The sequence below is a fragment of the Lepeophtheirus salmonis genome, chromosome 3 (assembly GCF_016086655.4).
Source record: "Lepeophtheirus salmonis chromosome 3, UVic_Lsal_1.4, whole genome shotgun sequence".
NCBI lineage: Eukaryota > Metazoa > Arthropoda > Copepoda > Siphonostomatoida > Caligidae > Lepeophtheirus > Lepeophtheirus salmonis.
In genome coordinates, this window is record NC_052133.2 from 30,401,030 (window position 1) to 30,544,832 (window position 143,803).

Genomic DNA, 143,803 nt, shown 5'->3' on the forward strand with positions numbered 1-143,803 from the left:
TCAGAACTCCTTCATTCCAGGATATCAAAAAAATACAAATGCACTGCATAGCTAAATATACTTAGGTCAATGAATGCACTTTCAGGAAGGCTGTGAATGAAGAAATTGTTCTTGAGAGCTTCATTAGAGTCCACCAACACCTTATAAAAGCATGTGACCGTTCCTATTCCCTGATCTCGACGTGTTTGACTATTTCAGATGGAACATTGTCAAGAGAGAGCCAAATTCTAGTCCTCATCCAAATTCGTATTATCTGAAAGAAGACATTACTCGTGCTTATGGCAAGCTTCTTATTGTCCCCCCCCCAATATATGTGATTTTGACTGTACTTAGATGTATTCTTTTCAAGAATTATGATTACAACTAAGGTGAATGGAAATACAAGGTTAGAACATCATGTAACGGGGTTGATAGAATTTACAGTCGGATGTATTGTACCGGCTGTTAGGCAAGACAGGCAGATTTTGACAAAACACCCAAATACTCATAGTCTATGACGTCACTATTGATAGAATTTTCAATTTAATGTATCGAACCTACTGCTGGCAAGAAAAACATATTTTGACAAAACACGCAACCTCTCAGTTTCTACGACGTCAATATTAAAAGCGTGTGGAAGTCAAACATCAGCCATACACGCGTTATGGTATAACCTTGTATTTGTATTAACCTTGATTCCAACATTGTTCCGATTGCCAAATAGAAAAACATCGCACGCGTTTCAAAATCATACTTTATACAACTCCATATATGATAGTATGTTAATTTTCTTCATAACAAACAAATAAGCCACCTTAAGAAGGTCATTTTTTTAGTTGGTATATATATATATTTTTATTTATTACATATGTCTTTAAAATACTATATATAAATAGACATACATGAAAATACTTTATTTCCATTGAATGTACATAAAGGTATATTAGTGTAGAAACTCAGTCTGAGATAGATTTTTTGTGTGAATAAGGATTTTTTGGTTATAATCTCAACCAAAATAAAAATCAAATTAAAAACTTTTTAGTAGACAAAATTTTACTACTAGACTGGTCCAGACTTGTGTTGTTCTGTATAGTGGTACCCAGTTGCTAACGTGTTTAAAACGATAGTATACTAAATTAATGCAAGGACTAGTTGTGACTCGTACAACGGCCACTACGTCATAAAACCATTCACCTCCCTTCCCCCTGATAGTGTAACCCCTCAAATTTCCGAGCCTCACTCTCAAGTAAATTTTCCTCAATACAACAAACAAGAATAAATGAAAATAAATTGTTATTTATAAAGAAGTCATGAATTTACTGAAATATCTCTTAGTCGAATAAAAATCCCGCAGACACCTTTGTAAATGAATGTTAATTTCTTCCAAAGAATTTAATATTTTTAGTCAAAAAAGTACGTTTACAGTTACTTATTTTGATATTGGAACCACTATAGAAATATTGGTATCGTGACAACACTATTCCAGACCAAAACAGTTAAAATTATAAGACCAAAACACATCTCTAGTATATATATATATATTAAGTATGCCACGGCATGGGGCTGTACCGCGGTTCTGTTCGGTACGTTTTTACCCTAGATGTGGAACGTATATATAGAATACCATAATAAATAGTTTTAGTGTTATACAACCTTGGTATTTTTTTTTTAATCAATATAAATATTTAGATAAAATTTTAGTTCATAAGGATCCTTTTATATAAGAAAAAATTTCTGTTTTTTTTTTTTTATTAAACAGATCCATCAATCAAAATCACAAAAAGTCCACTCAACAAAACTCTATCCTCTAAGATAATAGATCGCCGCCGTCTAGAAAAACTTTCATGGAAGAAATATTCGGCCATACCTAAGAATCTAAGTCGAAACAAATACAATATTATCCAAAAGAAATAGAAAAGAGATAATGACTTACAATATGATAAAATGCATACCAGCCTTTGTTTTGGGTTGTTGTTTTTTTACAAAAGTTATGTAAATTTGGAAATAATTTATTTTTACAGAAAACAAAATTTTGAAAAATAAAATATGGAAAAAACTTTAAAAAACAACATTAACTCTATTAAAAAAAAACATTTTACAAATATACCGTATCGAACCGTATATAGTGAAGGATGTACCTCAATTTTTAGTCAACTATGGGCTTAGAGTACCGTCCTAGCCCTAATATATATATATATATATGTATTAATATTCTTCCTTCAGCGAAGTATATTTTCTTAAAAATAAATTCATGAAGCCGTGAATAATTTTTCTGTATGGAAATAATAGCAAATACGGCCTTGCAATTTAGTTAATGTATAATTGAAGTATGTATACATGGTATATAAAAATGAAAATTACAGTACTTTATAACTACATACAACGGAATATAATGAAAACTAATTAATGCTATTCATGGGAATGTAATAATGTATTTAAGTAGAGCTCTAATTTCATTCAGATACTTATATATGTATATGATTAATGCAATTTCAATACACTTAATTTATAAAATATCAGATAGAAATGAAATTTCTTCCGATGTACTTGTATGCAGATGGAAAAAATCACTTTTGATCATAAATTAAATTAATTACAATGTATTCAAGGATTATTATTTTTTTTTTTTGCTAATAAATAGCATCCCTTTAAATCTGGGAAATACTTTATTATTTAAATAGCTCCCTATTTTGAAGATTCAAAAGTAATCAGAAGGCAAGAAACGCTAATAAAATGAGGGGTGGAGTATTAAAACTTTAACAGGTGAGGTTATGTGTAAATTTGACCGCCCCCACGATACAATTTTACAAAAGTTAATCTAAAAAGAGGATTTTCGGATTTTGTAAAAAATTGACTGTTGTTTTTTTTAGAAAATAAATTTAGAATTGGAGCTCTCTTCAACTTTTGACCAACAAATATTCATCTTAGAAGAAATATAGAAACCCCACCAATAACCATGATAATCTTGTTGGCAGTTAGGGAGTAATTCATATTTCTTTTTCAAATTTTCCGACTGACATCCTATTTTTCCGGCTATAATATGAAATGATTTTACGCTTACTATATAAACTTTTTTAGTAATAGTTCAACTTTTTGTGGATCAACGGGCAAATTAGAACTATGCCTTATTGCCTTATGGGCCTTTCCAATTGCTTGTATCGTTTGTCGTTGAGCCCTTAGGTTGATTTTTGGTGGAGTATTTGGGCAAAGAGGCAAAGTAGAACTGTGAAATCATACTCCACAATGAATGATACGGAAAATAAGGAAGGGTCTATATAGCAATGAGGTAAAGTTCTAATTTGCTCCACCCTTGCTCCACAAAAAAATCGACCTAATATTCAATGACGTTTTTATTAGAAAATATAATGTTTTATTTTATTAGTAGAATTACCTTTTTTCTAACTTTCAAATTAAAATTGTACCCATATTTCATTTAATTACTTTTTTTTTTGTATGTTATATTTATTTCTATTTTAAAATGGTCCTTAAAAATAGATTTTCAGAAGACCATCTTCATTTTTTCCCAATCAAATATTAAATAGTATTTTGTTTTTAGGAGATAAATTTCAATTATTCTCCAATCAATACATAAATAATCCAAATTTTCCGACAGACAAACTATTTACTCCGACTCTAATAAATCCAGTGGCCATGGCTCTGGATAGTTGAAGATGTAACCTCTCAACTTTTTCCCAAATCTGATCCCTAAGAACTGGTATACCCTTTCCAAATATTACTTTATTTATTAATTTTTTTGTACCGAAGTACAACAACTTTATTCTAATTATCTAAATTTATGTAAATACAATATAAACCTTTGATACAAACAGTTCGTACATTTAAATTTATAAAAGACTATAAAAACTTTTGCAATAGAATAATTAATTTTGTTTTGGTATGGACCAATATAAATAAAAATAAAATGACTAGGTCTTAAAATTATTCTGTATTTTTTATATACTATTTGCAGTATTATATCTCTGTATTTTTCCGTGGCACAGCATTCAGACAAAAAATGATTTGCAGTTTCTTTTGCAGATTTACAAAAGAAGCAAAGTACTTCTATCAATATTTCCCATAGTAAGCGATGTTTGTTATCATCCTGTATCGGACCCAATATATTGAAAATTCAAATAAAATGTTAGACATAGCCTCAAAAATCTTGTAAATTGGAGCTGTCTCACTGATTGAATCCCTCTTTCTATTTATTTGACGGACGTATTGACTTTTGAAGTTGTCATCAATTAGTTTTAGTCAAATTGACTTGAGGCTCATTCCTCTTAGAAAGTTAAACAAGGAATCTCCCTAGGGCCCATTTGTCTCTTCACACCATAATTAATTTTAAAGTTATTTTCCGTTCCATTTCCTTAGCAAGGGACATTTTGGTTCGTTATCAAACGTTTCTTCAATGAATTCAACCTTTTTTCTTGATGTACATACCTGATAAAAATTAAAACGTAGATTATTTAATATGGGTTCCTACCATGTCATTAAATGAAGGATTTTTGCACAAATGCCATTGCTTATTTTTGCAACTTCGTTCCAAAAAGCCCCTTGTGATTTTAAAATCATCAGTGTTACTCTTTGTCATTCATGAGCACCCTCACTTTATACTCAGATGTTTACTCCTCAAAAATAATGAGAACAGCTTTGGGAAATTGAAAAAAACACTGTTCTATTTGCCATATACAAAAAAATCAAATTCGCAAAAAAACCTTAATACATACAACTCTAATTATATCAGTCCGTTTATATTTGAATAACTATTGACAGTATATTTAAACATTAAACTTAGTATTTCCAAATGGATATAAAGATGAGAAACTAAGAAAACCATTAATACTTGACAAATAAAAATTAAAGTGTAAAAAGGTATTATTTCCGTATCCTTAACTAAATGTCTTTATTAATATAACACAAACTCAAAGGGTCGATTGATCTCTCCAGGTTTAATTAAAAAAATCTATTCCCATAATTAGAAACTTCCTAACCTTGCTTTAAACAAACTCATACATTGTACAATATATAAGAACTAGGGGTTTTCATCTCCCAGTTAGTAAAAATAGCACTTTCTATATTTTAAGAATACATAATATATTTGAAAATAGTATTACCCAAAAGTTTAATTTTTCTTTTACTTCATTTTAGTTATTATCACTAATAGTTTTTTAGAGCCTGCAGGCCCTGCTTTTTTGAATTCCGTAACCTGATTTGACCTGCAACAAAATAATTTAATAGTAAGTGATAAAAAAGCATATTTTTGATAGATCTAGATATGGTATAGTTGTGAAATATACAGCCCAACCCGCGATCTAAAAGTCAACTCGTGCATCTATAGAATCCAAGTAACTATTTTTATAAAAATATGGAATAACTGAGATACCACATCTTATACTGCTCAAAAACACAATATAATTTTAAAGTACGGAACTTTTGTACAGATAGGAAATAGTTTACAAATCATTTACCTCATACATAAATAATAATATGTGAGTTTTTGGGTTGATAATAAATCATTCATTCCTTTTTTCAAGTATCGAATATGTACCACTTGTACTGTATATGGGTCATGGTCTATGGCAAGCTTACTTCTTTTCTTTTTTTCACCTGACTTGTAAAAAAAATTGGTATGTCAAGTAACCTAGTAATAGAAAATGCAAAAATATTATTTCAGATCTCGAACCAAATCCAATTTTTAGTTATGAGCAACTTTTTATGATATATTTGATCAAAAATAGTATTGAATCCCCTTTTGCTTTAAATTGTAGTTCGCAATAGATGAATATCATTAGTGAGGATTTGAGGAATGTTTTTGAGGAGATAAACTTCAATCAGCTGAAACAAGGGAGGAAGGAGAAAAGGATATAAAAAAGGGCATTTGCTAGAATTACTCCCATGTGGATCTCCAATTCTACTTTAAGTCCAATAAGGACTCACAATTATATTTAGGCAAAATCCTGAGGGTTACATTATGTTTTTATGAGCACACCCGATTGTTCAATCCGGTTTTGAATATAATTGAATCTATTTAGGAAAGGATGTTACCTACTAAAAAATTTTAATAATAATAACCACTGCTAAGGAACAGAAAATGCATTCTTCCGATTACCAATTCTAAAATAACGGTCCAGCTAAAAAATTCACAGGTTTTACTTCACTAGTTATAATACATTATTTGAGATTTTGAGTTATGCAACAAAATACTTAATATTTATTTTTATTGTTTTCGTTATAGAAAAGTATGGTTGACAAAACCAATTTTTTGGTTTTTAAATATCTTAAACATCATATCCTCGGACTCTGATAAAACATCAATCAAATTACTATCTAATTTTTCTTCCAAATAGTAGAGTTGTAGGCTTATGGCCTTGAGAGATATGAGAGGTTTATTTCGTTCTTGTATTTAAAATTGAAACAAAATTTAATATTAAATGGGTTTCAGAGGTTTAAATCTTAGCAAATTATCAAATTTTGTGTTTTTAAAAAAATTACTTGTAATATTCTTACTCATAAATTGTTATTATTATAATTTATTTATCTAACAGAACCAATGGTTCACCTAAAAAATATATATTTATATATGTATCTTACTGTATATATAGAGTATAAAAAGGGGGAAATGACTAGAAACGGACAAAATTGCTGTTATATTTTTCAAACATTTTTACACTTCGTGGGGCATCATTTATTTATTATATAACACAGCAAAAATCTTATAAACTTCTAACCGATGGATTCTTGATCTAACAATATCTATTTAACGTTTAATTTAATTAATTATATATACTAAGGTGTAACTTAAATTAGAAAATAATTAAGTGCAGGATTTTCCGGAAATTGCTTGTAGGCGTAAGACTCACTCCTATAAATCCCAGAAAAAACGGAATCCATCAAGAGAACCCCTAATAACAACTTTAAGGTCTCATTTAATAAATCCATGGAGTCAAAAATACAAGAATTCAAAAACTATAAGAGCACGTTGACTAATTGAGCGGAATACGCTCATTCTTCCTCCATTATACGTGCATACATAGGTATGTACGTAGAAGCCCCATTTGTCATTGAGCATGTACCAATCCAATTATGTACATATATACTCGTAGATACATTTTATTGAATGATACAAACTTATAAATTACATATAAGTATGCTCATTAGGGAGGTTTTTTCTTTAACTTGTTTCGAAATTTGGATGAACCGGCAAATACAGAAAAGTTGACATGGGACATACCACCTATACCAAATTTTATTGATCTATTGATTTTGAGATTACAATAATTATTTTTTACACAATAAAGCATTATTCTATCATTTACATATAATTATTTTGATCGCCATAGTTCTAACCTATAAAAATATTAATAAAGATATTATAAAGTCATTTTAAAATACTGTTTAAAAGAAATTTTTTGCCGATTGATGTTTTCTTTCTTTCGTCGTAAAAAAGATTGTCAAAATTTATTAAGTTCATTATCTCCTTTGGCTCCATGAGATGATGGTATTAGAAAAAAACACTATTAATATTTGTATAATATTAGAAATATCTATCTAAATGATTTTATGCAAAATTTAAAAAAATGCTGAATTTTAATATTTATTGAGAAATAAATAATTTTGGTCTTCTTGTATACCGAAATTCATCATACAAGAATGAAATTTTGCATACTAATAATAACTTCCTACTACATGATAACAACTTTTTCAAACTCAAAGCCTTAATCAATATTCGAAAAAACTTACGGCACAAACCACTCTAATGCGTATGGAACGATGTAAATACGAGTACATACTAAGGTCAACTCTACTTTTACTTCATATGTACTTACCTATACGCATATGAATACATCATCTTGAATGAAGAAGGAATTTTAATGGTTCATCAATAATAAAATTAATAGTAAAAAAGAGAAAATAATAAAATTAAATGCATGTTTTTTTTCTTTGAAAAAACAAATTATAAATTGAGACAAAACTTGCAATACAAAGATATTACAAAATCAAAATTTGTCATATATAGAATTGATTAATCTTTTATAATATCATATATTTTTTTGTCGAAATATATAAATACTTTAGTATGAAGTAACAATCAGTTTTTTAGTAGCAGAGGAGACTGGGAATAGTTGCAATGCTTATTATTCTTGTCTTAATTTCATCAAAGTGATTTGCCCAATGCACATCAAATTCGCACATAACATACCTATATACGTTTGCTATTGTTTAAATCTATTTATAGGTTGTACAAGTAAATATTTTTTCCAAAAAATATATTTGGATGCAACTCGTCAAACGTTGGAACTTTCCCCGTAGTTAAGAATGGTTGCAACAGTATAGAAATATCTAATATGTTTTATAAACTAAGAAAATTATAAAAATAACATTTTTTGATGATTAAATAATAGATTTCAAGATATTATAATATTTATACTATATGTATATAACTGATCAGTATAATAGACTGTTGCAACCGTCTTTATCTCCCCATCTATTTTGTTAAAAGTTATGCCTATACTTTTATGATAGGTACACATTACACATATTTATCCAACTACCGACATCTACTACAGAAGTTGTTTCCTTACCTAATTACGAGTCTACTAAAACAACCCATGAATTATATATATTAAAGAGGAGTAGATGATGATGGATCACGATTGGCACTTTTCTCAATGCCTTAACAAGCTGATGTAATTTTCAGTATCTACTAGTAGCAAACTACTACTAGTTGAAAGTAAGCTTTAACTTCCATGTAGTACTTTGACATGTTTTGTTTCATTGATTATAATGTATTTTTTGTAAGTAGAAAGAAACAGGATACGATACCCAATAAGTTCAAATCTCCCAAAGCTAATAAACGCACGTTTTTTAGAACTTTCAGGTCAACTATACATATTTAACTTCTTCCTATACCTAGATAACGAAAAAAAATTCAGAGTCAATTTCCAGTATGCCAACATCCGTGATAATTTTAAACTTGAAGACTTTATTTAAATTTAAGACAATTTTGGAGATAGGATAGGTCCATAGATAATTATAAACTGTTTGACGGCACTGATCTCGCATAAGTTCACGTCAACTGTTGCACCTCATTTTACCTGTATAAGCTTTTAATTCAAGAAAAAAAAAAAGTGAAAAAAATATAACATAAATCTTCCAACAACAACAGACGTAAACTTACATGACAACAGTTACATGACAAACCCAGTTTATACATTAACCCCCTTATCAAAAATAAACTAAATACAGATTTAAAAGTCAGAGAGAGGAGCTTTTCGACAATTTTGACAGAATGTTGTTTTTTATTTAATATGTACCAAATTTATTAATAAAATTTTCGAAAAGTAATGAAAGACAGAATCTGACTGAAAACTTTTTATTAAAGAGACATAAAACTTGTATTAAAGATTTCAGAGAACTTTTTTGATTCAATAACCATTTCTTTTCGAATTTACAAATAAAATACATTCTGTAAGAAATGTTGATTGTTAAAAAATTTTAGACAAGACTCTTATTTGGTCACTTATTTATCTTTATTTTTTCAAGAAAGACACAATTTGAAATAGAAAACAATTTCGAAATTGTAACAACAGTAAAAGAAATAATGACCATTTTTTTTTTTTTTTTTTGACAAATTTGACAATAATTTTTTAACCATGGAACAGGTTGATTCCATCTTTTTTTCTTTTGTCAAACTGTTTTTCCTTCTACAGTCTCTTTCAGATAAATTCTACACAGAGAAGAATACTTATAAATTTCTTATTATAATTTTTTTTTAAACTTATAAAATTCACTATAGAGATGTAGACAAAACACTTTTATTCAATGTTTTTCCCCATTTTGATCAAAGATTCCCCCCCCCCCTCTCCCTAAAAAAGGAACATACTCTAGGTGCCTCCGTAGGATCAAGATTCATCTCAGCTGAATTGATGAATCGCTTAAGGTAGGTTATATTGTTATGGTGAGTCCTGCCGGTACAGCTTCCAACCTTAAATAAAGATATTAATCGAATAGATTTAAATTTGTGAAATTTTGATATGCTTTATATTTTTCTTTAACCTTTTCATTGTTCTCTAGGCTTTGCACGCTGGAGCAGTGACTTGCTGGAATGTATAAGGCCTGCAAGCAGCAACAGTCTTCATTCATAGTACAACAACTGTTTCTAGGACTTTCTTGTAAACATATTAGTTGGTTCTGTCGGAGGCCAACATTGAAGAAATAAGGATTCATAACATGGCCTTCACTGCCGATGTCATTCAATGTCATAAAAGCCTTAGGATTTTTGCCTTTGAAGACAGAAGGAACTTTGTGAGCATCTTGGTAGATCCATCTTTCATTTTGACTGTTAAATGATCGATCTATAGTGAAGAGTTTTCATCAGAAAAGAAACAAAGGTAACCAGTAATGGATTTTAGAAATGAAGTAAGTCTTTTTTCATGGATCACTCTTTTGCGTGACCGCGTGAAAGAGAGTAATAATGGCATCTCTTATTTTCTGTGCCATATTTATGAATTCTTTACAAAAAAAAACACACACACATTAAGATAAAAAATGTAAACAAAGTGTCACTAAACCTTTTTCTAAACATCTTTTCGCTTTTGATTTCAGTCATGATTAAAATTTTAAATGAGGACAATTTATCTGAAATGCACGTATATACATTATAGACCCTACATTCTTGGGTAGAATTATTTAAGGACATGAATTATGATATAGGTCAATAAATCATAAAATAAGTCTCTTACCCTCCTTTGTCCATTTAAATAGCCTTTTAATACCACACAAATAAAAACGACCAACTTTTTCTTCTAGCCTTGTTTTTATTCCATATCCATTAGTACTAAATATCATAGTTACAATGTAACATGAGCTAACATTCAAGGAAATGTTTTTAAGAACATGATTGTTACATTTCGTTTTCCTTTTCAGAAAATGAGATCATTTAGAGAATTCATTCCTTTGTGAGGAACTTCGTTTATGCCTAAGTATCATTTATTTTCAATTATGAGAAGTGGTTCTTCCTTCATGAGCTTTGGCGGAAAAATGTCCTTTTCGTGCCTCATTTTATCTTCTCAAGGGCAAAATTAAGGGAAACGATTTCGTTAATGTGACTCTGATATTATATTTCTTCCTTCACCGCCAATGATTCATTTCTTCTTCTTTTTTTGTGGAGATCGTGAATAAGCTATGGCACACGAGGTCCTCTTGTGCGGCTCACTGACTAACCATCTGAGTTAAACTAATACTAGTTTTGAAGAAAATATCTGAATTTGTAAGAACAAATATTTTTCGCCCACAATATTTTGAGTTGTTGGTTAGAATTTTTTTAAATTTTAAAGTAACAAACTGACTATTTTGATGATGATTATATACAACCATTAATGATTTTCTCCATATAATAGCATCTCTAAAATTAGATTGTAATGAGTATCAACTTGATGTTTGGACTTGTTAGGTTCTATATAATTGAAAATAACTTTAGAAAGACCAAACTGGTTCAAAACCGTAGGTTTGACCTAAAAGACCAAATATATTTAGGTACAATCCCAAAAAATGTTAACAACAGTAATTTAAAAAAGATATGTATGGAGTTGTGAGTGAGTGTAAAGTTCCCAAAGGGAGTTGCGAATCATAAATGACAACTTCTAGTTCATTCTTAGCCAAAAAAAATATCTTTGAAAAAGGAACCTAAGAATAGAACCAAAAATACTAATACCAATAGTATTACCTCGGTTATAGCACCAAGAACCAAAACATCTACATTCTCCAGTTTCGATACCAAAAATAAAAAATATGCAAATTTAAAGAATTTTTTCTTAAAAAACGAACTAAAACTGCTTGGATCTAGAATTAGGATCCAAATTTAATATAAATATATATAAAAACGTACTTTTGAAACCAATTTCAGAAAAAGTATGTCTGTTACTCACAAAATGGCGCAGTAGATTTTTGTATCATCTAATATCATTACTTTTTTTATAAATCAACTAAAATATTGGGCAACATATTTACTTTTTTCAAATATGGTACATTGTAATACATTTTATGATAATCTGTACATTAAAGATTTTGTATTTCAAACCACTGAGAAAATTAACTACACGTAAGGATAAAATCTAATGTTATTATACATAAGTAACAATGTATCCCAATTCTTTTTTGACTTTTTGTACGGGTCATTTTGATGTCCAGATATTACGAATTATTCAAGTTTTTAAAAAGTTTACACAACTTTTCCTTTTGTATTTATATTTATGATAAAAAATAAAAAAAAGATTACTTTTACTTAAACTTTTTAGTATCATTGTAACATGATTTTATCATCATCATTAAAAAATAATGCCTCTCCTGCAACTATTTCCCTTTATTTGTGAGTGTCCAATTATATGACCTTCAATTCAAACCCACTCCACAATCGTTATAAAAGATAGTTATTACAATCATAACACGTCTCAGTTTATTGAAAATTAATTGTTCGTTTAGATTTGGAACATTAAAAACAACAGAACGATACGGGTGGTAGGTAGTTAATTTCATTTATAAACAACAATAACATATATTATAGTTAACCCTCATGGCGCAAAATAACCTTATTTTGATTTAATGTGTTTCTACCATTTCAATGACACAGAGTAGGTAGGATAATTTTTTCCCTGAACCATATGTTCCCAATGGCATCTACAACTTGAAAAACAAAACTATTTTTCATAAAAAATATGTATCCAAAAATATATGTAGTAGGGGAGATGGGGATAGTTGCAACAGGGGACGGAGTCAACAGTCTATTTTTCTCAAAAATCACAAAAGCTATAGCCAGTAAATTTACATTCCAATTGTATAATATAATATATTGGCAACAACTGTTTTTGAGGGTCCACATAGTTTTTTTGAGGAGTATTATTTTTGTAATAATGAAGTCGTTTGAACTATTGGTTATTAGCGTGAGTATCATGGCATTGTTTGGAGTTATTAGGGGTCGACAAGAGACAAACAAACACACTTTGCTTTATTTATATAAACAAATATCCCCTTTTCTTTTTTTAATATACTTTAGTATACAACGTATAACTGATCATCATTATTATTTTTTAAATATGACGTGTTGAGCTTTAGATAGCACAAGATATTTGATACATAGCTATTTTTTTGGATCAAGTAGTCATGCAGTTGTTAAGATATTAAACCCATGCGCAAAAATGATGCATCAACAAACATCCAAACAAACATATAATTTTGCTAGTAGCTAATATAATTTTATCATAATTCAAAATTACTCAGTGATTAGAAATTTGATATATTATAGCAACCAGTACAACATAAGAATTGCAGCAAGTTCTACCATTTTTCTTGCCTTCTTTATTCTTCTTTATTATTTTATATAATTAAAGTTTACATCAAGTCTGCTTTGTAGCAATAGTAGGGCCCCTGAACAGTTGTTTATTGCTATAAGGACTTACAATTATAACTCTGCAAGAAATATTTTATTAACACACACAAATGTTTTATCAGGTTTTGAATATAATTGAATGTAGTAGAAAGGATGTTCTCTACACAGGAGTTAAATATTAATGACAAAAGATGAGGAATATAAAATTCATTCTTCAGATTAACTCCAAGATCAAAAAACCACACGATTTACATCACTACTTTTATAACTTTTAAATAAATTTAATCAACAGTAGGTATATATATATATATATATATATAGGGTTGTAGTTTGGTGATTCTAATTCAAGCAAGCTCGGAGTATTGAGCCAAAACAAAAAGTATATCAAACTGTCCCCTGTCTCCCCTAAGAGTACATTGTAAAATCATTAAAAGCATTGTAATTTGCTTCTTGTTGTTTTGATGAGTTAACCTTGTGTATTTGATTAATTGGTATGCATTCAAACAAATATAAATAGCTTATATTATGGCCGTAGTTGCTTTTGAAGGATATAAGTTAAAAATATGTGTACATCTTCAGGAAAGAATGGATGAACATTAATAATTAGATATATGTACAACAAAGACATCCTCAGATTAGGGCTGATTAGGATTCATATTCACACTTATGCTCATATTCCTATCCACAAAGTCTTTCCAAAGACTATTTTCCTATTATGCTCTATAAAATATTTGAAGATTCATGTTTATGAAATTAAAATAACGTGAGCTAAACATTAAAAAAAGGATATTTTTGTTTTTGAAAAGGTAAAATTATACAAAGGTAGGAACAATCATAGATTGGCTTGCAGGGCTCTATGAATACTTAAACACCATAATTTACACAAACTCATGTCAATTTAGGGTTACGTAATTATTGTGAATATATTTTTGAGGGATTTGTAAACTAAAAGAGGAAGGTTGATTTTTTTTGGTTTTGGACTCCATTATATTAGCAACTGATTTGATCTAAACGTGCTAAAATTTAACACATCATACCCACATATGTTGGTTATTGAATAAATTTATTTAAAGATCCTCTAAGTAATTAGTTTTTCTACAAATTGTATTAGATTTACGGATTATGAATAGAGTTTGGGTTAATGTAAGAACTCAAGAAGAAGTTGGGAATGAGACATATTGTACTACTGACTGAGAATATGAATTACTAATATGAAGACGAGAACCCCTACATTTAAAATAACATTAACGGAGGAAATTATTACTATTATATTTAAACTCATATATATTTATTTTATTACGCATACTTAAATCAATTTAACACAAAGATAACCGAGGTTTTTTTAGAGGGAAATGTTAACACACACACAACTGATTAAATAATGAACAAAAATTTAGAAAGAGCTTCAAATGTTTTTTCTTTTATTATCGGTAAACTTAGTTTTTTCTTTAGACATATCCTTTCTTTAGTTATGAATGATCGATTAGGTAATAAAAAGAAGGCTTTGAAGGAATTATCCCAGTTGTTGCCACATACTTGTCAAATATAGTAACCGTCCACAAATCCAGGGGCTCTTAAATCAGACGTTGAAGACCATTGGCTCAATTACTGAGAGCCTGTTTGATGAAGACACATTAAAACTAAAGAATTTTTTTCTAGATTTGCCTTTTATTGATTGAATTTAATCAAGGATTCGATCAGTTAGTATTTTTCCCAAATGGCCTTTTAAATTTACCTTTCAGAATCAGAGTGACCATCAGTATTTAAATTCCAAATTCCAAAAAGAGGTTGCTTGTCCCTTAAAACCTATAATTGGACTACTACCACAAAAAGTACGTGCCAAAAAAAATCTGAGTTGACCCAAACGTCCTTATTCATCTATTACCAATCCGGCAGAGTTGTCAAAACCAATAATTGATCACGAATATGAGTTCTTTGACTCTTAAAACCAATTGTTGGACGTATTGCACAACATCATATTCAATTTTTTTTTTTTTACACTTCTTAGACACTTTGAGCTATAAATATAACAATACGAGTAAGGAAGAATAAACAATATGTGGGCAACTGCAACTCTTATTGTGACTGACCCCTTTGTACTGAACGATACAATATCTCAAATGTATTCCCAAAATTAATATTTATTGGTGAAATTTTGGAACCATCCCCAGTTTCCACTGCTTTGGGAAAATAAGCAATCCTTGAACACAATATTTGTCATACTTAATTAACAAATGTTATATTTGGATAAGACACTATTCTTTATTTGGTATTTTGTATACCAATGCCTGTCAAGGTTCGTATTCCCAATTGTTTGTATTTGGTATGTAATATATTTTGTTTAAATCAAACATGAATTATGAACAATACAAGATCAAAGAGGTTTTTTTGTTGATGAAAACCTTAAAATATTATTGTCAACATACCTAAAATATTTGAATATATATTTTTTGGAAATTTATGTTGAGTATTTCGCCCATAAATTTATTCAAATTTATTGCAATGAAAAATTATGTATGTAATCTTATTCTATACTTGGAGGGTTTTTTTCAACTATGATTTATAGTTAGTAAAATATCATAATTTTATAATTTTAGCGTGAAAGTTTTAGATGCCCTTTTTATTAAAAAAGAGTATTGGAAAAAAGTCACATACAATTTTATCGACTTAGGTTTATTATTTATTAGCGGTACTACCCGCCATTGCCTGGAGTAATTAAGCATTGGCTAAAAAGTCAAATTTTGTTTAATAATAACTCTCAACGTTTTGGACTTGCTGACGGCGTAGATGGTAGTCCTAGAGACGCCCAACTGCTGGAATGGAAATTAATTGATCACGTTCAATTGGCATTTTATCACCTTGTATTTAAGCTAGAGCTCAGATTTGTTTTGTTTTGAAACTAATTGTTTATGTTTTAATATATCGAAATATGAATTTATTTCCATAACGCAACCTTCATTAATAATAGAATTAATAAGCGTTTAGGTTTCAATGGACCACTTGGTACATTTTACCAGGTGACTCGTTATCATATATTCAATCATTCATACAAAAAAAGAAAAAATTGTTTATTAATATAGATAATTTGAAACTATGAACAAATTCTAGTCATTTGATTGTGTGCCCTACTTTTTTTTTTTACTGGTCCCAGCTAATTAAAATTGAGTTACTTTATTTGTATCTCTAGATATTAATGAAACATAGTTTTTTTCATTTTCTCAGTATAACATTATATATTGTATATATACCTATTTGAATATAAAAATATAGGATATAATACCAATGTACACATTAAAAGCTTATACAACTAATAAAAAAACTCCAACTCTTTTGTAGAATATGTAAAGTTAACTAATATAAACTTTTGTCGAAATAAGTTACAAAAATGTATTTCAAGGTTGATTCTACAATAAGTAATTAGTTACTAACAGGGCAAATATTCTATTGCATTTTTTTTTTTTTCGGATAAAAATCGATTAATCCATATTTTTGTAGTCGACCTTATTAGGGATTATGCTTTGCTAAGGAAGACCCCTCGTATTGAAATCTACACTTGTGAAAAAGGCATAAAAAGATGCCAAATAATAAATATGGGTCAAATAGATTCTGTCAGTATTATACGACCAGTAAATTGTTATTGAATTCAATTTTGATTAAAAAAAGTTTTTAAGGATTATATTTTAAGGCCAATACATCTATAACTAATTAATTTATATAATGCAATCGTATACTGGGTGGGATAAATTAATCAAGTTCCATATTTTTGATAGATAGCTATAAATATGTCTGAAGGATTTGTCCATGTTTTCTATCATAAATTGCATGATTTATATTTATTATATCCACTGTACATATTAATTTATTTATTTTTAATTTTAAATCATTGAAACTTATTTGCAAGTTTTTGATATTAGTTATTGTATTTTAAAAATATGCATGAAAATATGCGAATTTTGGAATATAATTATAAGCTCTATTTTGACCTTGTTATCTCATACAATAAAATACTGTTTACTATATTGTTTTTCTAAAGAATGCAACGGTCAATTAGATATTTAAAAAAGACCTCCATTGAGTTTAATATAATATGAAGGAATATAATAATATCGTAGTCATAGTATACAGCCTATTTTTCGAGGTTATCTACTTAAAAAGTTATATTCAGTCAAGCCTGGTCTAACAGTCACTTGTTTTTAGTGTGGCATTGCTCTAAACGCCCGTATTCAATTTTAAAACTTAGAATTGTTTCAAGATAGGAAACCTCGTTTAGGAGGCTTCGTCCACTAAGGAACCACCTTTTGAGTTTCCCTTGATGAAGCAGTTAATACATTTTCTACTGTATGTATTTAGGATAGACCGGGTACAAATGCAACACTGTATTTTTGTATTTAATTACTCGGAGCTGATTTGACTTAGACACGCAAAAAATTAACTCAAAATATTACCTACATCCATGGGCCATCGTTTGAATCTACATATTTACAGGATAAAACGCTCAGTAAATTACAAACAAATTGCATTTTAACGTCATCCTTCATGTGTTGCAACTTTTCCCGTAGCGAAGAACAGTTGGAACGGCTAAAAAAGATTAAAAAGAAATAAAAATATATTTGGGTAAACCATATTTTTATAGTAAATATACCTTTTAGGTTACTCAATTATTAACTTTTAGTCCCGGTTGCACCAACTCGACTTAAAGTTTAGATGCAGTGCTGTCATAAATTTTTAGTTTAAATGTATGACAAGTGGGTTTAACCTTAATGTAATATAGCACAATAAGATATATGTCTCAGGTATTGATCACTAAATACACCTCATAAATTATTTTGAATTCAATGAACGTATAATAGTACTCTTACTGCCCTCTTGAGGCACCTGCTATTGTTATTAATTATTTTACATATATGGTATATTTTCAATGTAAAATGTAAAAATTGCTAGAAGTGATCCCTTTGAAACAAACGTTACAATATCTAAAATTTATTATAAAATGATAAAAAGTTTTGAATTTTAACATAATTATAACATCTAAAAGCAAAAGAATTAATAATTCAAATGCTATTTCTTACAATAAAAATTGACTAAACTATTAAAAAGACATAGCTTTTATTATTTAAAATCGGTTTCATTTGACAGATTGACAAAAGTTATTGATATGTTTTGTCAATCTTCTGCAATTTATCATACAACTGTATTGTAAATTATGTGTTTATAGTTTGTTTGTTTTTTAGGGATTCAAAAATTAGATAAAAAATTAATTGTAGAATTCCCATCACCACCTTTAGAAAAGCAGTTCATCTGAAAAGGCTTGAGAAATTACATCCTCTTTTCTGTTGTTTGAGACTATTTAAATAGTGGATTCATCGTGGTGGCACAAATATAAATATTTTAGAGTAGTTAAAAGTGATGAAAATTACCATAAATTACATTGATAATTGTTAGAAATAAAAATATTAAGGATAAATGAAATAAATTTCAAAAAGGGCCCTAGTGGCAACATTTGTGTTTCTATGGCAATGTAAGTTTTTTTAGCATTGTTGATTTTGTACTTTTCATTTAAAATAATCGGATTTATTAATTTAAGGACATGATATGGCGTGTATTATCGGTAATTTTGTATGGTTAGCAACTTTTCTAAAACAACTTCAAATTGATTGATTAATTCGACTATATTCTAATTTACACAACTATAATTTGTAAAAAATAACATGTATATTAGTTAAGGAATTATAGGCAAAGACAAATTGGCATAGGCATTGTGTTTTGAATAAAGTTTGTTATTATTACAGCTTATTTTCTGATAATACCTTATCAGGAAGAGAGATAATTATGTAAAAACATATATCGTCCTATTCAAAGATATTTTTAAGGTTTTTTGGGGGTTTTTTTTTTCTTTTTTTATATGTATAATAATTGCAAGTCAGGCTACATAGACCTTTGAATGAATCTAATAAAAGTGATTGGCTTCGTACAATCCCTAAACAAATGTATGGAAAATATACAACTTTAAAAATATATTCAGGAGTGGGTATATTGTATTTGGACGATAATTACATCGTCACTGGGTTTTTAGATGAACGAAAAAATCTAAACCAAAATATCTGAATATGATGAAATAACCAAAAAATTGGGTTCAATATATGAATTTATAAAAAAAATTGTTGATATAACATCCATTGATAATAAATGTGAGGACCAATAAGATTAAATAAGGGTGGAATAACTTTAAGAGTTACTTTACCATTGAAATAAAAATATGGGCTGTGGGGCCATTTTTAAAAGGAAAATTGTTAAGTTTGTACTTTTTATAATAATTGAATCTTATTTTTTAAGAAAAATAAAATATCGGCTATTATCGCTAAGAAAACTTTTTAAAACCACAATATCCGTAATTTGGCGCATTTTTCCAAAGTTATCGTAATAAAAAAATAAGTATACAAACTACTAAAAAAGAATAATAAACCCAAGGTGGACTACTATTCTTGGGTATATAAACAAGCCTTTTAATAAGTAAACAAAGACTATGCCTCATAAAAGTAATTTTTCTAAAAACAGGTTAAAATTGATTGATTGAATCAGCTTCGAAATTATCAATCGAAAGTATCCTAACAATGGCTATATTTTCATAAGCTTCATATTGATATGAGTCTATGAGAAAAAAAATTCATCATATACACACAAAGTGCCAAATTTACAAACTATGTGGTTATTTGTACTAGAAACACACAATGGTAGTACAAAATATTTTATAATGTACATTATAATATAAAACATATTAATGCTATTAATAAATTTACATTAAAATCTAATTTTTCTTCATAATTTTAACCTTTAAAGTTGGCATTCTAACGGCTTTTTTTCATATTTATAAAAGCAATTATAAAACCAAATCATAATGATGTACAACTATTATGAAATTGCTTCAATTATGTTCATATCAATAATAGAATACGTAGAATAGGAGCAAAATAATTTGAATGAATACCTTCTTAATCCTTCATTGCTATAAAAATTACGAGTATGGGTATGGCTTCAGGTTAATTTGATCCAAAGCATGTATTTGTAATCGTTTTGAAGGAGAAATTTTCTTTACCTTTATACTATGTGATAAATGTATTCTGTTCAATAATTCAAAATGGTATTTGAACCTTTCAAATTATGGCTTTTATATTATTTACTCACTTTTCTAACAATAAATACTTTTGTTAATGGTTGATGATGAATATTATTGAAGCAATGGTTACATTTTGAATGTATGTAGGAACCCTTTAAAAGGATGAGTTTTAAAAGTACCTATCCATTAATTTTATTGAGATTTTGACTTAAGGCAGTTCAAGGATAAATAATGTTTTCATGTAATTTCAGATATTTGGATGTCAGTCTTTTTAGGGGCCTAAACAACCCATCTGTATAATAATAGAAACGCTTTTTAATATATAAGAAGTGGTGAACTATAACCGTGTATTTTGATGTCATAATAAAGGCAACAAATAGAAGGACTTAAACCTTCATTGCCCATCAAAAATATATCTCTCTAACGCCAAGTTTTGTTATATATCAGACCATATCATGTATTAAAATGTGTTATTGCCTCTTTAAAAATATAATTTAATCAGCTTAAATAATAATTTAACTATTAAGTTTGTAAGGATAACATATTTTTCTACCATTCTCCTACTTTTCTCGTCCGTAATCGACACAAAAAATAAACTATTATACATTTCTAGCCATTTTTATGGATTTCCAGTACATATTACTTCTATTTCATCCCAATATCAGTGTTTACCATTCGCATCAAGTAGTATTCAATACCAGTCTTAAGTCTTTTTTATTCTTACAGCCATTTAATGAAGATTTAATTTAAATTTGTCTATTTTATGAGGTAAAAATATTAACTATGATCCCGTAAGAAAGCATTGTCTTTCATTATGATTCAGTTTTTGACGTCAGTGAAAATGTTCTACATGTAGTTTCATCAATTAGTCAACTTTTTAAGAATATGAGATCATCTATTATATGTACGTATTTTTGAAAGGTAAAATTAGTGCTACCTGATCACTTTCATTGTATATATAATACATTGTCTAACCTACATATACCAAGTAAATTCATATCTTTGCACAATACATAATAAACTCCTTCTTGAAATCCTCTTATTTTGATTGAAGAGTTTTTGCAAAAATTTGAGCTCTTTTATAACACGGTGCAATTTTTTTTCATTGATTAAAAACTGGATTCATGCTACATAATATGAAAGTTCTAAAGCCTTTTAAAAAAATCTCATGTAGATATAATCTTAGATTAATTGAGGGCAGTCCTTATAAATCATTGGGAAACCATTTATTTAGTCCAGGTATGAAAAAGGCATACTCAGAGTGTACAACCCCCTTTGACAAAGCTGTTTCAATAAAACAAAATGTCTAGGGCCATAAAACTATGTATTTAAAGTACCTTTCCTTTGTAGTAATAGCTCCTTTATTGTTATTTAATACTTGTGGTATGAGGAAGCTCTCTTTGGGCACTTCACAAGAGTTTAAACATTTAATTCCCCATCGTATCCTACTAGGTTGCAAACTTTTTACTCCATATCCTTAACATATAGGTATACACCTCATATGTTATTAATACCTATAACTTCTTACGAATTTGCAACCTTATTAACTGATAACAGAAAGTGTTCCTTTTAAACAGGGTGTGTCATATGTATCAAAACACAAAACATCAGAAATAACTCCTTTAGTATTGATTGTAATGTTGTCGTGATACCAATATTCTAGTAACGAATCAGGTACCAAAATACATAAATATAGTTATTTTAGTAGTTGTTATTCTTTTTCGACGAAAAAATTGAACCAAAAATATATTTTTACTATGGGCTGTCATAGTGAAAATATACTTTTGGTTCAATTTTGCATTTACAGGAGCGTTTGTTGGATTTCTGTTTTATGCGGGGATGGCAATTTTTATTACGAAGTATCACTCCATGTACCAGCTAAAATAAAAATTTAATATAGTGCACTTTTAAATACGTCATTACCCCCAAAATATATTTAGTACAGTTGTATAGATCTTTAATACGGGGTTTTAATATGATTCCGTCCTTCTTATCAGTCTTTAAAAAATGGTGTAATTATCACAAATATGAAATACAAGTACTTAATGGGGCAAGAACGTTATTTAATTATATTAGTTTGTCTAAAAAAAGATCTAGAATAGTGCGTTGTGTTGTATCAATCCTTATTTGTTGGATCCATTCCAGTCTTAGGACCGGTCCTTAAAATTGTAGGTCCTTCGGAGAGTCAAAATTAGAAAAATTTAAGAAAGAAGAAATAAAGTTAAGCGCGAATATATTTTCTAGTTGGCTCTTTCCCGTTCAATTTTCCAATTGAATTTGATCAGACAACCTCAAGTATCTTTCATATGCGAGGGTAGAATAAAAAGTTTCTGACTTGAACATGAAGATGACATCACTTGTAAATAAAAGCCAGTCATATTTATCTAGCATCAGTTGACAGTTACTCACCAAAGTTTCAACCTTTTTTGGACGCGTAGTTGTTATGTAACAATCGTCTGAGCTAGTTGATTGGAGTATTTTAGTGGAAATTTACAAATTAGAGTATTGAGCTGCTGACAGAGTTTAGGCTCAATAAATCCAATTTTTGGTGCTTATTAATTACTTTAGATGAAATTAAGATACACCATTATACGCTCTAAATTATAAAGTGCAAACAGTGGACCACAAAGATTTCGGTCAAATGAACAGACTTTCGTGAACAATTATTTTATAGAAAAAAAACGCTAAGTACTATTGGGACGGGTTACAGCGATGGGAACATTACTGGAAGTAATATGTAGAGTTAAAAGGAAACAATGTCTTGTATTTTGAGGTCGGAAACTTTTCAGACCATCCACGTATGATATTAGCATATCACTATTCTTACATAATTAAGGCTTCATTAAAATATTTATCCTTCTTATAAAACATTGAATGTTAATAAGTTTAAGATAACCTACAGAGTTATATTATTTGCATAGGTTAAATGATAGAATTTGCACGCAGCCTTAAAATTTAGAACCGCACCGGACGGCAACATAGAAGGACCGTACATCTCTATTATTTAGCAGGATCAACATAATTTTTTACTTATATATAAGTATTTATTTGCAATGTCTATCCACGACGTTAATAACGACCAATTAATTTCATTTCGACTGCCAAAACATGAAGAGAGACTACTCAAATGTCTACTAGCGAGCCTTGTAGTAAATCAGTCAAGGGTTATTTTATTTCAAAAAAGAACACAATATTGAAAAACATCGCACCACACATCAACACAGTTGTTCTAAGTCATATGGTGCACCCCGTATGAGCTCAAACAATTATGAACCAACAATTACCAAAATGAATTCTCTACAAAAATTCATTAGAACTATTATTATTATTTAATTTTCAAGAATAAATCCTAAGGATGCAACAACTACTCTTTTGAAGGTTGAACACTCATAAATAAATAAAAAGCTGAAAGGGAGTGAAATTGCAAAAAAAAATCTGAAAAAATAACAAATTTGAAAACAATTAAAGAAAAAACTAATTTTTGTCTAAGGTTACAAAATTGTTTTCCTACCAAAAAGCAAAAGAAAGAACGAAAAACGCCATGTGATGTCAAGGTTCATCCCGAAATGATATTATGTTATATAGCATTACTTCTTTTGATTTAATTTGAAATCTTCAAATATTATAAATGTTTTTTTTTTAATAATATAAAGAAATACACCTCTAGGTACAAATTGACAGCTTAGTTTTCAAGGCTAATCGAATCATTCTTTTGTTTATATAAATAATATATACATACATACTTATAAGTATATAAATCAAAAACCAAAATCATGTCAAAACAATGATCAATGCATTATAAAAAATAAGACATGGGCCAAATCTATAATTGATTAATTGTTATAAAACTTGATGTTGGAACCACTCAGGGATACTATGTACTATCTTAAATACGCCAAGTCATATTTTTTAAAATAAAAAAACCTTTTATTCGGTTTTTTCTTTTTATAGAAAAATACTTCTTTTGTTGATATATTCAATTAAAAATGAGGTAAACCATTTTTGAGAGCTTACAACTTTACCCATATATATTATTATTATTAAAAATCATTAACAAATTAATATATGAGCTAAAAAAATCACTAAACAAGGTTTTTTTTATCAATTAGCCCTACAATATTATAAACCTTTATATCAATTAGAATGAAACTTTTAATTTATCGATTTATTAATGAAGAAAAAAATCATCCCACGAAGAATAATGTATTTTTTTTTTATATTATATATATAATGAGTTAGCGCTTAAATGATTTTAAACAAAAATTAAGAAGAATAAAAATGCACAATATATTTTTTCATTTTATACATGCATTTCATTGATATACTTCGATACATTATACGATTTGTATTCTAAATCTTGTTATTAGTTGAGATATCAAAGAATATTGACTTTAGTTTATAATCCTTATTTGGTTTATGAGACTGAAAAAGTTACAACCTTGATTATCAAATTTGTAACTTTTTCAAACACATGAAGTTAAAAGTATTTCGGCATGTTTAGATAACCATTTGAAAAATTCTTTATTTTTCCTATAAAAAAGTTTAGAGGAATATACAAAAAAATAGTACATTTTTTCAAAAATTATTATTTAAGTTATATTAATTATATTTTTAATTTTCAGATTGTCATATAGATGAATAATGACTCTGAACAATATATGAGTCCTAGAATACTATAGACCTAGATTACTTAGTAACTAGACTTGAGTAAGAAAAAAATATTTTTTTTGAGTGTTGTACTCAAAAATAAATACAATACAGACAATGTAAAAGAATTATTTGTGTTAGTACCACATTATTGGAAGAGAAATATCACTTTTTCAGGATGTTCAATCTGTGAAATAAAAAGTTTTAAAAAAATCTCCCTTCAACTATTGAAAGCTTTTGGCCTTTATAACTACATATTCTTCTATTCATTGTAAATGCTCAAACTATTTTTGTATTCATGTATTTAATCAAAAATGCTTTATATGTATTCTTTATAAAATTACTTATTTATAAAAAAATTTCCTCCTTGTCTATATATATTCACTAGGGTTACTTATTACCCTAAAACTGTCGTCTTTGAGAGGCATTCTGGCGGAAATTATTGAATTACGGAAATGTAGAAAATATAGTGATATTAAATACAGTAAAATTTTAGTATTTCTTATAGTATTGTTTTTAAAAAAAAGATAAGAAATACATTTTCAACTAGTCTTACACATATTTTGTCAATTCTTGTACTTAACATTATCAATCATAGTGTTTTTTGTTTTTTTTCTTAGATAGATCTTGCGGGTCTCACTTTTTGAACTCCGTTACCCGATGCAATCCGCAACAAAAAAACTTAAATTGTAAGTTACAGACGACCTAACTTTTGATAAACCTGCGAGTTATATAATTTTGAAATACAAAACATCACCCGCAGGCTAAAAGTCAACTCGCGCTGCACATATTGCTAAAAACTAATAAACTGAGTGACTTTTCAATATGTACATATTTAACGTTTAATTTGGTGAATTATATAAATATAATGCAATTAAATAAAACTTATATGATGAAACAATGGGATATGAGCAAACTAAAAGAATATACGAGAGTCGTTTGAAAAGTCCGTGCAAAGTTCTAGAGATGGCAATATCGGCTCGTATCGAGGTTATGTTTAGTTAGTAGCATCGCTTGGATGAAGACACACTCACTTTCTGCCTTTCTGTTTGGATTCGTTTGAATCGAGGAAGTGAAGTCATATTATAAAAATGAACTTTTTTTTTGTCTGTTGATTAAACATTACTTTATGAAAGGCTAAACGCCTCAAGAGACTAAAAAGAAGCTTGATAAACATTATGGGGACGCTGCTCCTTCGGTCAGAACAGTTTATTAGTGGTTTCAAAATTTTCAGAGTCACCATATGGGAACAAGTGAAACCGAATTTTTTCTGGACGCCCTGTTGATGTTATTACTCGAGAAATCATTGATAAAATTCATAATATGATGAATGGTGATGGATCCAAGAGGAAAGAAGGTGCGTGAGATTGCTAGTGGATCCTAGAGGAGTGAAGGTGCGTGAGATTGCTAGTTCTGTCGACATCTCGAGTTGGAACCCTACTTCCATTAATTTTGCGACCACAACTACAAAGGTGTGAGTTAGTGCGTTATAGTGATGGGAAGGAATTTTTTATGGGCTAATCGTCGTCGTTTTTCTTGCGGTTCCGTTTTCAAACGGTCCAATATCGATGAATAAGATGCACCTTTAAAAGTTTTATCCTTTTCCAGATAGTCGATGAGGATTTTTCCTTGCGAATCCAAAAGACAGTCACCGTAATCTTTCCGAACGATCCCTCCATTCAAACAATTGCCAAACCGAGAGAAATATACTGATGTTGCTGAAAGATGGTGTGTGTTTCTTCCAAGAGATGTTGTTAACTAAACATAACCTCAATTTGCGCCAGCAGTGCCATCTTTCGGACTTTGCACTTTGTATATGTTATCCGCAAGGTGGCATGGCAGTATGTAGCTTGGAGGTACAACATACATAAATTATAAATGAAATTATTTTTAATTTACTTTTCTTAGGCCCCAAATACAATTTTGAATTTACAAATAGTACATAGACTAATATATTAAATAACATTATCATTCAGGAAGTAGTAGTAATTTACCGCAAGACTCCATCATTAAAACTAAACTAATAAGTAAACTTCATTTATGTCCTATTAAATTTCCTGGGAAATTACAAGAGGTGTAAAACGCCGATAAAACCTGAAAAAATAGGATCCCAAGATAAAGCCAGTAACATTTACATATATTCATATATCAAAAATATTCTTATGTGACCATAAAACACTCAGACATGGATGATGAATAGACCAAATTTATTTCTTCATAGACGAATTTTCTCTTATTTGAAGGACGGTTATAAAATGAGCTCCCTCAGTATGGGGACTTATTCATAAATTATTAAATTTAGAAAATGGTATAAAAACTCAATCAATAAATAGATATTTCAAAATATTGTGAAACATCTGTTAACTATTTCTCATAAAAGTCCTATTTTTTGATAGTTCCTAACAATAAATAAAATAAAATTTATAGCTTAACATTCAAGACCTGTTTGAAGTAATAAAGAAATACATACTTTTTGGAACTTAATCTACTTATTGTATTCAACCATCAGTTTAAAGAAAATAAAAAATAAAACTATATATCTAACAAAGCAGAGAACCAAAAAGTACAGTTGATCCGAGTTGTATCAAAGAATGAAGTGAAAAACAACTTAAAAAAAAACAACCACAAAAGAAGATCATACTTAATCTGAGAAAACTAAATATCACATTGAAAAAACAACATAAAAGTAGAAAAATTGAAAAATAAAAAAATCTCACACAAATAAATAAAAAATCACTTTTTGTTTGCTGAAAATATCCATCAATCAAAGTTTGATATGTATTCTTTTTACGCCACTTCTACTTCATATGTTTAAGCCAATAATATAATTATCTACATGTAAATATTTTTATTGAATCAGACAAAGTAAACATACTCTTTACAAAGGATGTAGAGGAGAGCGAGGGTAGTTACCGCGCATTTTTGGACAAATTACTAAGCTTGTAGTTATGATATTTTGATTTAATTGTTGTTTTTGTAAAGTTTAAAACAGTTGCCTACTTTTGGCATCCCTTTCACAACATTATTTATCTCTAATATAAATTTGAATCTTCACAATTTTTTTAAACAACTTACCCTTATAAATCTACTTGTTGAATTCAAATCCAAAATATATAGCTGAATACTTAGTCGATTAACTCCAATTAACTCTTGAATTAACTTAAAATAGTTATGTTTATGAATAAAGTAAAGTTTATCTGTATGACTGTATGAATTTCTGACCATATGAAACAAGTCACCGGGTGCACTGTATATAGTGGCCCTGGTGTATATCATAAACATATTTTGATTTAAGAAATGGTAATGTAGTTGTATTAATGAAATATTGTAGGTGCCTGCTTACAACATGGAAAGTCTATACAGGGTGTACGGTTTAAAGTGATCCCTGATTTAAATAATATAGATATACTTTATGCAAGACATATTAATGTGGTTATATTAATAAAATGTGTAGGCGTGTGCGTGCATGTCTAACAAGTGCACTGTTTTTACTTGGTTTTTGTTGTAGGTCTCTTATCCATATAATAATTCATGTGCATTTCAGTATATGTTAAAATTTGTATTAAATATAAACGCAGGTATTTTTTATGAGTTTCCTTTGTTTTTTTTAACACTCTAAGGACTAAAGTACTCATCAGTCATTGAGTAGTTACGTGTGAGTATGCTTATGAAAAATGGAGAGTAAAACTGATAATTTTTGGGATTTATCTTCTATGTTACTAATGTAAAATGTGGGGTTTCTTTTTCAACAATTAATTACACCAGTTAATGCCGGTACTACTATTAAGAATTTCATAAAAGAACAGAATGTAAACCAATACTTGAATTTTAGAAGCAAACTACAAAACATGAAGGCAAATATATAGTTTATATATGTCACAGCTTAAGATAGGGAATTGTACTCGCCATCCTCAAATAGCCATAGCCAAAGAAGCACAAGTAGAAAGGCATTTCATGATCGCCGCTCTGGAGCACAGCTTGTCGAAACATGCCCCGTGTGCCAACTAACCTTGCTCTCTCCTACATATGAATTTTTGATTGGTTAATATTTGACCTGTTTAAATATATTATGAGATCATTCAATTATCATAATTTGTGAGGAGCAAATATGGAAAAAGTTACATTTTTCTTCCTTCCAAATTGAGTGCCTACAAATTATAATATTTTAACTAATACTTTTTCTTCTTTAAAAGAAAAAGACATTCTTCGATTAATTGATTTTGAATTCCAATCATCAAGGTTATTAATCAATAAGTTCAGAAATTGATTAATTGTCACATTTCACGGCAAATTAGGGAGAAGGAATTTGATCAAATTACGAAGTAAAGGAATAAAAGAACAAGACTCATATTTATAATAAGCCTAATGGTTTTCTTTCTTTCTTTTTATCAGTTCAATCTAATCAAGTCAGAATCAGAACTGTGGACATTTGAACTTTATAATGTCCCTCAAAATGTTCTTCAAAATAGTCAAAAACTACACCATAGGATGATAAATAAGTTGGGGAGATATGTTTTAGTTTATAAATTGAATATCAACTTTTTATAAAATGATCAAATTGTAATATAAATTAATTAAAAAACCTTTTTATTTAAATAGCCACCCTTTACTCAGATTACATGGGGAAGCCAAAGAGGCTTTAGGACAGAAGCAGCACGTTCAAATTTATTTACCGTTGACGGCATCCAAAGCGGCCAAAAGGACCGTGTTATAATCAAGATTACTGACAGCCTCCCTAAGGAGCACCTCATCATGACCAGGTTTCAGAAGCCAACTAGTGCCATGGTCACGGCCATTATTACGTCAGACGGTAAGAAAATTCCCATCAATTTCAATGAAGAGGGTATGAAGATCAACCGGAACCGCAATTTAAGGATCCTTTACATCACTAGTATGCATGTATTTTGTTCACCATAACATATTTCAAAAGAAACCTATAATTTATATAAGACCAGTATTTTTGCTTCTTAGGTACATATAAATAGCGTGAGTCAAGACATTCATAAAAAAATCATCCCTCCAGACATAATATAAACGTGTTATGTAAGTTCTTTTTTGGAAAAATAAATTAAACATAGGGTTTTTTTTTCTTCAAAACCATGGTCTGTAGTCTTTATTTGAATTCTACTAGGAATTAATTATTTTTTTTCCTGGTGGCTTGTCTCATGAATTCACTTTTTAAATAATGGTTTCAATTATGTGATTATTATCAGAAATATTAAAAGTATATTTATGTACAAACCATAGAGTACTGGTTCCATGGAACCCAAGGGTTTATTAATAGAACAATTATGGTTCCGGAAAGAACATTTCGTAGGCGATGTTAAATAATTAAATGTGTTCAATTATTAAAATATGGGGTTCCTCATGTTAGTTTCAAAACTAAACGAGTTTCTGTATCCAATAAGTTTTGAGAAACTATGCCATAGAAAAAATAAAAAGATAGAAGAGACTAAGGAGCTTCTATTGATATATGAACATAATTGGGCATCAAAAAATTTATATATAAGCCATAAATTCAGCTTCGGAAAGATTTAATAAATATAATTTTAAAACTTTGATTTTGTTATAGTCAGATTTTTCATTTGAAAACCCTTTTATTAATATTTATAATTTAGTTCATGGTCTCATAAAGCCCTGAATCTAACCATTTCTAAGATTCTTCGAGATATAGCTTTGAATTGAAAAGAAAAATATTATTCTAAGTTATAATTGTCGTCATCCATCTAACATCCTCTGAACATTTGTAGAGATGCATAAATTGTCAAAATCCTCACGAGCGTAAAAAAATAAATATTATTTTAACATTATGAGACAAAGATCACTATTTACTCTATAGTGCTCCTTACTAGCTAATAGTTTGAATATTTAAAATAAGGATGAATAAGTAATAAGAAATGATGCTATAAAGCAAGTGGCAAAACGAAGACGACGTGATCAATATATGTACAAAGTAGGGATAATAGCGACAACTGTTCGATTACACAGCGTTACCTCTCTAACGCAAAAATATCCAAGCTTGTGATTAGATCCGATTAGAAAGTCACAGCAATATAGTGACCAAGCCTATTTGTGATCAGCGATCCAATCAATTTAATTGCAATCACATTCAAATATATAACTTTTTTAAACCTATACATGTATATATATATACCTTTTAAAAAATATCTCTCTAGAAAACAACTAAAATATGGTGTGCCAGCGAATAATAAAATATCTACATAAATCATTTCTCTTCTATCTCTTTATTGAACATTAACAAGAGCTGCTTCTCAAAGCTGTCGTCTCTCAGCTTCTGTTTAGTCCTCCTCAGGATCTGTTTGGTCTTGGAGAAAAAACGATCGCTGCTGGTACAACTGGGAAGCACAACACTGTATCTTTGAAATACTTTTCTGACCCTTCAGTGGGCCAAGATCATTTCTAGACATTAATAGTCATCAGCTAAGTATTTTTCCACTTCCTGCTTGGCCCAATCCATCTTTTTGGGGCTTTTGTGAAGAAATTACTCTCTTTCTGCGCATTCTGAGACAGCTGGTAGAATGGTTGATTTTAAAATAAGATGGTCAATTTTTTGTTGATCTTTTGTCGTATGTATTGGTATAAATTGGCCATTTTATTCTTTATTTGAAGAAATTTTGGTTATCAAATAAAAGTGTATAGCAACACTTTTAATGAAATATTACTTGGCAATATTAGAATAAAATATCAAATAAAATACGTTGTAGGATTTAAATATTATAAAAAACTTATATATATGTAATACATTTTAAAAATTGAGAATAAATAATACAGCAATGATAGAAAAGGATAAATTAAGAGATAAATAGCAGTTGATATCATTGAATTTGTTAGCAAACTACCGGATGATTTCATGTTTTTTTTCTTCTATTTATTTAGCGAGGAAGGATTGTATGGTACAATAAAGGTGACAATGATCTTCTGGGAGTACTTAAGAGATGTTTGACTTATTTTGGACATTTTTTTTTTGTTTCTTTTTGAACTAAACGTTGTATAATACAATACTGGTAACGACGTGCTAGGGGCGTTGAGTATACCTATATATTAATATATAGCTCTCACACATCGGCTCAAACCAGAGCCTTTTTGACCGACCAAAACGTCGAATGGATGGGTTATCCTCCGTACAGCCCTGACTTGGCACCCAATGACTTCTTTTTATTCCTGCACATCAAGAAAAAAAATACGAGGTCAACAATTTTCGTCGCCAGAAGATGCTGTTGAAGTGTGTAAAAACCATGTTTTGGAGAAGTCTCAATCAGAGTGGAAAAAGAGCTTCGACAATTGGTTTGAGCACATGCAAAAGTGTATAAATCATGCTGGAGAGTATTTTGAAAAACAATAAAACCCCTTTTGATGATAAATATTTGCATTTTTATTATTAAGCCAGAAATATATGTATATATCAGCCTACGTAAATAAAAGAAGAATTAAGGAGAAATTGAATGCCTCATAAAAATATTCATTAGTAGCAAATATTTTTGCACTTTCAAATATATTTTATTTTCCTTCTTTGAAGTATGTAGTTATGCATTTGTTTTACATAAAAGTACACAATTAAAAAAATATAAAGTAATATTTTATTTTATAAATATGACTATTTTTTGTATGTTCAAAAATTACATTTGCCAATTATAAGTTAAGTTATTATGGTTTTGAAAAGTTTTTTTTTATAGAAAAACAATTTATTGAAGAAATTTATGTATTGTTATTTTAATGGCTTTTCTCCTTTATGCCTAAAGAAAGTGTTTAAATATAATCATTTCAATAAATTTTCTTTTTTACTCAAAGGGAAACCAAACAAAAGCATAAGCCGTTATTTCTTCCCCTCCAATCTATACGCAAGTACTTCTCGGGGTGTTTAGGGGTATTAAGTTGGGGTTTTACAACTTTATTTGCCTAAGCAGGGGTGTATGTATTGATGAAATCTATAGTTGTAAAAAGTATGACTTGCTGGCATATAAAAAAGAAGAAACCGAAAATTTAAAGAATGTTTAGGAGGAGAGAAGCTTAGCTCTCATGACTTTTCATTAGATTAACTGTGAGCAGCTATGTAATGAAGAAAATAAATACACGCCCCATTTCGTACCTAGCAATTATTACCCCTCAACAAATCTTCAGCTTTACTATTAATATTTCATCCACTAGATTTCACTTTATACTTAGAATGTCTCTCGACAAGAATAACTAGATATAACAGCTTTGGAAAATAAAAAACACTGTTCAAGTTGCAAATACAAAAATTATTAGGCTTGTCTCATGGCGTACTATTTACAACTCTAATGAGACCTATTATAGAAGCATCAGAGAACAAATTTAATACTTTTTTTACCAATGTATTTCATGTTTGTGAATTCAAATCTAAAATTAGGGAAAAGAAGATTTCTAAATTAATCAATTAAAATATTTATCAAAGAAGACATATTCTTTTCTGAATAAGATATCTCCCACTCCAGTATTATCACTGGATCCATATTCAACGTTGTGATACATAAAGGATGAGAGCAACGCATAAAAAACATTCTTCGAAACCTTGATATTTAATTTCAAAGTTTATTAATAACTTTTGCACTAAAATATAATAAACACATGATATCAAAAGTATATTTCAGTCTTTGGAGTAGATAAATATCTCAAGGAAGTAACGGGCCAGGGTTTACACAAATCGTAAATCACAAACTAAATGGGTCATTGTGACGTCTTTTTTAAAAAAAAAAAAAAATAACACATTTTATTATGGAGCTCTCATACTCTATCAGTCTATCAGTTATTATAATTTAAAGTTGTCCTCTTATGTATGGTACAGTTAAACCCATGAATGAGACTGTATGAAATAACAGGTTCCATGGAATCAAGCTTACAAATCATAGCCTATATTTGTTTTTTTTAATGTTATATTTATAATTTTATTCATACTTGATATCCTTCAAACATTACTTTTCATTTGAATAACATATAAGTAGGTATTTATTTATGTACTAGGTATATATACATATATTAAAATTATTCTCAAAGCATTGTTATTTAATGTTAAATTGATGGTGTCACGTTTAAGGAAAATGTAAAAAGGAATAAGTTTTTTTTTTTAAATTTCTTATTTTTAACGAAAATCCAACTTTCTGATAAAGACATCTTTAATGTATTTTTTTATTGTAAAATCCATCAAAGGGAGAGTCTCTTCTGTTCATCAACTCAATCAATAAAAAACCAGCTTGTATTAGTCCATTTCTTTCCTTTTATTAATTATTTTTTATAACAAAACGAGACCAGGTGATCCATTGTAGGCAAAAAAAAAAAAAAAAAAATCTTCACAATATGGTATTTAGTGGCAATATAGATGAAGTCTATTAATCATTTCTCCTCATTATGTACGCAATTTTTTGGTGCCAAATTATAAAACAAATGATATACTTTTTTCAACACAATTTTGATAAAAATTGATCATGTGGCCGTCGTTTTGCCACTTGGTTTTACCTTTGGTACAGGGATAAAAGATGTCCTTGAAGGGCAATAATAAATGGAGCGAAGAAATTAACTGGTAAAATGAACCCCGTTCAATTATTTTTATATGTTAATTGCTCACTTTTTTTCAATTCAGGTACTCAAAAATGAACAGAAGGCATGAACAATATCTGCTCAAAAGCCAAGCCTTATAAATTTATATTTAAACTTGCATATTTTATAGTCCCTTTTTTTTAAATACTATACCAAGTAATGCTGTCAATAAGATTTATGAGTGCTTATATTCATGGATACATTTTAAAAGTACAGTAGTAATATGATTGACTGTCATAATTTTAATCACATTTTGTTGTTGTTGTTTTTTTGTTTAAAAAAACTACTTTATTTTATAATATTGAACATCACCAAACATTCCATTGGTTAAGCAGTAGAAATCAACCATAAAATGTGCACATTATTTTTATAGGGGCAACAAATTAGTATTGACAGTTTTTTTTTATTATTTTACTGTTAAAAGTCACCTTATAAAAGCCAAATGTGTTATGCATGAAACTCATTGAATCTTGAAGAAGAGCTAACATTTTTATAGTAAGTTTAAAAGTAAAAATAAGACATACTTACACTTACATATTATTAATTAATGAGTTTAAGTATAACTAATTTTGTAGCATGTAGTCACTCAATTGTGAATTAAAATTAGTGTTAGGGATGTATTCATACCCACAAACGTTAAATATTGATATCTACATATGTAACTACTTACTTTTTTTGACATTCGATGGATTGCTAATACATCGATAACAAGAAAAAAAAGTCTCACATTTGCATCTGCAATTAATTTGCATTTTAGAACTATCCGCTCTTGTATTGTGTTAACTTGACTTTATACACTTCTAAAATAATCATTCTAGAAATAAAAAATAAATAACTTTTTTTTGTAAATACTTATTTACTTATGCAGCGATTAAACGGCAACTAATCGTTAACCATCCTAATTGGCCCCATTGCCGATGAACGGTGTTTTGTAAAATGTTTCAGATTGATTGGTAATCTGCAAATGCTGATATTTAAGTTTTTGGGTGGTTTAACTAAAATTAGTTTAAGACTCAGTACAAAAAAAAAAAAAAAATTAGTTTGTTTTACTAACTATGAAATATCCTTCAGTTGGTTTTTACTCCAGTAAGGATGTCTTTCAAGACAATACTTGTCTTAGCTTTTGATAAAAATGAGTTCATTGTTAGAATTGATTGTCATTGAAGGCTTCTCTTTTGATTGCTTCAGTAGTAGTTTCTTCATAAAGTAAACAATTTTTTCTGTAAGAATACATTCATAAGCACTCAGTGAAGCAGTATTTGAACTATGGCATACATGAAACGAGCTCTTTCCGCTGTTCAATAATTCTTTCGAACATAATTATGGAGAGTTGCAAGGCTGAGGCAGTGCTGCCAGGGATATTTTAGAATATTATAAGTATTACTGCCACTTACCGGGTTATTTTTGCCCTGTATTTATTATTTACTAAAAATCTAATAAACAATCGATATTAAAATCCATTCATAAGCACTCAATGTAGCAGCAATATATGACATAAGCAACAAACGATTACCTTGTTCAATAACTATTTACAAAATATAGTATGTGTATTTGCAAGGCTGTAATAGTGCTAATTTATAGGCATTACTTTCATTTTTTGGGCTTGTTGTAAGAGTGTTTAGTATTTACTACAAAATTAGTAAATGTTTGCGAATCACAAGAACCGATTAATCGGTAGTGGGCAAAATTGCTAGTCGATGCATTCCTTGTAAATACCAATCCTCAGCCTCCCTAATGAAATCATTTTTTTGTTTTAATAAAAACTTAAACAATATTGAAAAAATAAAACAGTCCATTTATACATATCTGATCTTTAATTAATCCACTCAAGTAGACACAACACTATAAAAATGTCTAAGCTGATATATGTACAAGTATAATCAATTTATAATAGGGGATGACACTTTGAACTTTCTCCCTTTGCATGTCCAAAGAAAAAGTCAAAATAATAATAAGAACATGTTATCAAAATATTGGAAAGTTTTTTTCATAACGTATATATAATTTGATTAAGAATAACTATTCAAGTTTAGAGGCCTATCTTGTTTTAATTTTAAGTTGACATAACATAATTTGAGGTGCTGTCTTGTTGACACGCAACCCCTCAATTTAGATATTTTTTTCGATTTAGGTTCAATGACATCCTGAAAGACCCTTTTGTAGAAGTCAAATGTCACTTTTGGCCCCATCCATCCATTATCTCAAAAAAATCATCCCTCCCAAAATATTTCAACCTTTTTTTTCACAACGAGAACATCTACAACATCATATCCCACCTTTATAAGTTGATATATTTATATATCAATGATGATTTTTTTTTTAATTACAGTCGTAATTTTAAAAAAAGCATTAAGGGTCGAATAATAACGAACCTCCATTTCAAAGCGTCATTCTATAAATATATTACTATGCTTGATTTTATTCTTATTTAACATGATATTTTAAATAGAGTTTTTCTGAAGAAAATAAACAAATGTCTATATATCCTGTTGGAGGTGTGTTTGCTCTAAAATACGTTGTTGTTTTTTTTTAAATAAAAATTAATCATACTTTGTTATATATCTCAATTATAATTAATATATTTTCCAATGGTTCTTAGATACAATTTCCCGAATGCATTTAATTATGGATTAATAATTATTATCATGTTGAAGTAATGACATTTATTAAACTATAATTTATCCGAGGAATATTCGATCAACGCCGTTTTTCTAATCCAAACTCTAATGTACTACTCATGATCTTTTGTTAATTGATAATAGAAAAATTATCCCCCCTCCCAAAAAAAAACAATTTAAGGATTTGTTTTTAAAAAAAAAAGTAGTTAAGAAAACAAAAAATCAATTTATAAAAATAGGTCATAGAAAATTTAAAAAAAACTTTGAAGGACTTTTTTCTAAAAAATAGGTAAATCGAGGAAAAAAAAATTTTAGTATTTAAAAAAAAAAAAAGTCATTCGCTTTGGAAAAAAAACCAAGCCATGTTTAACAAATTTCATCGGGTTTTTTTTCTCTTTGATTAAGACACCGTGCTTGTAATTGTATTTAGGCTGAATACATCAAACAACATTTAAAACCCAAGATTTCTGGTTTGGTGTCCATAAAATGATTTCAAAAATATACTTTTTTAAACATCTACTTGATCTATTATTATTTTTGGCATTGGAAGTTCTAAATAAAAGAAAATGGCAAAAAATTTATATGTGCCTATTTAAAAGTTACTAAACTGTTTTTATCATTTATTTGAATCGGAGAAAATATCTCGTAAATAACATAAAATTGAAATTTCTTTAGAAGTCTAATTAATTCCTAATTTTGATCACAATGAAAAAAATTATAGTTTCTCATAAAGTGTCATAGTCATCAATAAAAAATTATTATTTAGAAAGTTATATAAGTTTTGTTGATTGAAAAAATATTTTTGTATATTTATTCAACTATAAAAGGATTATTGATAGTATATGAATCTTTGCTGTTTCTGTAATTCACAAAAGCAAAAAAATAATTTTTTAAGGATTTTTATAGAATTTTGAAACTTTTTTCGAAAAAAATTTCAATTTTGGATATATTTTTTTTAAATTCCAAAAATCTAGCCCTTCTCCCTCCTAAATATTTATATACTCCTGCGAACGCCGCTGAAATACCATTTATATTTTATGAATATCCTGAATTACTTCCCAATTGTAAGTGTATTTTCTACATATATGTACATGAACCATTAATGATAATAATAAAACCTTTAAGAAATTGTGAAAAACAGAACAGCAATCAAAATTAATTTTTTGGGGGGACTACTCATTTAAGAATTCAGACTTTAAAACTGAACTAGATTCATGGACTTAATCCCTTACAAATTGTTATTATCTTTTGTTCATTGAGTTTTTTGTGATTTTGAGGGAGCTATCCCCGAGGGAAGGGGAAAGCTTATAGCGGGTGATTTTGTCCAATCCAGAGTTTGTCCACATTTTTTCCGTTCTAATATCCCCTACAATATTTCCAAATCTATATAAAATCATGCTTAAAACTTAATATAAGATCCAAACTATGAATAAATGCCCTCAGTTGGTTTAGCTCCTCAAGTCTTTAAACTACGAGTTTATAAATATTTTTACGAGGTCATTTTTCCCCTCATCACATTAACAGAGTATAATTTTAATTACTAATTAATGTAATGCATAAGGAAAAAAGCTAAAACTAGTCCTGTTTATGAATAGCTTCAAGTTATTGGGTATTAAAAAATTAATAGGTTTGTGGTACATCAATTAAAGTATCGATATTTGATGTTTTTGAGCTCAAGGTTCATTTTTTATTATATGCGAACATACCTATTTGTAGAGTAGTAAATATGAAGTATTTTTTAGCATGCAGGTTTTTTTTTTATTTTTGTAATTGTCAAATAGAACATTTTTTTTTTTTTTTTCTTTTAAAAACTGTTATCATTAGAGAAAAATAAAATATGTACCTAAAGGTTTATAAGATTATTTTCAAGAAAACAATCTGAAGAGTAACTTTTATTTTCCAAAGTTGATGACACTATTCTTTAATTCTTGAAGAGATCATATCCGAGCTATAAAGTAATAATTAGTACCTGTGCTCATAAATGACGAAAAGTAACTCTGAGCATTTGTTGCAGACTTAGAAGTGTAAGTCCTTGTTGGACTCAGAGTTGAGCTTAGGATCGACATTAAAGTTATTCCTGCGTATTTCCCTGCTAGATATGGAGTAGGATTTGTGTTTGTTTCTTCCTCTTGTGGCTGCTCGCAGCTAATTTATATTAAACTGTTATGACAGCTAAGCTGCTTTCTTGCAAATGTTCTTCACTGTCATGGTTAGTATGTCATTTTTTTGGTTCCTTTTATTTTTATATACCGACATGATTTATTTTATGCAAATAAAGTAATTATTTCATTCTTTATCTAAGTAAAAAGTCTAACCAGGAATGTGTGTGCTCTTGAATAACGGAAGTTAATACTAAGGAATGGTGATGAGTTATAAGTAGGGTTGTAAATCTTAAGCATTTTTAGACTACAATTTTCGCTGTTGGAAGCCTAAACAGTAGTTTATATATATATATATATATTCTTTCTAAAGCTTTTACTATTATTCAATCATTCTTGAGAAGATTATAAGGTATAAACACGAATTCGTGTGCTCATAAATGACGTAAAGTAACACTGAGGATTTTTGGGGGAACTATAAGGTTAAATCTCAAAAGTGGACTCATTGTGAATTGAGATTCGGAAACAAAGAATCTCTAGTCTTGTCCTTGCTTGATACCGAGTGGGATCTGTGTTTATTTCCTTCCTCTCACGGCTGCATAGATATAATCTAATGAAACACAATGTTCGTCTATGTTATTCTTCTCCAACAGATTCTACAAATATATGCTTTCGATTAAAAGCTGCTCTTATTTGCTTGTTCTTGTCTTAGATAGAATCACGTTCTAATTTTATATTTGATGAGTAATTTATAAGTATCTGATCATGGGATAATAATCACTAACAGTAAAATATTGAGTTTCTCATTAGCATTTCATTATGATTAGCTTTCAGTCAAGAATATTTATCAAAACTCTTAATATATAATCTTTCACACTTGATTCATCATACTCAATTTTTTTATGTTTTTGCAGTGTGTTTCATTTCAATTTTTTTATACCTCTTTTATCATTCTCATTAATGGTGAAAATCGCTTAGAGTTACATATTGTGTCTTCTTTACCTATGGAGATAGAATAAATTGATTAGAGATGCCATGCATCAAAATATGAAAACTTCATTTATTTTATTCTTTTACATGTAATTTACTTTCCCACAAGGAAGGTTTTCATTTTATGATCACTAATGAAGTATGAATAAAGTAAAGAATAATCTATTTTAAATTCTAAGGGGTGAGTTAATATAAAAACAATTTTGAAAAAAAATCAAGAAAAGAGGAAATGTCCAATGTACTTTTTTACAGCATTTGCTCAATTAAGATTTATGGGAGAAGTTGAGATATTCAAGGATATTACTTATAGTTCATGTAGAGTTTTCACTTGATTTATTATACTTATTTTGACTCTGATATGACCTTTCAATTAAAATTTAGCAATACATCATTCTTGTCTACTTTAATGACAATTTACAATGCCTGCAAAGGATAACCATTATAATCATTGTTGTTATAAATTGACAATAATTTAATACATTTGTATTCTTGACTAAATTTTGAGAAAAATAATTCTAGCTTGCTTTTGTGTTTACGGGTCACATATCAAGTATAGTAAAAAAAAAAGATTTATGTTTGATTTCAGGTCCAAAAACGTTTAAAACTAATTTTGTGTTTCTCAAAGTATAACTTTTTTGTTCTGTCATGAATAATTGAGAATTCAGGTATCAAAAAGGTACTTAATAATTTTTTTTTACAATTTCGATATGGGTACCAACTATGTTTATACAAATTTTCATAGAAAAAAAAGAGAGTAAAAAAATTATCTGTAAATTTAGTCACTCTTCATGATAAAAAATTAAAAAATATTGACAAAAAAAGTCAATTTTAAAGTCCTTTTTTATATTTTAATTCACCCTTGAACTTTTTCTCCACACTTGCAAATAAGCTACAAGTCACAATAAAGCCCTGATTTTTTATAAAAAAGGCTTTAAATTAAAAAAAAAATGTCCTATGCCCAACATAAATTCCATACAATGAAAGGTATGAACCCAAATTATTGATATTTTGGTACCCTTGATAAGGTCGGACATTATTTTTGGAGGCCTTGTGATAATAATCCATATTAAGCTATTATTAGGTTAAGCTTAATTAGTTATATCACAAAGTGTAATATGGTAAAAAAACAAAATTTTGGCAAAGAAATAATGAATCGTAAATTATTTAGTGTGAATTTTATAAAATTTTAATATTTTTTTTTTCTTTGTGTACATCCTTACTTTTATTTTATTCCTCAACCTTTTCTTCAAAATACCCTAAATTAGTTGGTATTTAATCGATTTTTCCCAACTATGGATTAATCAAAGATGGTAAAAAGTATAAATCGAGTCTCATGTCTTTACAAATTTATGTCTTTGAATATTTTTATCGAGTGTTCATGGCCCCTTCGCAAGAAATATTTTATGGCGCGTCAAAAGTGACATTCAGAGGAAAATTAAGAAATTCTAGACATTGAAAAATGATTATTTAAAAAAAAAAAAGATTTTGTCTCAAAATGTTGATCATAAAAAAAGTCATCCATATACAAGATCCGAAATGGAATTTCGTAAACCATAATCATAGCACAGGGAAATTTACAAATGTCATCTCCTGTGAACATTGTACCACTCTGCTACTGTTTTGCTCGGACCACTTTGAGAACCATTGCAGCAGACAATCCGATGAATGATTTCATTAATCATCATTCGTTATTAATTGAATTATTGATTTAACATCTACTTTAACTTATAGATACAAACCATTAAATATTGATCCATTTTTTATCCAAAAAGTTAAATTAGGGAAGTGTAAATATAATTAGGTACACGCTTGCATTTTAGTGTCTACAATCACCCTTGTTTTATCCAAGTATGAAGTATCATTAGAATACTGCATTAGACTAATAAGAAAATCGTAGGTGGCTTTTAAACAATGAATGTATGCATTTATCGTTCAAGTAATTGGTATTTTTTACCTAGATACAAACAAGCAAGTAGTACCTATGTATATTATGTATTTATATGCGACTCATCAACACAAAAGCAATCTACATAAATTTAACAGTGGCTTAATACTAAAAAAAAAAATTGTTAGATAATTATCTGAGAGGTATTGCAAATAACTTGAGATTTAAAAAAATGTGGAATGTCAATGCAAGATGATTTTTATCATTCAAAATTGGGTTTGAATTAAATTTATACTCGTTGATGAATAAAGTATCCACCATTTGCATCAACAAATTATATTGATTAATTTTATGGAGAAATTGTACTTAAAATATCAAAAAGCCATCGTCACAGTGAAATAATAATATACATATTTTATTCGAAAAACCTTAATGGGCCTAATTAAGTCTCATAAATCAAATGAAGGCTATAAAGTATTCCTAGAAATATCATGTCATTCCAAAAATAGGATATAAATCGAATAATTGACCGAAATAAATCAATTAAATGCTACTAGGAAAATTGACTGTTGTGGAATATTGTCAACAAATAGCCTAATTTTATGTTAACTTTGAATATACAAAGCTATTTATGACTATGAAACTCTTGAACTCCCTGAAGTCAACAAAGTTTTGTCTTATAGACAAGTTATTTTTTTTTTTTTTTTGGAAAATGTACTTACTTCATTTAGTTTTGTTATTAAAAGGCTTAATACACAATATTAAGCTTCGAATTGGATTATTCTTTTTGCATTTTTGAGTAGGGTTGGATTTAAAATATAGGAAAATGATTAAAAATAAAATTATTCTTTAACATTTGACATAAGGATCAATCTTTATTTTCATTCACATATTAATAAAGAAGACAAATTTCACTATTACATTTGGGATTCTTAAAAAAATGCGTAGAAGGAAACAAACTAAGCTGAATATACCTTTGTGTCAATTTTAATTTTGCCATAGGATAAAATATTTTGTGTTCCACTTCGAGCAATTTCCTGCAGTCAATTTTTTTCCTCGGGCCACTTATCCCCTTAGACAATTTTTTGTCGTACCCAATGAAATATATGATGTAAATAAATTAATTGATCACGATTTTAAATTGTTTTTGTGTTAACTCTTCACATATATATAAATGTGTGGATTTAAAATACAATGACGTGGTCAATCAACTATGAAAAAAATAAAACGCTTAAATTTGTTCTTCATGCATCCATTTGCAAACTCAATCAATTATTGCCTACATACATTTATCTAGGAAGGAGGTCAAAACTGTACATACATACATATGTTGAAGTCAAAATGTCAAATAGAGTCAAGTATATAAATGATTAGAGTAGTTTATAATCCAAAGGGGAAAGACTTTTATTTATTTTATACTCCCATGTATTATTCAGAGATTATTTTTTTAATAATAATATTTATTTACAAGACAGGTCGAAATATGTAAATACATAGGTCAATGAAAGGTTTATGACCCATGTCAAGACCTTACTAAAATAATGATAAAAAACATCTGTATTCAAAGATCTGTTATTATAATAATTTAATAATAATAAAAGATTGATATCAAGTCAATGTTATCGTTTATCCGTTAGCCTGCATTGGTCAAAAGTGTCTGTTTCCAATAGTATTTCCACTATATTATTGTATCATAATTGAATCCAATCTGCCTGATTGATAGAATTATTTAATATATTTAACAAGAAATACCCTTTTTAATTTATTTATAATACCCATACTAAAGGGTCATTATTTTAAAGTTTTGAAACTTATCTGGACCACCTCCTACAAAATCGGTTTAAATACAAACATACACTAAAAGAGATTAATTCCGGTACAAGTGTCTTTTTATACCCCGTCAGTTGCTTATTATGCTTCCTTACGACACCATGCCTTCATCTTCTTTTGAGAAGAAACTAAAACGTAGTACACTTTTGTGTATTTTGTTCAATTTAAATCGTAAAGATCGCATTTTTAGTTAAAATGGTCGGAAGTACAACTTGATTCGTAAAAAAACTTAAAAAAATTTGTCAAGCAGGATGGTAAGTAAAACAGTGTGACGATGAAGAAGGCAGGGATACGTTTCCGGGAACGTCGTGAGAGTGAAGTTCGAGCTAATAGTGATTTTATTGATTGAATGTTAAATTTATGTATAAGTGTTGATTTTTGTGAAAATTTTAATAATATTGGTTAAGAAATAAAGTCTGGCAGCGTTTTACTTTTTTTCTCTGCTTGTAAACGTTTAGATGAATCACTCTTTACATACTGTCACATCGCCAATTTTTAGTTTGCTCATGCCCCACGGACTATTAATTCTACTTAAATTTCATATTATTCATGATTTACTATTTCATTCCTAAATTAAACTCGTAGATCGAAAATTCCTTTCCTAAATAGCACACAATTATTTTTTTTTTTTTCCAATTTTACTACGAGACAACTAGTCCTGACCAAAATTAACCCGAATTAATTAAAATGATAGCACTTTCAAGCCGGTCTTGAATTTCTAGACCAAAGCCCAATACGGTTTAGTACCGTATTATAGGGCTGATTTTAGCATAAGTGGAACTTAGAACAAAGGTAAATGTACGAATCCCTTTTCATTCTTTTTAAATTGGATTTTTGTAAATTAATTTTACTTATTTAGAAAATAAATAAAGAGATTTTCCTTTTTTTTCAGTTTACCTTTTATAGAAAAGGTCAATTCTTTTTTTTTTTATTGGCATTTGTTAATAAATTTTGTTCATGTTTTATTTCATTTTCTTAGAAGGAAGTTTTTTATTTACTTTTTTAAAGTGACCTTTCTTTTTTTAGAAATAATAATAATAAAATGTAAAGCCTTTTCCTAAAAAATTATTTTTGGTCAATATATTTAAAATTATATCCAGTTCAGGGTCCTCATCCAGAGCAGAGCCTTGACCCCCTACTCAAACCAACCTTGTTGGTATACCAAACAGTACTAGTAGGATAACCCTGTTTATTATGGAGATCTGAAATAATCAATACATAGGTGTTAAATTGGAATAGAACGTCTTATCTATACGTATTTACATAATATGTATGTTGGTTTCTTATTTCATTTGATTATCCCGAATAAAGCTTAGATGGTGACAATCAACAGAGATTTAATAATAAAGCCTTTGTTACATTATTCATTTTTTTAATCATTATCTATCAATGACATAAAGGATTTGTATGCATAAATCATTTCTTTGATTTTCTTGTTCCAGTTTGAGCACCTTTACGTGCATATTATTAAACTTCCATGGGCGTAACAAAAAACATGCATTAAATAAGTAGGAGTAGAGATAGGAACGGTTTAGAGGGACTGGCAGAACTTGTTTCAGATCACACTATTCATTGGAACCCCTGTGATGGATATAATTTTGTAAAAATAAATATATAATCAGAGTGGGGGTCAAAACTGATCGTAGTATAACTATTAGTGATTGACTAAGTTTTTAAAAAACATGATTTTTATGGTATCAAGACAATACAACTCAAAATCAATTTTTGACATGTTTAAATATTATATTTAGCTTTTAAAAAATGTAATTAATATGTCCTACCCTCTAGACGTGGATAAAAAAATAGTACTGATGTTATTCAATATTACCCCTCCATGTCGACAAAACATTTTGACTCATTAAAGTGGATTCTAAGGTCTTTCATAGCTTTTAAAAAGAAAAAGTCTTACTATAGAGACTGTTGGTACTTTTGATAGTGAATTGTTTTTCATATTTGCTTTTGTTTCGGTTGTTTCTAAATGTTTGCATGTGTCATCTAAATTCTGTAGGTTGATGGATTTTATTTAGTTGCTTTTGCTTAGTAATATGATATAATGATTACGTTTTTAAGGCATTTTATTCTTTTTTAAATAAAGTCCTTCATAACACATCATAACCATTTGTATGTTGAGTACAAATTGTTACTTGTATAAGCAAATTGTAAAAAATGCAATTTCTTGCCCTTAAAATAAATTATTTATTTACAACATAGTGCGTTCTAATTACCAACTATATAGTGATACTATGATATCATTTTGATCTGCTATGATGTATTGATGAGTATAATAATACCGGATATTTGAATTTTATAATGTGACATAGAATACTTAAATTGTTGTAATTTGTATTGATATAGTCAAAAACTACACCAATAGTAAATAAATTATACATCAAATATTAAATTATTGTATTAAATTCTTCCGTAGGTACTGTAAATCCTTGATTTAAAATTATTCATTTCATTTTTTGATGGCTACTTGTACAAGTTACAACTTGTATTCAACATATACAGGGATGACCATATGTTTTAAACCTTTTTATATTTTATATATTTAGTGATAAATAAATAAATAAAATGATCATAGAGAAAAACACTCGAACTAAATATTTTCAAAAATTTATTAAATTTTATTCCATATTTTATTAATTATTCAATATACGTTTAATTCCTCCTTTATTTAAATTTGGAAGATCTCTGTGCCTCAAATCAGATGGAATGGGCAAAACTTCCAAATTTAAATATTGACGAGTTTTTACCTTCCACTTGAGATAACCCTACACAAAAGTAGTCGAGGGGGCTAAGATCTGAACTCGAAGGGGCCTACATAGATTTGTCCCTTTAAGGCATATTTGCTTTAAGCCACTCTTGACATTGTACCCTGCTATGTATTGGATCATGTCATCTTGCTGAAAGGCCACCTTAATCGTTTTAGATGAATTAGCTTTAAACCACAGGCTCCAAAACATATGAAATGTAGTTACCCGTATTTATACACAGGCCCTCCAGAATAAAAACCAAAGGAAGCTTATCTCCTTTACTTAAAATCCCTGCACAAACCAAAAGGGATCGACTATTAACCCGTTTCGGAGTTGTTCTTTCGTCTAAGGATACATCTTTTGATGATGAGGCCAGGATTCGGTCATTTTGACGGGTGAATTTTTGATCCAGGTCCCATTTCTTCTCATCCGAAAAGAAAATATTTCATCTCCGCGCGTAAAGTTCTATTAACGTTTTACTTCTTTGAATCCGTTTCACCCGTGCATGTTCCGTAAGATTATGACCGTAACGAAACTTCAGAGAAACCTTCCTTAGGTCCTTATATATTATTCCATTCATCGAAGTCCTTGACACGTTGATCTTCTCAACCATTTTTGGCATTGATGTGTTGGGATTTCTGTATATTTTTAGTTTAACTTTCTATACGTTATATGGGTTCCGAGCGGACCTTGAACATCCACTTCTTGGTTTATCATCAACGTTTCCAGTCTTTCGAATCTTTTTAACATTATATTTACAAAATTGAAACTGATTGAAGGTCTCAAAATCTGATAAATTTGAAGGGATTATTTTCCAGGACGATGAACTGCTTTTCTTGGATGATTCATCTTGATTAATAAAAATATATTTAATGATCCTATTTTTATTCATTTTTTTTCTTTTTTTTGAGGGGTTGAACTCAGATTTTATAACAACCAACCAGATTACAGGTAATATGCTTTACCACCAAATTTTTTCCCGCCAAATCTAAGAAGTTTGAAACTTTTGGACACCCTTGTATATGTATACATTAATAACAATACTCTATAAAAATTTCTCGTACAAAATATAAAACTCTGATAACACGTAGTCAAGACTGAATACGAATGAATTTCTAATGCGGTCATTAATGTGGTTTCTATGTAGACATTCTTAAACAAAAAAATATGAATAAAAAACAGGATGTGTTTAACTTTTCAGTACAATGTGAATGCATAATTTTTTCACATTTTATATGGACATTTATTTATATATATGTAGACATTAGCAATGCCACAGATCACAGGTTCGAACTAGTACTTTTTAAATAAATGATATCGAGAAGTGTCTTTCTCCCAAAAAAAAAAAAAGAAGGTCCAGAAAAAATATTTTTTTTAAATCATAGTTATAAATATTCGGTTGAAAAAAAAAAATCTACTCCCCATCATCTATGCTTAGTTCATAGGTACTATTTTTACAGAAAATACAGTTTAATTGAAGAACTAGAGACTGAACGGCTAAAATTTATCTGATGAAGCCGTTTAGAGCAAAGTACCACATAGAACCTGTTACATCACTAATTTATATACTAATTTTTTTTCAACAAAAGATTTTTTCTAAAAAAATCATATTTATTTTAAAGAAAGAATTTTAATGATCATTTTGGGCACTTGTACAAAAAAAGGAGGATATAACTAGTAGTGAATCCAGTAGTCATGATACCAGTCAAATCATGAATTCTTCTTTGACATTATAAAATCGATATATGTATATAGCTATGTAATATGCGCAATGTTCATTTATAAAATTTCGTGATTTCACATTCAGATACATACATATTTGGTGGAATTAAAGGTCACTTTTTGGGAATATATATACATATACATAATATTGCATAGTCTATTTTATAGGTTTTTATCGATCTTTGAGACAATGCCAAATTTGAAAATATTTTTGTTCATGATATCATTGTTACTATTATTATTATAATTTTAATATTAACTTGTCTGGCTACTACTATAAGAGCACCGTTAATAATATCTTCCCTCTCTGGAAAGGAAGACAAGGATGTTAGAAAACTCCACAATTCGAAGTATTACAAAAAAAAACATTTTTGTTGTCAACCATCAGGTAAAATCCTGGAACCCTTTAGCCAAAAAACAAAACAATTAGAACCATTCAATTGTCCCCAATGCTATTAATTTAGACTTAAAGGGAAAATCCAACCAACGACACATCTTAGCAAGCGTCACAAATGGAAAAAACATTACTCAACTAATAAAGTTAAAAGGAGGAAAAATAATTTTTCTTAGCGATTAGATGAACTTAACCGTAAAAAGATGTTTATAATGATATATATATGTAGCTGAATTTGAAAGTGATGAATCTCAGATATTCAAAACAAAGTTTTCAACTTTCATCATGAACACAGCTGTTCTTTGGAGTATTGGTAGGGACATACCATATTTCTAGCGGATGTAGTAAATGGGTATAAGTCTTTTTGGCCACATATTTTGTGAACGAATGCTTGAAGAAGGTCACCAAAAAAAAAAAGATATAATAATTATTATAGGTCGATATATCATGTAAATTATACGTATATATTTTTTCCAACTATTTTCTCCACATGTTGTTTTAAATATATGTTTGAAATCGTCCGGATTTATCTGATCCCCCCTTTAATATTGGTTAGTATTTAATATAGAGTTTTATTGATCCTATATCCTAGTTATCAATCCTTGAGAAAGAGTCAAATTTTAAGGCTTCTTTCCATGGCACTATTTCACTTATATTTGACTTAAATATTTTGACTTACAATTTAAATTCTTTAAGGAATACCTCAAGTAGATTTCATAACTGATGATATATTTTGTCATTTTCCAAATTTTGACAAAATTATTATTTTTATAAACATTCAATATTGATACTTCCAATAATAACGAAGTAAATACCTATGGTGATGCTATTTAGCATAAGTTTTTCAATGATATGGCTTTTGCGTCCGATTTGGACACGTCTTTACTTTTTTTTGACTATTTTATACTTTTTATATAAGCATTGAACAATGATGAAAGTTGAATTGATAAAAAAATAAAAATTGGACAAGACATATTGATATACTATTTTGATATTTTGTTATTCGAATTATTTGCTTATGATACCCACGCATCGTAGATACCTAATAATATTCAGAACCATATATTACCCATTAAATATATACGTAGACAATGAGCTATTTGGAATTAAGATTAAATTCCTTCTTTCCGGTCATTTCAGTTTTTAGCCATATATTGAGCCTACTTATAAAAAACTTTTAAAATTGCGTAACATCTGAGAAAATATCAAGATCTCAAATTACAACTACTACTTAAAATTTGACTATTGAGTTTAAATCATTTGAATAACCAACTTCACCAATGTTGTATATATGTTTTTTCACTTTTTTGGTATTATGATCTAATCATTTTAAGCTCTTTTAAAGAGCTGAATTTTAAGGCATCTCCACAATATAAAAAAAATTCAAAGCGAATAAAAATAGCTGACTTCACATTATAAAGCTTCTGTTTTTTTTGTATAGACTTAATTAAGAACCATTATTTTTAACTCTGAAGCGGGGACAAGGGGATTTTTTCATATACCATACCAAACAACAAAATGTTGGGGAGGATTATGTATCCCCCTAGATATCTTCACCTATACTGTTGAGATTTTGTCCAGACAGGATTTTGTCTTGTTACTGTCTGATATTTATTTTGATTCACATTAAAAAAATGTAAATGGTTTTTTTTTGTTTTTTATAGCTAGTTGAATTTAAAAAACAATTATCATTTTTTACAAATATTAAAATAAGGAATAAAGTTTTTATTATGTGTTTCACATTATTTTCCCAATCTCACATCCTACAAGCAGATCATTTATTTGTTCCACTTTCTTTAGATATTTGTATGTATATGGTTTCAAAACTATGTAAATATAAACCCATTTTAAAATAGGTCATAGATTAGTAACCAACAAACAAAATAATTGTGTTTATTAATACAACATCAAACTTAGAACACTATAGGTTTTTTTTTAATATTAATATCCTTCATAGCAATGTTACATCAGTCATTATTTTGTTACTATTTTTGACGCTTCGTCGGTGTAAATACCAAATATTGTAGTCGTCATTAAATTAAACCTCTATTCAAGCATTTGGTTTTTAAGTACATTTGTACGTGATCTTGATAAGGATCATTGATCGATGATGATGATGCTCTGTTTGTACAAACAGTTGTAATGGGGTTAACATGACTTTAATTCTATTTTACTGGTCATAATCCGTTACTAGGGCTTTATATTACAATATGGTCCATGTACGTCTCTACAATCATAGGTAAGCATGTAAATGCCTAATTAAAAGTATGTACGTACACACTTTACATTCATATTATTTGAAGCATTTATGTAAAACAAAATTATTTGTATTTGGCAAAAATGTGGCCAAGTTTTGGAAATTTAACAAATACCTTTAAATTTATGTATGTATAAACAAGGGTGGTCTGAAAGATTTCCGACCTCAGTATGAAAAAGGCAGCATTCGTAAATAAAAGCTAGTCATATCTAGCATCTTTTCACAGTTTTTTATAAAAGTTTCAGTAATTTTGGACTTGGTGTTGTTAACTAATAGACGCTTGAGTGAGTTGATGTGAAAATGGAAAAATCGAGTATCGAGCTGTCATTAAATAATTGCTTATGAAACTGTAACCTTTCAATAGATTCATGCAATAGCAGATTTATAAATGCTTGTTGTGTTAAAACTTTATGCGTCTAAGTCAATCCAACTCGGAGTAATTTAACCAAAATAAAAAAGGTTCCCGTGAACAATTATTTTGCAGAGAAAAATGTCGAGCACTATTGGGACGGGTTGCAGAGATGGGGGCATCACTGGAAGAAGTGTGTAGAGTTATAAGGAAACTATTTTGAAAAATGATTTTCAAAATTCAGAAAAAATGTATTTTATCTTTGTTTGTTTGGTCGGAAACTTTTCGAACCAACTCTCTTAATATAAAAAAATTATTAAATATAAATAGAGAAACGATATCAACAATTTTTTTTTGTAAAAGAAAAAAAGAGATTAAGGCCAAGTTAAACCAACCTGACTTAAATTTAAAATAGCAAATTATGATTTCACTACTGGCACGAAAAAGTTTTTAATTTCATAAACATTGAAAACCTTAATGTGGCCATTACAACCAAATTTGAAAGAGATTTCGCTTTCATTTAATATTTTAGAGCCTGACAATTATCTATGTAATTTGAAATGTATTACATTACTTTTAACTGTGATAATGTTCATGATTTATTTACCAATAAATAATTGTTTATTGACAAAAAATACTAAAAACTTATATAAAACTTATTCTTGGTCACATAAATATTAATGAAAACAAAATTATAGGATGTAGTTTATGAAAATCTTGGCAATTGATCCGATACGGTAATGAAGAATATTATGCAGTTGCGGAAATGACAATGCGTGTGGGTTTTTGCTTTATAATTTTTAGTCGAATCTTTATAAAAAAGTGGGAAAAAAATATTTTGCAAAATTAATTGGTTTTCTAACTTTTAGTACCCCACTCTCCTTTCATTAAATAACTACTATTGATCAGGAAAAATCCAAATTGTTCTGGCCTATTATTGAATTCGAGTGAAATTTTAGAGTTCGGCCAAGTTCGAGTGCTTTAAGTCAAGCGTCAAGCCGATTTTGTATTAGGACAATTTATCATTTTTTGATTTTTTTCAATTTCAAAGCTTGATTTTTGGAATTTGAAAATTAAATATTTTTGAAAAAACTTTCAAAAATCCCTAGCTATTCACGAAAAAAATATCAAATTTCAAATATCATTTTTTTTTGTAAATAAATTCGAAAATCTATAACTCTACATAGAAAATTATATTTTTTGAAATATTAATTTTTTTGGAAAAAAATCAAGCTATTCACAAAAAGATTCAAACATTAAATTTTGTGGAAAAATAATTTAAAAATCCATAGCTAATCACAAAAAAAATTATAGTAAAAAGCAAAAATTCCTTGATTTTGGGGTAGGGGTCTCACCTCTGTCTAGCCCACCCCTGCGGACGCCCTTTCTTTATATGATGTTTCCTTTTTAATAATTACGATCTTCTTTTAATGAGCACTTTTTTTAGTCTTAGTAGGTACTTGAAATTTTACAACTCATAATTCGAGCGTTTCAAGTTTCGATTATTAAAGTTCAAGATAAAAGTTGAATTTTAAAAACAAACAAAACTTCAGACAAGCTCAAGTAATTTTCAGAAAATTATCGTCCTTTGTGAAGTTGAGGTTGTTTTAGTTCGATTAATACTCGAATTAAACACTGGTCTGTTCTTTATTTTGAAAGCTCAAAAATCCATGTAAATCAGAACTGATTGAAATCTAGCATCTATAAATTTGCTATCCATTTATAGTCATGATCAATGTGTCTGTTCACAAAGGTTCAACAATGGTTCATACATCTGTATTTTCTAAAGTGAGACTGGTTGGCTTATTTTGAATGACTAGTTGAGCAAACCGGTTACCAAAACGCACACAATCACTTTGTAAATTAGAGTAGTTCTTAAATTGGTTACTTTCAAAATGTAGGATTCACTTTCAAAAATAGTTTTATAATTTTCTTTATCTTCCATTTGTTATTGAAAAATCATACTTTTAAGGAACCCCTATATTATATTTATTTGAAATAGTTATTTTTATAATTTACTTTATTTTGATGATATTTTGGCGATATTTAGGTAAGAATACAATGTTTCAAAAAGTTGTTAAATTTAAGAACAACCGAAATGGCAATATGCAACTTTTAAACATTCATCAATATAGTTCAAACTTTGTATTTCTACATTTTTACCTGAAGAAAATTATTTGGCCTATTTCTATTAGTTTAATTCAATATACCAAGTTGTACCAAGGTACTGACGTATATGAAATGGTACTATGTATACAAAACCTGTATTGCAACTGGAACTTGCAGCTCTACTACGTCATTAAAAAAAATGAACTGCTGATGACTAAACTCAAAACCAGTACCCATTTCAATCAAAAAACCTGCGGAATTTAATAAATATCGAAAAGTACCAAAATACCAATAACCCTATTCTGGTATTAGAACCAGAAAATGGTATCGTGACAATATCAATGCCCACCTAACATTTTGAAAAAAAAACAAATAACAAATTTAAAGGCCACTTTAGTGAACGTACTTAAAATGATTCCCTATTTTTAAAAGAAAAATTACCGACACTGAACGTTTGACAATTGAAATGACTTTACTTACAAATTAAAGTTAATGAGGTTTTAAAATATATTTGGAATGAACTTATGTAACTCTAACTTTTAAACTTTCCTCTCTATTACATAACATCAATCATGAGTCATTGAGTTATCAAATAAATCAGTTTTCAAGGTAATTATTTAATATATATACAAAATGATTTCTTTATTTCTTTTTACTCCCTTGATGTATTATTTAAGTAATAACTCTATGTAAATGGATTTACAGAGTGGCTTTTTTAAATGTTGTCATGATTTTTAGAGACAAATTTCACCGCTAACATACAGATTGAAGCTTTATTTTACAACATAGATGAAGACAATCATAGATCACAAAAATGTGTTGATTCAATCTTAACAAAATGTGTATAATATTTATTACATTATTAGGATATATATTTGGAGTTTTTGAAGTTAAGTGAAGCGCCGATTAATTACTGTAGATGAAACTTGGATACACTATTATACAGCCAAAACAAAAATACAGTCCAAACAGTGGATTGCAAATATTTTCGAAGAATGAAGAGGCAATCAACTCCGGAAACAATTATTGCAGAGAAAAAACTCCGGGTACTATTTTGACAGATTACAGAGATGGGAAAAGTGTGTAGAGCTACAGCGAGACTATGTTGAAAAATATTTAAAAAAAATTAGACAAAATGTCTTGTATCTTTGATTGGTTGGAAATTTTTCAGACCATCTTCGTACTTATATTGTTTTGAATTTGCAATCTTGTTGCAAAAAGAACATTATATCCTTCTGAAATATGAACTGTTTGCCTCCCTCTTCAACAAATATAAATCCTCTGGCTTTTTCCAAGTAGCCTTTTGGTCCATGTTAAGCCATCTTTGGACAAAGTTCCAGAAAAAAGTGTGCAGCCCACCTACATCATTTGGCAAAGTTGCTCAACGTCAAAAGTAGTCGTTTCACACAACCTTAGTATATTTCTTTTTCTAAATCTTCAAAACGTATTAGTAAAATTTGTCAATCGGCTGGTACAGATTTGACTATTTTTTAAGTTATTATGGAAACGTTTAAAAATCCACCCTGTAGTGTATATATAATAAACTTGTACAATCTACATATATTTTTGACCTATACAAGAAGAAGAAAAAAGTGAAATCACTCCAACTATTTTTTTTTTGTAAAGTGACAGAGCTATTGAAAGTAATAACTATTCAAGATTTTTCTTCTTCGAAGGTTCGTTCCATTATTCAATAATAATGTAAGAATTTCTTTTGTCCTTAATACGGGTTCCTTTGATGACAAACAATTTAAGGTCGTATATTATTATGTAGAATGTTATTATTCCTTGTTTCGTCTATCCTATTATCAAGATCTTTAAAACGTCTTGTTAAATATTTGTCTACCCAAAACAAATATATATTTATTTGTCTTTTTTTATATTGAAGTGCACTTCAAACATTATCAATGTTTTGCTACTTATTATCTTACAGAGTGCATTATTGTTAGAGATGTAGAAATGCGCGCATTTCCAAACATGCGAGGATATAATTTATTTTATCCTCGCATGTTACTTGTACAAGTAAATTATACAATTGTATTTTCGCATGCTTTAAAATACGCGCATTTTTACTTCCCTTGTTGTTATTAATATTAGAGTGTTCCTTATTGGTAGCGATCTATATTTTTTATTTATTTTGGTCACAAATATTTTTTCTCGAACCTATTTATAAAAAAAAATGATTTTTGCTTACAAAGGCGATTTATTTTTGTCAAAAGGTTAGAATTTTGAAGATGTGAGACCCAATCTTTTCATGAAACTTGATTAGGATCTCAGCATACAATTTCATTTTTGGTACAACCCTAGCAAATAACAATTTAATTTAATTTAGATCAATTGTGTTATACTTCTGAGAGACATAAGTGCTTATTATACGGCGGGTGCCTGGATCGAGAAATAAGAATGTACTCTTTTATCTTTTGTTTGTTGACAGATTATTAAAATTATAAATCGTGTAAAAGAGTTAATTCAAACTGAATATTTTTTTTTTATATAAAACATAATCAGACAATTATTTCTACAACTAAAATGCCCCTTATAGATAGTTGTCCTTATAATTATCCAATAGTATTACTAGAATTTTCAGGAGGAAAATACGAATGCATTCATTAAGTTTTCATTTGTTAACTAATTATTCAAATGCAAAATCTAGTAAAAACTTACAAATTATAATGTATAATTGTTTAATATACTGTTAGAACTGAAATACCCATAAATTACCAATCCAGTACAAATTTTCGTTTGGTTATTAAACTATGGATTTTGTGGGGATTTTTTTTTTTTTCAAATTTTTCCTTATACCGTGTCAACCCCCATTAGTTAATTACCTCTATTATACAAATTTTGAGGGATTAAGAGTCATTTTTATACAATTTTCTTTTAAGCAATGTTTTAGAAAATATGTTAGCTGTTGATTGCAAAGAAAAACATTGTTTAGTAGCTACCACAACAACAGGATTGAGATATCCGGGCTCCTCCGCGCCAAATTGCTCCAGAAGGGCATTGCGGACCAATCTGAGGCCTCGAGAAGGACGATTTACAAGGTATCCATGCATACAGTATTTGCATTAGAGCGATTAGTAAATAATAACAAGTGGCTCGGTATGGCTTAATATGTCTGAAAAAGGATATTTGGAGGGAAAAACTTTCGAAATATCATATATTTCATTGATATGCTGAAAATAAAAAATTAGTATTTAAATTTTGGGACTCTCCAATATATGTACATATATGTATCTTAACGGCAAAGTATGAAAATCCGGCATTACATATATGTAATCCCAATGTAATGTATCTAATGCCTGATTGTCTCAGACAAACTATATAATAAACGACATTATAAATATTGCCTAGGTATTATAATTAATGCCGGGGGCACATGTCGGCAGGGTATATAATACAAATAAGTTACAGACTGTAAATAACAATAGAAAGTAAAGCATAGTACATAGAGGCTTGTTCTTTGTGCACGTTAACTTATATCCTGTAATCAACCTGTACAATCCTGTATTTCGATTCCCTACTCATCGAGCAGTCATGAACTAAAGCATTTGAATTGGACAAAGGGGGGATTACTTTCAAATATAATAATAATTGCCCAAACCTTAAGATCTAAACAGAGCATTAGTCTGCTCAATAAATTCTGAGCGCACAACCGCTGAGTTACTAATTTTGTAAGCTTTCTCTAGCTCCCGTTTGTTTTTTTTTAAGTATTGAGCGCACACTCTTCCTCTATTTAAAATAAGCGGCGCTCATTTTTTAACTCGTATAGGAGTGCTTTATGATTGCAATTAATTTCTGAAAACTTATATACTCGTATACAAGTATGATTTTATTTTTACATGGCTCTTGCTCGTTAGTCAAAGTAATGAGAGCACTCTCGCTCAAGAATTTTGAGCGGTGCTCATTGATGATTTAGATCTAAATATATTTGAAGATGCAATAAGAGGATCTAACTGCACAAATTGAAATTTTCATATGGCATACGTAGGTAATTCGGGCTTGAAACTCATTTATAACTTATATGGATAACTTTTGATGACGTCTCAATAATGAAGTATTACTTGATGAGTTTTAAAATGATGAGTATCGTTGTGATTGTAACATATCATTTTCTTTCAATAGAAATTACTCATCAAGTATAAATAAAGGTTACTTTTATTCGGTGAATCAAAAAAATAAGACAAAGAAAATAATATCTAGTTCTAAGATTTATTATTTCAAATGCTTACTTCATGATAAAGTTTTCTTATCTCATCTTGTCAACATTTAATAAGTTACCTAAACAGTTACTGGTCATTTTATATCATACCTAGGTATTACATAGAATACCCAGCAAAAGTATTAAAAAAAATTCATTTATTATATAGTTTGCCTGACACCATCATGCATTATACACATTACTTAAGTATTCTATATAATGCTTCGTTGTACATATTCCTGGTAAAACTTACAAAGGTTTTTCATTTACCCGAAGGTTTCGTTCAGCAGGATCCCAGGAAATAACTAAATTCTATTAATAAGTAATTAATACTATGAAATATTATTATTTATTTTTATACTTTAAGAATAAACAATAAGTTCAAATTTTCTTCATGTTATCATTATCACTAATAGTGAGTGAGTCGGTTCCATCATAAGCAAAAGTTTGGAAATTTGTTGTTCATCATTTAGTAGAAAGAGTCTTCATTTAATGCCTATTTAACATATTTTTTTAAGAAATTGTATATATTTATTATGAAATAGACAAATGGAGGATTTCCCATGAAAATAAATATATTTGGAGAATTTCCTGTAGGTGTAAACCCTAGTAAAACGGGACCCTAAGTGATATACTTAAAGTGGAGAAGCTATGTATTTGATCATTTGCTGGTTTTGTTAGTTTGCTCGGTTACAAAAGAAAGTAGCGCCCTATAATTTCAATAGTATGCTTATTTTAACAGTTGAGGGACATTATATGAACAAATAGAAACGAGTTTTGAGAAAGGAAAATGCTAAGTATAACCCTAAGAACCCCATACCCAATGGAAACACAGAGACACTCCCCCATTTGGCTTCGGGGGTGTTTCTCTCCTAAGTGAAAAGGACGACTTAACTGCATCTAAGGGAGGGTGGACAAAGCCTTGTACAGGGGAACATACATGGGCGACAACCTCCTTCTCTCTGGACACGGCACTGATAATGCCTTGTGTAGTGGATCTTTCAGCAGAACAATGATCCAAAACACAGGGACAAAGTAACAATGGATTGCCTCAAGAAGAAGTATATTAAGGTTATATAGTGGCTAGCCTGTCTCCGGGCCTCAATCCAATAGAAAGTCTATATCAATGGGCAAACTTACAAAATCGACAAGGGATTAAATACTTATTTTCTCTACTGTATATATATTTCCTTGAGAAATTAGGAATATTTAACAAACGAATGGGAAGGTATCGTAAAATAAATATTCACATATTTACATATAAAATCTTAATTCTTAGTGTATGTACGGAGGTACATACATGAAAACCGTGAGGAAATGAGTAGAAATCTAATAAAAATATGCCGACCATTTAAAAAATCTTATATTTATAAAAAATATTTACTTATAAAATTCTAAGGAATATATAATTTACCATCTCAAAAAATTAAATATTTGCAATTTGAAACATGAATATAGTTATTTGTGCGTACATACTTTACGCATATTACATAAAATCTCTTTGATAAAAACTTTTCATTGTTTTTTAGCTTTTTTTTTTGGCATATATTTATACATTTTCATCACAATGCTTCATCCATCCTATTACAAAAAGGGTATAACAAAGATATCTTCTTGCCAGGGATAAATTGATAATTTATTTGGTGGGAAATCTTTCATAATTGCTTTAAATGCACAAAAAAATGGAGCTCACCATTCTAGTTCGGAAATATTTATTCTATTGACTAAATCTCGAGTACTTGATAATTTAATGTACATATATTTCCTTTAAAATACTTTTTTGTAAATTACAAATCACATATATTCTATAAATTAATCGAGTATAGGAACAAAAATCATGGTCCTACTTTTTCCGTGCCATAGTTTCCAGTTATCAATGTGGATAATATGTGGTATTGTTATGAATTCCCTGATATTCTAGCATTATAATTGTTACCTTTTTTTGTGTCTACTAAAATAAATTATTTGTCCCCATGATTATGAGTCTCTTAAGTCAAAGACGCTAAAATTTACACATGAAATCAATAACATTCATCGAAAGGGGGAAAATAAAAAACTAAATTGTCTGTAACAAATGCCAAAATTATGCTTCTGAAGATCATCGGAGTGCAAAAGTAACTTGCAATAGTTTAGAACACACTGGTTCTGTTTCGTGTGTTCTTTAGTTATTTCTTTCATGTTTGAAGGGTTAGTAATCTATTTTCATTCGTTTTTTTGAAAAGTATTGAATATATTTTAAAATTATAAAAGCATATCAATTTTTCCCTTACAGGCACATTTAACAAAAAAACAAAACACAAATTGTAGTATGTTATTTTATGTTCCTTTTTTTAACGACTACCACATTTTACAGAAGCCAAGGACATATTTTATCTTTAACTACTATTTTTTTGGGGGAAAAATGGAAATATGAATAAATACAATCAAGTAGGTATTTGTAATGAAGGACACAATGTGATTTGTTGAAACTCATTTTAAAGAGAACTTTTAAAACTTTATTTTTTGTCATACCTGGTGTTGGTTAGTATACCGGTACTATAGTCGTACTGGAGTAGTGAAGCGTTTTAAGCGGTAGTATATTAAGTTGGTATTGGAAAAAGTACTTATAGCCTCATTACGTAATAAAAATTTTGAGCTGCCAATGATGTAACCCCCTCAAATTTAGGAACCTAACCCACCAACCCAAAAAAAATCGTTCTGTAATCAAAAATAGCAAACGAAAAAAATTCTTTTATAAAAATGCCATCAAATTTCTAAACTAGTTCCCACCTGAAAAAATATTTTAAATACAATTGTCTTTTACTGATTTAAAAAAATATTTTTACCCAAAAAAGTATCGGAAAGTACAGAAATACCGTATCCGCATTATGACAACACTAGAATCAACATTAAAGTATGTTGTTGGTGAACACAAAAGCTGTTAGAATGATTTTTGGAATAACTCTCGTCAATTTCAGTGAACAAATTACTCTCGTGACCCCTTTGGAGGAACCGAAATTTGCATTTAAAATTGATCACCACAATAAAAGAATGATAAATTGATAGATTCTATTTGAAATTCAGGATCAATATAAGTCCCTTAAATAAAATAAATTTATATCTAAATTCTTGAATAACTTCTAAACTCGTCCATTAAATTTGAATACAAAACCATCAATTGACTCTCATATGTCCATTAGATATTGGTTTTAGGTATACATATATGAAGTTAAAAATCAATTGTATTTTCTGTTTTTTGACTTTTTACAATCTACATTAGAATTTATATTTCTGGATATCAAGATTACGTTTTGCAGAGATTTAATGAATTTTCCATTTCCAGCCAATTCTATATTTAATGATTGTACTAGAAGCAATTTCAAATTAGTTACAAACTTCTTTTCTTAAATATATTATTTGTTCAGGTTTAACATGTCGTTTTTTTTTTTTTTTTTAACTTATCCATGAAAAAATACAAATGTAGCATGTTTTCTATATTTGACGTTATTGTTTGATAATTACTTTCTCAGGATTTTTATTTTTATATTAGCAGAAATTGATATTATGATCTCTATTAGTTTATACATTTTATAATTTATAATTTTTTTCTTTTTACCGTTTGAAATTATATATTGCATATTTGCAAAAATCTTGAGTTAGAGTACTCTTCGACATCGTTTTTTTATTTATTGACTGAGTAAAAACTATAATTAAGGAGAAATAATTACAATAAATTGTTTATAAATTTTCCATGTGAATAATGACAAAATTAATTGACCCAAAAATATCAATACAAATAATTTTACGTGGCGGATAGAGTAAATAAAAAACCTTTTTTTATGTAATTCATTCAATGAATAGTTGAAAAAAAATCATTCAAAATTCACTTGTGAAATAGTTTTTTAATGATTTATGATACGATGCAAATGATGTATACATCGACCAAAAATATGAACTTTTAATTATAATTTTTTTATTTTCTAATGTAGGCAAAATAGATTAACTTTGGATATTTTAGAATTTTATGTGTAAAACTAGTTTAAAATTAATGTTTTCTTCCAAAAATATATACCACATTAATTAAATTTCAAAGTATTTATCAAAAAAATCGAGCTCTTGAACATTTTTCCTGGCCTAGTGATACAAATAGATATAATTGCATCTTATCTTAAATTTTTCTTCAACTGTCCAATATTTTTAAAGAAATATTTTGACATTTTTAATTAATTATTATAATTCAACCCAATTCTTATTAATCCAGACTAACCACAATTTATAATATGAAACCACAGCATTGCATAAAGGAGTTAAAAAATGGAAACCAACACATTGATAAAAATTAATCATTTATAATTAGCACTAATGCTTTTGACTAATGATGATAACTCATTCCAAATTGATCCCTAACCATAGCATAAGCCACAAAGCAGAAGTGGACGTACTGATACAGCATTCTTCTTGCCACGAATGGCATGTACTTTGCTTATAGTTTTATTAAATTAGCTGCAAGCATCTATGAGTGAAAGGAAATAATTTTTTTGTGTTAATCTTCATTTTTAAGCACATACAATTATGATTACTTAGATGTTATCCCTTCAAGAAATATGTAATAATGATAACAGCTTTGAAAAATAAAGAAATACTCTTCAATTTAGCAATTAGAAAAGAAAAGAAATTAGACGTGATTTGATCATATTTTATACAACTCTGAATATGACCTTTATAAGTAGTAAGGTAAATATAATGTTAAGGTCATATAGTAGCATGAATAGAAATTAAATTTGAATATTTATTTAAATTTGAAGAAATGGTCAGTACATTGCGAAAGGAAAATAATAATTTTTCAAGGTATGCAGGTACAGGGCCTTATTTATGTGGAATTTTGTAGCTTTCAGCCTAATCCCCCCTCCCTAAAAAAAAGAAAGATCAAGATCATTCCCTTTATAACGAAATATTTTTTTTTATATATAAAATAAAAAGTTCTTATATACCAAAATTGGATTGTAGAATTGGAGTACTCAAATGATTTTTGGCGTTTCTTAAAGAAGCAATTTATAACCTACCTAATAAAATTTGCAAAGAAACTAAAAGTTATCCTCAGAGACATAATTTTCAATTTAATGACATCGTATAATTTAATAGACAATGAATGGCACTATAAGACAGTTGTTTATTACAGAAAGTTGATGAACAGAATATGTAAATTCGTATTTGCATTTTAGGTTATCTTAATTTTAGAAATATCCGCATATGCAAATTTTAAATTTTGATATTCCCAACCCCCTATCTGCATTATGGATATACATGAAAGACAACAAAACATTAAAAGCTTCAGCTTGTCGAATTCTGTCACGTTGCTCAACATTGTTTTAGTGATAATGAAGTTGTTTTTATTTAGGGCAAATAAAAAAACTGATCTTATTCTGGCTAAAAGATGATTTTTTCCCCCGAAAGTGTTATTAAAAACAAAAACCAGAGTCAGAGAGGGTAAATAATGTAATCAGCTGTTCCCATAAATTCTTTGTGCTCTTTGTTAAATATTAAAAGCATCTCTCAGGAAAAATCTCTCATACCATGGGCCAATTCCAAATTTAGGGAACATGAATCCATCAAAAAGATGGTGCTTACTCTCACACGCCCAATATGCTGCAAAGGTGGTGCAAGACTAATCTTCCTACCTTTTCGAGCAATAGCTTTTATTCATTATGCATTCCGGATTTAAATCCGATGGATTTTGAAATTTGGTCCATTTCAGTATACAATATTGCAAGAAACCCAAATTTGAATCCACTGACAGCCTCTATAATAAAGTAATGGGGAAGTATTCCTTTATATGAGTCTGTACTTGCTGTGATGCCTTTCCTGACAGACCCAGGCCTATAACTTTTGCGAAAGACGACCATTTTTAGAACGATAGAATAATATCAAGTAGTAGTATTCAGGAAAAATTATACGTCTCTATTTATATAAATAAAAAGTTATATAGGATTATTAATTTTATAGTATTTAATGTCCACCCTACATATATAGTGTATATATTTTTGTTTTACGAGAAATTATAGCAGTTGAAATAATAAAGTAATATCCCCTTAATTGAATATTGGTATGTATAATATACATTAGGATGATGCTAGTGCCCAACAAATTCTTAAACTTTAACGGATAACTCTTAACCTTTTTCTAGTATTACAATTTCCCTAATGAACACATCTGTGCAATTTATTGAAATATATTCATATTTACATGCAGCACAAAGCTAATGAAGTTTGGGAAAAAGAATCAATAAATTATATAAATCCCATTTTAGGACTTTTGAACCGGTCTAACGTTTATTTACGTAATGAGTATTTTAGATTAAGACACAGTTATTATAAAATATTTATATCATTTGTTCGGAAATCTACTATTTATTACCAAAAAATATATGAAGGTTTCAAAAAATATCAATATATATATATAGGAATCTATGCAATTTTTACATAATAATATATTTATTTCCTTTTTGACTTCATAAATAAAATAAATATTATACAACTCATAAATAAAGATAGGGGATAATTTGTATAATGCCTTCTGAGTAATGTGGATATATAGGAGCAGGAGAATCGGTCTATTTATTGAGACCAAATAATCAGTTTACGATATGAAAAGATTAAATTTTGGTGTACGCTCTGAGATCGTTTTGGACCAGAATATCGAAGAAAAATTCCTCAAGCCTGAATCAAAAACAAATCGATCTTGAACTGAATCGCAGCCCTAATAGGTAACAATCTCTGTACCTATTAGTCAAGGATAAAAAAGAGGAATTCTTTATTTCCCTCTCTTCAAAAAAGAAGAAGAAGATACACATATATTGTGATATATAAGTAAAGTTCACATCTCCCCAGGACTTCAAATGTCCTTAAATAGATAATATATAACCGTTATTCAGAGCATGTCTCTTAGATATGGTTTTTGAGTTCTTCATTTATTAGGGCAATGTTCTTTTTTTGAAAGTATATATCAATAATTGGTAATTTGAGGCAGGTGGACTGAACAGAAATACGTAATCAGCCGTGATAGTAGGATATTTCACTAGTACTATACCAATATAATTATATCAAAATAATCTATAAAATATCTCTAAGATATAAAAAATAAGTTTGCTATTGTATTTTTGTAGGTATCCAACCAAATTATTGATGACTAACAAATGTTTTTTTGATAACAAGGGAATAGTTGAAGGCATTACATATAGATATTAACTTAGATATCTGTATTTGGATTGATTTATCTTTTGTTGCAAAATTCAGACATGAAGTTTATTTTTGTTTTTTTGATTGGTTTTTGAGTAATTTGGGTTTATAGGAGTTTGGATCCTATTTCTTTAGTAATTTTGTATCTCATAGGCAATTAAAAAGTAATATGTTTAAACAAAACTGATTAAACATATAGGTAAAGGTTGAATAACATTGATTGATTTTTTTTTTTTTCAACTTATTCCAAAAAAATCATCTCAAAGGTTTTTTGTTTGATTTAGGATTCGTGAACAGTTCAAAGCTGGGGACTCGTACTCCAACTTCACTCTTGACCTATAAAAAGACTCGATACCTTTTGGGTGTTCAAAAAGTATTTTAACACTTTTCTATCTGTTTCCTAGCTGTTTGATGATGTCTGAAGTATCAGCGTAGATTAAAGTAGCAACTTGTTATCTTTTTAACTCCCTTAACTTTTTAAATTAGCTACATATATGCTTGAGGTCTTGTTTTGAGGTTGTTGTTTTTTTGTTTTTTTTTCATGTAACAATGTCATAGAAGATCTTTAAACGCTCCAAAAATGCATATGAATAGGTGTTGAAAGATATTTTATAGACTTGGTCGCTCAGACTCATGCAAATGACTGGAGAACAGCTATGCGTTACCCTATCATGGATTTCAACTATAATGTTGTTTCAGTCCTTATTTATTTGGTCCAGTGGAGTCCAGTATAGTCTTAGGACCGGTCCTATTCGTCCACTAGAACTGATTTTAAAAAAAGAAGTAATATTCAATTAATTCATCAAGGACCGAACTTTATAAGTTTTAGGACTGAACTGGATCAGACCGAGAGTGAGCTGAACGGGACTGCAGTCTTCATACCTAAATAACGATCGACACAATACTAATAAACTAAATATTGTCTAGTAATGCTCATTTTTACGTGCAAATAATAAATATGCGGAGTCAAAGACGTTTTCTCTTCAGAGGTTTTGTATGAATTTTAAAAGGCTCGGTATCAGATCTTTTATTGTTCAACTATTATTTTTTTCACATTGATGTGAGCCGTTATTACTTATTAATTAAGATTTAATTAGTACATAAGTATATAACATGAAATGTAGTGTTTTAATTCATTGAAAGGTGTGTATGTACAATCTTCAAAAACATACTGTGAAAGAAAGAAGAAGAAAAACTCCAAATCTGAACAAAAGAATCATCCTTTTTTGTATGGATATCAACGATCCACTTCCTGAAGTATGTAGATTGACTTTTTATTAGTAAGCTCATCACTCAAGCATTTGATATACAATATATATTCATAGATAGTTAAAAAAGTATACACAATAGGAGTTTGACAGTTTTTTTAATTCAAAAAAAAAAATCATATTTATCCCCTTGTAGAAAAATCAAAGGTCAAACAATAATAAAAAATACCCCTTTTTTTCAACTGTCAATATCAATTATGAAAAAGGTTAAAGGATGTCCATTATTCCAATGCAAAAAATATTCATTCATAAGTTGAATATATTTTTTAAATTCAATAACCTGTCGTAATTTAAATTTGACGTCAGTGAAAAGCCTCTTTAAGAATTTATAGGGAAGGGGCTATACATTCTTAAAGTGATTTTTCACTGACGTCCTAAATTACATCATAGTCAATTTTTTTACCATATGAAAAAACACAAATTTCCAATAAATCTACATGAAATTTCATTAACTTACTTTAAGAATAGATAAAGAGTTAACAGTTTGAACTATTTGATACCAATCATAAACAGTGATATTTGAATTGAATCAAAGCAATTTCATGTCCCTACAAAAATTTAATTTTCTCTAAATAGCTATGGATTTTTAAACTTCCTTTCGAGAAGGGGGTACTTGGATTAAATAAATATTTTACAAGTGGTGCATCACTTCAAAAAAGTTGAGAAACCCTCTACACAATAGAAATAGGCATGAATAACGATGCTTAACATACTTTTAATACATATTGGTGTAAGATATTCGTATATAGGATAATAAGTAGTACACCACATTTTTGGTATGTAAAACAGAAATAGAAAATTAACAGGGTAATGTTTGGGAGGAGAGCAGTTTAGCTGTCGTGACGTGACGTTAGATTATCTGAAAGCAGCTATGATAGGAAATAAAAAAACATTCCCCACTACCGTATCAAACAATGATATAGGAATGACTGACTTCATTGTCGGTCTTCAATTAAACTCCTAGTCCAACAAGGGCTAACGCTTGTAACTCCCCAACAAACCTTCAACGTTCCTCTATGTTATTCATACGCACACTCACACTAGAAAATGCTTCGGACTTACAACTCTAGGAGTATAACTACAAACCGTTCGCGGATATTAAAATGCCAGGCCTTATCGGAGTTTTACAACCTATGTATAAGTAACTGTGTGGCTCATTTAAAAAATGTGTTGCACATTTTGAACTCGTCTTGTCACGATACCAATATATGTTATCTTTTTAAGAATGAAATAATAATGAGAACAACTTTATGAAATAAAAAACCCCTTCAATTTGCAAAAACAACAAAACTGTCACGCCAAAAAAATGCTTCGGATTTACAACCCTACAAAAGAAAGTCTTAGAGAGACAAATTTTTTTTATAGATACTAAGGTCAAAGTCATATTATATATCTGTTGGTTCCACTTTGATATCCAAGTACAAGGCAAAGGCTCACAATTTTCCTTAACTTTAATGAAAATGGAATTTTCATTCTTTCAAACCTTTTTTAAATTTCTTTTAAAACTAGGCTTCAAAAATGACTTATATGAACAATGCTCACGTCACATGAAAATGCTCTATTAGAAACAGACTTTCAGGAAAGTGTTATTTATTTATTTGCAAAAAAAACATAATATCTTCATTACATAAGGACAGTTTTAATATTCTATTCTTTCTCTCTCTCTCTCGTACGTGCAGCAACCTTACGCTTAATATACTTTATTATATTTACGATGCCTTTTTTAAAAGAATGTGAATCGTTAAAGTCACCGGCGTGTCTTTTTCATCTTCTCCTACTTACAAGTTACAGCCAACTGAGGGAGGAGGGGGGTGGGGAAATAGCTCCTTAAAGTTATATTTCAAATGGTGCAGGCTCTATTTTTTTTTTTTTTTCTTTTCTCAAAAGTACAATTTTTTTGACGTCATGATATTTAGTTGATGATTGAATCTCAAAGAACGAAGAAGTTGTGCCACATAGAACGATTTTAAAATGAATTATGTGAGTGATTTATAAAAGTAGTATCTATTTGATCATTGGAAAAGGGGAGTGAAGAAGTCGTCGCTCAGATATTGGAATTGGAATTGAAACACGGGAAAATATTGTGTTTTTGATTTACAAACATCAAAAAAAAAAAAAATAAGTGATTACAAGTACTTCCTATATCCATATATATTTGTCTTCCTCTACTCAAAAATCAAAATGGTCTCACGGAGAAAGATTCTATCAAGATCAAGAGATGAATTACATTCAGATATTTATTTCGTTCAAGATGAAGAAGATGACATTTGGCACTCAAAAGATAAATTATATCAGGTAAGAAAAATCTGCTGCTTTATTAACATTAATTGATTGAATCGTATGTATATACATATATGCTTGCCAAACATCATTGTAGGTGTTGTGCACATGCCCCAACTTTGTTCAAATAGGCTTAATTTTTTTAGGTACTGCTGTGCAATGTGCATGGGCCTAAAGTGCCTTAATTTCATCTAAACCATAGGCATAAATCCCGTGATTTTTTTGGAAAAATTGACAAAAAACTTTAAAAATTTAATCTTTAGGTTTTTGAGCATGTGTAACATTATTTTTGGATAAACAAACAATTTTATTTAAGATACAATTATTAGACAAATTTTATATCCTTTTTTTCGAAAAATTACCAGTTGTTATAACCAAAAAATGACTGAAACTTCAACAAATGTCCATATTTGTGTGCTTGATAGGCAATTGGCAGATTTAAATTAGAATGTTCTTAAATAGATATATTTAAAAAAATGATAAGTCACATTCAAAAACACAAAAATTAGATTTTGTTAGTTTTTTTGTTACTTTTGACAAAATTTTAATATATGTCAATTAAAACGCACACATGTGTTTATTAGGACCGTACACATTACACAATATCAATAAAAATCCTATCTGTCATAATTTAAGAACTTTTCGATTGAATTTGAGTATTACATTATAGTTTTGTAAGGTTATTGAAGGACTTATTGCCATATAACCATATTATAATAGGTTCTAAATAGTTCTTCTTTTTTTTTTTTTTTTTTTGAGTAACAAAATACTTTTTTTTCTTTGAGTAACAAAATACTTTTTTTTTCATGGTCATTATACCTTATAAACTATTTAATTCATTGGATTTCATCATACTAAAAAATGAATCAACTAATTTCATTTATGCTCAATTATATTAAAATACACATATACTATAGTATAATTCGATTTTTTGCAGGTAATACAAAAAATGTATTTGTCATAGACATAGGTAATAACTATTGAGCAACAAAACATATGTTCAAAATTACTCCTGTCTCTATATTAGAACGTCATTTCATTATGTATTTACTAATACTAAGACTTGGTCTGAAACTAAAAGTCAAACAGCTTCAGTCCGGTCTAAGATTTTCAGACCCAATCCTAACACTAATGTTTACATAATATACATAGAACCCTCTTTTCGTATTGGTCACTTTTTATAAAATCCTTTGATATGCATGTAAATGCATAAACTCAGGAAATATAAATTGATATGAACATTCGAGTATTAATTGTATAACTCTGCTGTCTGTGACATTTATTTGCAATGTGACTATTTCGCAAAGAGTATGACTATTTTATATTTTAGTTACTACATAATATACATATATAGGATTAGTAGTTATTAATTTATTTATATTTCGAAATGTTAAATTAATATATGGGCCGTCAACATAAACGCAAGCTGGGGTTCTTTTACTTCAAAAAAAAAAAAAAAGCCTGGATTACACATTTGTATTTGGAATCTAATTATCTTATATTTATTTTGAAAATTGTTCGTAGATTCAGCAAATACCACTTATAGATCGACAAAATTATTTATCTGATATGGAAAAAAGATAAAATAAATTAAATTTGAAAAACTATATCTAAAGTAAATAAAGTTTCATGTATTAAATGAAGTTTTATGACTTTAGTTAATATTTTAACCCGTCCTATATTTTATATATAATATGAAATCCATAATTGACCGAAAAAAGTCAATTAAATAATGGAGTATTTATAATTAGGAAGTAAAACACTAAATTAGAAATGTGAGGATGATGCCTATTATTAATTTAAAAATCTCTATGAAGTAATGGATAATATTTCGTGTGTCAACATAAAGCAAACTTGTACAAAATCAAAACACCAAATTATAATTTTACTCCATATACATTTAATCGTATATTTCATAGACATATTTGAGTCAATTAATGGCTTTGTGTTCAATGTTTTGGGATGAGTTAAGAAGATACCCAAGTATTTTAACTATAGTTTAGAACCTATATTTGATTTAGGAGACCCCAATATGGTTATTCAAATAAAATATATGCATGAATTATTATTTTCGTGTAACAATCAATTCTTGCTATTATAAGTACACATTGGAGCCTACCCTAAGGGTTATTAACAATAATTTGTTGATAGAAATTGAAGATAAATAACGTTTCAACTTTTTAATTTAAAAACTGAAACGATGAATTTTTGCTACTCAAGTACAATATGCAGCGTCTCCAAAGTGATATTCAAAATCATTAACTCGTAGAAATGAACAATAAAATAAACAAAGGTAATCCAAACTCTATTTTTGAGAACAACATTCTAGCTTGTTTTTGTGTTGACGGGTCACATATTTATGATTAAAAAAATTATTGAACAACTCTCCTTTTCTTGTTCGTTATTGTTTTTGTGTTAACTCACCAGAAACAACTGTTATTATACAGTGTACTACTGCATCGTGTTAAAAGATAAATACAACAACGTCAATACAAGGCAAATTGACTTTGAAAAAAGAGTCCTTGGTATGAGTTGGATATAATTGACGCAAAAGAGGAGGAAAACAATGGGATGGGAGAGTAATTTTTATATATTTTTCCCTTCTTAAGATTGAGATCAAATCTCAGGATATAAATTATTATTTTTTATTATCATTATTTTAAAATGTACAATCAGAGCTTTAAACGACCTTTTTATTCTTTAATAATCAGATATGTACTCAAAAACATTGAAAATTTATCAAGCGAATTACTCGTAGGGGAATTGTCTTAGAAGTTAAAGATAGAGAAGGTTTTAAAAAAATCATGTATTTTATTGTCCATTTTTACCCTGCAATTATTTTGATTAACCCATTAGATACGCCACAAATTGTACTTAATATAGAAAAAATGTCATCGTTTCAATAGTTGAAATTAGAAATGAATAAATTATTTCTGAAAGGACATATTGGGATGAAATTAAGTATTATCAACAAAACGAAGGCTTGAAATTATCAATTTGCGAATATTCCAGATCATCCCAGAAATTTGAATAAAAAGCTTTCAATTGCCTGAAATAAGTACATGAAATATTGAGCTTCATTTATTAAATAAAAAATGAATGAGACATTTCTCCATTTATTGATCTTTGTTGAAGATTGTTTTTATGTTGATGTACTAATTATATATATATAATATCCTTATCCATTTTCTCAAGTTCCTATTATGAATATTTAACAATATAAATGTAATTTTATATATCCACCTATCTCTGTCTGTACCATTGTTAATAATATCTAACTACATATAAAAGATTAATAATAATTCCACATAAAAGAAATGGGGAAAAGTTCTACTCAAAACTGAAATAAGACTCAGTTATAATAATAAGAATAATAATTTGTAAGAAAGATTAAATAAATTGAAAAAAGTCCTTCAAAGTAGCAACAAATTGTTTTTTTTTTCTCTTATTTTCGGTCTGGTGTAAGATGTTTACTCATTTAACATAAAAAAATATGTGTATCCTCCTCTTTTAAGAAATAACAACTTTTTAAGTACAGGGAATCTCTACATAACGAAGTTTCAAAAAACGCGTATTTGACATAACGCTGCTGTTTTAAAGGATTCCAATTCCAAATCGGTCTTTTAAGTCCTCCCCATTACTTTTATTATATCGCGCAACATTTGCTCGTGATAAAAACAGGGGGAAATAAAATAAATTAATTGTTAGTTATTATTCATTATCTGCTAGGAATTGTTCACAGACTTACAATAGCTAATTATATACACATATACACTTGTTAAGAAAAAAGAAGGAATGCTGGCTAGACCATGCATACAATACTAAAATACTCTATGTCTAAATTGACGCAAAATTAATTCAAGACCTTATCATGAATCACTATTCTTGTTATGAATAGCAGCTATTGATGAAAATTCAATCCCTGAAATGATGTACTAATAGAAGACACTTAAAGATAAGTACTCCGGACCGGTTTGAGAGGACTGCAGTCTTTATAGTTTTTTAGACCAATCCAATAACAGTCATAGTGTGGTAACCCCTCTACAAACGCAGTAGTTTACCTAACTGGCCCGAAAAATCTTGTAAAGAGTTGGCAAACGTGTGCTTTGTAAAAAAAAGTATTCCATTTTACGGATTTCAGTACTAAAATAGTCTGCGTAGAACACACGTTTTCATATTATACGGAATGTTCAAGTTTCCAAAAACTTTATTATGTGGGGATCCCCTGTATCTATGAACATTCAAAAACTGTCACGACTAACTATATGTTTTTGTATATTTATACCTACAAAAATACGTTTGATCCGTTTTTGTGTGTGTGCTGTTAAAGCGGGAAACTGTTGATTAACTGTGTACTTATTTTAAGGTTGGGGGAGGAGATGATCAAAAGATGTCTAGCTATAATAGCTACAGTTTCCCTCAGACTGGTCAAACACAAGAGAAAAAGTCAAACAATTCCATATCTTCAAAACTGGGGTTGCATATCGTTTCTATTTTTGGGAAATGGCTAATTATTGAACAATTAATTTTGTGAAACTGAAAATTGTTACAAAGAATTTGCATAGTGTTGAAAATGGGTCCATTTAATTTTGACGAAGAGAATTAATTATTCACAACGCAAAGTATTTAAATGTCCAAGTACATATTTTTTTTATATGCATGGAATTTTAATCCGATATGGAGGACTTTGATATTTTAAACTTAATGAACTATGATAATGGAGGGAAAATCAGAGTATTAACTAAATAGTTTTTTTAATTTTTATCACGTAATTTTAGGACGTTTTGTACACACTGTACCAAATATGGTAGAAGCAACTTTTTTCATAAATAGCGTTCATTTTTGTAAATTAAAACTTGTTAATCCTAAAATAGAATTATTAAAAAGTGTTGTTTCGAGAACAAAAGAACATATTTAAAAGCCCATAAATCTTAGATTTATGGTGTTTAAAATTATTAGTTGTTTTTTTTAAAAGTTCCCTACTTTAAATTGTCATCTAAAAGGCATACCTAAGTAATATTGACCACAAGAATAATCTGTCATTATTACGACAAAGTTAAGGCTTAAGTATTATTTTAATGCGCATTAGATGATAATAATAACTCCAAGATAATCAAAGTAAGTTAGCAATGTCATCACTGACTCATAGCACTGAGCAAAGATTGTTCCATGTAAAGAATTTTACGTCCGATTCGGAGTCTTTGTTAAAATTTACGTCGAAATGAGGGGAGCGATACATCCCTACTCAGAATCATTTGAGCCATCTTCATGATGAGGCGTTGTTAGTATTAATCTTCTTTTTTTTTAAACATTTTTTTTAATGGAAATAATCTATGTTTTTGGGGCCTCCACATAAAACAAAAATCATTCTAAAGCGAAATATCCAATATGATTAATAAATATAAAAGTCCAATATTTCATAGATATATATGTTTATATATTTGAGTCAATTTTGAGTTCAATTTCTCTGTAATAACTTGAGATACCTAAGAATCTAAGTCATCGTCTGGAACCTTTATTTGGCTTCCATGTTGCTTTCAAATATTCTTTAGCCCATATTTTAATTGCTTGGAAATTTTGATGGAGTTTTATATATTAAATATTGTGATGGCCTTCACTCAAATTGATAAAGAATCGATATTTTACTTTTTCTGAATGGGATCTTTTTTTTTTTTAAGTTTAAGCACAAAACTTTCAGCTATCAAATGAAATATTTCAACATTTTCTGGATATTTTCTTTTGGGTGGAGCCTCTGAAAAAAAAACAGCCACTTTTAACTTTAAAGACAGATTATTCAAGTTATAACATTATAAAAACATTTTTTTTTTTAAATGGTTTAGGAACCTTTCAACATTAGGTTTTAATATATATTTATAACCTAAATCCTTTTCTTTAACACAAAGAGCTGAAAAAACTTATAATCTTAAAAATAGCGGAAAAGTTAATGTCATACTATTTTAAAGTTGATTTTATAGGATAGTGTAACTATTAGTTTAAAAACATATAGTTCCAAGATGATTTTTGTATCCTTGCTTACAAACTTTTGTGTTTGATGGCCCACATATCAAATATATCCCAAAATTTATAAAGTAAGAAATTTAGTCTTTAGATTTTACTTTTTGACAGAATCGTTTAGGCCCGAGGATCAGCAATGCTTTTTCTCAGGAAATAAGAAACCATATTAATTACTACCTGATTTTTGACGTGATTATGTACATTGCACTATTCAAAAAACAATTAACAAAAAATATTTAGAATTAACTAAATAGTCAAAATGATCATCCCACGTTTGAAAAGGATATAACATAGGTAAATGAAAGTTTGCATTTTTTTTATGACTCCATTATATATTTACATTATGGCCCTACTCAAATATATATTATTATATATAGGTAAAATATGTAAAATAAGAATTATATATCTAGATTTTTATTTTATATATATTATTCAGGTTAATCAGTCAAAAATATTATTTATCTTTCGCGAAAGTGCATTCCTGTCTTACAAACATAAAATAATAAAAACTTGTTTATTTCATAATATATAATATTAATGAAGAAAGTAGAAACTCTATCTGCCATTAAAAGCCTTCACGGCTCGTTTTGATTTGTTTATATACCTTCTAGAGTTTCTCATTTACCGGGAAACTAATTTTGTAGAACGAGATCCTAGGAAACTAAAGTTTTTCTTGAGGAAGGGTTTATTTGTTTTTTTCAAAACTTTTGGAAAAAATTTTTTGAGAGAAATATTAAATCCATATTTTTTTAATGAACATTTTTTAGAAAAGACAAATTAAAAAAGACGGCAATGATTATTATTGTTGATTTTCATTATCACTAACAGTCTCCAGGTTCTACCGTTTTTTAATTATTTTACCCAATCCAACCTGCAAAATAAATAAAAAATAGTAAGGGATAAACTAGCTACTTTATGATAGAACTGGTATATAGAGCTGTATACAATGAAATACACAGCATGAACCATGGGCTAAAGTCAACTGACACTGTACATCTCATAGTAATCGTACAAACTTAAAAGCAAGTGAATCTTCAATATACAGTGTCGTAATCACTGTTTTGTTATTGGTGGGCCTGGTCGGAGTGACTGTGGATGACTCAACATTACTGGGTAGATCAATACTACTATTGAAAATGTTTGGTAGCCCAGGTTCTCCTGGTCCCCCCGTGATTAGGCCATGGATATGTATTTAACACTTAACTGAGTAGTTCATATTATTATCATTTAATTAAATGAATTTTACACTATGAAATAATTAAATGCAGGAAAATAAATATTTCCGTGGAATTTTTCGTAGGTGTAAAATCCCGGTACAACGGAACCATAGTAGATAAACCTTAGTACATTGCAAATAATATAATATATTTATCTATTAGTTATTACTCAAACATACACAGTATGTTTTGAAAAGTTTAATGAATAATTATTAATTTTGATGGAGTGACTAATGACCTCTTGAACTTTCATTTAAATTTGATTTTTGTTTTGCAAGAAATTGCATTAGTTAGATAAATAATGTCTAGAAGGAGGTTTATTATGTCGCGCTCTGATAATTATTTTTGCATGCAAATATATATGTACATAATATATAAAACACTCATTTATGTTAGTTAGATATGCTACTAATACAATGGTAATTATATGTACAATAATTACTATTTTATTTTGGTTGTCTGAAGAGAATATTATAATTACATATTATGTACAGACCAAAATGACTTGCAAAATGGTAATGAGTCATGTACTCGTAAGTGGTGGGATAATTGACGCAAAATGACCCATTTCTTTTTAGTATTTGTTGGTGTATGTAATTGAGATTATTTAGAAAAGTTATGGAAATGTTGTGAAACAATCAACATTTTCCTGTAGTAAGTTTATATGTATGTAGCAATGACCAATTTTCTCATACTTCAATCTTGCATATATACAACCCGAGACTGTGAAAATGTTGCATCCAAAACTAAGACTTTGATAGATCAGAGACTCAGAAAAAAATTATGATTGTTTTGATTTTGACAACAGGACCAATAACAGTAATTTAATAGGAACTTTTTTTTTTGCTGCAGTAAATTCTAAAAACATGGGAGGGTCATGCTCTCTTCATTGCACAAATCCTTCAATAAAAACCTGATACCAAAATTCTCACCACCTTCATCTCCTTTAAATGGGCTTTATTTACTTCCCCTCTTTTCCAGGATGTTATTACTAGTCGTATGTGACCACTGTACCTAATGCCAACAAGTCAAATACAACTTATAGAGCACTATTTAACGATTTCCATAATCTTACGCTGGCTTATCCCTCCCTTTTTTTAAATACAATTGTCCAAAATGGTTTTTTCAGTTCCACAATTCACCTTTTAATTGTTAGAAAAAATTTCAGTAGTTAAAAATCCTTCCATCCACCTATAGTGCGTATCTAATACTTATTATTGAAGGCAACCAAAAAATTTCCCCAAGAGTCTTAGAAACTACTTTAAGCCTTTCTAAAATGCTATAATCTATTACAATGATTGTATGATATGAAAAAACGATCTGCTTCTAATTAAATTACGACTAAGGTTTCATTCTACAAGTCTCAATGTTTCCTTTCTTTAATCTGTCCACAATACTAATCAATCTTGGATAAATTTATATTTTTTTTATCAGACACTTTGTTTATTGATATCTGTTGAATTATATGAAGAAGAGATCTGTTCATCAAATAAAGAGTGCTCAAATACTGGGCTTTTTGAATATGTTATATTCTATTCACAGATATAGAACGTAATATTTTGAATAATCGAATTTGAAAAAGCAGTTATAAATTTCAAGCACCTTTCTGACTCAAGATACAATCGTAATTGAGACGTTATTGTTAGAAAACCATATCCGATGAAGGTGAGGAACTTACACCTATTTCAAAATAGGCTAATAGTCCAAAATTAATCAGATTAAACTTCACTCGTTCATCTTCTTTTCTTTCTTTTTTGGCAGTGTTTATGTACGTTCGATTTGATATGTATGTTACGATGTTTCGCAAATAAGAATGCTAAGATTAAAAAGAAGAAATTGGCCCATCAAACAACGATAAAAGGGTCGATCCTTCATTTATAACTACCTTTTTTTTTATAGATTTTTTACTATTACACATTGATAGGTATAATGAGTAGGTTGCAATCTGCACAAGGGGAGTCTGAGAAGAAGACCTCCCTTGTATTACTATCATCATCTTATTATAGGTATATGTTCGTAGCTTTTCATATCCTGTATTTTACTTTGTAAACATATTATCATGTTAAAGTAGCGATTTGTAAAAGTTGTGACTTGTATAAGCAAATTGTACAAGTTGGAACCAAAAATAAGGTGAATAATAATTTTCAAGTAGAATTGTGATGAGGATAAGTCAATAATTGAATATTTTATGGATGTTCAATATATTAATCATGTAATTACTTATACTCAAAAATTACTTATTGACGGTATTATATGTCACATTATTACGTTCAAATGCCCACAGTTATAGACATATATTACTCGTAAATACATAATAAATCCGTAATTTTGATCAATCAAAAAGGAATGATAAGATCAACTTATTCTTCATAATTAAAATGACTGATGTTGTAGTTAAATAAAGCGTAATGAGACGTAAAAATTATAGCTTGTACAATTGGCTTATACAAGTTAAAACTTGCACAGAAATGGAAACTTGTATGCAAGATATACATATGAGACAAATAGATTTTTCTACACGTTTGTGTCTTTTCAATTTCATTTAAATCAAGAGAAATATTTAAATACAAAACTAAGTTCTATTAGATAGAATTAAAAACCAAAAAATAAAGGGGCATTGAAAAGATTTGGCTAATTTGATTATGAGGTTGCGAGAATATATTGATTTCAGATCAATTAGAACGGCATTTTACTATGATAATGTGAAAAAGCGAGTTAGACATTGTTAAATCACCAAATAATCAATGATATCTGAAGATTTATGTTACTAATCTTATTTTAATTTGATTTGAACCACGCACACTAAATGCTTTCTTCTTTTTTGAGATGTTTTCAAAGTTTATAATTGAATTTTTAATAAAATGTGTGAATTATCAATTTGTTTTGTTGACTATTTGTTATGGTTCGGCGAGGGAAATTTTTGGTAGAATCATTCAATTCTGGTAACCTCATACTATAACTAGCCAAAAACTTTCAAATTGATCTTTTGAGTTTTGGAAAGACTTAGAGTAAAATATAAATATTTTTTTAATCCTTAGCCACATTCATACCTTAAATGGACTATACTATTTCATTCATTTAAAAATATTCATCACTCTATTGATATTCTAGACCAATTCACCAAGTTTTACGATTGGTTTCCTTTCAGTTTCTTTTCTCTGATGGTTCTTATTTTTGTATTCATATTCTTTCAAAAGTTTTCGTTTTTATCACCGACTTACGTTAATTTCCTATGGTTTTACGTTGTTTTTGTTAATATACAATATATATACATATATGAATGCTACTACTACCCAGGGAAGGAACTCTGTTTAAACGTAAATGGAAAGAAAAAAAACCAATCCATTAATTGTTGTTTTTTTTTAAAGAAAAAAACAGAAGTCGTAAAACTAAACGTACTTATATCCGTACTTCTTAACCTTACAGATATCTACCATTTGGTTTTTATTTTTTATTATTTTGTTCTTTCCTCTTATATCCACAAACATGAAGAAATATCGCAGTATCTACATATATACGTATATTAGGGCGACTTGTTATTCAACTTTTCTTCGAATTTCGATTATGGCTAGGAAAAAAAAGTTAGCATGTGGTTACCAAATAAGCAACCCTTTATTTCATTTTTATATGATTTTATATTTAGGTTGCACTTCTCAGTCAAAGTTAAAAAAAAGGCAACAGTTAGTTATTTAGTCAATAATGATTAAAAAGCCTTATTCGTTGTTTTTTTTTTAAATGAGTTTGATAAACTTTGACTTTACCTATAAAAAATATGTGTAAAGTTATTTTCTAAAAGGATCTTATGAAACAAAAGGAGAAAATAATGTTAGGAAAAATTGATTAATAGTGTGCACACATATCTTTTTTTTTTCTTTTTTTAATTTTATGAAAGAAAAAATCAAAATATATGATCAAAAATTACCTTTTCTTTTCTTTTTGCTCCATAGGATAACATTACGAAAAAACTATATAAGTTAGAAAAATATCTATCAAAATGATTTCCTTCAAAATAATGAATAACAATTTATTCGTCTTTATTGAGTAAATAAGTAATTTTTAAAATATCGAGATGTGTAGCCTAAAGATAACATCGTATTACAAAGAAATTTTGCTAGGTTTTGACAAGTTTTCCACACAAGCCGTAATTAAAATTAGAAAAAATGTTGAAAAACAAACCACCCTAACGTACCTACGTACTAGAGAGATCGTGCTAATTGACTTTTTTCTTCTTCTTTTAAGAAAGATTAAAAAATATATGTTTATAATTGTTTTTATTTTTTGTCAAAAGTTTTACGTTTCAAAATAACATGGATGTAATCGGTATTTGTATTTTAAAGAAACATTAATTCAGAGTTTCATGTTTGATGTTCCTACTATTATTAAAATTATTATTATTATGATTTTATCATAACCAACAGAGTTATATAATGATGATTACCTCTCCATTGGTATTGAAGCTTCAAGGTTTTGTACTTACAGTTAACACCTGAGGGTTACTACTATACAAAAATAAGTGCATGCTTATATGGTTATGTACTAGGTTGGTTTAGGAGACTATGAACTTGATTGAATTCATTACTCCTTATGGTTATATTTAAAAGGGAGTGATGTGGCTGTAATTAGATGAAGAATCGAATGAAGGAAATAAGACGTAATGACATCCGGTATATTGGATAATATGTAGAGTGTTGATGAATATTTAATTTATTATTATGCACTAACAGAGGTATTCGAACTTGTTCGGATTTATAAAAAGTATATTTTAAGCTTTTAATAAAATAAACCAAACTTTTGAGTCTATTTTGAGGATATAAAGGCCCCAAATCAAATATTGAAAGAAAGAAAAGTTCCTTCAAATATACCCACCTTGTCTTTTTGAATATAATATATTTTGCCTTCACATGGCCTCTCCTGGGGGTATTCAAATCTACAAGGGGAAAGGGGTGGTTTAAATTTATAGTTACTCACTTTTTAATTATTATTATTTTATAAAAATTGATGTATCGGTAAAAATAAATAAAAAGGTCAAAAACCATATATAAGTATAAAAATCACAGTGGTCCTAAATCCTGATTGGTAAAAATTTTTAAACAATTTAATGTTCATTTAAAAATACTATACCCACTTTGATCTTAGATAATTTCAATTTTGACAATTTTCTATTTCCCAATTTGAAAAATATCGGGATCACGTTTATTAAGAGAGAAAAAATTAACTCTTATTAAATAATTTTAAAATTTTATCGACAAATGTATGAAAATTTTGTGTCTTGTATTTTGTAATTTGACTAAACCACTTGTGCTACACAAAATATACTCCAATCCTCTTCCCCCGTAGTCACTGCTTGGTTCGTATCAATGTTGTTTGTAGTTGGTCATTGCGTGCAAGTGGAAGTTAATGCCCCTTTACATATGTCATGGACCTTTATAAACTATAATTTCGACCAAAGAGATAGATCCCTATCATAATTTGATACTTTTATGCTTCGACAACAATTTATAAACATATAATTATTTCATTTCCCATGGCAACACCTGGATCAGTTTCATTTCCTTCCTTGAAGAATAAAAAGTCATGAAGAATTGTCACTATAATTCCGTTGCTTATACACTTTGCACTTAACACTATGCAATATCATTTTTGCTCACCTGATAAAATCCACATCTATTATTGTTATTTAAACTATAAAATAGTTAAATTACCATTAAAAATTTTAATCACAGTAGGTTCGGCCTCTAAAGCCTTTTCCTAAATCACACTTTTCTGTAAAATTTCGATGTAGAATCATTTTTCAAAATGAAATAACTATATAGATGAAAGTTAAAAGTAATAACAATTGATCAAAACAATAGTCAATATTTTAGAGGCAGGAAGATTTACAATTTTAAATATTCCAATGTATTTGATTAGTATGTATTGCTTAGATGAATATAATCTACCCGACTTATTCATATTTAATTTCTGAACTTTTCCTGTTCTTAAAATATTCATTACTTCATCCCATTAGTCAAATAAGTGACTTAACTATATTTAAGTTCGATAATATTTTCATCCAACCTTTTACTCCCTATTTTTTAAATATTCTACAAAAAAATCAAAAGTTCAACTGAAAATATCAATCAAAATCGTTTTAATTTGTAATATAAGGCTTATTGTTTTATTTTAGCAATAATATAATTTAAATAAAAAAATATGGGAAAAATATAAGTTTTCAATTAAGACCCTTCATTTTAGTTGTTTTGTATATAATTAGACCCATTTTGTAGGAACTGTATTCAAGATAATTTAATAATATTTTCTTTTGAATGTTGAAATATTTTGTATCAATTATTATTTTCTTTAATTTTCATTTATATAGTTATTTCATTTCGAAATATGGCCATGAGTCGAAATTATAATTTAAATACTTGATTGTAAAAATAGACTTTAAAGTCCAAATCTTCTGTAAATGAAAATTTTAATAATCATTTTTGTGTTCTGTGGCTAAAATAACAAAAATAAATGTGAGTTCCAAGACCTGAATTTTGTGCTTTATATTTTCAATTCTCATTTTCTCCATTATTACCATTATCAATAATAATTAATAGTGTGCAGGTTGGTTTTTTTAGACTCCACAGGTCCCACTTTTTAGAATTTCGTAACCTGATCCGTGTAACCCTTTCGATTAGCATTTATGATAATTTTAGATGAATGGTTATTTTATTTGTGGGTAAATTCATTTCCGGGATATTTTTCCACACTACTACTTGCCTTTAAAAAAAGAAGCACAAACTTACTGCAAAATAACAAAAAAAAATCCCCTAGAAATAAAAAAAATTCGCACACTCCTTTCCATAAATTTTTATATTATGTTTCTTCTTCGAATTAGGCCCATGATACCGGTTAGCAGTCATAAAGCGCACCTATTTCAGAAAAAAATATTATGCTCTTATGTATGTACGTTAGAGTGATCACTAGTTTTGAAATAAATGAAGGTACCCATTTTATAAAATATCAATGTGACATATCTAAAGACTACAAAAATAGTTTTAGCTTCACTCTAAGTCTTTAGAAAACTCACCAGGGTCATTTTAAAGATCTTGGATAATTTTAGTATGAGGTTGGGGGGATATATTGATTCATTATAGATGTGCCCCGAACAAATTATCTTTGCAAAACAAAATAACAAAAAGTCAACAAAACAAATCTATAATCCATACGGCATTATCTACATAAACGTAGAAATTGTTCCAAGCAAGAAGAAAGCATTTCGGATAGTTCATATCAAATTGATTAGATTGAAACAAGACTTGGATTTATGTGAGCATTCGACAATGAGACTAAGTTACTTTCTCACATCAACTTTGGGAAATATTGTTCTACTTGATCTAAAATCAATATATTAACGCATCTCATACTAAAGCTGACTGAAATATTTAAAATTAATTTGTGCGAGTTTTGAAACGACTCAGAAATAGGGCTAAACTATTTTTGGAATCTGTAGACACAAGCCCAACTGACTACTAAAATCTTGTTGTCAAATATGTCAAGATGACATTTAAAACTATCACAATGTGAAATTAACAAAAATTTTGATAATGAAAATGAGTGAGATGTCGATTTGTTTTGTTGAAGGGAATTTGTTGTTGTAAAAATCAAGATATTCTCGCAACCTCATATTCAAATCATTCAAAATCTTTAAAATGGGTCTGGGTAGTTTTGGAAATACTTTGAGTGAAAGCAAAACTATTTTCGTCTTTCTTAGACATGCTATGTACATTTATAATTTATTAAAAGTGGGACCTTTCCACGAATTCACTTCAAAAATAGGGATCGCTCTAATGTAATTATAAACATATATTTGGCCAATGACCCGTGTCCGGTTTTTATTGTTATTATTATTAAATGGATGCATGCACGCATATAAATGCGTACTATGAACATGGGTACAAACATTCATCGAAGGAAGGTCATGTTGATACAATAACAAAAACAAGTCATAAAGATTCTCTTCTTCATGTTATATTTGCATTCTACACGATTATAGGTATATTTTTTCGTATATTATTCCTCTTCTTCAGGTACCTACTATTCATTTGAGCAAGAAGAAGAAGAAAGAGTTTAAGGTTCAAGTTCATTGATGATGATGATTCCTTCTTTTTTCTTTTTTTTTTCATACTTATGAGGTGGGGGAAATGGGCTGAGAGATCCCTAATTACATGCATAGTACATACACTCAATTTATAAATGTGCCCTGAATTATTTTTTTATGTCATTTACCCATAATCCCAGTGGTACTAAAGAGCATAAGACAGAATGGTACGGATACATCTTCAGGTCATTTCGAACAACTCTCAACATTGTCTCCCATGAAACTCCCTGGTTTTTCCGAGCTTTACATTCATTTTCATCTTCTAAACCATGTAATATACTAATTTTCGATTAAATTATTGCATGATCATAATGCCCTACGTGTGTATCTAAATAATAAGAGAAACCCCAACTCAATTATCGAGATGGGTCAATACATAATTGTGTCTTGCAACATTTCATTTTAAGAGGCATATTTTGCCTCCTGCCTTCCTTAACAATTATTATATTACCAAAAAGTTGAACCATCCATTAGCAAAATGAATAAATTATACGGTTTTCCTTATAGGCAAGAATGCACACTATGGGTCACTTCCTATCCAATATGTTATATAGGCATATACATAGGTATATATTTGAATAATGCATTATACATATTACTATATCTATACTTATAAGTTAGGACAGGAAATCCTTATAGTCCTATTAGTAGATACAACTACAAAAGTGTATCGCATCTTTGAATATTTAACATTATCAAATTGATTATTAAATATATACTATTTGCTCAGTATACTTGATATTGGAATCGTGATGACGTTTTTAAATTATATGATGTAGCTCACAAAATGTCTGAACAGTTCAAAAAATGAAAATTGTCTGTTATAAGAAAATGTCACCCTCAATTTAAAATGTCGGAACTACCCCGTTAAGTACATGTCTATAAATAGATTTGTGTTTTATATTTCATTTGAAAAAGTATTGGAATGGGTCTGAAAGTATTTATATCGTAGTAAAACTAGACGATACTTACTAGGGTTTATTTCCCGTGATCCCGTTTGCCCGAGATTTCCCGAGGTTTTAGACCTACGAGAAAATTCCCAGGAAATAAATATTACAAACATTTCACAGTATTTTATAGTATTATCTAGTAATGGGAATAAATAGTGGTATGTCAATCCTTATTTATTCGGTCCAGACCTGTCTTAGGACAGGTCTTATCAGTGTTCCAAACCGATCCTTAAGACTGTTGGTATTTATGACTGTCAGTACTAGACCTGATTAAAAAAAGAAGAAATAAAGTGACGTGATCAAGGATCGAACTTTATAAGTTTTTGGAACTGATTAGTAGAACTGAAATAGATCGGACCGAGACTGAACTTGACGGGACTGCAGTCGTCAGTCCTAAATAAAGAATGACACAATACTCGACTCATTAACTCTCTTTAAAAAAATGATTGATTCTTCATGAGTCGTTTAATCCTTCTTTTTTAATAAGTCAGTAACCTAATTACTTAGTAGCACTATATTAAGCTTATAACCATCACTCAACAAAATAATGAAATGGGCTCTATTTAAGTGTTGAATAATTCAAAATTTCTCAAATATAAAATTTTATACAACTTTTTAGGCCAACTATCAAAATTCTAATTCTTTACATATGTGTACAAAGTATATATATTGTACATATAAATATCGTTCATTGTAAGGATTCATTACTAGGGTTGTTAATCTTATACATTTTGGGCATGTAAAAAAATTAGAAACTGCAAATCAACATGGTAACACTAACTGTTTGAAGAGCGTTCTAAAGGAGAGAACTTAGCTGGCATTACAATGTATCCGTATCAAGCAAGGACATGTGCAATAATTATTAAAAATTGCTTAGAATTTACTACCCTACTATTTCGGTGGGTTTTAAATTCGTTGATCGAATCGTTTATAAACGATGCATCATTTTTACTATGTATGGCATTTCAAAGTTTACCGAGATGCCCAAATACCTCTACAAACTTGTTTATTAGGATTATTTTTTAATCCAAAACTTCCCTAAAACTGAGACTATCGAAATAATATGTACAATATTAATGAATTGCTTTTGTTCTAAAATACATAATGTATGTATGTTACACCTCACTAATGTGAATAATATTATATTTTCTTATACATTATAGGTAAGATATTTGATGATGAGATGAAGTATTTCACCTTGAAGTGGAATGAAAAAGAAGATGAGGGTAGGAGGGCAAAACCATTTTTATGACTTGATCACTTTATGGTGATGTATATATATTATAAGTCAGTTTATATAATACGAGTATTACCACCTATGTCTAGAAGCAGACACAGTAGAAATATATATTTACAACATTACAATGAATTTCAATCAACACCTAAACAATAAAAGAAGAAATAACAAAATTTCTCAACCATTAATATCGTGTTTTACATCTTCCTTTTAATAAATGGTTATATTAACACAGACAATCCATCCTTTGTTGTTTATGATATAATATTTTTAATAAGCCTCAATCAATGTACACATAAAAGTTTTTATAGGTTAATATAGTTGTGTATAAAGTTTAGAACTGTGAACTAGGATTTACTTTGAGAGAGGTAACATTTGACTACATGTTATTTCTTATTTAGATAGTTTTATTTCTATGGCAATATTAATTTCACTTATATGTTCTAATTAAAAATCTGCTTTGGAACTCTTTTCGTATCTGTCCTGGATACGAAGAGAGTTGCAAAGTTACAAGAGTTAAAAAATATTGAATTTGAGTTATAAATTTAAAAAATAAGACTAAATAATATTTGTTGATACATAAATTTAATAGATTTTTCACATTAACGAATTATTCCATTTGAATGTATTGCAGTATATACAAGTACATCAATATTTATATGTAGAGATCATTGATCATTTTTATAGATCCGACAAATTCACGCTCAAAAACTTCTTCAACGATTTTTTTTTCTTTTTGAATTGAAAAAAATAGACAAAATTATACTTTAATGAATCAATAACTAGACTTTTTAGGACTTTCAATTATTAAATTTCACTGTATTATAGTCAATTATAATATAGTAAGATTTGTAGTATAGATTGGGCAAATTCACTCTCAAAAAGCGCTAGAAGGCTCTGCTTTGTCTAAAATAATAATGTTTGATTTGAAGTGTAATTATTCATATGAAATAGTAAACAAAGTTACAGGAAAAAATTTAAGAAATTGTCTGCATTTTTACAAAATAATTATTTAAAAAAATATTATTTCTCCTCAAAAAGAGTTTTTATTCAATATATTGAAGAACAGTTGACAAATATTATTGATTAATTTTTTTAGGAATAAGCTACCTTATATTATACAATTATAATGTCAATTTTATGAATATATCTTTTTTGATATTGGAGAAAAATACAACACTGCAACCGTCCCGAGGAGGATCTGTCCCCATAATATGTACATTATATAGTGAAACCTGACCAGCTCTTTTAAGCGTGTTACCTCCCTAAGCGGTCGCTTTTTAAGTCCCTGGCTGCTTAAAACAGGTTTGACTGTACATTTATGTTTGATAGAAAATAGCAAAGAGACATAATATTTGTACGTTCTGTCTATTTGTTTGATTTATTATTTATGCAAATGAATCATGACTAATGAAATTCACGATATCCCTTAAAGCAAAACGTATAACTCATTAATTTTTTTGGTTTTTTTGTTTGTTAAATAACTTCTGCAAATAAGTCAGAGATTCTCTTTATATTATCCTTTGATAAATGGTATAGAAGTGCTAATCAATAAATCATAAATGAATGCATTTTAGTCCTTTTTTATGGAAGGGAGTTTTCTATATAGGTATTACAAAAGGTATTATATATACCATAAATAGAAGTACCTAATTTAGACGTGAGATGATTTTCAATCAAGTTTGAACTTGATTCTTTTTATGCCGGAATAATAGTAATTTTAATAATAACAATATATTGTAAAGTAATAATAAAAAGGCTTGATTTTTTTTTTTTTTTTTTTTTTTTTGAAAAAAAGACGTTGAGTCATTAATCTGCCTATTGAATAAAAAAAAGAATTTCCTTTTTTTGCATTCAAGCAATTGAAATATTTATTTAGAAGAGAAAAAAATTCATTTTGAATAAATACCAATAAATTATAATATAGATATGGATATTCATTGTGTAAAATGAGACGTACATAAATGGGCTGTAGAGCCACTTTTCACACCTATTACATACATATATATTTTTCATAATATACAAAGTTGATATTAACTTTTTTTATTGTTAAGATATTTTTATCTTTCTTTTTTTAAATATAAGGTTTTACACAATAGCTTTATCAAAAATTTGAAATATACAACATATAATGTAGAGATATGTAAAAAATACTTTCGATCTATTGCGTTGAACTACAAAACATGAATATACTACATCTAGAATAGTCGAAAAAGAGGGGTCCCGGAGAACTTATATATATATAAATGTATATTTCTATTGTTATTAACTACAAAAAAACTATCAATTGCCCTCTGTATTTTAGATTTAAATTACATTTAAATGTGTATTTATGAAGGAAATTTTCAAAAACTCAAACTCGACCAAACTCACAAATTGTCGAACATTAACACTAAACCCAAGTAACTTTGAATGGATTCATGATTGAATATTTGTGTACGAGAAACTAACTTGAAGGAAGAAAAAAATAACTAGTTTGACTTTTCTCTCTCTCTTGACTACATGTAATCATGTGCCGATATGTCTATGCATAAATGTATGTAAATAGAAAAATCATGACAAGGTTATTATGTATAATATATGTACAATACTTGTGCAAAAAAAGGTCAGATATCTAGTAAAATGTCAGTCACTCTGATATGCAGAGAAAGATTTATCAAAGATTACCTCAAAATATGAACGTTTTTTTATGACCACTTACTTACCTTTTAAATGACACATCACACGTCAAAAGGAAAGTTTATGTGCATGTATGTACGGACCCATATATATATATATTATCTATGTAGTACCTAGATATGAAAAGTTATTAGTTAAATGAATATCGCACTGATATCGACATTTAGATTGTATAGAGCGTTTTCATGGGACATCAGCAATTTTATGGTATAAACAAAAAAAAACTATTAGAATTCAAAATGGTACCAACAAGTAAAAGGACCTATCAAAAATAATATATTAGACCCCAATATATATTAAAAGTATGTTATTATAACTAACTATACAATCTAATTTCTATAGTGTAGACTATAAATTTACTATAGCAATAAAAAAAATCATATATTTTGATACAATTATCCTGAATTTTCTCGTCCTTAGTCCATCAAAGCACAAATTTAAAAAATTCCAGGGATTTTGTATGGATTTTCAGGAGATATTACTATGATTAAATTAAAATATCACTATTCATCATTGGCATCAAGTAGTATTTAATGCAGGTGTTAAGTCTTTTTTATTCATGTCCAAGCCATTTGATGAAATTTCATCTATATTTATTAAAAATATATCCGTTTTATGTTGTAAAAATATCAATTATGAGATCCCAAGATGGTGCGCCCTATTATGGTGCAACTAATACTGAAATCGCTCTATTTTGTTGTCAACTATCAATTTTCTAATCTTTTTGCCCATTATACATAATTAGTATTTGTAATGTTCGGGTTGAGTCCGAATTAGCTCTTCTTATAAAGCTTAAGCTATTCAACACCATGACATGTTCTGTACATATTGCACTTTCTAGATATAATTACACCATTGGTCTTTTAATTCCAAAGTACTAACTGATGCTATCATTTTATCTTGATCTATCAAAATTTCTTATGTATAAATATGTTTTTACAAGTAATATCATTAATAACTGTAGGGGTTTGAACTTTATAATGTGCCATCGAAAAAATATTTATCAATAATAAGTAATGTTCACCATAAGAGTCAAAACATACACCGTTAAATTATTTATTTGAAATTATTCATATCTTTTTTTTGCTTGCAACTTGTACATATTGCTTATACAAGTTACAACTTGTATCATCTGATAAATGAAGAATCGACACACAGTTAGAAATAATTGGCTAAAGTTACACAGTGATTTTGTACATATTATTTATATATTTTTAGAGGAGGATAGGTTGAGAGATACAACAATATTAGGACCATATTGTGTCGTGATATATAGGAGCTGAAAAAAAATATCCACATGTTTAGTCATTTCCTTACGGAAATGGACTATGGCGACCAAAGATTCATATACATATTATATGTATTTTTTACACACATACATACGTGGATTCACATATTTTATATCTATTCAATCATCAGAATATCGGAGTTGGCATCCGTGTTGATTTTTCTAAGAATAAAAATGGAATCTCATTTTTATATATATTTAGTATAGGGTAGTTTTTACATTTTGAAAAAATAGTCTTGTCATCATGAGAGCATCACTGAATGATGAGAATATGATTTCAATTTACTAGAAATCATTCTGTGAATGAATTATTATGTGTTTATCACATCTAGGTACTACCTAGAACCGATGTGAATTAATTTACTCTATTTCTTCTTCCTCTGATTTTTTCCCCCTTGTTTTTGTATTGAAAAACACATCTAATTTCCTGTTCATTTCCGCATTCAAATTACATACTTTCAAAATATTTTCATGGCATCATTTGTAAACAATTAATAGATAATGATTTATTCATAGCACGGGGTTATCCCACTAACATATAACTTTATATAGGGATGCACAGATAAGCAATTTGGCCGATTACTGATTAATCGGCTGTGGTTAATCGGTCGATTATTAATTAAGTTTCTAATAAATAATAAATGTACTTTCAAAATAGCTCTTTAAATGACAGTAAAACTAATAACTTCGTAAAATGTCCTTGGCAACACTGCACCAACCTTGCAACTCCACATTCTATATTTTGGTCAGCTTATATAGATTATTAGTAACTGTATAGTGTATGTGGTACATTTTTTTGTCAGTTGTCCCTTTTTCTACTACTGAAAAGCGTCGATTCGTTGAATTCAAAATAGCTCTTATTAAATTGCGAACTATTTTCTACTATTATTGATCAATTCCAAACATCGACAGCTGACGACATAATAGAGTTTAAATTTTGTTGTCACCGTGATAAATGAATATTTTGTAACGAAGAAATAAAAAGTTTTTTTGGGGGGGTTGTAAGGTTTTTGTCCTTAATTCCCCCCTTCATTTTTTTTTCTAAAGATTCATTCTTTGAGATTGAAAGTGGTTAATATGTAATAATCATCCTCATCTGCCTAATAATATATGTATTACCTATGTACGCTAGGTAAATGTAAACCGATGTAAATCACTTCCGCATCTTTTCCAATACGACCAAAACCTATAATTTTTTAAAGGAAAAAAACTTATTTAATAAGCTATTTGTATTCCACCTTTTCTCGCCTCTCCACCCTCAACCCAAAAGATGATGATAAAATACTTAGAGTAACTACAACTAATAGCAATGTAATGAAAACACCCATTTTACTCCCCCCTTTATAAGAGCCTTTTGAAATATTTTTTGCCATTTCCATTTTATCCCTTATATATACCTTGTGTATACGAGGGTTGTTGATATTTATACTTCTGGCCTAATAATAAAAAATAGTAATTATTTAAGTTAGCCAATTTTCGAAGCACTTTGTCCGTTCGTATTAAAATAATTCCTAAACATGTGTTTTGAATGTATCAATGGCAGATGCATCGAAGGCCTTTTATAACATCTACACAGCTTAGCTTAGAAATTTGAGAGCTTAAGGGATTTATAAGACAATTTGTTTATGATATAATGGCGCTGCAAGAACCGGTTCCAATGCATCGTTTTAAAGGTGCCAATACCCCGGTATACTTAAAGAAACTAAATAGGAAACAAAATGTTTGAAACAAAAACTATGCATATTACTTAAAGAAACTAAATAGCAAACAAAATGTTTGAAACAAAAACTATGCATATGAATTATGTTCAGGATTCAAAAAATATAAATTATAAATATCCTTCGTAGATGATTAGGGCTATGTATTTTTGTTTTAAAATAACTTTTTTATAATTTTTTAGAGCATAATTATTATTACTATGAACTAGGATTTTAATTAATATTTTATGTTTCTACTTAAATCTAAAGATAAATATATAAGCCTGCCGAAATGTTGACTTCTATTAGATTACATTAAATAAATCTTAATTAAAAGACGTGATAACAATGAACGATGCAAGAGTTGAAAATAGCGCATATACAAAATTGTAACCGGATCAGAATTTGAGATAAGAAAAAACCTTTTTGATTAATATACATGACGTCTCTTTCCCTTATAGTCTCTTTCTAGACAAATATAAAAAAATAGATATTTCTTATGAAAAATAAAATATTAAGTATTATTGTTCCGCGTATAGTGCGCTCAATCTAACGTACATGTAACCATGACCGCCAATCAAAACGGAATCCTTGCTTCCATCCTAGGTATGTAAGGTACAAAACAATTTATGTACACAATACAGAATTACACTGCAATAATATTATACATACATAGGACATAGATATATCTAATACAAAACTGTCAAAAAACTTTCATTAATTTAATTCGTTTTTTATTCTTCTTCAAAATGGCTCCATGGAGGAACTCTACCTATATTATGTACATAAATATGTTTACATAAGTATAACTTACAAGTCATTCATCATTTATATAGTTACGAAGGTAGATATATCATTCGCTGGACGTAGTCGCATAGACTGTAATTACACGTTACCTATGTTAATTAATCTCTTACTTATCGAATAGGTATTGAGGAGGGGGGAATTTTAATGAGGAAGTAACTGTACAATATATCTTTTAATTTCCCTTCTACTATGTTTCATAATCTGGTCTTTATTTACAAATGTATATCTCTCAACCTTTTATTTTTTGTTCATAAATCAAAAAATGGCATAATATCAATTGGTATAAATACCCAATTTGAAGACGTTATCAAACTGCTTATTCTACTTACTATGTTGTATATCATAGCTTTCAATCCAAAAACACAAAAATTTAGCCCGTATTTTGTTATAAAATATCCAATTCATCGTTTTTCAGTAGTAGAATAATAGACAGCTGACAAATATATAAATTAGGTCTTGAATTAATTTTGTGTCTATTTAACCGTATAGTACTCTAGTATTATATAATCTAGCTATCATTTATTCTTTTCATTGTTTTATTTTTCTTTAGTCCTTGGAATAAAGGTCAGATTCATCAATCTTGGGCTTTTGAATAACTGAAAAAGTTTCTTCCAATAAGAGAAAAGGGGAGGAGATAAAATATTGATTAGAAATGCAGTCCAAGGACCAATCCAACACTACTATTCAGTCTACTGAAAGTTGATTGGTTGAGTTAGAATTAGCCATTGTTCAGCTATACTCAACAATTTCCAACAATGAAATAAGAATGATAATTCCATAGTTCGGAAGAATTAACTAATATTACTATTTTAGGGTATTTTTGGGGAGAAAGGTTTCGAGATACAATAAACATCCTATTATGTCATAAATTCATCTAATTGGATCGTTTGATTCAATTTTAAATTCGTGTATGTATGACAATAGATAAAATTCTTTTTCTACTGTAGAATATAAGTAGAGATTTAAAATATTTCTTGTTTGCAAAAAACACTCCTTAGAAATTTTTTTCATATACAAAAATCGAAAGGGATTCATTGTGCCGACTTTTGCGAAGTAAATTGATTCAAGTCAAGGTAGTGCAGTTCTATAGGTCACATATAGGATTTCGGTATATCAAAAAAAAAAAAAAAAAAAAGGAGAAGGGAAGGATAAATATACTAATCACAGCCAAACCTCTTTATTCTATTTAAAGATGGGAGGAGGTAAGATATTTGTAACACAAGACAATCCACATTGTATCTCACAAACTTTCCTCAAAAAGGAGAAACAAAAATAGACAAAACTATACCTATGATAGCAAGTTCAAAAAAAGCTTCATTCTCTCCACAGCAGTTCCACTATTCTTTATTTAATACCCAGTAAGGGCATGGAAAACTTAATAAGAAATCATTTCAAATGGCAAATCTACGTTTAAAACACAAATAAGGGATAATTATTAGTATTAGGTTCCGATTCGTAAATCTTGTAACAGTCTGAGACAGATCTAATTTGAATTAATTAGATCCAAATTCAGTCTGGGCCAGTCTTGTATTAAAATCCATATTGTTCGTCTAACACGTCATTTTTTTAAAGAAAAATTGAGAAAAATAGACGTTTTTTTATAAAAAGAAATTTTGGTCGACGGTTTGAATTTCAGTATAGATGGAAAAATTGATTCATTATAATATGAACATATAAGTTTTACTTCTCCTAAATAGGGATTTTCAAGCTTTTCACGCTACGGACAACCGGAGAAAATATCGAGATCTCCGTACCATCATTATTTAAAAATTGACAATTTTAATCAGAATTTTATATACTTGACACTTTATTAAAAATAAAAGACTGGGCATATCTTCTTTTTTATAAGCCCCCTCATAGAAATTTTTACAGAGTCAATTTCATTAAACTGATTTTGAGCATTCTCGCCTCCTTGTTTCTTTTTGGAGGAATGGTTGCGACTTACAATAAAGCTAAGAATGTTCTTTGAATGTATTAAGGATATTCAATGCTATTTCATCATTTTTTTAATAATATACAAATAAAAAATTTAATTTTCCACTAATTGACGAAAATATTTTTCATTAAAATATTTTTTTTCTATTTATTCATTCCGTATAAACAATGATTATTTATTATATTAAATAAATATATAAAAGGAATTGAAGGGGAAAAACGGTAGCTTTGTTCATAAGTTATAATAATAATTGTTTTTTTTCCTTGTTGTCCGTAACTCTTCTCCCTCAAAATAAAAAGAATATCATCATAAAAATTAATTGAAATAAAAAGATGAATTAAACAATATATTACTATAACAACGAGACAGCTACTCTACCCTTCATAACCAACCAAACACAATCAAATTTTCTTTCACACAGACAGCCACTACATAAATTTTAATTAACTTTTTCTTTTCTTTTTTCATACATAACAATATTCTGTTCTAAAAAGAGAAACTTTTTATTTGAAAAATAAAATATATCTATATGTATATAATATAAATCTCAAAGGAAAGTGAAATGACCTTGAGAGAGCGTCCAAACAATATATATGTATATATACTTAAATAAGTCACTTATTTACCTAGGGTGGTCATTAGTGTAAGGGGGTCGCTCTGTAAAAACTGTAGTGCTCTCGCTTCAATTCTGATTAATTTTGTCATTCCTAGGAGCAATCCTTTAGTACAAAGTTATTTTAGCCCTGAAAGATTCAAAAGTAGCTACGATCATAAATCATCATGCATGACAAGGGGATTGAATCATAATAAGGTCTTGAATCAACTTTTCTAGCATTATATGAGCCTGATTAGAAATTCTGTTCTAGGACGAACCAAACACTTGTGGTTAGTGTTGTGTCGGTTCTTACTTAGGATACAGAACTGCGGTCCAGTCCCACTTGTCGGTCCTTAAATAAGGTAAAATCGATCCCTCATGACGTCATTGAGGGGTTTTGCCAATTTTGTATTACTCTTTTATATAATAGAATAAGTTATATAACTCAGGTAAAATATAATACGTTCATTTTATATTGCGAAAATGATTTTTTTACAATTTATGCACCTCGTAAGACAATACATTTTCGCATAGGTAATTTTCATACCATATTATAACTTTTCTGCACAACCCGTAATCGAAAAATGGGCCTGAGAGCCCTGTAACTTTACCAACCCCTGTCTTTTACAATCCCTGGAGCAGATAATATATAGTTGTAGAGTTTACAAAAATATCACCTCAAAAGCAAAACAGTCATTTATCCATTTAAAAACAAAGCACAATTGATAAAAATCTCTTATTAACTATAAAATTAAAAGATATATGTAGTTGACATTTTATTATTTATAACACAGTGTATTATAGTTACAAGCATACCTACACATATACTTATATACCATGTGGGTATCTTACAACAACAGGGTCCTTGGGGGGTTAATCGAGGTTACAAAAAGAACGTTAGTGAGTCCCACACACACGTTGCTGAAATTATCATATTTTTCAAATATTTGAAATTATAAATGATGTATATACATATATTTATGTATATATTTCATTCAAGACAACAGAATAATAAATAATAAAGTACACTTCATGTCTTGGAAATTAAGTTCATACTTCCGCAGAAAAAGGATTTATTTATTCATTTTTAGTACATAATAACTATGCGAGGAACAAATGGATTTCATTGTCATATTTGAAGCAAAATTGCGAAAAGGTATTCAAAATTAGCCCTATATATAATTTTTATTAAGTTAATGTATGTTATAATCCTTGTTCTAAGAGCAAAAATGTTTTGTTTTTTTTATATTAGAAATTGAAAGATTGTCTTATTACTCAGTTGCTGTTCATAGTTATAAAAAAGAGTATGATTTTCTTCATAACACCTCTAAGCTAAAGATTTTTAATTTTTTTTAATGAAGCACTTGGTATCGAATAAGCAATTCGTTTACAACAACACTGTAACAACACGTAAGTAAGAAATTAGCATTTTTTTCTGTTGAAGGATCTATGGATTGTATATTTGCAATTGTATTCATAAAGTTTTTAAGTTAAACATTGTCAAACTTCTCTAATCGAAGATTCTAAAGCACATATATCAAATATAATATGTAGGGCGTTATAGGGTTAAGTATAAGAGCTTACTCTTATTTATTATATACTTACAGCTTGTTTTCTAAATTCAATCTAATAGAGTTGAATTTTGTATTTAAATATTTCTATTGTTTTTTGTTTTTTTATGAATCAAAAAAAAAAAATTCTGTTTCTTCCTCTTTCTCTTATACATATTTTCGTTTATGTTTGTTCCTCACAGTTTATATCCTTTAAAACAACATGAAACGGAAATGTTGGGAATGTGTGTGTAGAACTGTTGTTTATTATAGTCGAGGAAAGGTTAAAGAACCTTGACATGCCACAATTTACAAATACAATAATTTATTTTTAATTAAAAAAGAGTATTAGGATATTTATACTTTTATTCAATCAAGATTCTGTTCTTTCTAACCAAAGTGATAAAATGCAATTTGCAATGAATTGTTGTGTATCTTTAAAAATACAAGATAATTAATGATCCAACTATAATTTTTAAAGGAGTAAATTTGATTATTCTTTAGCAATCAAATATTACTAAGCAGGGAAACACGTCTGTTAGTTAAGGTGATGCTTTCCTGACTACAAGAAAGCATTCCCCCGGCAAGATGCCACTTTTAATAAATTACAGATGACTGTCTCCTTTTTCTGCATAACTTGTGCAATTAGTTCTACTCTATGCAGAGTTCACCTTCAATTTATAGGGTGAATTAATGTTTTAGTTAATTCTTAGAGGGTTTCATTGTACACTCCCTCTAGCGGAGAAAAAGTACGTTTGACGCCAACTATTTTAGGCTAAGATAACTAACATAAGAGGAATGATTTTTCAAAAATCCTTATCAAGAACATATTATCATTCTTGTTATGTTTTTTTGTTTTTTTTTCCTCATGTCAAAATAAACAAGAATGTCCATTCCAACCTTCAATATTTCTATACATATTATGCTTCCTATTATTTTGACTCAAAAACCTCTAAAAAAATAAAGGAAGGGTCTCATCGCATATTCATCAAGAAAAACATAATAACACGTTGAAAAATATGTATGTAGGTAAATATTAGGATTTCTAATTTCCCACAAAATATTTTTTTTAAATTTCGGTATCCTAGAAAGTATCGGGATTCAGTCAGTAAATAATAAACACAGTGAATATGAATTATTTTTCTTTATTATCTCAGAAGAAATGAGACACTATAAACTTGTCTTACCCAAAGCTATAAACCAAATAAGAAAATGAAAAGCACGTGATTCATATTTTTACATGGTTCATAGTAACCCTTTTCTTGTCTGCTTGGAGCTTTAAAGATTGCCCCATAACCAACGACGCAGCCTCCATGAAGTCAGCCTCTTAATTGAATCTACACGATGAATTCTGCTAAGGGGGAAAAAGTTGCATACTTAATGAGGGGAAATTATATAGTTACGTCATCTTTGGATAATAAAATGACATTCAGTTATTGTCAATTATCCTTTTATCATCATCACTAATAGCGCGTAGGTTGGCTTATTGAAGAACCTGTCTGTCCTGCTTTTTTAAATTCCGTACTCCGATCCGAAACTTTAATATCAAGTGATAAAAGAAATAATTTTTCGTGGAGTTGTAAATGTAATTATGATATACATAATCCAACCTATACTGGGCTAAAAGTCAAATCAGTATGCAAATCTAATCATAATAGTTAAATGAAGCTATATTATAAAGTAATTAAATGGTGGAACTTTCACGAATGTCCTGTTGGTATAAAGCTCTGATAAATTCCCGGGAAAACGAGATTCCAGGAGAGAAATCCTAGTAAATATATGTACATAAATATATTCACAAGTCTAAGAGACATACGTATATCTTTTACAGAAAACAAAAGAAGTACTGACCACAGTTCTTGCAAAATATGTGACGACCCTGAATACCATAAATAGATTTTCAAAATTATAATTCCTTACAAAAAAAAAATAATATTTTTTTTGTCCATCCTATAGATAATTTGTCCATTTATATAAATGGATATATTATATAGGTACCTATACATGATTGTTTTTAGGGTAAGGATTTCTTACTTTCACAAAATGAGCTTGAGGCTAGTCGATACATACATAATTCAAGACGTCAGGATTTTTTCTTCTCCCCCAAATAATAAATGACGCGACGCCTTCACTTTCATTTTTACCTTCATTAGTGTGATGTGTCCATTTTGAACAGTTTTTGTTGTACCCATAGTAGGTATGTATATTGTACATATCAGAAAGAATACACATTTTATTAATGTATGGATATGTGTGGTGCATCAACACAAAAGCAAGCTAGAAGGATTTTTCTCAAAAATTATCGTCCATTTCATGTCAACAAACTATGTTGATTAATCCTTTGAAGACGCCGAATGTTCCACTCAAAGAAGAAAAATTCCACAATGAAATAATTAGAAATTGATTAATTATGTTTAAAAGGGGCTATATCGGCCCAAATTAAAGCTCATAAATCAAATAAAGGGCATATCTCCAGTTTTCCTATAAATTTGAATACGATGCCTGTAATTGACTGGAATAAGTCTGTCTTTAAAATATTGTGCTGTGAATAAGATTTATTATGTAAAAATATTCCTTTGACATTTCTTTTTTTTCTTGATTTTTATTATAAATGGTTTTTGTGTTGACTCACCACATATTCAAAAGATTACTTATATTTTATATACATATGTGCATATAGATATTTAAATAGTAATAAAATATGCTTGATATGAATCAGTGATTTATATGATTATAATCTAACAAAAGATTGGATATTCAAAATTTGAGAATTTATTTGATTGTGGGGAAAAATCCCAAATATCCTTAATTAGAGGGTCTAAGGAAATGGGAGGGGAAAAAAACCAGCAAAATAAAAAGTAAAATAAGACTACAAGTTCTAACGGTTAAAATTTCTACCTGTTATTAAATGACAAAAACCTCGGCCACCATTTTTTCAAGTTACAGCTTCATATTTCACGTCGTTAACTTTATCGTATCACGCAACCCTTCCTCCGAAAATAAACATATAAAAGTCGGTAGCAATTAGCCAATTCTTTCTAACTAAGGAATTAGCATTCAATAATTTCTTGTAATTGTACACAGCTTAACAAGAACCATTTCTAATATGTATAACCAATCAATAATCAAAAGACTGATTAAGAAACATAAATATCAACAGGCAACAACAAAATACAACATATATATTTCTGTTAGTAGGGAGGTAACACCATTATATAAATACTCATGTACCTTCGTAATTTATCAAATTATAAAATTTTGTAATTACATTTTGACAAAAATTATATTTTAATAAACTAATATTTTCAATATCTATCTCTAATTGCTATTTACATATGCGGTATGTCAAAAGTAAATACAATCTTGAAATTACGAAAAAGAGAAAATCCAAAATTTATTTTTCTGCTTCATATATATACATACAAGCCACTATTTCATAGACATATTTGAGTCAGTTAAAGGTTTTTTATTCAAATTTGTGGAATAAGACGAGATACCCAAGAGTTTTAACTACAGTGTAGAATCTTGATAATTTCTAGTATTGAGGCAAGATCAACATCCCCTGCAAGTTTTTTTCAAATTCTTACTATAAATTTTGTTCCTTTTGTGTTGACTAACCACATATATTAATAAAAAAGGATTTAACAGAAATTTCTGGTGAGGCTGTAGATAGTTTTTTTATAGGCTATACATCTATATGAACTATTTAGGAACACGGTACTTCCATCCTAAATAAATACATACAAAATATATAATCCATGGCATTGGTTTTTTTAGAAGTAACTATGTGCCCATAAAAAAATATGTGTTCCCCTGACAATAAAGAACTAATTGAAGTTAAAGTCTGAATAGATTTCCATTAGGGTGGCCCTTAAAAACCAATGGACTACTTTTACTTATATTATTCATCCATTTTGTTTCTTTCATAATAAAAATTCACTGTGCAAAGTAGCTTTGACAAGAAATATTATCATTATCTGAGCTGATTGAGAGTGTGAAAGAAGAAAAAGAAAAACCTTGATGTATTAAGTACACAATAACAGAGCCACCCTAATATATGTACACTCAAATATTGATAATTACAACATTTGATATAAACCCACATAACTGAACTCAAAACGAAGTCATTGAATGACAAGTAGCAATCTGATAATTATTAATATTACTTATTAGAGTCAATGAGTGGATTTTAAGTCATTGAGGCACGTGATGGAGTCTTATTTAGGTTTGGGTATGGGTAAGGTTATGCTTTTAATGATGTTAGAATTCGTCATTTGTTGAATTATGTACTCGTATTTTGAAAATGAGCTCTCAAGGATAGAGTAAGTGAATAAGTAAATCTCATTCTTTAAAAAAACATAAATAGGTGTTTAAAAGATCAACCTTGTACGTACGTACATGGGTATATTGTGTGCAAAAACAACACGTAATTAGAGAGAGAAATAGTGACGCGATGACGTGAGAGAACAGCAACAAAAAAAATGATTCTTAGGGAAATAACAGATCTCTACATATTAAAATATCATTTTTCACCTTCAAAGCAAAAAAAAAAAAAGAGATGGTAATAACATAACCTTTTTGCCTTCGATCAACATAGGCATTGTTGTTTGTAATTGTGTGAATGGCATTAATGTTGCTGTTTTTTTGAAAATGATGGTGGATTTTTTTTTTTATTTAATTGAGTACATTAGAATATTATTTGGCGAATTATTGTCGATTTCGATCAAGTAATTATTCTGATCAATCTGGCGTCATAGGGTAATATATATGTACATATCTGGTGCGTCAGCAATAAAATAATCTTGAACAAAAATAAAGAAAAGGGGCAAATTTCTGTTAATTGTTTTACTTCATATATGAATACTGCCCAATATTTTATAAACATATTTTTGTCAATTATAGGTTTTATATTGAAATTAATGGAATGAGTTAAGATACACAGGAAGTGTAACTATAGTTTAAAACTATGAATTGACTAAAAAACTTATACGGTCCCCCATATAGCCTTTCAAATAAAAATTTGTTAATTTCTCATTCTTATATTGACATGATCAATTTTAGGCTACTTAAAGTGTAATTTACGGGTCATCCTACATCAGTATAATTTGTTGATAGGAATTGAGGATAATTTCTGAATGAATACAAATGTAAAATCAGACTGGCTTGCTTTTGTGTTGACAAGTCACATATATTCAATTAATGACGTTGAAAAAAGTAAGGATAACACGTTTATCCATTGTTGTATCTCCCCAACTCTCATCCAAATAAAAAAAACAGAAATAAATTGGTATTTAGGAGTTATTCACAGCTTAACATGATTTGAATTCAACCAATCAACGTACAGAACACCATGTTGGAGAAAAGAAGCTAAAAAAACGACTTTCTACCATGTTAAAACATTGTAAATTTGTGTGTTAGTGAGCTAAGACCGTGATAAACCTTTAAAAAAGGATAATTGATGGAACGATTAATCAGAATCGGACAATCCGGTTTTTTTTTTTTCTGAATCGGAATCGGGAAAATAACGGTTATTCTACTATTCTGAGCCCCCCCCCCATCACTCTCAAATTAATGAGTATATATTTTTTACAAGAAAATTTCATATTTGAAATCGAATTAAATTTTTCAATTTTTTTTCCAAAAAAATTAATTTTCTCTGAATATCTATAGATTTTTGAAATTTATCTCCGAAGAATTAAATTTTTTGTGTTTAGCTGTGGATTTTGTGGAAAATCTATTTTTTTTTTTTTAAGAATAAAGTTTTCGATTTTTTTTTTTAATTTAATTTTTGTGAATAGTTGTAGATTATTGAAAATATTTTAAATTTTAATTTTTCAAATTTTTTCCAAAAAATTTCCAAAACCAAGCGCCCCCAAAAATATAATCTTGATATCAAAATTGTATTTTTTAACTATTATTTAAAATATTAAAGAATCAGAATCTGCATTTGGAATTTTTACTCAATGGCATCCGATTCGGGATTTTTTGAATCATCCTACCACTAATAATTATTTAAAAGATCAAATGATGATTTCCATGTAGTTTACGTCATTGATGGAGTAACTCGCAATCGGGATTTTGCAATCCCTTTAGAGTCAAACTAATAAACATTGTAAAAGTATAGATAGAAAAGAATAATGAATCCGTAGAATTTCCATGGGGACTTTTTTCATTTACTTTTTGTCTTTAATTCAATTAAAAGGCAATGACTTTGAATATTTATTTTATTGTTTGAATTATTTAAATGTCAAAAGGGGTAAGAATCAAGTCCGATCCGTACTTACATAGTACCTACCATTTCCGCATGAATTCCTAAATAAAATAACAAATCAATACAAGAATGTGGTACTCAAAACTCGACATATTGTTAATAAATATATACATTGTGTATAAGTTACAACTAGTATAACCAAATTGTACAAGTTTTAATTTCTTGGTGTTAAAATGCATTATTCAGTTACAACATTGGTCATTCTAATCTCCAACTATACATTGATACTATCATTTCATTTTGGTATATTAAGATTACATGGTTAATATGCATTTATGAGTAATATAACTTTGGGCATTTGAAACTGATAATTCATGATTCATGAAATGTTCAATTATTGCATTATATTTCATCTAAAATTATTTATCTAAGTTTTTGGAAGCAACTTGTAGAACTTTGCTTATACAAGTTGCAAATTTTACAGATTTTTGATCATGGTTAGTTTTGGCGTCAGCCTGGGGACAAGCCAAAAGTGTGGTCCTTTTTCTGTCTTTGTTATTTTAAAATATGACATTTTTTAAATATTGTAACTTTTTTCGAAAATAAAATTTATATCATATTTCCCAGAATGTCGTTTTTTACAAAAATGCCAAGGTTTTTCTTGTTTTTTTATATTTTGTGTCCGTATTTCATTTGATAACTTTATTTAAGAAAATAATTATTTTTACAAAATTTTAAAATGACCATTTTAAAATATGGCAAATCATTTTTCTATTTTTATAAAAAAAAATTATCTGTGTTTTTATTTAAATTGTTATAAAATTATATTTAGTGTGAGCTACAGTTATAAGCGGAGCTTAGGGCAAGTGCCCCTTCCATAAATAGCCCTGCTTGTGATGAAGATAATGTAATAATTAAATATTCCTGGGATATTCATGATGACTTTTTTATGAAAATTGTTAAATATATACTCTATGGTGCATTGTAAAGTTCAATAGCCCGCAGTTATTACATTACTCGTAAATAAATAATAAATAAGTAATTCTTAATTGATCAAAACAATGAAAAGAGCTAATTTTGTAAGGAAATAAAACGTTGTGAGACGTAAAAATTGTAACATGTACAATTTGTATAAACAAGTTGTAACTTGTACACAACATTTATAAAAAAAAGTTTTCAGTGTTTTTAAGGTCATAAATAAATTCTCCGACTATTCAGAATATAGTATTATTTAGAAGCACCCTGTGTATTTTCATGAAAATATTGCCCTATGCACAACTATATATTTTTGTAGGTCAAGGCTAATTCAAAGACTGAGTGTCTCATTATCTTTAATTACTACTCAATAACCAATGTCATCTTTAATCCATGTATAAATATCATTATTTGCTTCTTTTATTATTTTTTTGTATTATCTCATATATCGATGGTGCAAACTTAAATATGTATGAATAAAAAAAACAGTCATCATTTGAAGGAAGTTAAGTCTTGAGATTGCTACAGAATGATTCTGCAAGATCTTTTAAGAGGATATATTTTTAGGCCCCTGCTACCATCATCATTGATTCTACACGATATAATTAATGATCCAAATACATTATAGATTTCAATCCCTTGTAATGACTCCTTCATTTATAGACGGGACACTATTATTTACAGTGAATTGATATGAGTTAGAGTTCTTTTGATACTAATAATAGGAGGACTTAATGATACACATAAATGTTTTCCACCTTCCTTAAACTGCCCGAGCAAGATATAAGCTGTCATTATACTTGGATATTGAGCAAAAAGAGGTGCTGTGCATGCCTTCTGGTTATTTTTGACACCTAACATTTAAGCATTTGAACGAGAAGGATTAAACATTTAATAATATAGATTAGTTTGCAAATTATTTCATTTTTGTGAAAAAGTAAAATATTGATGGTTTGGAAGTATTCTTATTTACGATTTACTATTTCTATTAATATTTAAAGGTAGCTCAATGGCTCTAAAGTTTTGAAATTGTACTTTTTATCAGAAAAAAAAACTTCATTTGGTTTTAATATCCTACGTATACTTCACATTACAGCTTTTCTCTAAAATGAACAAACTTAGTCAATATTTAGTTCCTTATTTACCCGTCTAAAAGAACAACAATAGTATTTAAACGAAATGTAGTATTTTACCTTTATTGGCTATGACTCTATGAGAGCCAAACAATTTGACTGATATAGAAAGTATGCAAGCTATCTATGCCGCCAATTTGGTTTGCTCTTTTGGGCAAACGCGGGCACTTAGGAGGCTGAATTCTTTTTTGTTAGATAATTTGATCAAGCTTGCATCAGTTTTAAAAAAAATGGAATAAATCGACGAATTCGTTTTTCCAAATATTAGGAAGAAATACGGAGCCCTCCTTGGAATCCATCCCTGTAGAAAAATTGAGTTTGAAAAAAAAACACATTTGAGCGGCACAGATAGCTTGCACACCCTGTATACACCAAAATTCGCAAGAACCCTTGATTTTTACTTAGATAAACAAAAAACTGATAATATTCTTGATCTTAACCCTGATGAACTTTATTTTTCAAATAGTTGTATATATGAAAATTAAAATACAAATATGCTTCTTTGTCTGATGCCTTTTTCTTAACTCAAGCTAAACTTAACTCAATACTAAAAAAAATGGAACTCGATAATTACTACTCAAATCCAACACTATTAATAACTATAATCCAATAGAATGTATTTTCTTATTATCTCTCTTTCTCTCTCTTATTCTCTGAGGCACAATCAATTATTAAAGCCTTGTAATGGCTATTCGTTTATGATATGTAGGGTATATTACTATACATATGTAGAATGGACAAATCAGGAAACGTTTACTATATTTATAATTTAATAGTCATAGTAGCAATATTTCAAATAATTATGAATTGATTAATAGAACATCAACATACATACACCATTTAAAATTTGACGGGGCCTCTCTCCTTCATTCATCCCCCTGGGAAAAAAACCAACATAATATTTTAATTACAACCATAGGTATATGGTAATTAAGAAGTACATATTAAAAGTATGTTTATATACATTATATGTATACAATGAAACATAATGACATGTAAACGATCATAATTTTTTAGTTATTAGTTTAAAAAGGGATATGTTTATTTGGCAAATTTTGAATGGTTAAATTTAAGTTTGTATTTCCTTGATCACATACGTATATTACCACGACGTTTTGTTATTTCATGTCCACGATAGTTATAGTATGTATCCTAAAAACATAAACAACTCAGTCTACGTCTGTATTAATGATGTCGGCCTTTTTCGAGAGATAAACAATCAAGTTTTAAAACAGTAAAAATTCTTCTTTATTATTAGTAAAGAAAAAGTTAACTATTAGATATCAAAATGGACCAATAAATAATTGTATTTCTTCAATCTCACCGTTTATCTCAAAATATATATCTCTAATGCCTACTTTTATTATATATATGACCCAGGGGTTTTTCAGGGTGTGGGCTGGAGGGGTTTGTAGTTCCCCCTTCCCCCCCCCCCAAAAAAAAAAAAAATAAGGAATTTTTGCTTTATACTAGAAAATTTAATATTTAAAATTTTTTCCCAAAAAATTTAAGATCGAAAAAAGTCCAATGAGAATTCAGCCTCCTAATGAAAAGAGCAAACCAAATTGGCGGCATAGATAGCTTGCATACTTTCTATATCAGTCAAATTGTTTGGCTTACGCACTTCCAAGTGCCCAAAGCTTGAGAGATATAGTAAAGATGTCCTTGTTATTTGAAACTAAATATATTATTTTAAATAAACAGAGCTGATTAAAAGTTTCAAAATCTAGGTAAGTTATAAGGAAAAAGGGATATTTATAGACTAAGGTCCATACTTAAAGGTATATGCACTTTTACTTATTAGCACACCTTTAAAAAATGTGTTAAAACTGCTGCTTATCTCAAGGTTTATGCTCTACGATTATATTATTAAGATGACATTTTGCTATTACCACTTAAAAGACATCTTCTTCTTTTTTGCCATAAAATGCTTCCTTGTATGTAAACGCACATGAACATTATATTATTTTAATGACACACATCAGACATTGGATGTAGGAACGTTTTTTCTTTAAATGTGTTGATAAAAATAAAAACTTTCTTATAAGACGGCTACAATTAAATCTCTCAAAAAATAAAGATTGAAGTCATCTAAAAAGTTTCAAAGAAAACAAATTTCAAACAACCTTTTATCCCGTAATGGCATTCCCACAACAACAACTACTCCTCGTGTCTGTGTTTTCAATTTATCTTTCACTTATTAGTGTTCTAACCCCGAATTAGCTCTTGTTAAAGCATAAACAGTTTCCTACTACCAAATGAAAAATAGTTCCTCAGAAAAGAAAGAATTGGCAAGGTTGTACTTATATCATCTCCGCAGATTAAATCAGTTCTCACGGTTCCAGCTCTTAAAATTTATTAAAAAAACGAATTTTGCTATGTAAAAAAATAAGATTCCAAATATTTCATAAGCAAAGAAAGAAAAGATATCACGCTAAAACCGGTCCTGGGCTCAGATAATAACCTTATCCCTACTCAGGTTGGAAAATGACTCCATGTAATACGTTTTGCATAGAGTTTTGCAATAGCTAAGCATAGTCCTATACCTATACCTCTAGTTTGAACCGACTGCTGATCTGAGACGGGAACTGAAAGACCCATTTTCAACCTAAACCAAATACAACCTTGAAAATTAACTAGCTACCAACTGATTTAAAGTGAGTTTTTGCTCTTTTTTCCCCCTGGAAGGAAAGGTTGCGAGATACTATACAGATTACTATGTGATCTATGATTTGGTCCTCAATTATCTTATTCAAGAGATAATACAACTCATTGCTAGGATTTACCTCACTAACATAAAAATGTACACTGTACACTTTTTTTCCCCTTGATGAGTATTATGAACGTTGATTGGTCGAATTATAATTATCCGTAGTTAGGATTTTTTCAACAACTGTTGAATAATAATTTCCTATTGGATGAATTGTTTAACTGCTACAAATTAATTTCGGGCCTTTTTCTGTTTCGTTTTGTATGAAAGACTGAGAGATGCCATAAAGGTTATAACGTGTGTATGATTGCCTGCTCTAGTCATCTGATTAAAGGGATAATGGTACTCATAACTAAGTAATTATTAGTATAACTTCTCAGGCTTACAGCAAATAAAACATTTACAATATACCTACAAGATACAATACCTTTTCTCACATAAAAGTAACCTTAACAAATTCCGCATTACATATTGTATGAACGGCAATCTATGTACAATAATCAAAATGCATTATTTGGAACATGCACCAAGAACAACACACACGTAGAGAGAATTAAATACTATTAATAAATCCATTTCATCATAATGATACTCTACACATTCACAAAATAAATTAGATCGACTCAAATGCTCCTTACTACTTCCTTTTCTGTATGCATTAAAATTGGCATATATTTGTTATTATTGTTGCACGATATTTCATTAAGGCCCATTCCAGGATATAGAGGGCCCATTGTATACATATATAGGGTGATCACTACTTTTGAAATTAAATATTATTAAGGGCCCGATTTAAAATATGAATGTGGCATGTCTAAGGGTCAAAAAAATAGTTCTGGCTTCACTCTTAGCATTTCCAAAACTCACCAGAGCCATTTTATAGACTTTGGGTAATTTTAGTATGAGGTTGCCATAATACATAATTGATTTTAGATCCATTAGAATATATTTCACTATGTTGATGTGAAAAAGGTTTTTTAGTCATTCTCAAATGCTCACATACGTCTCCAACACGGCGTTACCTCGCTAACACAAAAATACCAAGTATTTTGTTGTCAGCTGTCGATTCCCTCGTTTCACTTTATACGTCATGCCTATTTCATAATTTATTCTTTTTGATTAATAAACGAAGAAATAAGTTATTCAACACTTTTGATCCGTTTCCAGAGGGACAGGAATACAATTTTTTGTCACTCCCTCGTCGTATATATAATGACCATTTTATTACTTTAGTAAAAATTTTGCCTATCATATATAAACACAAATGTCTAACTACTCTTTTAATAAAGTGTTACTAAGCAATATTACTATTGCGGTATGAAATAAAATATAACGTAGGATTTTAATATGATGAAATATGTCTTTCATTTTTAAAAAATTTAGGGAAATGATATTACAAGGATTGTCTCAGAGTATTTAAGAGATAAATTGAAGTTGGTATGATTGACTTATTTATCTAACTACCAGATGATTTTGAGCCTTTTATTTGTTTCTTTTGAATGAAAGGTCGCGTTTTAGACATTTACAAAGTTTAAGACGGAATCTTTGATAATACTCTATGAATGATCGTTTCGTTGATTCTTAAGAGTGCATCTAAAATCAATATATACTTGCAACCTCATAGTGTGATGAGCCAGAATCTTTAAAATGGCTGTGGTGAGTTTTGCAAAGACTTGGAGTATAGTTAAAACCATTTTTGTAGTCCTTAGACGTGCTACATTCATACAACTTTAAATGGGTACCTTAATACTATTTAATTTCAAAAATACTGACTACTTTAGTACATATGTTCATAAACAAAAATATAAAATACATCCGTCCGTGTTCTAGTTTTCATGACTTTGTTCTCAATGAATGAATTATAGTATGAGTTTAATTACTTTTCTTCTTTTTTGAGTTGTTAATTAATAATTATTTAAAGGATGGAAAACAAAAATATTTGAAATTATTATCTTTGTAAAATATGTATAATATTTTAAGAATTAATATTTTTTCCTCATTATATTATTAGTTAATTATTATGATTATGATGTTTAAAGAGCTAATTTAATTATCATTGGATTTTTAAAATTGATGTTAAAATTAGTCTAGACGCCCTAAAAATCTTTTATGTATATTTTAGTAGGAAATTTCAATTTCCTTATTTTTTTTAGGTATTTTGAATAGAGGTTTTTTTACAACTTCTAGAGAAATATATTAAAGTAGTGAGACGCGTCGGTTAGTTGAAGTAGATTCCTTGTCTTACTACTAGTATCCTTTTCCCCACGCAAGATGTCTCTTTATAGGATATCACAAATGATAGCACTTTACCATTTTCTGTCATGTATCTACAATTTGTACAAGCAAATTGTACAAATGAAGAGAAGGCCTTAATTTTTTTACTTGTAGATTTGGCTCATTTCTGTACCTTTAATTACCTTAATATACCTATCATCGGTTAATTATATTTGAGGACATGTTTGAACAAAAGTGGTCGGTTGGTCACCTTAATATATATATATAATATTATATACAATTGGCAATTTCTTTCATAATAAAAAATGTAAAATAAAAGTCAATTTAAAAATAAATAAGAGCCAAAGGATTTTTTTTATTAAAAAAAGTCTAATAGGGTAATAAACAAGAATAAAAATATAATCTTTAATTTTACTAATTTCAAAACATTAACTCCTTCTCCTTAAAACTGACACTAATTGGGGCCGTAGCCATGGCCCTCCTGTTGTACAGTCCCTGTATAATGATGCTAAAAAATGAATATGAACTAAAAAGAAAATTATTTTGTTTAGATAATGAGAAGAGTAGAAATGTCAGGTTAATTAGGCAAAATATTCAATCCTTTTAATCACGTTTACTCTCTACTCACTCTCTTTTATCAGCTCTATCACCACCTAGTTTGCCATTATCACACAGCCTACTCAATTTTTCACAAAAAACGTGAAAAAAAATAGTGGTCTTAAAATGACTAATTTGTAGTGGATTCATCGTCAAAGGAAATCAATTTTACCAACAGAGTTCACTGCATTACGGGATTTTTTTTTGTTTCTTAAAAAAATTGCTTATTGATTATAATGAAGGAGTTAAATATTCATTTTTGAAGGCAAGGAGAAGCAGATAAATTAAAGGAAATCATTAGTTAAAGATTGAAATTTTGTCGAAATAAATACATGGAAAACAAAAACTAATTTGTATTTTTCTCATTAAGAGTCATTATAATATCCATTTATCTATTTCAAAAAATTTCACCTCTATTGCCCTTTTGTACAAAATATAATATATCTTAAGGATAAATCATATTCATATTAATAATTAATTAATGAAACAAATTTCATTCAATTTCAAGTACTACTAACTAATAAAAATAGTTAGCAAAGTTTAAGGTTAAGAATGTATTTTTTTTATAAAAAGGCACTCCTGATACTCATACAGGATTTGAAATGCATATGAAAAAGTAGGGATGGGTTTCGTATATTTTTTTAAAGCCCGGGTAGTAGGGTTTTTTATCTTGAAGGGAGCCCATCTCTTTTCTTCAAATGACATTGTTATTGTTTTTTGCTAGAAAATAAAGCTCAATATTCTATTTTATTTTTTTAGAAAAGAATAATTTTCAGCTTTTCCAAATTATGTATGTACAGAAATCCATAAAATATGTCCTGCCGATATGCACAAGAAACCCAAAATAAAGGTAAGTTGAAGATTTTGGTGGGGAGAGCAGCTTAGCTCTCATGACGTTTTATTACATCAGCTGCAAGTAACTGTGAGAGGAAGGAAATAAACACAAATCCCACTCCGTATCTAGCAATGATATAAACAGGAATGACTCCAATATGGATCCTCAATTCTACTCCAAGTCCAACAAGGACATACACTTATAACTTCCGAGCAAACCCTCATTGTTACTCTTTGTCTTTCATGAGCAGATTTACTAGTTATTACTTTATACTTGGTTGTTATGTCTTCATGAACTAAATAATAACAACTTTGGAAAATAAAAACCCTGTTTAGATTGCCGATAAGAAAAAACCGCTCCCCTATCTAGGACATATTTTAGACATCCCCCTTCTATGTTCATTTATCATTTGTTCGCAGTTTTTTTTTGGAAAAAAATATTTCTTTCAATTTTTAAAATGATCTCTTTTAAATGTTTTCTTCGCGTACCATAGTTACAAATTCTTTCTAGCACGGAGCACCAATCAAGTTCCAAGTCCGGATCAAATGCTCTCCTCTAAAATTGCGTGTTTGGTACATTGATGTTCCGTGTTCGAGCATTACCCGAACACATTCCTTGGGGCCACGTAATAGGGAGTCATGGCCTCTCCACTTTTTGGGAAATTACAATTATCCAATAGGTACTAAGCAAAATAAAAAATATTATAGTTATTACCAACACATTTTTTTAAAAATGACGCACAAAGCCTGATACATAATATGAAGTATTCTCCTTAGTTGAATAAGATAATTTTCCACCAATTATAAAATTATTTAAACGTTTTGACGTTAATATTAATGTGTTCAGTAAGGAATAGAAAGTAACTCAAATTGAAGTATATGAGTATATGTACCTATTTGCTTCAGCAAAAATAACCCCCTAGCAATGTTATAAATATCGAGTAAAAGATAATGTGTAATACTTGGTGGTTATTTATGGTTTCGGAGGAGAAATCTATGGTTTTATACTTATTACTTATGTATATAAATATGAATGATTATATTTTATGATAAGATAAGAAATATAAATACATACTTACAACGTAACGAGAAGTTCTCCAAACAGATGATGGAATCATTAGTTGCCTTTTCAAAGGTTATGCCTAAATAGTTATATCTTTTGTTATGTAATTTTCATTGGCTTATTTTTAAATGTCATTTTTTTAAATTTATTCAAGAGAAGAATCAGATAACTACAGAGTTCAAGTCATTATTTTTCTAGGTTACATGTAATACGTCGTTGCTTTTATTTAAATATCGCAACCTTTTCTCCAAAAGGAAACGGAAAACAAGGCCCAAAATCAGTTTTTTGCAGTTCTTTCAACCGTGGAATTATTATTCAATGATAGTAGGGAAGTGTTCAAATCAGTTTAACAAGAGGTTACTCGAATTCAACTAATCAATGTTCAGAATACTGAAACGGGGGAAAAAGCAGAAACCTCGATAACTGACAACAAAATGCAGTATAAATTTTTGTTTCAGTGAAGTAATGCCGTTGTCTTGCTTCATTTGTCAAATATTACGAATATCAGTCCTTGAATAGCGTCTTAAATTTTGAAGCACCCTCTAGACAGTATCATTTTTACCAATACAATAGTAAAGTATGACAGTTAACTAATTAAATTGGTTTTAGCATTTGTGAAGTGTCTTTCATCTACGAAAATAGTTTTGCATTATTTTTAATTTAAGCCTAGTTCAAGTACATGTTGTTATAATATTTCTCTCATTTTTTGAAAATGCACTAATGATGACGTCATTTAGCAAATATGGTTCCATGATCCCTACTACAATATAAGACTAACCTAGGGAATGTACTTTTAAAAATATTTTGTTTTTAAATCATGTGTTTTGACTAGTTTAACATTATAAGTATATCTAGAGTTTCATAAAATATAACATACCGCTATGCAAAAAAAAAAAATCTGGCAATTGAAGAGAGTAGCTTAGATGTCATGACCTTTTATTAAATCAGCTACGAACCCTACAAAAGAAAGAAAAGGAACACAAACTCCACTCCGTATCTAACAAAAATTAGGTAGGAATTACTTCAATGTCGATTCTCATTTCTAATCTGAGTCCAAATACAAATCTTCAAAGTTAGTCTCTGTCATTCATGAGCACAGATACTAGTAATTTCTTTATACTTATAAGTTATTTATTCAATAATAAGAATAGCAGCTCTAGAAGATGAAATAAAGCATTGTCCAGATTGGCAACTAGAAAAAATCTCACACGTGTTCTAGATCATATTTTTTTCTTCCCTTTGGATAATTTAGATGTATTATATAATTATGATAATTGTTTGAATAGAACAAATTAAAAGACACCTCCATACTTGACCCGTAATTATACAAAGTACATACATTTATACATTGGTCGTGTAAATGTATGGTAGATAATTTTGAAGAGAAATTAATAGCAAGAGAAAGTTGAGGATGGATGTTTCATTCTAGGTGCGGCCAAGGAAATTCAAATAATAATAATTATTATTAAAATATATATTAAAGAAAAGAAATTTACAAACATCTGACGCAAATTATTTAATTAGATTCCTTGAGATTCCTCCGTGCAAAAAGCAGGTAATTGGTCTAGCATGTGCAATTATTATTCAACACATATTTGTATTCATGTGTAAGATTCCCATAATGAACACTAGGGTGGGTCATTTTGAGGAAATGAGATCAACTTTTTCGAATTTTGAAATTGAAGTATCGGAACAAATTGTGTATTGGTCTAAAAATACCTTGTGTAAAAAATGAATTCGAGGGAATTGGTTTAAGATGTCCCCCAATAAATAAATATACACTTTTAAAATGTATATTTTTTCATAATTTTTTTTTCTTAAGATGACTACTTAATTTTAAAGACAAGATCATTCTACTTATTTTTTATAAGGATTAACTATCTATTATGTGTTGATGATTAATAATAATTATGATGTTAGAAAAATTAATAAACAAATGGTTTAGCTCTTGATGTATAAAGCCTGTAATACCTATATTTTTTCCATTAGAACGAAACATGAACCATTTGATTATTATTATTATTATTAGGTTAATAATACCAGTCAAGTTTCACTAAAAATCAAATTTCTGACCATAATTGCTGATAATTATGAAAAAACCAGGAAATATGTATTAATAAACTTCCAACTGAAATGGGGAATCTTCAAATACGTTCAATTTTCTTGAAATATGGTATGGAATACTCTGTCAAAGTATTTCAAATTTCCCCAAAACCCCCATCATTATTGATTTTCGACCCACTCTAATGCCCGCAGAACTGGATATTTTGTATTGCAAAAAAAGAATAAGGGTTCATCAATAAATAAACATATTTAAAATAAATTTGGGGGCTTTATAAACATGAACGTCGAATCCGTTGTACCTACTTTAACAACGCCTCCAGGATTCGTCTTCATATGAATCTATGAAATATTTCATAAACAAAAGAAATATTATTCCTATGTATTCTTATTATTCAAATCATATATCCCTAAAGACCTATTGTAATGTAATATAATAGATGGATGAATAAATAAGTGCATGTGGGAAGCTCACCTTAAGTTTGCCATATGGCAGACTACATGTTCTTATTCATTATTACTATAATTATATACAATATATATTATAAAAAAATTCGACTTATAACAATCAAGTTGGATCGATTTTATTGAATGTTATGCTTTGTCATATTACTTTTCACTATTTTCGTACTGGTTACGGTACCAAAATAGTTATCCGTATTTTCGGTAACTGGAACTTCTGTCTCAAATTATTCTTGCTCAGTACATTTTACCCTAGGATATTCCGCCTTATAGACATTTTGTCTCAAGGTTATTTCGCCTTAATATATAAATATATGAGGATCATACTTCTTTTTTGTTTATTTTTGGTTGAAATCGATGTTCCCTTTGATTTTTTAAAACTAAATATGTCATTTTTATTACTATAAAATGGTTGTTTTCTTTTAGTTATTAATGAAGTTATGTACTTGCATCATATTATGTTTTTTTGTCCCTGCAAGAGTCGTTTTCAATATGAATCATCCATCATGTTTAATGATAATTACTAACGGAGAAGGAACAAGCACTTCTTCTTTTCGAATCGTGCTTGTAATTTATTATTATTATACTTATTTTATTACCTATTTACCTGGTTCGAGCTCATTACATAATGATATTTCTATAGTATGTATGCATTGAAATTTTGGGGGACAATTTCATCATTTTTTTTTAACAAAAAACAACAATTCAATACGTTTGATTTAAGATTACAAGATTTTTTTGGGGGGTGGTCCAAGTTCAGAAATTTGTGGGCTTTTTTATAAATAACAATTTTTATCCTTGCTTGTTTTATAGAGAATAATTTTGTTTGGAGTGCGGGGGAGCACAGAAATTTGAGTATTAACGTTATCGGCGGGTCATTGTTTTATAAGGCAATGATACTGTAAGTAACATTTTAAATTCGACAGTATCCCTGGTCTATATAGTAGCAGTATAAAATCAAATTTTCACAATTAAAATCCGTTTGATTACCACAACAAGGTAGTCAATTATTAATTAAATCATGTAGATAGTTCCACAAAGTATTCATTTTGTACAACAAGAAATAATTTCAAAAAGTTGTATATATATAATTACAACAAAGCTTAAGTTAAATTCATTTGTATTACCGTATTGTATAGTAATCAATATCTCAGCCTCATCACTATCAACTCTATTTCTTCTTTTTGATAGAGCTTCCATGATATTATTCCATATTCAAATATTTTAAACACTGATATGATACATTCGTAGATATATTCAAAAAATCATGCTTATCCTCCATTATTCCATATGTTTCAGGATCATATCCAAGAGGTTATGAATAAATGGGATAGTATAGATGACGAAATATGGGCCAAGATCATCGTGTTAGAAAGGAACCGTCGCGTAGCGAAAGCCTATGCTCGAGCTCCTGTTATCACGATTAATGGCTCAAACGATGGATTCGATGGTTTTCGAATAGGTGTCGGAGGATTTGAAAACCCAATGAGGGATCCGAATACTGAAAATACCATCAGGCAAATTGGAAATGTAAGTTTTTTGGACTACCTAATATAGATATTATTTGCCTATTGTAAAGTACTGACCGTCCCCTTTTCCCCAAGATATATTCTCTTTTTAGATTTTCTTCCGAATTTTTTGATAAATTCCTTTGTTACTTAAATTTATTCTCTTTCCACTTAAACAAAAAGTCAAAATTAAAAAAAAAGGAAAGGCAAAAAAATTCTAATAAAAAAAGAAGAGCAAAAATTATTAATACTTTAGGTATTCGTTAATTGTATTTATGTTAAAATATTAGCACAACCCCGACACTTCCTCCTTAAACTTCTACTTGCATTTTTTAAATTATATTTTTCTAGAAAGGTTCAATTCTTTTTTATTTTATGCCCTTTTGGATAATTTTTTTTAGAAAAAGAATTATATTTACTTTCTTTAATGACCTTTCTTTTAATAAAATGTCGATTTTCTTATTATTTCTGCCCTTTTTGTAAAAATTTATTTTCAGTGTATATATTTGAAACTATATCTAAAGCAGAGCCCCAATCAAGAGCAGGCCTTCGAACACTTGCTTCCATAAAACAGGCTCTGATCCTAACTTATAGTATGCATCTTAGACTAATTTTTTTAAGTTACTAATTGATAAATGATTTTCTTTAAAATGATAATATAATACCCCACCTATTTTTCATTTCTAATATTTATTTTCCATCACATAACAAGTAAAGTAATTTTTTCCTTCTGAGGAAAGTTTTGAGTAAGATCGATTATATTTAAAGTCAAAGAAATACTTGTACGAATTACAAGGTTAATGAATCCATCTAAGGATACTTTAAAAAGAATTAAACTAATCTGTAAAAAATAACTTTTGAAAAATGTATTAACTCATTCATCAAATCATGAGAAAAACGAACAACCCTTGTAATTAAAGTCTCGCTTTAAGAATTGTCTATGTATAATCAAGCCTTGATTCTACATAATTATTATTATTTGACAGGGTATCAAACTAAAAATGGATGATATAGGGAATATTTTAATCAAAAGACTGTCAAAAGGAGGCGTTAGAGTGAAGAACACGACAGAAGAGAACGCAGTTAGTAATGATATCCTTAAATTACCTGGAAGTCTCCTCGAACTAGACAAACCTTTCAAAGTAAGAGTCTATAAAAATAAATTTATCTCCTACAAAAATATAGTATTATGCATGGGGTTGTAAATCCTAAGCACTTTCGGTATGTAAAAAAAAAACAATATTGACATCCACGTCAACAATTAGCTGTCATGACGTTTCATTTACAAGTAGCTATGAAAGGAAATAAATTAATACAAATACCACTCCGTATCAAGCAAACTCACATGCAGAAATTACTCTCGATTAATGTCGATTCTCAATTCTACTCTGAGTTCAACAAGGACTTACACTTATAATTCTCCAAAACATCATCAGTGTTGCTCTCCGTCCTTCATGAGCAGATTCACTTTACACTTAAATATTCCCTCCTCAAGAATAAAAGGATAATGCTAACAGCTTTGGAAAATAAAAAACACTCTTCAGATTACTAATTACTACAAATACAAACTCTCACGCTAAAAATACTTAGAATTTACAACTCCAGTCATGCATAAATAAGTTATAAATCCCTCATTCTTTTGTATCACAGGTTTTTGACATGAAAAAGTTCCAACAGAATATAAATAGAGAAATGAAAAGAGCCTATCCGGATAGACGTCGATTAGAGTCTCAATGTATAAGCGCAGTGTCATTTGGACATGCTGACACAGATATTTTAGACTCACCTATATGGGTACTAGTAATTAATGTTGTTGCAATTGAGATGTTGAAATCTAAAATACCACCACGTAAGTACTTGAACATACAAAATAATTATCGTTATATACTCGTAAAACTTCTTCTTTTTTTAAATCATCATCAAAAATGGAAATGATGTACATGACAAATATATATCATTATCATTTCTTCAAGTTCAAGAAAAATATAATATATTTTTTTTAGTAAACTTCTTTGTAACTATTTCTACAAAGAATCATTTTCCTTTATGCATGACTCAATGTTGAAAACTTTGTAGTATGTTGAAAAACAAAATTAAATATAATTAAATTCGGTGGTTTAGTATGTGCATACTGTCATGCAACATAAAAACTTTTATGATGTATATTTATACATGGAAGTACATAAGGTAATTTGATTTTATACCGATTTTTACTTCCATTGATACCACATATATTCTAATTTGTCATAAAAATCACTTAACCCTATAACGAATATTCATAGCTCACAAAATCACTAGTCTGACGTCCCTGAGTGATGAAATGTATCATTTGGGCTGCTGAAACTTTACACTACCTGGACTATTAGCTACCTAAATTCAAAAGGAAATGTCAGAAGGTGATAAAACTGTTTTCTCAATAACAGTTGAAATTATCTAATTAGCCAATTTTCTTGTTCTTGTTATGTGTAAGTAAAATCCCCCAAAAAATTAATTTCGTTAAAGGCAGGGTAGTCTGCAGGGAATGGGCTGGAGGGGTTGTAGCCCCTCTTCCCCCAAATTAAGAAATGTTTACTTTCTACTTGAATGTTTAATATTTGAAATTTTTTTTGAACAGGTGTGTATTTTTCAATTTTTTTTCCACAAAATTTGATATTTGAAATTTTTTCTACAAAATTTAATTTTTGTAAACATCTATACATTTTGGATTTTTTTTATGAAAAGCTACAGATTTTTCAAGAAATTTTACTTTTTGGAATTTTTAAGCCAATCCAAGCCTCCCATGCCCTCCAAAAATATAATCCTGCGAACGCCCCTGAAATGTGTTATTACGTTTTTTTAAACATGGTTAAGTTCCTTTTATTTTGAGGTATCAAAACCTGAAAATGTCAGGGCGCCCTTGTTCCTTTTTTTTAACATTAATGTGGGTTTTTTTAATGTGTCAAAATCGAACACTTTGAACTTTTAGTTTGAAATTAATAAATTTTTTATTTCAAGTAACTAATTTTTGCTGATATTTATAAGAAAAGAAAAATTATTTTATCCATATGTCCCTCTATGTAAAATTAGATTTATTATTTTTCGAAATAATTTTCGTGGATTTAACACTCTTTCGATGAGACAATACATTTTCAATATTGGGAGTTCATATGTAGGAAAGTTGTATATTTTTCTGTTTAATGAATCATTGGTTATTTACATATTTTCAATTACATGCATAAAGTTTTCCATGCAAAATATTCTCAACTACACAAATCCAGAATCTCAAAAATTATATATCAAATATGATACGTATTCCATTATAGGGGTAATCAAACTTTTTAAATTGCAAAAAAATGTACTAAGTCTGAAAAAAAGTTATCTAAATATTCACCAATCTCTCTATTTACATAATCAGACATAACAACGACATTTAATTTTATTAATTGAAATAGTTGGACCTCCGTCACCACGCATTCGCCCTCACACACTGGAAAATGGAATGCATTCCCGTCCATTTGGCTCAGGATCTAGCGATGAAGATCCTTACAGTGTAGCAGGAAGTGGATCCAGCGGTTCAAGTGGTCCAGGTAATCACATTATCAACAGAGGATACTTGGGTGGCAGATCACGTTCAAGAGAAAAACCTCCAAAATTACCTCCACGAGATACTGTTTATGGTAGCAGTAGTATATGGGCTAAACCCGAGCAGCCCCAAGTTGTCACATCACCCAAAACAAAAGAAAAGAGTCAAGGAGGTAAGTTTTATTATATTTGTAGACAGAGCTGGTGTTAGCGTGAGATGGTCCCTTTTCATTTTTTTAAATTGGATTGTTTTTTAAGTTCCCTTTTTTAAAAATAAATGCAAGAAGTCCGTTCCTTTTGTATCAAATTGACCTTTTAGAAAAGGGCAATCCTATTTTCATTGACTTCTTTTAATAAATTTTATGAATTATAGTTTTTCTAGAAGAGCATTTATTATTTACTTTCTTAAAATAACCTTTCTATATTAAAATTCTACCAAGTGAAGAGCCTCCATCAAAACCCTAAACCCAGCCTTGATTGTAGGCAACTTTATGAGCGAGTGTTTAATTATTTGTTTTCTTTTGTGGTTGATCCTTGTAGATGATCCCTATTATAGTGGTTTGCGGGCTCGAATTCCTAATTTTGTAAAATCCCGCAAAAAGAAAGCCAATCAAACAGTAAGTAATATTAAGGAGCCAACATCTTCTATGGTTTTATCAAGTTCCTCCAGTGGTGATTTGATGTCATCAACAAGGAGGCCGATGGGATATAATCGCGTGACCAACAACAACAACAACAATAACCATCATGCAGTGACATCCTCCGATTCCTCAAATACAAGTCTTCCTCCCATTCCTTCACATCCCTTTTGGTGGCATACTCGACTCTATGCAGATCCAAATAGTGTAGATTCATCAGACTCTGACTATTCGCATATCTATGGGCGACTTCCCATTCCAAATCGAGGTGCTTTCCGTAAATTTCCCACCAAGCCAATGTTCTTAAGGTAAATGGTGATATTCTAGCATTAAAGATCTTCATGAAGACTAACATCATCATTATTTTACATTATTTAGTCAATGGGAATAGTAAAGCAAATCCCCGTTGTACTTTTAATTACATTTCTTTGTTTGTTTGTTTTTTAAACTATCAACCCCGATTTGGAATCCTAGCGACAACAGCAACAACGACAGCAGAAACATTCTTCAACAACGATCTTTATCACGGAATTTACTATGTATCATTGTTTAAAATTAATACTTTTGATAACTAATTAATCATATGTAGATGATGACCTACACATATTAAATGTATGTTCAACTTCTTCTTCTTCTTATGACGTGTCTTTATTTTCTTTATTATATGTAAAGTTCAGATTCTGTAAAATGTGTAATATGTATTTGATTTTGAAATTGTATCATTTTTTATACCTATTGTTTGACTAGTATATATTATTATAGTGTTTGAGCAAAGAGTAAAGTGCTCTATAACTTTTTTATATATAATTTTGGTTATTTGTTCATGGTTTATTTATATAAAGAACACTTATTAAAAAAAAAAAAAAAAAAAAAAAAACTCTTGAGTTATGAGTATATTTATCCCATTTGACGAGGGCTTTACCAATATGGATTTTTTGGGTTTCATAATTATACATAATTTAAAGGAGGAAAACATGTTTAAACTGTAACCACCACAACTGTTTGCGTGATTGGAGCTGGGGCTCCTCCAGATACATGGGATACACTAATAGGGGAAAATAAACAAATACATTAGTCGTCATACAAACACAAAATAAATCATATAATTTTTTTCGAAATTTGTATATTTTGAAAACGAATGAAGTCAAATCAAAAATAAGGTCGATAATGATTTGTAACAAATAAACAAATATAAATGAATTTTTTAAAAAAAATCCTGAGAAAACAACATTAATAGAAAATCTTTTATAAAAAACATATTAGCCTTATCTTTAATATACTAAAAAATATTTATAATGTACCATTCAAATTTGATGTGTTTCTCTGATCGGAAATATAATCCTTCTTAGCAAAGTTTTCCGCTTATTACTTTGCCGAAAATGATCCATCTTTCCTATAACAATTTGTAACAGAAACTATGTCCCAACTTGCATTCTTCTTTGATAGTATATTTATAAAGTTTTCCACTTCCATTTGCCTACTTGTGCTGATAGAAAATAAGGATTAGTTTTTGGTTTTTCATAATAGATTCATATAATTTTTTTACAAATAAAACTACTATATATAACATTTCTGATAGAAGAGAGAGGCCACCCACCTCTAGTACATATTTGTATTAATTAAGCATTAGATGTTTCTTGGTATTTGAAAGATAAGTCTAATCGGCCTTAAATTTTTTGACGGACCTATTTACTCTACTTTCTATGTGAACGTAATATATTCTCTGTTTGCATAACTCAGAAGACATGTCTTACATCCCGGGCAATACTCAAAAAAAATTAAAATCTTCAATTGAATCAATTTTAAAAGAAAAACAGCTCTTAAGAATAATATAATAACGTATATCTCATTTTCTACCTTGAATATATTATGAATGGATAAGTTATATAACACAAAAAGGGAATGTTATGACGACTAACGTATAGCACTCAGAAAAATATTTTCTCTTGTGTAATTCATGTCCCGATAGTACTAAAACTCATGGTCTGAGCGCAATGATTTGTTGAATTGGAATAGGCTATTATTAATCTCTGAAAAATTATCCACAATTATTGAATAATAATTAAGTATTTCATTGTTATGAAGAATTAGCTAACTTCCAACTGATTTCGCACCTTTTTTTCTGTTTCTTTTTTATGCTCAGATTGTGGGATAAAATAAATATAGATATTACCTTCGTTACCTGTTAGATAAATAAAATATCTGTAATAATTGGTAATAAATACCGATTATTCGAAAATTATCTAAAAATCGGCTAATTAAATCTGATCATTAATATATATCATGAAGTTTATTCTGTAGATCTGTATTATTTAAAAAAATTATTAGTATACATTTTTCATGTAATTAAAAATTATTCAACAATATTAAAAACAAAAACCACAAAAATAACGAAATCACATCAAATATATCAAAATAAAACCTTTCAGGTAAAAAGTTAAAAGTGATATTAAATTAAAATTTTAAATTAAATGCAATTTAAAGTACTCGAGTACAAAGTTAAAATAGGAATTATTCCAATTAAATTACTGGCTTTTATAATTTACAGCTTATATGAAATATAATGTGCCTTGGTGATAATGGCGTCAATTACTGGTTGTCAGAAAGTCGATCCTTCCAAGCTTCTTACCATGTCACTCTTCAATGAGTTGTACATATAATACCCATATAGGTCAAATGTAGTTGAACGTATTCTGACATGATGGGATCTATCTTTTCAGGTATTTCTTTGCAGGAAAAGCATAAATATTGTGTTTACTTAACATGAAAATAGGAGGGGGGGAGTGCTGTATTTTGTTCTGTATTACCCTCAGTCGAATGCTCTGGCGAATATTGCCTCACAACCAAGAATTCTAACTCATCAATTAAACAATATTATATATTTATGGTTTCTATATCGAGCTTCCTCGTTTGAATGTAGTAAATCGCCTAGTGAGGTGTTACAGGGATGAAAGATGCGGATAAGGTAGATAGTCAAGTCCGTGGACTAAGAGATTCCTGACGTCTTCTACTCTTATCTTAATTTAGTTGATCTATGGTGTATTAGAATAAACTACTATATTATATAGTATACTTCTTGTATTCCACCTCTAAGGGATGTTACAGATCAAAGATCACCGTACTTCATTATTCATCTCTAGTCTTAAACTATATCATCCTTCACTAAACTCTTAGAACTTTCTGCAATCAACAATATCATTCAGTTTTATGCCTCCATAATGCACTTAGGTATATGATACTTCTATTTTCTAATTCTGACTCCTCTAGGATTTGGTGCTTGATGCAATATGTTCGAAAAATGGATACTTAGGAACTTTTTGAATTCATTTATGAATCATGGAGATTAAGCTTGTTCTCGGAAAAAAATGCAACAGAGACGTGGTCTTTTATTGTAAATTCACCCTAAATCTGCCGATATATACTTATTAATTATTTTTGTTTGATAAAATTTAACTATTTCAAGAATTGCCAACAAAAAGACTTGGATTTTATATATGCTGTGAAATTAGATGGATAAAAAATAACATTTATTAGTTAGAGTAGAATTACAATAAAACAAAAATTGATTATATCATACAAATAGTCTTATTTTTTAATTAAAAATATCTAAATTAAGTTTTGGACATCATGAGCAATAATAAGTGTACAAATTCTTAATTTCTATTTTTGATGGGACATAACAATGGCTCGATTAAATCGAAATGGCCACGTTGCCACCCTGTGGACCTTTGCAATTTATTTTGATGCGCCGCCAATTCTGGTTTAGCATGGATTTCTTTTAGGTACTGTAAATGAATCCTTCAAAGTGCAAATGCGTTTATCCCTCTCCTTTGTACAAACTCTATAGTACAGATTTTGACTTGATGATGTGCTGTGGGAAATGGATAACAAATTAATAATTCAATTATTAATATAGTTTATGTCTTAGCTTCAATTTATTGTGAATGACTATTGACTAACATCTAGTGAATTATATAGAGAATAGTTAAAAATATTAAATATGTGACAAATATTTAAAACTTTACTTTGACTTTAAACGATTTGTATTAAACATATCATTGGACTTATTCTTAATGAAACATTAGTTATGAATGACGATAATCAAATTTGATCTTGATTTAAAGAAACATTCTTAAAGTATAAGACCAATTAAATGAAAAATAGAAAAAAATTTTGCTAACAATAAAATATTAACCTCCCTTCATTTAAGTATATTCCATATTAATCCAGCTTAAGACATCATTACATGGATTCTTACATTCAATTCCATTTTTAAACAGTTGCTGCATCGCCTCTGGCTATCAAATACAACTTCAAGCATTTCATTTTTCTAATTATGATATATTTCATAACTATTTTCTTAAGATTCTCTATTTTGAGCTTGACTAAAAAATTTAATTAATGGAATAACACTCTTTAAATCTATAGACAAAGTCTGCAAAGTATCAGATATTCCCTATTGGACCTATGATCCATTATTTTGGTAAGAGATGGCATTTATATTCATTATCTTCATATAATGAGATAACACCTCATTTAGCCTAGGTAAATACCTTGGACGTACCAAATTGTGTATAAAGTGATTATTCTGCAAAAACGTTTAATAATATTATAGCTACAATGTAACTTTGATCGACTGCATCCAACTCATTTATGAATATATTCAATATATTTCTTTAGTAAGGAATAAACATAATTTTTTAAGTACTGGGTATATTTTTGTCATAAAAAGTCATCAAAATAGTGGAGAAATAAGTAATATATTAAGAATAATCGGATATTATGTAATAAACATGAAACGATCATGTGAAACATAAACTAATAATAAGATCTTAATTTTTCACTTATTCTGAATATAATAAATATTGAACTCAATATAATGATCTTGCTAACACAACTGAATATGATGTCTTAAGTAAGTCTTGAGATTTTGACTATCATTTCTTTCGATATATATTTTTGTAAATATTTAAATGATACACAGGACATAAAAATTTTAAAGCATCCCTATATTCATATTGCTTGAACAGTTTGTAACACAGACCAATAGTAGTTCTACAACTGATAATGATGATCATCTTGCCAAATGTTCAAATAAGATTAAAACAATCCAACGTTGATCATTGTTATTTTCTCCTATAATAGTAATCCTCTGAAGAAAGGCATAGGTACAGTTGATCTTATGGATCAGCAAATTGCTATTTGTCTATTGAATCCCAAGTCATCAACACGTTTTTATTAAATAATTTTCGTTAATATCATTTAAAATGAAAAGGTTAATTCCTATATCGTAAAATTTGTAAAATATTATAAATTACATCTTCTTAATTGCAATATTATTATTACCAAGAATCGGATTCAATATTATGAAGAACAACAAAAAGAGCTTTCATTGTCATCGCCGAGACCAACAAAATTCTGAACATGTTATTTAGATTTATATTCACTATAGTTTCATAAAAAACATAAATATAATTGTGAAGGTTGTGCCCGGCTCATATTCAGGGTTCTATCCGTACCGGTTTCGGTTCTTTCATTTCAACGGTTTCAGTCTCAGTTCAGCTTTATCGGTCTCGGTTCCGATCATTGGTATCGATTCTTTTTCATACATGCTCAGTTTGGTAACAGGTACTTATACAATGGACATCGCTAGAAAATTCGGGCCCAGGAAATAATATAAGATACAAATAGGGCCGTAGCTACCTTATACGCAGAGGGCGTAGTGCACAAAGTTCCTACAGGGGCCCGAAAACTAAGGTTGCTTAAGGCAATGGTTTTCAAATTGGGGACCATGAGGGGGGGGTGGCTAGGAGGGGGCGCAGGAGGATGCAGAAAAGATTACTTTCAGTCCACAAATACATAGTATACATGTTTCTTATAAAGGGGGCCTCAGCTAAAAATGTAAGGTTAGGGAAACCCTGGCTTAAGAAATATAATAGTTATCATATTATTGGTGCCCGAAAATCTTAGTAGTTGACCTGGATTCATAATATACCCCACATATTCCCTCTTTTATTTCCACCGCCTGCTACTTAAAACTACTTTTCCAGATCCATAAGAAGCTCTTAGCTATTTGGAACTCAGATACAATTGTATCACCCTGGCAACGTAAGAAAATCATTGGAAAAATGCTGCGATTGCACAAACAATCATAGAACATTGACTTATTGATTAAAGTTAATTTATTTATTATAATATATATTTAATTTTATTTATAAATTACATATTCTATATAAGAACAAAAGCACAAGAACCGAGACCGATAATGAATATATTGCGGCCTCAGTTCGACTTTGTCGACTCCAGTTCTAGTGGCTCAAGAATTTAATTATTTATGACAATTAAACAATATAATTGCAATATATTTTCATAATGATTACGTGTAGAGTAGTGTATTCTAATAATAGATGAACTTCGACTTAAAACTCTCCTGGCTTATCGCCTAGCAATATGTTTAATTTTCAAAAAGGCATCAATCGAAGGAGGTCGTGGATGAATTCCAATCAAACGTGCGAATTGGACTTCCACCAAAGACTCAAAAGTTTATCATGTAATATAATCAATTATTTTTTACTATGTGAGGTATGTGAAAATTAAATTAATGGGTTGTTTTATAAGGATGTCACTGGGCTCCATAATCTAATTATTCATACTTAAATGATCCGCTTTAGGCTCACTTTGAAGAATTAATGTTTCTGCGGAAGTAGCCAGAAGGACGGTGGCGTTTGGTACATAATGCAATTCCTACTTTATTTCAACATTCTAATATAAAAAACAACGAAAGCTCAGGTTTAACTGAAACAAAAAAAAAGGTGGAAGTATGCATGAAATTGTACAACACATGTCTTAATTATTGCCCACATATAATTAGCATTAGTAACTTAAGTGTATTATTTCCTAAAAATGTTATTTAAATTTATAATGAAAAATTCATTTAAGTATTTAATATTTAAAAGGTAAATTCGGTTCTTTTTTAGCTTTATATTTACTTTAAAAAATTAAATTTTTAATTGAATTATTTAGTAAAGATAATAAAACAAAGTATAAACAACTATTTTATAAAAAATAACTATTTTTATTTTTAAGAGATTTACAACTATACATCAGTCAGATGTGTTTAATTCCTGAACCTGAGGCTGCAGATTTAGACTTTATTTTTTTCTCTTATATTTTCCCTGTTGTAGATGTTTTGTCTGTCCTCCGCTCTTTACCTTGAGTCCTTTAGTACTAGCAATACTATCATTCATTCTTTTCTTAGTTCTTATATTCGTCAATCCTAGGACTAATCCAATACTATTATGCATCAATGACATTATTTTGAAACTATCATATATACGCCTTTGATAATTTTTTGGGATGTTTCTGTTTGATTTTCCATGTTAAAATAATACATATATTAAAAATAAGACATAATTAAATCAAATAATTTATCAAAATAAATATTTTCATTTTGATTTTCATGACTCTATTTCACCATATTTAAGGAGTTATCCGAAAATTCCTTCTAAAGCATTTATTACAACATCATGTTCAATTCAACGTATAAAATAACCTACTAAAACTCCTTATTTTGCAAATTCTTGTCACGTGATTATGTATAAATTTTTATTAAAGATTATATGTAAGACAAGGTATGTTGAAACAATCAATTTAAGAATCTAATTTCAAATTTAAGAATCTTATTTCAAAATTAAAATTTTGATGATTTAGTATAGATAAGCATTATGCCCCTTGATTAATAAATAAAGAAAAATGTATTGAAAAAGAAAATAAATTGTACATATGGACTAAGAACCTGCCACTTTGTTTTCTTCAAAATGTTATTAAGCCCATCGATGAGCTTGAGGAATAGATTTGGTGCAAGTAACACTCCATATATTTAGAGAACTCATTGAAAAGAGGCTATTTTATGAAATAGTTTTAAAGGAAATAAAACCATTTATAAATTTCAAAAAATAATTACAAAAGTAATTTCCTGACTTTAAAAAACTTTTAAAAATTACTAAATGAACAAATCCATCATATTCTGAGCAATTCCTTTTTTATTATTATGTTGTTTTTTAAATGTGTACTTTCCCTATACTCAGTCGAGGTTGAGACTGAATAAAAAAGAAGTCATGAAAATCCGTATGTTTGTTGTTCTGAAAGGTTCAGTTGTTTATAACATTATATACTTGCGTGAATACAATAAAACATACATTTAAATTTCTCAAAAAGTCCAAGGTTCCACAACATGAAATTGGGCTAAATTATCGTACTATACCGCATGGATTATTATGTTTATTAAATAAAATTTAATATTAAATCAAAATGTTTCCCTTGGACAAAGATTTAGGGATTTCAAAGGTGGGTTTTTATCACAATCTTTGTTAACAAGTAGAGTAGTAATTGATCAACAATGGTCAATATTACATTATTGCCTTCATCACAAATGCAAAAATTAAAATTTTGAGCCCAAAAGCTCCCTTATATATCTTTGAACTTATACTAACGAATAAAATAGTTTAATTTCAAATATATATATACAAAACTCGCAAACTTTGGGAGTGGGGTTTGACTACATAAAACTCTACACAAATCGCTTGCGATATTTAAGTAAATAAAAACTTTTATAACATGGAAAATGTATACAGGTTTCACGTATAAACATGATTTTATGTAATCATAATAGCAGACAAACAAAGCAACTCTATATTTACGTGATATAGTAAGCTCTCTATAATCAAGATTCGTCATCTAGGATAAACCTTTCTTTTGGATATACATATGTTCAATTTCATTTAATATCTATAAGATATATATCTAATATCCCAATTGTGTCACGCTTATTTGTAATTCAACTTCTGCCAATTGTTTGATCTCGCATGAAACCCTATAAAACTATTTTTTGCTTAAAATTTAAAGATATTGTCAACTGTACCCTCGGGTTTTTTTTTTTTTTTTTTTTTTTTTTGTTATAACCTATTTACTGCATAAAAATTTAACTTCCAGAAATCTGATCTTTAAAATTTCAAAATCATGTTCTATTCTCCTGTTAAGGATGGATAGCCAGATTTTAAGAATTTTTGATCTCTAAATTTGTTGAATTTATTAATTTCAGATAAATTCATTTTTGTCACTATGAAGAGTGCAAAATGCTATTTTACATCAATTTTCATGTAATTAAAAAAGTTTGGATTTATTTGCTGAGGTTTAATTGATGCAAAACGTTAAAATCGGTCTAATAGTTCAAAAATTAAAGCATATAATATAACATTTTTACAAAAATTAGATTCCTTGATTTTATGGATTTCAGATAATATATTATTGTTGTCACTATATGGGGAGTGCAAAATGTAATTTTTCTGTTTACTTATTCAGTCAATGGAGTCCGCAAGGCGGGGGCTGTAGCCCACCTTCCCCCAAATTGAGATATTTAAAAAAATCAATCATTAAGTGGAAAAAAGATTAGCCCCTCCCCACCCAATGAATGGTAGTATTCCTTTTCTAAAAAAAGGTCATTGGGAAAAAAAAATTAATTTTTTGAGGGGATGAAGGTTTTTTCGATTAAATTATAAAGCTCACTCCCCCTCTCCCCCCCCCAAAAAAAAAATATATAAATATGAATATCTAATCCTGTGGACGCCCCTGTCATTTCGTTGAGTAAAGTTTGTATCTTTTACAATATTTAACGATTATATAATGTCAAAAAAACAGCGGTCTAATATCTAAGAAGAAAAAGGAAAGTAGTTCTATCAGTCTCCGTCAGTAGTTTTTGGTGAACTGAATACTAAAAATAATCATCATGGCTACATCTTCCTTAAGTTCTGTTTTAATTACGGGATGCAATCGTGGACTTGGTTTAGGTCTCGTCAAAGAAATTCTTAAGTCAAAAGGAGCAGAAACCAAGGTATTAGCAACATATCGGACACCTGAAACGTCCCAAGAACTTCTCAAATTATCAGAAAAGTATTCTTCACTTATGCCCATACAATTTGATGTCAAAGACTATTCATCATATGATTCATTTATAAAGGAGGTAACGGGTAGTCTAGGTGAGAATTTAATAGCATACCAATGATATTTTACTCCCCTTACAAACGAACTACTATCCATAGGAGGATCTGGACTTGATATGCTTATCAACAACGCGGGTGTCAATTTACCAAAAGGGAGAACACTAAGAGACTTGACACCCGAAGTCATGTTGGAGACCTACCAGACCAATTGCATTTCCCCAACGCTTATTACTAGGGATTTAGTTCCTTTATTGTCTAAAGGAACATTTTCCACTGAGGGACAGAATTCTGTCGTTATTCAAATGAGTGCCATCGTAGGATCTGTTTCTCTTAATCCTCAGCCAGGATGGTACCCTTATTCCTGTAGTAAAAGCGCCTTGAATATGTCCATGTCTCTTTTACAAAAAGAGCTCAAACGAAAGAAAATCACTCTTATATCCTTTCATCCAGGATGGGTAAAAACGGACTTGGGAGGCCCTAAAGCTCCTCTTTCCATTGAAGACTGCTCATCAAAGATGATGGAAACGTTTCTCCAGTTATCACCTAAAGATCAAGGGAAATTTTTTACTGTAGGAAAAAAAGCCTTAACTTGGTAAACAAAGAGGAATTTATTTCTAAAAATTATATTAGTATTTGTATTTCTTAGTTGTGATCCTCTATAATTTTGATTAAATTTTAGTTATATATATCTATAGTTCATATTATTATATAATATAATATATGTATTTGCCCTATAATCTCTTTTTTTGTTGATTTGCGTATATACTTGAATATTTTTTCGAAAATCACAACGATATTGTCAGTCTTAGGTCTCAATGGGAATCAAATTTGAATTAAGCATATAGGTATGCAATTAAAAAAACAATTTTAATAAGCTGTTTTGCAAAATAATGTTACATAATATGTCAACATTGATTACAATAATTAGATTAGTATCATTTGAGTGAGCTTTATTCGTTCTATTACAACTGTATAGACTATAATAATTCAAATTTATCGTTAAATGATATATTAAGTTAATACTAAACTTAAGTTACAGTTAGTACTTCAAGAAATTCATAGTTTTCTCATTTTGGCAATAACGAGTTGAATCAAATTTGATATTAAGGAAATATTACACACCTTGAATTTTTATGTAAAAGTATCTTCAAGTAAGGATTATTTTTAGTGATTAAACTAGATATTACGTTAATGATCATATAAAAAAATGCAGAATTTATAGTTCTTGTTGTTGCATATTCAAAAATATATTTTTTCTTAGATGGCCGATATATTACAGATGTAATTATTTTTTTAAATAAAAATTATTAATTATAGATGAATATGCTATGGGCCGGGTAAATTTCAAATTACCATTGTTATATTACTTGTAAAAACATAATAATAATTTAGTAACTTTAATAGATCAAAATGAAATTATAGCATCAATTAATAGTTGTTATTTAGAAGACTGATTGTGTAATAAAATAAGACGTTATGGTATTTCCAAGTTGCAACTTGTACAAGAGTATACGACGCAACATCATTAATTAAAGGACGTAGAAACAGTCTTGAACAAAAATCAAGAAAATGAGAAGTTTCCAATTTATTACTTCATATATACATACATACACCTCAATATTTCAATAGACATACTATTTGAGTTAATTATAAGATTTGTGATACTCAAGAATTGTAGTAATAGTTAATGATTAGATTTAGGAGGGTTTTATATTTTAAGATACCTAGATAGGAATAATTATATTGTATACTCGTCGCCGAATTGTTCAGGAGCCGTGATGAACTTGAACCGAGTACAGAATAAGAAGAGAGGGATGACAAGAAGGTTTATATATACTCGGTTAACACTAGAACGACGAATGGTAACCACCTCCCGTAAAAGACGCTGGATATCAAAAATTATACCCATTTATTCTTTAATATTTGTAAGATGTTAAGTTTGGCAAATGATGATGGACCTTGGAGTTCATTCAAAGTGTTTTCTTGTCTAAAACGTGCAGAATTCTCTCTAATTCTTTCAAATATAGTCTGTTAAGTTATCATTTTTTTATTGTGACGATTCATTTTGAATACTTTTTAGTGCAATTTGGGAAATAATATAAGAATAATTTACTGATCAAAATTGACGATAATTCGTCAAAGAATACACTGTAATCCATACTCAATTTTGAAAAATATTTTTGCCTTGTTTTTGTGCGGACGGGCAACATAATATCTTCTTTCAATATACTAAAAATAATATTCTGGGACTATATAAAGGCAAGGTATATAAGGTGTATCGATAAGAGATTTCTCCGACTATTACGGTACTAAATTATTTTTTTGTTAAATAAACTAAAAGTTGTTTGGAATAAATAAAAAAATAGTTTAGAACATACATTTTCAAATAAATATAGTATAGCGAAGACATCAATAATATATTAAGAATAAGTGGATATTATACCCTAAATATGAAATGCTCGTTTGAAAAACAGTAAATAACAATAAGATCCTGACATTTATCTTTAATATAATAAAAATAGAGTTCAATGTAATTATCTTGCTAACATAACCGAATATGATACCTTGAGTAAGCCTATTTTGCCTTGTGATTTTGGCTCTTCTCTTTAGAGATAAATATATAGGTATATATATATTAATAATACTAGGGAAATCAAGTTTTCTAAAGCATTTTATATAGCATGGAAAAATTAGTAATAAAAATCAATAATAGTTATTTAACTAATAATAGGAATGATTTTGAAGTCTCTACTCGCCTGAGAAGAATCTGAATAACGAAATAGCACTTGCAAGTCCAAAATAAAAACGAATCAATAAAATAATTGTAATAAAATTTTGATACATTTTAAATATTGTCTTCAATCAAACAACTTATCATTAGCTCATATGGTACACGCTTAGTAATTTATTTATTTTTTATAAAGATCCCAGATTTTCGAGAACGTAATATTCCAATATGCTACCAAGCAATTTAGCTGTGTAGATGAGGATTCTTGAGTTTGGAAATTGCAACGGCATTCAAATATTCTAATAAAATCTAGAGAAGATTTGATTTATACATATATATATACATACATTATATATATATATATTATGAAAATGTATTATTATTTTAAGATCAGAACAAAACTCTTTCTGTTAGCAATGTCACTTCATTCTGTTTAAAATATTCTAATTCTACTTGAAATTGACGATTTAAAACATTTTCAATCCTGAAAAATATAGCGAATCCTAGTTTAAGATACAAGTCCCTCTTTATATTAGTGAGTTATAATCAGTACTGTCTGGAGGAACACAAGCTTCAATCAGGCAACCCGGTGTGCCGAAAAACATGAGTTTTGATGATAAACTCCACTTGATGAACTCATATGAACTTTTTACAATTATAAGGCTATAATTGTTGTAGTATTTGTAATTTTATTTTCACCAAGAACAAATTTTTGGGATTTCAAATATTCTCCCAAAATGGAAGAGTTGATTAAAATACCACATGATGTTTAAATCAAATTACAACTAATACAAAAATTATAGCCTTATAATTGTACAAAGTTCATATGAGCTCATTAAGTGGAGTTTATCATCAAAACTCAAGGTTAATAGAAATATTTCTATTATCCTTGATCAAAATTGATGTTTTTCACCACAACAGGTTGCGTGGTTTGAGCTTGTGCTCCTCCATATAGTATTATAATTATAACTCATTGTATATAGGTATGTTAAGAACCAATGAGTTGCACTAATATCTGGAGTGAATCAAGGGTTCACTTAACCTCGTGTAGGATCATAGAGATAAAAAATATATGAGGGGATGTGTATTTTTCTGGGTTAAAAATTAAATGGCAAAACCTAATTGACTTTGTACAATATTAGTTAATTTTTATTTCAACAGCATCAGAAAATTTATGTCTAGTCACGTGCTACAATTAATATATCTTCCACCCAGACAATACTTTTGAAATTAAATAAAAATGTGTTTGATTAAAAAAACTTGCGTAGAGTAAGTGTTTCAATCTGAGAGTGATACAGATATTACCTTTAACATTTTTCTATAAGTCAATTACAAAAAATTACCAAAAGTTAAGTTTATATCGAACATTTATCCGTTAAAGTTAGTCATCTTTTTGGCGAAAAATGTAGAATGTAAAAACGTAAATCTTAATAGAGAATGAAGAAAGAGGGATTATGAAAGAGTTGAATAATGATTAATAATATTAATATAGTATTAGACAGTATTGTTTTGTGTCACCTAACAAAATTTCATGAAGCTAGCACTATCTATACTTGCGTTATTTACCCCTCAATCGTATATATTTTTATAATCATAACAATAGTAGCTTTTGTAATTCCAATTAATTATAATAGTTATTTGTCTATGACTATAGATAATTGTTTAAATATCTTTGTAGTTTATATATGTGCTACAACTTTTACTTCGAATACCAAACCTTAATTTCTATTTAGATACTTTAGATAATATAAATGTGAATTTTTATTAATGTATTTCTATAAATTATAATTGTTAAATTTAAGGAAGAAAATAAATATTAAATACAATAAAGCACATTCATCTTTACTACATAAATAAAGGTTCTTCAAGTTTAAGAATTCATTAATGAACTAGAATGCACTGTTATTAAACGATATAACTTAGAATATTGATTAAATTAATAAAGTTGATAACGAAACAAACACTTGAATGTACCCATTAGACACATAAGACAAATAATCATGATATTAATGATGGTTATATTAATATTGTCGTATAAGTAACTTGTTATGCCATTTTTTCCTTTAAAATCTTCAATGTAGCTTAAGGCTATTAACTTACTCTCATTCAAGAACTTATGAATTATTGGAATTTTTTTCAACAAGTAACTTTTTAATATTAATGGGGTATGTCTGATGAAATCGGTTGGTACATCGTATGTCATAGTTTTCTGTTGTGAAGAAAAAGTTATTTTTTGTTTTTTCCGTACATCCTTCAGGTAGGATAATTGTTGAGGGCCTTGATATTAACTCATACGTACCTATTATGGCTGTTGTTAATACAATGGATGTCCAATGTATTTTATTTTTTTTAAATACAATGTGATACTTTTACTTCCATATTGAAAAATAAAGTCTGTAGATGGTAATTTTCTAATTTTACTGTATTTTTTTATGTTAACTCTATCCGAGTAAAAAATGGCTGATATGCAGGAGGTAACATTATTCCTGATCATTGTATTTCTATTATCACAAATATATTTATATATATCTGATGATACATGACATTTCTGTAGTTGGAACAAAGGAATATTCGATGTACTTGATGACTTATCGCTGATCAATGTTAATAAAATCCACTTGTGAAAAAAATCAATACTTTGATTATTAATCGAAGCGGGAGTAGGTAGATTACAACCGATTATTATTGTTAGCATACTTATTAGTATCTTTTCCTAATTTATAAGTCAATGGGAGTTCAGAAGCTTCGACCAAGTTCCATGTGTTTATTTCTAAAGCAACTATACTAAAAACTGAAAAAAGTATAATTTGTTACATTGCAGGCTATGTTGCTTCAGTTTAAAAAGATGAATAAATTGTGATTTTTGCAAACCAGAATTTGGCGCCAAACAAATGGATTTGTGTCAATTTGATCATTCTAAGTCAAGAAATTCAGAAGGAATTGAAAATAAACCAGAAATTGAAGACTAAATCCTACCTTAATTTAACATACCCCTCGGAATTAATTTTAGAACTGGTTACAATAATAGAAGTATTATTTAAAAAAATAATAATGAATAACTCGATTTGTACAAACATAATTTTAAAATCTACTGCATCAAGACAACTTTTTGGAAAAATAATCTTTGAATATTTAAAAGTTGAATCTATTAATAAAAATTCATTTGCAAAATTGTCCAAAATTATTAGCACAATTGTCCAAAATTATTAGCACAATTTGTATGGAATGTAAGTGCAAAAATTTGCTATGGAAACAGCATATAAAATATTTAATATCTGTATGAAGAATTATTCATTAATTAAAAATAGTCATATACATTTGGTTTAAAAATAAATAAATTTTGTTAAACTATAAGAATTAAACTTATTTATGTAGCTATGAACAATAAATTGATTTATATTATGAAATTTTGTCATTCGAAATACAAATTACAATTATTAGACTAACTTCAAATCAAAAAATTTATGCAAAACATCATTTTCAATCTTGAAATCAAATTTATGTTATAAATCCATAAAAAAATATCCACAATAACAATTTCATTTGGACTACAAACGTATAACAATTAATGGTTTTTAATTAGAAATATTATTTAGTAATCCTGGGTTTGAATACAACATTATGTGATTCCAAATCCATTCTATCCTGTGTGTAAATAGTATACTCACTTCAGATTACTTCCAAGCTGCTTTATTCCTTCATAAAAATTATATTATAATCTATATATTAATTAAAATTATTTTATTTTATCAATTTAAGATTAGGGAAATCGATGTAATCGGACACCTAACAAGAAGTGTCCTATCGGCTTCAGTTCGACATCCAACATAAACACACTTGTTTACCAAAATGAATAAATTATTTTATTATTACAAGATTTATTAAATAAATATAATATCAATTGAATAAGATTGATACTACATAATTTTGTACAAACACGAATTGTAGTTGGTACTTTTTTTAAGGACAAATTTATCAGTTTAAATAATTAGTACAATTATTTTTTGAAGATTTACTTTAGAAAACCTTATAAAAAATATCTACTTTGATTTTGTGCTTTGAACGTGAAGTGAGTCCATAATTTTCGCTACAAAAATTTTTTTTGGGGATTTAAAATGCGATCCCAAAATGGAAGAATTAAATAAAACACCCCGTGAGCTTGTTAAAAACTACAACAACGACAAAATATCAAAACTATAAATTTGTCATAAAATTGATGTATATCACCACAACAGGTTGCGTGGTTCGAACTTGAGCTCCTCCAGATAGAATAAGAAGAGTTACGTCACAAGTTTTCAGTGCCCCCTTGTGACAGAAGAACTTAATACAATAAATGATTACTAAAAAAATAATTTTATTGAGCTTAATTATTATGAAAAAATGGAATAATTACTTTAATAATAATTTATTTAATTTACTTAATTTTGCGTACACATTCTTTGTATTCCGAAAGTAGAAGAAGCTATTTTCTTTTCTTTGGTAATCTCAATTTGCATTTGTAAATGTATGTGCATTCTTATACTAACATACTTAGACACAGTAAAAAATAAAATTTTATGACATTTTGCGACATTTATGGAAGACTTAATTAATGAAACCGCTTATAGAGAGCTCTTCCTTTAACATAACTGCAAATTGTATATTACATATATTATCATCAAATAAAGAGTCACTAGATGGCCCTACTTCGGTAATGACGGTTTTTTTATATGACGTCATAAAAGGAAAAGAAAGAAGGAGGGAAATTTGGAATTGTCAAACTTGTAAGAGATACCTAGAGTTTGTAGAGAGTCCGAGTATACTGGGAATAGTAGTGAGAACAGTTGAATTCAATTAGAGGAAGGAAAATGTCCAATCCGTTTGGAAAGAATTACCCTAAGGGATCTGCAGACAATCCCTGGCACTTGTCCGACTTCGAAATCGGGAGACCTCTTGGAAAAGGTAAATTTGGTAACGTATATATGGCTCGTGAGAAGAAATCCAAGTACATTGTGGCTCTGAAGATCCTCTTCAAAAGCCAACTTCAGAAGAACAGTGTGGAGCATCAATTAAGGAGAGAAATAGAGATTCAAACACATCTTCGTAGTCCTCGTGTTCTCCGCCTTTTCGGGTATTTCTGGGATGACTCCAAGATCTATCTCATTCTCGAGTTCGCAGCTCGTGGTGAACTCTACAAAACGCTTCAGAATCAACCCAATGCTCGCTTTGCAGAGAGCACTGCAGCTAAATATATCAAGCAGATGACGGAGGCACTCATCTACTGTCAATCTATGAATGTCATTCACAGAGATATTAAGCCAGAAAACTTGCTCCTGGATCTCAAAGGAGATCTCAAAATTGCTGATTTTGGGTGGTCGGTCCATGCTCCTGGTAATCGGAGAGGAACCATGTGTGGAACATTAGATTATCTTCCTCCAGAAATGATCAACGGTGAAAAATATGACAAGACGTTAGATTTGTGGTCATTGGGAGTGCTAATGTTTGAGTTCCTTGTCGGAAGACCTCCATTTGAATGTAAAACACAGCAAGAGACTTACAAACGTATCGCTAAAGTTGATATCATGTGGCCAGATCCTAATTTCATAGGCCTGGATGCCCGTGATTTAATTCGTAGTTTACTACGTATAAAGCCAACGCAAAGAATTCCCTTAGAACAAGTCCTTGAGCATCCTTGGATCCTTCGACACAATCAAACTGCATAAATGTGGAATTAAATTGAACTGATATTTTTGTTTGATATTAATAACTTTCAATGTGATTCAACAATTGTTGAAATAAATAATTCATGGAAATTTTTATACACTTTATTGTACATTTTAGAGGAGTCGAAATAATATTTATCAATTTTTAACTTGTTACTTGTTGGCATTATGGTTTCTTCCTTGGCTGATGAAAGGGAAAGAGGACTTAGAATAATGGTATAGATTGGAGTGCTATTTTGTCAGGAAACACCTGAACATGCCTCTATTATGACTTATCAAAACATGACGAATATTTTATTTGAGATATATTTATTTAGTTTTCTTCTGTCAAAAGTAGCATCCACTCTGAAATTGATTTGTGAGACTTTCATGCCTTAAAATCAATTAAGTTTGTCTATTTTTATAGTAAATATGTATACATTATTAATTTTAAAAATACCCATAAATGGATTAATTCTATAAAGTTTCCCATCGCATAGTGAATTATATTGATTCCAAGAAAGGTGCAACGTAACAAGAAGTGACCCCACTTTTTTAAAATTGTCATATTTATCAGCAAAACAAATGTGTTTTTTTTTCATTACAGTTATTGGTTAAATGCAATCCAATAGTTAATATTAAATAAGAGAACGTTTAATAGGTGTACGGACTCAAGTAATTAATTTGATACATGTACTTGAATCCTTTTAGTTTATAAGACTTACAATAAAAATACACCAATGACAATAGATTTTCAATATTTAAGTTGTAAATTAGTGAACTACCTCAGAAATACTTTACATCCAGTTTATATCCTATAATTACGTGAATGAAATACTGAAAAACGTTTGATTGATATCAATATTGTATATTTCTTCACTCTCCAATGTTCAAAAAATTCGCTAAATATGTTAAGCAATCAATTTGTATCAATATCGATCTTATGCCTGGTTTAATTCTAATTAGTCATAAACTAGAACATTGAATGTTCAAAGTTATTTGAGGAGTACAAATTACTCTAGATTACTATTGGTACAGTACATGTAAATGTGTTTAAGTCAAGTACAGATATTACGGTTGTTTAGAGGTATTTAAGTAATTTGCATGTACTTGCAATTTATTTAAGTTCATGTACTATGAAGAATATGCCTTCTTTTATTTGATCTCAATCACAACAAATATGAATAAATTACTTGAAGTAAGCTGAGAAATCGCTTGGAAAGAATACAATTTATCTTCCGAAATGGAAAGGTAAACTCTAATCATCTTATTAAAATTAAATTTTTTTTTTAAAAGCAATAGATAATAGAAGTCAGTGATAACTTCGTCAGCTATTTTCAGTTTCGTCTTGTCTTCGTCATTCAATAGTATTCGTCACTCATTAGTCTTCGTCATCATTTTGTCATAGTTTCGTCTGTGTCGTAATATTGTCTTAGTCTGTCATAGTTCTCTTTTATTTCGTCTCGTCTTCGTGATGATTTTTGTCAGATTTTCGTCTTCGTCAAAATTTCATCTTTGTCAGAGTTTTCTCTGCATTGGAAACAATTTTTCTAGTTTCAATTATATTTTCTTAGTAATAAATAACGTTTGAAAAATAGGGTTTTAAAGTACAAAAAAATATGTCAATATGGCCCGGAGTAGGTTCATAACCCACAACCAAATCATTGTATTTGGCAGAGGAAACCCTTATTTGAGACTATTTACTTCTTCTGCTCACAAGTTGTGCAATATACCAGCGGGGTAATTAGTGGGCTCATAACTTAACGCCGCCAATTCACTGTTTTTTATATGACTTCTAGAGTGGTACTAAAATTTTTTAATTATATGATCTATTTGACTTCTTACAGGGTTTGCAAGGGGGGTCTGTAGCCCTCCTAAAATTAAGGATTTTTTGGCTTTTATTGGAAATTTGGTTTCGTTATTCTGGCAAATTATGTAGTACAACAAAAATTTAATTTTTACAATTTTTTTTCCAAAAAATTTAATTTTTACAATTTTTTCCCCAAAAAATTTAATTTTTACAATTTTTTTTCCAAAAAATTTAATTTTTACAATTTTTTTCCAAAAAATTTAATTTTTACAATTTTTTCCCCGAAAAATTTAATTTTTACAATTTTTTTTCCAAAAAATTTAATTCTCTCTGTGTAACAATGGATTTTTGAAATTTATTCCAAAAATTAAAAATTTTCTTCCTGAAAATTGAATTTTATGTGAATAGCTATAATTTTTTGAATTTTTTTTCCTAAAATTAAATATTTTATAAATACCTATGGATTTTTGAACATATTTCAAAAAAAATAATTTTTGTGTATAACTATGGATTATTGAGTTTTTTCAAAAAAATTTAATTTTTGGATTTTTTTCCAAAAGCCAAGCCCCCTCAAAATATTCTCCTACGGACGCTCCTGTATCATCATCAAGAATGAGGGCTCAGCCCTAGAAACGTTTAAGAGCCAAATAGCATTTGTTGAAGTTAAAAAGTAAAATATTCAAAATCCGTTAAATTCTCCTCCAATAAAAATAATTTTCTACCTCTTTTTGCTATGATTCATACAGATATTTAAAAACCTGTATTGAATCAATATAATAAAAATTTTAAAATTGTAACATAAAAATATAACAGGAATTTAACACCTTTAACTTATCCTCTAGTTAACCCTTTATTAATGTAAACGTTCATTTTTGTTAATAAATAATTATTAGTTAAGATCACCTAACCACCCGTAAGCCAGGTGCATTTTTGGATATTGCAAGAGGCCCTTGATGTACTCGGGAAGCATCAGCGGTGGAATATAACCTACCTTGCCGCTTAGCACTTTATTTGTATAACCCATGGGCTGGGTAGTAATTTAAGATATTGCAATGATTTCTTTTAGTGAATCAGTTCTTTGATGATTCGTTCTTTTAATGAGTCATTCTTTTGTTAAAAGAATTAACTTGATGAGTTGGTGACTCTACGGTCATTGGTGTCTGCGAATTAGAGTGCACTCAAAGTGTTAAGCGAATGTTCTACCGTGCGATACTTAAATATATTCAAATTTCATAATAACTTGACAAAAAGTCAAATTGGATAGAAATATTTGATTGAGGTTGAGTGATATATTATACATATGGGAAACTTACGGTATAAACGAACAAATCACTCATTCAACTGAGTCGGTTCAATACTTTCACTAAAAAGAGTCGTTCAAAATAACGAATCATTCGCCAACGACAAAATACTAAAAGCTAGTCACATCAGTTCTATTTTGCATCTATTGAGTTACCTATCAAAGTTAAAACCATTTTGGACGCGCAGTTGTTATGTAACAATAACATTCGTTTGAGTGAGTCGATGTGAGTGGTTTTTGTGAAAATGGATAAAATCGAGTATCGCTCTGTTGGCGCAGTTTAGGCGCAATAAATGCAAGTTTTGGTACCAATTAGTTACTGTAGATTTTAATTGGATACATCATTATACGCCAGAAACAAAAAAACAGTCCAAACAATGGACTGCTGCTTCGTGAACCATTCTTTTGCAGAGCAACAGGCCGAGTACTATTTCGACGATTGCAGAGATGGGAACATCGCTGAGAGAAGAGTGTAGAGTTACAAGGAGACTATGTTGAAAAAGTTAAAAGGAAAAATTCAGAAAAAATGGCTCGTATCTTTGTTAGATTGGAAACTTTTCAGACCAAACTATTATTTATACGACGAGGAATCAACAATAAATTGTATTCCTGTCCTTATGAAAACGGTGCTTAAATATTAAGTTATAACTTACTACTTCGTATATTCGTAAAAGAATAAATTATGAAATAGTATGAAGGATGACGACGAAATCGACAACTGATAACAAATATCACAAACTATATCCATTGAACTACATAGGGTAGTTTTGTGTCAGTGAGATAACTCCGTTTTATGAAGAACCGCCATCTTTCACAGTATATCTAATTGTTGTGGGTAAGAACAAAATCATAAGTTTATTTTATATTCTCTTTAAATAACATTAATTGCATTTCTGATCTAATTAGACTAGCAGTTCAAAAATAATTAACAGAAGTAGTACTAAAAAAAACCTAGTATATTTCATGTATTTATGGCAAAAATAATAATTATTTAAGGACGTACCAAAATCCTCATTACTATAAGTATCATTATTTTGGGAAATATGCACTATTACACATCTTTATGCCGTTGTTTTTGAAGGAAAATTTGGTGTTGGACTTGATAGAGATACTAACTATTATTGTATGTAAATTATTGATGGTTTTTCCGTCTACATAGCTCTTGCTATTGTCAATCTTCTTACTAAGAAGGTAAATTATGTCATTAATTGAATTTGTAGACTTGATGTTAAACCTTATTAATTTGAAATCAAATGTTGACTTATTGCTGTCAGAGGACAAAACTCACTTTTCCCATTAATGATTAAATAATTTCATTTTTTTACAATTGGGCAATTTAAAAAGAACCCTGTCAAAGGATGGGTAACCCCGTGTAAGCTGTTAAATACATTTAAAATTTAATAGTTTAAGAATATTCAATAAAAAAATATGTATTTACCTTGCAAATTATGCAATTTCACTTAAAAACGAATATTTAGCAAATGAGGGTTGATAGTAAACACTCATAGGTATCGTTAATATGTATAA

The 143,803-nt window shown here is 28.8% G+C and overlaps 4 protein-coding genes across 7 annotated transcripts in view; all 4 read left to right on the forward strand.

Annotated features, from left to right (window-relative positions):
* Positions 1-68,303: 68,303 nt before the first annotated feature.
* On the forward strand, positions 68,304-121,636 carry LOC121114889 (uncharacterized). The gene is made up of 7 exons (XM_040709000.2): positions 68,304-68,684; positions 116,352-116,582; positions 117,547-117,702; positions 118,211-118,409; positions 119,992-120,294; positions 120,662-121,067; positions 121,138-121,636. The coding sequence occupies exons 1-7, from the start codon at positions 68,571-68,573 to the stop codon at positions 121,148-121,150; spliced, it is 1,422 nt and encodes a 473-aa protein (XP_040564934.1). The 5' UTR covers positions 68,304-68,570; the 3' UTR covers positions 121,151-121,636.
* An 8,824-nt stretch (positions 121,637-130,460) lies between these two features.
* Positions 130,461-131,494, forward strand: LOC121114890 (C-signal). The gene is made up of 2 exons (XM_040709001.2): positions 130,461-130,793; positions 130,857-131,494. The coding sequence occupies exons 1-2, from the start codon at positions 130,544-130,546 to the stop codon at positions 131,351-131,353; spliced, it is 747 nt and encodes a 248-aa protein (XP_040564935.1). The 5' UTR covers positions 130,461-130,543; the 3' UTR covers positions 131,354-131,494.
* A 6,691-nt stretch (positions 131,495-138,185) lies between these two features.
* LOC121114891 (aurora kinase A-A) lies at positions 138,186-139,336 on the forward strand. Its single transcript, XM_040709002.2, has one exon. The coding sequence runs from the start codon at positions 138,333-138,335 to the stop codon at positions 139,185-139,187; it is 855 nt and encodes a 284-aa protein (XP_040564936.1). The 5' UTR covers positions 138,186-138,332; the 3' UTR covers positions 139,188-139,336.
* Positions 139,337-142,324: 2,988 nt separating this feature from the next.
* sav (scaffold protein salvador) overlaps positions 142,325-143,803 on the forward strand; it is a 66,169-nt gene continuing 64,690 nt past the window's right edge. For 2 of the 4 annotated variants that reach the window (XM_071887300.1, XM_040709004.2), the window contains exon 1: positions 142,325-143,111. The gene's annotated coding sequence lies outside the window, so the exon portion shown is untranslated. The remainder of the gene's footprint in view (positions 143,112-143,803) is intronic. The other 2 variants (XM_040709003.2, XM_040709005.2) reach the window with 2 other exon arrangements.

Bases quoted from the DNA above. Each gene is read 5' to 3' on its own strand.
- LOC121114890 (XM_040709001.2), top strand. From the start codon at position 130,544: ATGGCTACATCTTCCTTAAGTTCTGTTTTAATTACGGGATGCAATCGT. The intron at 130,794-130,856 runs GTGAGAATTTAA...TACTATCCATAG, and splicing joins GGAGGTAACGGGTAGTCTAG to GAGGATCTGGACTTGATATG.
- LOC121114889 (XM_040709000.2), top strand. From the start codon at position 68,571: ATGGTCTCACGGAGAAAGATTCTATCAAGATCAAGAGATGAATTACAT. The intron at 117,703-118,210 runs GTAAGAGTCTAT...TTTGTATCACAG, and splicing joins AACTAGACAAACCTTTCAAA to GTTTTTGACATGAAAAAGTT. The intron at 120,295-120,661 runs GTAAGTTTTATT...TGATCCTTGTAG, and splicing joins AAAAGAAAAGAGTCAAGGAG to ATGATCCCTATTATAGTGGT.
- LOC121114891 (XM_040709002.2), top strand. From the start codon at position 138,333: ATGTCCAATCCGTTTGGAAAGAATTACCCTAAGGGATCTGCAGACAAT.